Raw genomic sequence first — 109,015 nt, 5'->3', positions numbered from 1 at the left:
ATAAAATGCTCTAATCCAGAACACTTGATTTCACTGGGAAACACAAGGACATGAATTTGAAGTTGGAGGGTGTCGGATTTTAAATGCAGCCTTACGAGTTGCATATTTTTCATGCCTCATTCATCTCAGAGTATCCTCCTCCTAATTAATTCTCCTGTGCCTTTCATCCCCTCAAGCACTGAGGATTTGTCATGTACAAAAAATGCAATTATAGTCGGTTTTGGAGGCCAAGAATTGGTTTTTAAATGTAAGTGGCGTAGTCACATTAATATGTTTTTATCATTCCCACTCAAGCATGCTTTTTCTGACCAGTATCCCCTTGTATTGTTTACAGAGGCTCCAGAGTTATTTTATTTTCTGAAGACTGTATAGTGAGACAAGAAGAATGGGCATGATACTCTCTGCAAGATGTATATTTTAGAATTTAAGTATATAAGCACAATTAGAAGAGTTTGAAGTCTTTGAAAATCTCTAATACGACCCTTTGTTGTAAAAGGACAAAGCAGTGCGCTGTAAAATACATCTTAACATGAAGCCAGTGTATCACCTCAGCAATTTGATGACTCATCTCATCATCATAGACCTCCATTAAAAAAACACTCTGGATACTGGATGTCAGCAATGGTGCTCTAAATGGATTTCAGTGCAATCTTTACCAGACTGTTTCAGATCACTACTTTAACTAAACTGTAAAAAGACCAGGATGAGTATTCTGTCAAATTCTGTTTCATGTCATTTTCTAATAAAAATCAGTTTTCAGAATCCTCAGCAGCACCAACTTTTCTTAGTGTTTGTGCTCAGTGTGTGTGTGTGTGTGTGTATGAGAAGACGACGCTTAAATCTACTTCAGCATTTATTCACAAGCAAAAAGACCACAGTGTTTTCAAACTGTCTTTTGTACTGCATGGGTGCCTGCATCAACTGGTCAAACTCAAAAAAGCCAATGTGGGTTTACAAAAAAAAACATCTACAAAGGAATTAGAACGTCCTTTTTCTCTCTCTCTCTCTCTCTCTCTTTTTTTTGTTGTTGTTTATTGATTTTTTCATTGTTGTTTGCGCTGGCCCGGGAGCGTGGGAATTCAGATCTCTGTGCTGAAACATGGTTAGACGGTGACGGACACCTAAAGCGTTGGCACTCAGCTGGCCCCATGACGACAGCGACTCATGACAAGGAGGAGAGGTGTATGCAGGGCCGGTGGAGCGTCGAGCCGCCTCTTAGCGCCAACACAAGGTGGAGCACTGAGCCTCCCTGGATCTTGTAATCTGCAGCTGTTTTCTCATCATTCCTGAGAGCAAAAAAACGCAGGAGAGAGATGGTTAAGGGAAGATTGGTGGAGAAATAAAAGCATCTCGCAGCTACTACAGAGCATGTTCATGATGTGGAAACTCACATTTGTTTTCCACTGTAGATGAGTCTCTGTTGCTGCGGGGGGATCCCTTCCTTCTCTTCCACCCTCTCTTTAATTCGCTCCACCTTCATTTGCACAAAAAAATGATATATTTACACATGATGTGATGCCTTGAGTTAACAATATACATGTTTGTGTGCTTGTGTTATCTCACCTTGTCTGTGGGCTCAATGTCGATCTCTATTTCTTTTCCAGTGAGAGTCTGAAACATAATGTTAACATGATCACATCAACACCAGCTTCAGTTTCTAAAAAAAAAAATCACACATCAAGTCTGCAACGCATCTTTTCAATCAACACAAGGCAGAAGTCTCAGAAAAAAAAGACCTGTCACTTCTTATCAGTGTTCGCCCATGTTTGACTCAGTTCTTCAGATTTTGTTACCATCTGCTGTATATTTCCACTGCAAATGTTCTCAACATGTGCCACATATTGTATTTTGACAGCTGATCACAAAAAGATTGCCATTTAGCTGTGGATAACTGTGATAGCGAGGGCTGCCACAAATACATATAATCATTATTGATTAGTCAAGCCAGTATTTTTTCTAATATATACCAATAGTAGGAGTGGGAATCACCAGAGGCCCCACAAAATACAATATTATCATGATACTTGAGTCACAATAGAATATTAGTGATTTTTAAAGTTTTCAGTATCACACTCATATTGCAATTTTTTTGCCTTTTTAACGGTCTCCAAAGAAAAACTTTTGTCAGGATCTGTTTTATCTAATGAGATAAAGTTTTTCATCTATTTATCTCAATTCAGTCATATTTATGACAGCTTTATGTATCTAGTGAACTAAAAAGGCAACTGACTTTATTGTTCTAGTCGGTTACCAAAAGTTTAATTTGCATTTATAATATCAATAATTTATATAATTAAAAGAAAAAGACACTTGGTGTCCTTTTATCAACAGAATATCGCCACGTAGAGTATCGTGATACTATGCTGTATCGTTTTTCCCCACCACTACTTAATAATTGATAAAGCATTTAAAAAATGTAAAAATAGCAAACAGCAAACAAGAAAGACATTGACTTAACAAGAATATAAAGCAGAAAACAGCTGCAAATCTCGTCAGTGGAGAAGCTGGACCCGGAAACTGTGTTGCACTTTGTTTATTAATCACCCCAAAATAGCCGATCCTTTATTTTTTTTTTGGTCGATCGACTATTCGATTAGGTTAAAAGATTAATCGTTCCAGTCCTTGTGATATCAGAAACTGGTGGCCGGTGGGGCACCGACCCACCATCTCCTTAAGCGTCACCGAATCTGAAGGGTCGCACATTTTGATATAACACCGGTGCAGGATTTTGGCTAACCTGCTGTGGCTGCATTTAGGTTAGCAAGCTATCAAATCACACAGCTACTGAACAGCGAGCATTAGCCAACGAGCAGCGTGTTGGTCGCTTCTTGGTAGCTCAGTTCAACACTGTACCAACAAGCAGGTAAATATTTCAATCGGATTTCTCCTAAATAAGTTACATGTGAGTTGGTTTATAATAACTTACAGCCCCCCGGCCCAAAAATAAATTAGCGCACCGGTCAGTGATGTTAGCGGGCTAAAGCAGCTACGAGCCGGCGGAAAAGACTGACCGTGGATTAATCGGTGGACTTACCTTAACTTTGATCAGCATCTTGAATTAATTATATACTACAATTCCAACTGATATGAACCGTTTCCTGATCAAAACACTTAATATACTGGCGAATTATAACCTACTTGTCTGGATGACTTGAATTTACTTCCTGTGTACACAGCTAAACGCTCCGGACACGATGACTCTCAGTCGCACAGAACAGTGGTTCCGCTGCCATCAAAAACAAATCGGTTGTCTCTAAACTCACTGCAACTATCACATGGAAATATTCACATACTTTAGAAAAATGTTGCAATATTCCTTTGAAAAAATGCATAATTAGGCTACCAGTGAAATTATACTATAGTTAAATTATGAAAATAAGACTATTAGCAAAATAAAAGTACACTTTCATAGTTGGCTACCATTAAGTTATTGGATTACTACTAATGCAGCAACATGTAAGTATTTTAATGATGTAGTTGGTCAAGGAGCAAATTTGACCTATTATTTACAAACTCATCATGTTATAGGCACTGTAGAGTGTAAATATATCAAGAAACTATCTATTAAATAAATGCGGTAGATTAAAGATTAAGATTTGTTTTAGAATGTAGAATTTAAGTAGAGGTGGAAAGTAAAATAAAAGCACAAATTAACTGAAATTGTGCTTAAGTTTGATACTTGACTGAACGTAGGCCTATTAGTTTCATTCCACCTCTTCTGGTAGATATTGACAAAATGAACACCCTGCATTATATGAGAAATTGTGAGGAAGAAAAACACCCAAACTTAAGTAGACACCGACTAAATGTGGCCTCACACAGATGGTAATCACTCAGCTAATTTGGCAGGAAGTCTACTAATTGTGTCACCTCCAATGTGCTCTGGATCATTCAGACATGGTGACTCATCTCTACCTTAGTGTGACAATCTTGGCTCTTTTTGCAACAACTGTTGCTAATGCAGGTATATTTTTGTGTGCATGAATGTGTTATGTAATCAAAAAAAAAGTTTTTCATGAACAGAAACTGAAATCATGAGATTTCGTTTGCAGAGATCAAAGTAGACTGTGGGAAAGACTCAATAAGTATCAAATGGAGGATCAATGCGGAGTTGGTGCCACATGCAGCTCGTCTCTTTCTCGGGAGCTGCATGCCATCTCGGTTGAACGTCCTGCCCAGCGGGGAGGGGGAGGCACAGTTCAACTACCGGTTTGCTGACTGCAAATTTAAAAGACTGGTAACGTAAACTCTATATTTAACTGAAATCCCTGTCAGGCTCTTTAGTGTCTTTGATAAGCTGTTTTTCCACAGATGAAAGGAAAACGTCTCCTCTATCAAAATGAGCTGACTTACAGGCCGCAGCAAAAGTCAAAACCTGCTGCCTTTGTGTATCCCATTGAGTGTGTTTATAAAAGGTAGGAGACTCCTTTTGAATTAAATTTCTAGTTTCAAGCTGTAATGCGTGATGAGAAAACACTCCCATTATATTTCAGACCTGAAGGCTGGGTTCCCCCTTTCCTGAACCCTGGGTCAGGTGTCTCTGAAGGCCGAGGCGGGCTGGTGTTTCACATGGCACTCCTCGATGGTGAGTTCTCTCACAACCGAATAAGCTACAACATGGCAATACTGAAATACAGGGTTCCCACGGTCATGGAAAACCTGGAAAAGTCATGGAACTAGTAAGAACCTTTTGAAAGTTTTGGAAAAATATATGGAAAAGTGTTGTTAAATGACAGTAATGTAACATAGTGGTGGATTTATTTTCTGTAGCTGACAACGTAACAAAGCTCACGTCAACTTGCAACATTATTTGGATGTTCTGTTTATTTGTTCATCACTAATTTTTCTTAATTTTCTGCCCGTGTTGTCACTCCCTTCACGTATGCCCAATAGGCATGTTAAAAAATTTTAAGCACTTTTGGCTTGGGTGATGGAAATGCAGCATTAAATGGCTGCATTTATTTTTTATTTTACATCTTATTTATATCAACAAAACAGAATTTGCGTTTAGGTTTGTGAGGCATGGTTTTGTTGTTGTTGTTGTTGTTTTAATTATTTATTTAATTTTTTTATAGAAAACTTTAAAAAAAATTATTGTCTTTAAAGAAAATGTTTGGAAGGCATGTGTTCTTTAGAAAAAACTGCCTTTTTTATGTAGTGTTTTTTTTTTCTTTAATCTTTGATGTTTTTGTAGAAACTTTAAAAATAGCTTTTTTATTTTTTGAAAGAAAATGGGGGTTTGGAATGCATGTTTTTTAAAATTTATTTCATTTAAACCAAAATGACACATTTATCACTACAAGAAACTGTAAAAACAGAAATTATTGATGGATTTTCAAATTTCCAATGGTCCATGAGCACGGACTTTGAATCTTTATGTTAAAAAAAATGCCGGGCCAAAAAAAAACAAACTCAATGTTCCTGAAAAGTCATGGAAAAGTTTGCTGTTTGTCTAAATGTGTGGGAACCCTGGAAATACTTACAGCAAGCCTTTTACTTTCCCCTACAGATCAGCTAACAGGTATAGCAAAGACAAATGTCATCCCCCTGGGCTCCTTCATGCCAATATGGGCGGCAGTGGAGCAGAACTCCCATCAACCTTTGCTGCTGCTCATGGAGGAATGTGTGGCATCCACTTCACCAGAGCTGCAGACTGGCAGCCAGGTTTACCCCATCATTAGCAATAAGGGGTAGGGTTCACACTATGATTCGTCTCTCTAATGACTGTTTTCCAAAGTCTTATTGTTGATCTAAGTTTAAATTTTCTCAGGTGTCTTTTAGAGAGCATGACGGCAAACTCTGTGTTCCTCCCTCGGTACCACTCGTCTGCTCTCATCCTTTACCTGCAGTCCTTCAAGGTTGGACTCGGAGAGGAGGTGAGAGAGTAAATGGTGATTGTAATACTGAGCATTTGGTTCCTGACTCATTTTAAATGTATTTTTCTGTGCTCCTCAGGTGTACATTCATTGTAAACTCGTTGCATGGGATCCTGAAGCTCTTGACGAAAGCAAAAAAGCCTGCCACTACGTCAAGGAAAACAGGAGGTAATACTGCATTATGGGAACAATCAGACATATTGGAAAATCGGATTATTGGCTTTCAAGTTGGGATTTTGAGAAGATCGATACCACTGATGTCATGTGCGCTTGGTGTAATGCAGTTTGAGCAAGGATGTGTTGGCTTATTTTAGATTAACATAAAAAAAAACCAAAAAAAAACAACTGTACGAAATTAAAAAAGGGTATCTCTTGAAATATTAAACCATTTCTTAATTTAAATTGTCAAAGTGCTTATATAAAACTTTAGTAGGAAATATTTAACTCCACCACATGTATCTGACAGCTTTGGCTACTATTACTTGCTCAGTGTTTCCACAAAAGAGACCGTAGTCAAGCTTGACATGACATGTCTAAAGGGACAGTTCACCCCAAAATCAAAAATACATTTTTCCTCTTACCTGTAGCCCTATTTTTCAGTCTAAATTGTTTTTGTGTGAGCTGCTGAGCGTTGGAGATATCAGCTGTCGAGATGTCTGCCTTCTCTCACTATTATTGGAACTAGATGGAAGGCAGCTTGTGTTGCTCAAAAGGCAAAAAAAAAATTTCTTGCCAGAAATCATGACCCAGCTATCAAGATAATCCACACGCCTTGTTGTGAACAGTTTTATAGGAACTATTTTCTTTTAGCAAGCTTATACGCCAACCGAATCACCACAGAAGGAAGCGTGCATCAACCCACAGACGAGAGGCTCGCTCGTTTAAATGTAAACATTAATGGCGTTGTCCTGTCTGAGCTGTAATGTTATCTAGCTCAGCGGTGCTATTTGAGCTAGCTGTAGATGCATGCTTCCTTCGATGGCTGGCAGGTGTAGTTCAGTAGAAAGACAATAGTTCCTACATTAAACTGCTAACAACAAGGTCTGCTTTTGTTGGGTTTTTTTTGTGTCTATAAAGTCAACGCCATACTGATATAACTATGATCTATGATCGCTCCTGTCTCAGGTGGGAACTGCTCGATGACCCTTTTCAGAGCTCCGTCTGCAGCTGCTGCGATTCAACCTGCAAGTTACGCTCCAAAAGAGGAATTGAATCTGGTATCACTTTTCTGCCAACTTGGGCGTTTTTTTTTTTTTGTTGTTGTTGTTTTTGTTGTTGTTTCTTTTTGTTAAGATTCTGCCTTTTCCACCATTAAGTCATGATCTTTTTTTTTTTCCTTGTCAGAAACCCACAGCTTTAGTCACAACTCTGTGTTGGGCCCCCTGATCATAAGGGATCCAGCTGACTCAGAGACCCACAATGCATCAGTGGTGTCTGTCACTGCAGCCAATTCTGATGGGTAACTATGAGCAATAAAGGTCTTTGTCTTTATACTGCAAGTTCTGCTAAACAAATGACGTGAAGTAACATTATCTCAACAGGAAGCCCAGATGATAGAGTCGATGATCATGCAAAGCAGAGGGGGCCGGAAGAAGATGTCCTCAGCCTCCTCAAGATATCCCCTTTACATGATTGAGTTAGTGTTTGCAGATGAATCCATCCTGAACTCTCTGTACCAATAAACCTGGTGTAAACTCCTGAGACTCCTAAGATTTTACTCTCATTGCATTTTTCTTAGCTGCATTTTCACACAGTCATCACAACTCCAGGGACTGATAATAAAATACAAGTGTCAAGACCTTAAAGTCCCAGTCACACATGTCTTAATGTGAGCGTGTCCATGTGGTAAAAGGTCACAGCCTGTAAACTCATAACTTCTCCCAGTTTATTGCAGAAATTTACCATTTATAGACAGTTTCAAGGCAACTGACACACAATAAACCTAAAAATTTGACTTTACATTAAAAGAAGCTCCTGAATTATTTGTGAGGCTAGACAATACATTTTACCATTAATTAAAATGTGGCCTTTAGGTCTTTAGACCCATCTTTTATGCGGGCCACGTGATTTAGAGGATGTAGCCCCTGAATTGGGTCACAGCCATTTTTCTTCTGCTGCATGCCTCCAGTTTTATCTCTAGCTGCAAATCATGACATAAATTCTGATATTACACACTGAGGAAGCATTGCCAACGATCCTGTGGGTATCAGATTTAAAACATGTCATTAACTTGGTATAGATATTGCCAGTCAATGTAATTTCTTTTAATAAAGAGATTTTGGCTGTTATTGTCAGCAGCTGAATACAGCAAAGTTTTTTTTACTCTCTGGCCATAATAATAAAATCAAGAGAGACAGAGACCTAAGTGTTTGCATGGTAAAAAGGTGACTGATAACAGCAACTTCACACTGATGTAACTGCTTAAGGCAACAACTTAAAATTCATCCATCCAACTATTTTTGCCTGTTCGTCCAGGGCTGCATCGTTTTTTCACAGTTGAATGTATATGTATTCCACAAAACATATTATCTATTTGGTTTTTTTTTTTTTTAGAAAAACATGGCAGGTCAATGAGAAACTTAACAAGAAATGTTAAATGTTTAATATAAAATTAAAACAATTAGTTTTCTGGACATTTTTTCCTCATTCTACACATTTCCTGGTCACCTTTTACTTTTTTTTACTTTTTTTTTTCCAGTTTTGGGGATATTTCTTGCAATGCTGCTCATAATGCTTTTCCTGTGTTTTTGCAAGAAATTAAAACAATTTAAGGCATCTTAATGCTGCAATAGACAATTCATGAAGATCCAGGTGTTACAGGGTTAACATACTGCTGTCAAAGCTACACCACATCGAGAGGAAATGGGTCTAATGTGTGAATAAGTTGCTCTCCCAGCTGTAGTTCATCCGATGACTGCTGCACCTGAGACTGTAGACACACAGCAGGTGAAAGAGATTTTCCTGATTAATGTCTCTTCAGCCACAAGTAATAAAAGCACCCACGGTGTCAGCAGCAAAAATTCAGTCATGATGGCTTTCTTTTGGCAAGGTGCACTGCTTTTGAGCCTGGCAGCTGCCGTGTCGGTATATGCAGGTAATGTTGTCAAAAATGCAGGACTTTTAGTGTCAATTTATCATTTTTAACTCAAAGTGTTTGAGTAGAACCTCTGAGGTTTTTGTCTTGTATCCCTCACAGACATGAAAGTGGACTGTAGGCCAGATTTTGTGACGGTGGTGTGGACAGAGAGCAGACCTCAGGCTGATCCGTCGCTCTTTCGTCTGGGTAACTGTTTTCCCACCAGCCTCACAGCCAGGGAGGCTGTTTTCAGTGTGGATTTCAATAATTGTAACTTCAGGAGGATGGTGAGTAGCAAATATTAACCTGTATCTGTAAGTCCATCACATTTTCTACAGATTATATATCTCTCATATAGGTTACTGGGGATCAGCTAATATACACAAATGATCTGACCTACACTTCCTCTCCTGATTCTCACATTCTCGCCTTCACTCACCCCGTTGTCTGTGCGTATGAAAGGTGGGTACTACTTCAACATTAATCAAGTAAAACTAAGTTAACCATATATTCTATAGTTACTCAGTCTGCTTTGTTTTGTGCAGGCCCAAAGACTGGCCCTATCTGATTTATGACCCAGTGTTTAATACATACGGTCATGGAGATCTAGTGTTCCACATTGGACTAATGAATGGTGGGTGTACAACATGACCTCACTGGAAATGGCAGCTCTCAGCGACTCTTGTAACCGTGACTCATCTCTATTTACTGCTACAGATGACTTCTCAGGCCCGGCTGAATCTACTAGCTTTCCCCTGGGCTCCTTCATCCCTATCATGGCTAGTGTGGCGCAGAAGACCCATCAGCCCTTACTGCTGCTGCTTGAGGAATGTGTTGCTGCTTCCACACCCGAGCTGCAGCCTGAAAGCAGCATATACCCGATAATCACCAATAAGGGGTATTCTTGTTACACTGGCAATAAGCACTGAATCACTAAACCATATTAACTCACACACTGGGAAGTGACAAATGCTCTTTATTCACACAGATGCCTCGTGGACAGCAAGATATCACGCTCGAAATTTGAACCAAGGCAAAAATCATCCGAGATCAAACTATCCCTTCAGGCCTTTAGGTTTGCCCTTGGAGAAGAGGTAAACCTGCCTCATTCTATAAATTGTGCATGTTCATTTTAAGATGCAAAGTATGTATTGTGGAGACTTTTATGCTGTTCGACTTCAATTCAAAACTCAATAGGTGTTCATCCACTGCAAACTTGTGGCTTGGGATCCCAATGGTCTTGACAACACCAAGAAGGCCTGCCAATATTTCAAAGATCATGGGTAAAACCTTTTTATTGTCCCTTTATTTTTGCATAAGGTCTGTTATTCAGCGTTGGCTCAGTCTTCAGATGCTGCAAACAGAATCCAGTTTAAGCACTTGCTTGTTTGTTTATGGATTCATTTGAATTCTTTATCCGTAACAACTGAATTTACTGACACTCTTCTTGCTTTCCATCTAATCTTCATGAACTCAGCTGGGAACTTCTGGACAACTCTGCATACAGCAATTTTTGTGACTGCTGTGACTCCACCTGCAAGTCCAGGAAGATAAGGAGCATAGCATCAGGTATTTGCACAGCCACTGATAGTAAACCTGTCTCATTGTACCGTCCTAAATGTTTGTTTTTTTTTCCATACAGGGAAGCATGGAATTGCACAAAAAGCAGTTCTTGGGCCACTAACTATCACTGATGTAAATTCCTGAAATATCCTCAAGGTGAGCATGTTTACATTTTACATTGCAATATATATTTAACCTCAACAGCTATTTAAACTTTTTTTTTTGTTCTCCCAACAGGAATGGATCCATGTTGCGAACTGGTTCCTTTAATTTGAACTGGGTTTTTATTATTGGTTTCATACGCTTTCTTAAAGCTTAGTGCCTGTCTCTTTGTATTTCAGGTTGTAATGTGGCCATTAAAGATGTATCAAACCGTCTAACTTGGGACGCTCTCAATTTGACTACTTTTGAGTTTGCTGTGACCCTAACTAAGATGCGTTGTGCACTATTCAAGATCTTTATATCAAAAACTGATCTTATTCCTGGGTAAAACTGCTGAGAAGCACATATCTTGTCAGCAACTTCATACACAAGAAGGGCTTAACAGTGCAATTTATTTTATGTAACCCAAATGTATATCTGAACATGCTGACAAAGAATTTATTCCCAAGATGTGGATACTTGGTTTCACTCATTTGTGTGAGGGGCTAATGATAACATCCTTAATTGTAGTCAGGGGAAACTGTGCATGGCACTGTATACCACAAAATTAAATTAATTGATCCTCATTTTTTTTTATTCTTCCAAAAGGTTTAACTGAACACTTTTTTTAAAGGGATAAATGGGTTTCTTTTACCAAAATTACATGGACAATGATTAGCAATAGCTTGCCTTAATGCACTTCACCAAACTGACCCCTTTTTAATGTTGCATCCATTGTCCATGTTTAACATCGCTTTTGCTCACCTTAAATTTCTAGCTGATCCTGAGTTTGCAATCCACCTATCACCCCCATCCACACCAGCACAAATACTAGTAGTTGACTAAAGAGCATAAGCTTAATCATTAAGCTGAAGGGTGTCTATCTCAACACTGGAGACAAAATGTGCAGGGCATGGTGAGATGTAACAGGTGTTTTGGTAGCATGTTTAGATGACCAGCATAAGAAGCATTCAAGGAGTAACTTTTAAATTGCATACCTGTTTTCTGCCACATTCAATATGAAATAATATATAAACATAAAAGGTTCAAACGTTTACATAGCCTGAATCACTCTAACTCCACTAATACAATTTTTTTTTTTTTTTTTTTTACACAATTCCCTCAAATAAAACGCCAGTTTTTATGCTGCTAACAGTTTGCCCTTAATGCAGCAGCAGACCTACTGGCGAATTTATATTTTGCTTTTAACAGACTGGGGGGCTCGACCAATCAGAACAGAGAACGAGATCAGCTATTTGCGCAGAGGCGGGACTTCTGAGCTAAGTGAAATAACTTCTCTTCAAAGATAAAACTTCGACTAATTCTGAGCAGGACGACAGGTAATGTTGGCAAGAAAACGAAAATGACAGTAGATATCGTCTCTTCAAAGTAATGAAAGTCTTGAGTCAGTTTCATACATTCAGTTTGTCAGCCAGTCAAAAAAAAAAAAAAAAAAAATTCAACGATACAAGCTACATTAACTAGCTAATGTTAGCTAGCAAACGATTTGGTAGCCATGAGTGGCCCAACTTTGTCCTCACTTTAGAGTAGTGTGTGTGTGTGTGTGTGTGTGTATGTGTGTGTGTGTTTGTCTATGTCTGTGCGTGCGTGAGTTGTGTGTCGGGGGGGATGCCAGTTCTCAAACATGGAAATTGTTCCCTTGTGTTGCAGTCAATGGATGGGCTTCTATTAGATGCCTGAATTAGAATAAATAAGAGACTTTTGAAATATGTAATACATTTTGAAGCTTTAAAGTGGTTTTAAAGGCGGTTGTTAACAAGCGGTTTAATGGGACTACAGAACGTCATCACGCCGAGCACGGCTTTACTGCCTTGTTGAAGCGTTGACGTTAAGTCACGTGACCGTAGTGTAGTTCATTGATAGCCAAACGTTAGCGCTTAAATTATGGCAATTGCGTTTACGTTTCAAAAATCATACAGGTGGTGTTAATTTGTGAAGATTGTCTCGTTGAGCAACACTCGTAAGTATCAGAAACTCTTGCCGCAGGGTTTATTTTTTGCAACAATCCAAAATTTAATGGGAAAATCCCCTGGCTCTTCGACAAGGAAAGCAGGGAGAGCTATCTTTAAAAGTTAACTACAGTTGGCATACAAAAAAAGCGCCATCCCTTCAGCACTCGTATTGCAGAACTATCCAAAGCTAAAATGGTTGAGCTATATTGGTGTGATGACTTTACATCTTATTACTTGTCCAGTAAAAACAGTATTGTGCAGCTCCATGTCATAGAAAAGCTTAATATTAACACTGTTTTACATACCGGCAAACTACATGGCCAGAAGTATTTGGACACCTGACACACATCCCTGGGTATTAATATGTTGCCAGAAGTCTACACTCAATGGACACACTTTTTCACAAGATTTTTAATCTGGCTGCAGTGATTTGCTCCCACTCATCCTCGAGAGTGTTTTGTGGTGCAGTGGACAGATGTCAGGTAAAAAGGCCTGCCTTGCAGCTGTTGTTCCACATCGTCCTAAAGGTGTTGTATAGAGATGAGGTCAGGTTCTTCACACAAGACTGGGAAAACCATTTCTTGATAGACCTGTCTTTGTGCAGGGGGTTATTGTCATGTTGAAACAGGGAAAGGACTAAAACAGGAAGTCCACACTAGTACTAAAAGCACACAAAAGTGTGTGACCAGGGCTGTCCACATACTTATGTTAATATAACTTAATATTTGATGTTCCATAATCACATGTGTGTATTGTATTTTTGTGTTTGCACAGGAGGAAACCCACAGGATCAAAAAATGGACTGGTTCCACTGTAATCAGTGCTTCAAAAGGAGTGGGTCGAAGTTTGCCGTGTCCAGCTGTGGACACATCTGCTGTGACGCATGCATTAAATCCAGTAAGACAATCAGATATGCTTAGTCATATTACTCACACAACACACAACTATAATTTTTTTTAACATAATAGCTCAGATTAGACGGATTCAGGCTAGTTATGCCTCTCATGTTTGTCTTTTCCCCCTAGAGCAGTGCAGTGTATGTGGGGCCAGCTGTAGTTATCTGCCCATCACAGATGAGGTTGGTGAGTTTGACATCTTCACTCCAGGTTACTGCCTGATGCCAACAACAAATGACCTTATTTTACGTAGCCAGTTTATTAGATCTGCACAACTTTTCTGTTTCAGATGAAGCCACAGGAGAAGGTATTTTTCAAGGACCCTGTGAAGCTCATCGAGTCACGGCTGGAGCACATTTCACAGGTCTGTCTCCACTGTGCAGTGGTAACCCAAGCTCCCTCACTGCTTTTTAATTGCTATACAGGGATGCTAAATGTCAGAGCAATCAGTCAATAACAAGTCAGTGAGTCATTCAGCAAATGATTGCTTCAGTTAGAGTGATGTGGTTTAAAAGCATCAAAAATGACCATCGTCATTTAGGAATCGCTAAGCTACGATCCAAAAGCAAAAGTTGATGTAAATATTTTATTTTCACTGAAAGTATATTTGATAGTGCTGTCTTCATGCTCCTCAGATTGCACTTTTTCAGCGGACACAGAAAGAGATAGTCGCAGTGCACTTCAAGCACAAGTCTGCTGAACTGGAACAGCGTCTGAAGGAAGTCACTGAGCAGGGTTACAGGTGATTTCAGTATCTGCTATTGTTCATCTGTGGCTGTGTAAATAAAACACCTGATTGCAACAGTATTCTTCCAACATCTCTCATCTTTAGGCAACTCTCCGAGCTGAAAAGAGAGAACGCTGACTTAAAAAAGCACCTCTCAGAGCTGAAAAGAGAGAACACTGACTTAAAAATGCAGCTTTTGGAGCTGAAAAGAGAGACAGATGATTTGAAAAGGCCACTCTCTCAGTGGAGGGTAAGTGTTCCAAATGTCTGATAAGGAAAATGTTTTTTGTTGCCAGAAATGCCAACCTTAAGGTAATAGGTTACATATCTAATTTAGTTTGCACGCTTTCTGTTTGCCAAAGGTTTCTCCAAGACAGGTGCATAGAGACGGGTAAAATGAATTTACATTTCAGGACTAACCTGTTTATAATCAAACCTTCCACTGTTAAAGTAATTAAAACAACAATTACTTTCTCTCTCCTATATAGCTCTAAAAGGATGTCGCTCCCTGTGGCTGTTACCTCCCCAGGTAAATAAAGTGAATTAAGTTCAGTTGTTGCAGTTACATTTCAGATTATTTGATAAGGAGTGTGTGCATGTTTTCTTTTGCCAGTTGCCCGCTGTTCAAGAACTAGGGGGTATGTGTTACACTGTCATGTTCTGGTGGACTTCATTCTGTATTTGCAACATCCTCACATTTCTACACCCAATGAAAGAATTGCAAAATACGTGATGCTCAAACATGTTGTCTGGGTCTCAGTTACTTAGGCTCAGCGGAGTCGCAGGGCTTGGCCAGAGACAGAGGTCCCAGTCTAACCTCCCTCACGGTAAGTCTTGTAATATTGGCTTCATGTATTGTTTTGTAGACCTGCTATACTTTGGTGTCATGATGGTAGAAGTATTTTCCAAAAAGAACTGGGTAGCATTATTTTAAGACCCAGTGGCATAATAGCTGTTTGACAATACAAAAATCTTTAGTAAATAGCTTTTACCAAAGCTTTCGTGGAGGTTTCATATCATTGTCTAGCTCAGTGGTTGGAGTTTGTTCTGCTATTAACCAAATCACTGGGATGCTGGACCAGCGACAGCAGTCACTCGTGGCACCTGATAATTGTTTTGAATTGTGGAGATATGTGAACTCAGTAAACTAGTTTATTTCTGTTGTCATTTTCAGCAGTAACTGACTAAACATTGGGGCCTAACCTATCTGACTTTTCTGATGTGCTTGTTTATGTACTGTGTTGCTTTGCTAGCATCTTTGCTACAAAGCAAATAAAAGCAACAAAATCTACAGGCACAGAAGGTAAGCGATATCCTCCTGTGGACAGGGCCTGCATCGAAATGTATTTTTGCCTGTTGGAAGAAAAAAAAAGGTTTTGTCAATGTAGTCTGGTGGCTTTGAGATTAACGGCTTCAGCTTCTTGTCAAAAAAGGCTGTCTGATGGAAAGGAAAAGTGGTCACAGTATTCTTAATTTTACATATACTCAAACTAATATCGATTTTTTCTTTTTCCCGGTAGGCCTTTTTTTAGGTGGCTAAAAGGTAAATAATTGCGGCAGCAGTTGCTCAGGGCCCTTTCATTTTATGAACTTGACAAAGCAGTTATTGTAAAGAAATGTGATTTGGTCTATTAGGAAGATGCTGTATCCATGACAACTCCATTAACAAGTTAAGCCATGAGGTGAGGTTAAAACATCTGGGAGAAGCTAGTAAGTTAACCTTCAGTTAAGATTTTTTTGTCTGACTATGATTTTCATGGTCACAAATGAAACTTCATGCCCTATAATAATCACATATACATAGACAAGGCCCTTGTTGGGACTCATTAAATAATCAACTATCAACTATAAAGTTTTCAGCATATGGGGTAGAAATTAAATTTGGTTTTAACTTTTACCCAAAAAAAAAACGCTTTGAGCTGTTGTTTTTTTTTTCTCCAGACTCCTGGGTCAGCTACCTCTATTTCAAGCCACAGCTCTCTTTATGAGCATGTACACAGTAAGTGTTGTTTCAAAGACTCTTTTGTAGCTCTGCTACAGGTTCCGTGGGTACACTGGATACATTATGCTTGATCAACTCAGAATTTAATTGCGTTCCATATTTAATAAAAAAAATACTTTCATGTCTGTTTTAAGGAACACCCACATCCTTCAGCACTCCTACAAGGTAAGAAACGCTTTTCAAACAACTTGCCATGACACATGTTAAGATTTTCTTGATGAGTAAGATTTTGTCATGTAATTGCTGAGTTAGTCCATTTCTGTGTTCCTCAGAACTCAGCGTCAGACTCCTAATGTTTTCCAGTTCCAGTTTATGAGTGGATTGTCAGTACAGTCACCCAGGCAGTAATAATATGGGGTCATATCTGGGGACATGTTTATACATTAAGGAGTCTTGAGGCATGCATGTGTTTGACAGAACTGTCACATGTTGGAGTTACACATGTTTTTGCCCAGTAACTGTTGGTGCCAACAATGAATGACATGGCTCACTGGTGTTACCATATGATTCCCCTGTTCATAAATCAACCTGCTATATTGTATTATCTTATCATTGGTTAACTAGTGGTCATTTTCTGGCAATACATTTTTTTTTTATCATAAGTTAATATAAGAAACATTTCTGCAGTTTGCAATAGAGAATTTATGTTGATGGAAAAATAATTTTGATCTCTTTGGATCAGTCACTGCAGCACACACACACACACACAAAGAATTGCTTGCACACATTTAGAAAGGCAAATCCTTTACTGGTTTCCAGTGACACAATTGTGCAAATGAGAAATGTTTCAAAAAGGAGAAAATACATTGAAAACATCTTCAAAAGAAGACACTAAGCGTTACGGACAGCATGACACTCGCATTGACTTTTCATTACTAATAGAATGACAAAACACCGTGATGGACACTGCTTTACCAACATCCTGGTTATCTAACCTTTATCCAGACATTTCTAATGAACTAAAGTCCATCTAAAGCCCACTTCACCCCCTGTAGGTTTACTAAAAATACTTTAGAGTGTGGAGTTTTTCTATAATTATAACCTGACTGTATAATGTTTGTGCTATAATTCATAATCTGATTTATCAGAACAGTCATTTGGAACAGTCTTTGGATTAAATACCCATTGCTACTTATACAGTATGTGGCCCCCATCTGTTATCTTGTCTAGTTTGTCTAGATTATAATCCATCAAGTCACACCCTACAGCTATTAAGACAAAAGATATAAAAAATACTGACTTAAGGAGTGTAAATCAGAGCTGAAGCTGGCAATTCTGACTTTGTATGATGTTGATACAACTGTTATCCTTTACTATTCAAAAAAGGTGCAGTTAAATGCAAATACCAAATGTATACAAATAGCAAATTATGTATTACAGCAGAGCGTTTAAAGGAGAATCAGGGAATGTGTCTCAGAAATATGCTGTAGACATTAGTAGAATTAGATGTATCATGCTGTGTTCAAAAGGCATGACAATAGGTTTCAGTGTTAAGGGATGAAGAATGACACTGTTTAGTTAGGGACTGATATTTTGTGAAAGAATTGGATTTAATGAATATGGCAGCAGGCTCTGAAACCAAAGTGCAAGATGTCTAATTAAGTGTACATGTCCAGTGTGCTTTTCATGACAAGGAATTATTGGCTGTAAAGGAATGATTACACACAGTGATCAGTCAACAAATTTATCAACATAGACGTTTATCCGGAGCAGTTTCTTATCTGCTTTAGTCAGGTACCAAAAGTACAACCAATTTAAATGATGCTGCTACAATGGAATACTAAAAGTCTGTAGTAGTGATATCTAAACAAAAAAATGCTATTAAAAAAAAAAAAAAAAAAGCAAACCAGTGTAGAAGTTACTGTCCTATTTACAGCAACAAGGGCAGCACAATTATAATTCAAGTCCAAAATATATTAGGATAAGCAGGAAATGCAGCATATATAAAAACACAAGCCCCAAACTGGGCTTGTACTGGGAAGACCGGATGTTACAAACCTGCAGATTTAAAGCAATTTAAACCAAAGTAATAACTATGCTTGTTGGTGCAAAAGTTTTCAGGAGCACTCCATCAACTTTCAGAAATGTTCTTAAGTCTGGTTCCAGTGTCTTAATCAGCAACAATGGGTTCTTGGTCAGTCCCCCCCAACATCACGAGCTGCAAACCAATCTCGCACCTGCTGGTAGCTCATTCTTGATTTCTTGCATAGAGAGTCAAGGTCTTTTTCATGTAGTGAGCCTGTTGAAAGGTGATATGTCACTAACGGCTGGATATCAGGATAATCTGCACTTGCTGCATTTGCTTGAGCTTTTCGTTTTCGACTACCCCCAGGCCGAGATGATGTCCCAGAGCCATTAGTTAAACCGCTGCTACTTTGCTGGGCAGCAAGTTCTGCCAAGAACTGGTCGCGGACCCCCTTCACCCAGCGCAGCTGGCCATTTTTCACGGCATACCGTGTGTCCCCAAACCATTGAATAACATCTGCACGGGGTAAACCTGTAAGCTTAACAAGTTCAGTGTAGTCTTCACTCTTGGGCCACTGACAGCGCAAGAAGTGCTGCTTTAACATATCCAGCTGCTCCTTGGTCTTTCTTGGTCGCCCAGCCGGAGTGAGGGCAGGGGGTGTAGATAAGGGAGCCCTTGAGGTGTGCAACGGGATTTGTGAGGGACTGACTTTGGCTAAGCGGGCTGACTTCTTTGATGTGCTGATGCTGTTTGAAAGTAGTTTATTAGGTGAGGCAGTAAGTGGTGGGCTGCCAGAGGGGGAAGAGCACGGAGAGGATCTTAATATACCTGATGGTTCTTGTGGTACATCTGGCTCAATCTTGCAGGTCTTGGTCAGTTGTAAGGGTTGGTCTTCATTTTGTTCTTCGTCTTTAAAACTGTCGCCATCCCCAGAAAGCTCCTCCATAATATCATACCCTTCTGACTCAAGGACCCTTTCCCCAATTGCTTCCAAACTGTTAGATAAAAATGTCTGAAAGAAATCTGAATCTTTAATCCCATTGTTGCGGGCTCCCTCCAGACCCTTCAACAAGTTCAGTTGACTAGTCTTCTGTGTTGTAAGTGGCAGAGGTTGAATTTGTTGATCCTGTTTACCTCCACTGTGTTGGGTATAGTTCTGAGCTGCAGCAAGACTTCCTCGGCCAACCCTAAGTTGGTACCTGCTATCACTGAACCATTTACGAATGTCATTACGGCTCAGCCCCGTTTCTTCCTGCAAACGTCTAAGTTCTACCTCAGCAGGCCAGTTCTCTCTCAGAAAGCTCTTCCTAAGGGCAGCCAGTTGAGCTTTAGACTTTTTGTAGCGGCCAAGACGATTCCGTCGTGATGATGAATCTGAGAGGTCAAGGGAGACATCAGCTGCTGTACTTGGTGGCTTGTCCACTGGTGGGCGGTAGAAGTATGAATCCTGAGGAGGTGGGAGGGTGGAGCTGAAACATGGGACAGTAGGTTTGGCTGGTTTATAGGAATCTGGTGATTCACACTTTGGTTTCTTCTTCTGGGGAATAGAGAGAACACCCTCATCTTCAATGTTGTCCTTATCCTCAATTTCCAGTTCCTCACAACTTCTGCTCTTCATTTTTTCTTCCTCATGTGTTTCAGCAGAATATTCACAAAGCTCAGGCACAGCCAGCTTTTGCCTAGTCTCCTCTATCTCCTCTGAGGACCAGCTAATACCATATTTAATTCTTTGCACCATAAACCACACCTTAACTTTATCCAGTGGCAAGGCACATACCCGGGCCAGGTTGTTGATCTCACGGGATGATGGGTATGGAAATAAGTTAAAGGCTTGGACCAGCTCTGGGATTGTGTCGAGTTCACGAGTTTGATCCGACTGTGTCCATACCAATTTCAGTCCCTCTGACACAAGAGGCAGGCATACAGCAGAGTTGTGGTTGGTGGTGAAACTAGCCATACCACTCACGTTGCTTTCAGCTGAGCTGGCAGAGTGGCGCAAATCTTCAGAGGGGTGTTTAACTCCAAGTTTTCCTTCACATTCTGTCTTTGTTACTTTTCGTTCAGTAGATCCCTTCATGCCCATAAGGAGTCCATTTCTGCCATTACGTTTACCGTGGGTTGCCATCTGGGATATCAAAATGGGCTCTTTCACCTAAAAAATAAATAAAAAGGTAGGTTTAGTGGTTGATGTTTTTAACTTGTCTCAACTGCTGAAATATTTTGACATCATAGATAAGATCGATGTAGGTGGAGGAAAAATTTCTTCTGATGAGTTCAGCCAAAACCACAGACTATGATATTTTAAGAACTTTCAGTTCTTATTCATTTTCAAAGTCAATTATCTGACAGCTGTTTCCCCTTCCCCCCCGTACTTCACACTCCTTATTCTGAACTCACAGTGAAACTAGTCGTATACTCTGTCCAGACTGGGTTCCCCTCCCCCAGCGTGTGGCGGTGACTGACTTTTGTTTTGTGTGAGTGGGGGGGATTGGGTCGCAAAGGGTGGGTGTGTGGGGATCGGGGATCTATATGAGAAATCCTTCACAGTCTACTTTCTCACCCCTTGCCAGTCAGGCTTTGTTCCACTCCCAAGTTCTCAGTCCCAAAAGATGAGTGTAGCCTCTTCACAAAGACAGATAGAGAAAGAGAAACCTGTGGAAGGAGAAAATGAGTTGCATTAGTCACACTCAAGTACAAGTCTAGACACTCAAAACAGTAGTCAACATCAAATTCAACCATTCATATTCCGAATGATAAATGATTTAAAAAACCGAATGGAAATAATCAATCAACAGGTGATAAGCCAACACTCCAAAACATCATCGAGGACATATACCTTTAGTAGTTAGAAGGCTAAATACAAGAAATTGTGATCCAGACACTCTCTGATTTTATTTTATTTTATATTTTTTTTACATTTTTGATCAATTTCACTCATTACTTAACTGAATTAATTAAGTTGTTTTAACTAGTTATTGAGCAGTGTACAAGTAACTATACTTTCTTTCACTTGTTCTTTATTTGGTACAGCAGCGGAAATATTGCGCATTACGCCATGGCCGACGGTTGAGGTTGTTGAGCTACGCAAGAAATGTTGAAGTGTACCAAAAACATCAGCAAACAAATTATGAAACCACTGTATTAGTCACTGGTGACACACTGAAATCCAATGGGAAGAGATCATGTGGTGGCCTCCCCTGTGTTTAATGTCATACTTTAATGCGCTTTTAGAGTTTACACCTTTTATCTTCGTTTTAGTGTAACAAAAAGCTATAAAAGTTGCTCTCGGTGCCAATCACAATAGCCGCCCAGCGTCTCCCCCCTTTATGGCGTACTAACTAAAACGCTTCACACTGCACAGGCGCACTTCGCCGTCAGACACGCTTCAGTGAAACATAAAAATAAACTTACCGAAAATGCCGAAATAACCGGTTATCCCAGGGGTCCGTTTGGGCGTAAAGAAAACAAAAGAAACCGGGAGTTACTCCTCTGGCGCTCCGCTTTTTATGGCCGAAGTTCAGAGGAAGACCAAGGAAACAATACCGTGTGTCTGTCGGTTTGACCCTTGTCTTATTTATCAAGCACCTCGACGGATTACGGTCGGGATACAACGATGCGAGGCGACCAAGTTTGCCGCCTTTCGTATGAGTTCAGTCGTCGGCTAAATCCTGCCGTCTAAGGGCACAGTTCTTTCAATCCGTGAGATTCAGGTCTGAATTTGAGTCGCCGTTACTTCGTCCTCCGCGGTCCATCCGTTGTTGCTTTTGTTCTTTGACTGAGAAGTGTTTTCGCTGTCCGGCCAGATCGAGGCGAGGCGGAGCTGAGGACCAGGAAGCCCACAAGGCCCAACTCTCCCACAGTGACGGTGGGGTGGGTGTGCCAGTCTGGGAGAGCAGGCCGTGGATTGGCGGGAGGAGGCGCCTGTATAATAAATCCGTGGCAGTAGGCGAAACATTTTCACGTCAACCACCCACCATCCCTCCCACCCACCCCACAACCCCAAATCAGGCCCACAAACATTTGCTATGATTTCAACCAGAATTATCATTTTTTAAAACTAAAATACTGCATCCTGGACTTTGGCCTTATTAATGAGAGGAAGACTTGAAAAAGAAAGGGTAGGAAGAGAGGAAGGGAGAGAGGGAAGAGGGGGGTGGCAAGGGAAGGAGAGGAGAAAAGAGAAGGAAGGGAAAGAAAGGAGCGAAAGAAGAGGGAAAAAAAACCAAAACAAAAAACAAACCTGAGTTTTTATGATCACAGTCAAGGATCGTAAGGACCTTGTAGGAAACCAAAGGACTATTGTGGATTTAAGGGATGCACAGTCCTTGATATTTAAATGACTCCAAGCATGTGCCTCCTGTGCAACCTACAACTATCACCTACAGTGACCCCTTCTGTTGATAGTTGTTTTGTCTTTTATGTTTGTAAAAAAATAATAAATAAAAAAATAAAGTTAAAAAAAAATACTTCATCCATCTGACTCCTACTGTCCTAACCAGAAAGCTAAATGACAGGAGTTAAATCATTTCTAATTTACTTGCAGAAATCCCCCCTTCTAGCCTCTTCCAAAACCAAAACTGTAAAGCTTTTGAGTTATTAGTCCAAGGCCACAGCCACCACTGAGAACAAAACTGTATATTTCCTGGAGACCCAGAAAGATTCAGACATATTGATGTACAGTGTGCTAGATTTTGTATCATAAACAAGATGGAAGTATACAATCAACAGTGTTTTTGTGATACTGTGTCCTTGAGCAATATGCTGAATTCATATCAGCTTTGGACGTTACGTCCCGTCACTGAAAACAAGGCAGCTGTAGTGATATAGTCGGCAATAAAATGTATCTCGCAGTGTCAGAGGAAGCAATTACAAGTCACTGTTCACGCTAAATGATAGAATAAAATAGACAAGATAGATAATAACCTTTTGGGAACCCTTTTTTATTAAAGACTTTTTTTTTTGCAAAAAATAATGAGTAGTTTTGCAGTTGTTACTGCACTAGCAGTAGGAGTACAGGTAGTGTTGTGTGTATATATACAAACAAATTCAAAAATAGGTGAAAAAATACACAATCATTTATTTGTTTTAAACTGTATCATATTTAGATACTTGTGGTTTTGTGGACTGCTCAAGACAAACACTACTTCTCTCATTTTCAGCAACAGCTGTTTCAGAAAATATGTTAGAGCATCCTTCACATTTACCTTAAACTTCAAAGAACTGCTTTTATTCACTTCTCACATAGGAATATGTATTTACAAGTTTTATATATATATATATATATATATATTAAAGTAATCCCTTCAAGTAATTTATTTTAACAATTAAAGTATTCAGAATTATACCAATTTAAAGTGCAACAGAGTATAGTTACTCATATTTGTATTTTAAATACATAACACTGTTACTTTACCAAGGTACTGTTAGAACCGGCTGGTGGCCAGGGTGAGCACAAAGCGTGGCACGCGTAGGAATGAAGGGACAACAGCTGACAGCCAGGAGAGACGTGGGACCTGAGTCAGGAGGAATTTTAAGGAAGTGTAATCAGCTACACTCCTTCCTGAAATTAAACAGATGAAGAAAATATTAAAATTACAAAACTTTTCTTACTTTATAGTAAGGAAAAAAAAAGGAAACGTAGACAGCTGATGCAAACTTACCATCGACATCTTGTATCCCGTAGCGCCTCGCCAGGTCACAAGTCAAGAGTACTTTCCCAGTCAGAGACATGAGATTTTTATCTTTCAGGCAGAAAGAGAAACAAAAGTATGAGCACAACTAAATCTGTTTAACCTGATAATGTTTCTCAGCCATGAAACCTGTTTCTGAAAGCATGTTACAATGAACAACACATGCAGATCAAATATGTGCAGAGTTCCTCAAATGCTAAGTTTTATACAGACTGGCCAACTTGCACTTCAGTCTCCACGTAACAATCTGTGATTTAAATATCATCTCACACAGTATAATCCTACCTTTTGCCAGGTTGACAATGCACAGCCCACTCACTTCAGTGGATTCTCCATTAGCGAATAAATCTTTATACTGAGCAAAAGAAAATTCAGAGATTTAGCAAAAAAACAAAACAAAACAAAAACTGGTGTAACTACCATGGATAAAAATTTTGCTGTTAGAGAGGAGACTACCTTTGAATCCACACCGTGTGGTGTTTCTTTCTCCAATATGAACTGAGATACAAACTCTGTTCGTACCGCTCCCGGCCACAAACTGACTGAAGCCACTCCTCTACTTTTTAGCTCAACAGCCATGTCTGCTGCCAGCCTGTCACACTGGAAACAAACCACAACACAAAACAGGTTTTTGTGAGACTGACTTAATTATACACTACACACACTTATGTTAAATTAGATATAAGTCTTTGTGTTAATAATAACACAACATGAATGGAGGACTTAAGAGGTGAACTTACTGCGGCTTTACCAACGCCGTATGGCACATTGAAGATGTACCCCAGCCCTCCCATAGATGAAATGGTTACTATCAAACCTCGACCTTGAGCCACCATCATCCGGGACGCATAAACTGAGAAGAAATAATGGCCCCTGCCAAATACATAAATATGGAAATAAGTCGTATCCATATTATTCACTCATTTGTAAAATAGCTCTGATCAAGTGCAATTGAATACTGCTTACAGTAAATGTTCTCACTCTCCTGGTATATTGTTTTGATAATTATTCTGAAAAAGCTACTCTTAGGCGTTTTCTTACCAAACAGCCCTCAGGACTCCCTGAGAGTAACTGAACACTGGGGAACTCCCAGAGAACCACAAACCCTCAGTTGCTTATTTTTCTGTTTAGCACCACCAATAGAAATGCCGAAGTTACGTAAGTCGGCTGGCAGTTGGTATAACAATGTTGCTTTTGCTTTGACATGTATTAGCCGTGTCACACATGTGCTCAGTAAAGCCTAGACCTCACTGTCAGTCCATTTCTCCATGTTTTCTTCATTTTATTTATTGATTTTTCTTTACTAACTGTTGTTTGTGTTTTGCGTTATTTATTGTTCATACAGCTAACACATTTTTAAAAAATGGTGGTTGCCATTGCCGCACTGGCTTGTGTTCATCCAATCAACATACACTGATGTCTGGAACAATCACTGTAAACTTGCGTCATGCATGGTTCCTCTTGTATTGGCAGAGTCAGTGCGTTTTTCGAATGGGTTTTTGGTGAGATGCCTGAAATAAAGTCTGTGGCAAAAAAAGTTTGGTTCTACAACATAAAATATGTCAAAAATACCCCACTCGTGAATTCTTAGTCTTTTACATGTCTTAAAAAAGGCTGTTGTGGAGAACACTTTGTGATGGTTATGCTAAAATAATGCAGCCGTGGTGTAGTTTGTTTTATAACCTTACATGAACTTTTTTATTTATAGCAGTTGCACTTCAAAATCATAAAAGTGCTTATCATTTGTGAAGATTATCTTGCTGAACAAAATGTGCAAATGTCATGAACTGTTGTTTGCCACAGATCTTATTTTCTGCAATAATCCAGAATCTGATGGAAAAATTCAATAGGCTTTTTGTTGAGGGAACCAGGGTGACCCTCACTCCCTAATGTCATTACTGCACCACTATATTGGTGCTAAACAAGTCCCTCACAAAGGCGTTGTAAGAACTACAATCGTTGCTAGTTCTTGCAGTGTGGACACAATAAATAAGGAGGTTCTTAGAACTATAAAAAAGTTTGTCCAGTTTAAAAATACCTACTTACAAAGAGAAGTCGTACTGAACTCAACAAACACACACAGAAAAACGTAGACAAACTGAATAACAGCCGATGTCTGAAAAACTTTTGACTGTTGACTTATCAGTGATGACTAAGCACAAAGACATACCTGAGGCCTGTGTTGTTGATGGAATCCCAAATGGACGGATCGGTTTCCCAGAACTTCTTCCCCATATTCTCAAATATATCCTGAAATAACACTTTGTGTTTAGAGTTCAAACAAATAGGTCACACAGTGAGCAGTTTGTTTGGTGCTCTTTAATGTTGAATTCATTGAATTCACACAGCTTTGTGAGGGTTCCTGTGGATACTTAAAAAGTTTTAAAGGCCATTGAATTCATTTATCTAAAAACAAGGCTTTAATTAGTATTAAATTGACTTAAATGAATCTTTCAAAAGTCTTAAAAATGCTCAGACATTGGAAGTAGGATTTTATGACTTTTGTTCTCATGTTGCATTGTAAAATCTCAAAAATTAGCAGTAAACTCGTCATGATGGGAATCCAAGCTATGGAATCTCACATGTTTTTTGAGAAACACAAAATTGTCCTGAAAATAGGCCAGAAATACTAGATATTTACCACTTCTGTTGGTAAACCAAATATATACCTTTATAACTATATGATATGTTCATTGTCTTCCACGTGTTCCACTCTAAAAAAGGGAACATTGGACATAGATAACCAACTTTTTTCACTGGACAAAAAAAAGGTCACACTTTATGTTACAATAAATATTTAGGCAAAATAAAATTGTCTTTCTTCAATTTTGGTTATTAGAAAATTGGTCTTTATCTATCTCACTGGCATTAAAAAGTCTTAAAAAGTGTTAAATCTACCTTGCCATAAGCAGCGGGAACCCTGTTATTCCAGAAGTAATCTAAAGTATGCAATACATTAAGTGATGTTTGTATATGTACCTGTACTCCAGCGTAGGCATTGTTAACCAGGATGTCCAGCCTGCCATTCTGTTCACGTCTGAGCCGTTCAAACAGGTTTTCAATGTCTTCGTCTTTTGTAGAATCACAGATAACTGGCACACAGTTGCCACCCCTCTCCTTTACCTGTGTTGGGAACAAATGATCAGCGGTGAACCATAGCGATAAATCCTGACTGAAACTCTGTCAGCCAGAGATAGCTTAATGGACATTGCTTTTGCCTTGTCTGATAAAGCCCCTTAGAGAAATGTAAAGCTGGAAAGGTCACCTGTGCTGCAGTTTGTTTGAGAGTCTTCTCCTGGCGTCCTGTGATGTAGACGGTGGCTCCTGCCTCAGACAGCTGGAGAGCTATTCCCCGGCCAATGCCTCTGGAAGCACCTGTAACTACACACACCCAGCCAGACAAGGACATCTTCCCTGGAAAACAGTAGCAAGCACACAATAAGTACTAAACTCAAATATAACATGTTAAAGAAAAGCTTAACATAAACTTAAATGATATCAATCGGACATCAACAACATCTTAATTTTGTTAGGGTGAAATTCCTCTTGGTATATTGAGAAAAGTATCATTTCATAGGGGTAAAAGATTCAAGTCTAAAGTCTCTTAAGGGAAGCGTGGTGATTTGGTTACACTGCAAATAATCCTCATCAGACTCTTGTTATAGAAGACAGAATATGAAATCTGTGTTGAAGTCTGTACAATTCGCTCAAATGCACAGAAAATTAATACCTTTGTCCACAGAAAGCAGAGAAAAGTCAATGGAGGACACCGACAAGGAAATGTATCAGCACACGTCTGCACTGCACCGCTGTTAAATGTTACGAGCACAGACTGATTACAAGCCACGGTTACAAAGGTTACAAGGCTATCAGGGCCATAATATCGCGAGAAGAGGCCACATGCAGCAGAGAGTGGAGTATTTATGTCACTGAGCATCACTCGCGCTAACTTCCTCCTTCGCTTGATTTCCGGTAGACTAAATATAACGTCAACACGTTTTGAGAGTCAACTATTTCTTGTAAACAGCTGGTGGTGTTTGAGCCACGCAATATGGTGCAAGTTGTTTATTAAGTAATTGTAAGTCATTTGGCTGTTGTTGTGTAATTCATAACAGTGTACATAATGACAGTCAGTGAACTATCATGCTGGTGAGTGTCGGAGGTGGTCTTTGGTTTAACTTCCAATATTTAACACGCGATGGCGCTACATCTTATTTTGAGTATTGAGTATTTGTTCACAGTAGAAACAGTACCCTTGTAGCAATGTTAAATAGTGGCGCTTGTTTTGGCCTCTTATGATTGTTACTGTCTATTCCTTTGGTAGAAGAGAGAAACTTGAGTTATGGGGTCTGTGCTGCCTATTTTTGGTTTTCAGACTGCTGTGATGTTACACAAAGGACAATGTTATTTCAAGTTAATTCTTCACTGACTAAACACTGAGCTGCTGCACATGCAGTAATTTCACTGTTGACTTTACAGAGCTGATATATGTTAAATAATAATTCAGGGACTGTGTTGTGAGTCACGTGAATGTGAATTTTTCTTGCTCCTTTTTTTCTGTCCTATAATGTGTAACTTAATGGCCCCATGTCATTATTCCTGAGATATATCTGCTGGCACATTAGTGTGTGGATTATTGACTTTGATTGATTTGATAGATTTGATATAAAAAGTGGGGCTACTGGTTGGAGAGGGTTTCTTCCGACTAATATTTGAAACAAGTTTTTCAAGTGTAACAGAAGACATTGACTTTATCGTAGGCATACAGTTAATACTGTTGTTATTTGTTTTTATATCACCTGTTAAATACATGGCATTGTAATTAGTAAAGAGGGACCCTGAAATAGAATAAAGTGCCATATCGGAATAATCGGGGCTGATATAAACTCTCTATTTGAGTTATATTGAAATACTTGAAAATGATTGTGCTGCAGGAAGAATTCTCTGTAGAGGTGTTGCAGTTTTATAAATTCAATTGGTGCAAAATATAAAAAAGTATTGACTTTAAAGATTTTAAAAAAAAGTATATATATACACAAAGATAATCAAATCAAGGTGACGTACAGAGCATGACGTGTTTGGTTTATATGTAAAACATATAAGTCAAATTGATTCTAATATCAGCATTTTTGCAGTTGCTGTCACTTAAATTAATATAATTATCGAGCGTTGTAGGGTAAATCTGTCAGATATGGAAATAAGAAAAAGCCTTAAATTTGTTTATGTAATAGTCGAAGTATGTGGAGGTGGGGGCATTGATGTCACTGGCAGTAGGGGGAGGTTGTTACAGGGGTAAAGATATGTCCGTATGTGCATGTATGTGTATATGTATGTACAGTCATAGGAAATAATTACAAGTAACAGATCCAAGAAAAAAATAATATAGACAAAATTGACTGGAATCTTTCTGTAAGGAACTAAAGCCTTTATTTTTAAAGATATCTTTTTTCATCAGTTTTGAGGATGTCGTCACTTTTTTTGTTTATCAAAAATGAATAAGGAGTGTAAACAGCAGAGGGTTAACATTTCTTTATTTAACCACTTTTGACTTAGCCTGTCAAATACCAAAGTAGTGGCAGTGATAGTAGTGATAGTAGTAGTAGTGTTATGTGTGTGTATATATATATATATATATATATATATATATACAGCACATTAAATAGCGATAAAACAAACATGCAAAAATAATGAAGGGATACACAAACATTCATGTTTATAAAATGTGTCGTCTTAAAATACTTGTGATTTTATATACTGCTTAAGAAAATACATAACATGTAGCAAAAATAATACATTTGCATTGTCATGATTTGTGGCTTCATCCATAGCTTTCACACAAATCAGTGTTAATGTTAAATTCAGAAAATACGTTCGAGCGTCCTTCATGTTTACTTGTTTTACCTGAAACTTCATAGAAGTACATTCATTCAGTACTGAAGTAGGAATGGTTGTGCATATGTAAACAGGGGAACCCTCTTATAGATATCATCAGAGTCAAATTAATCACTGTAAGAGATTATTATTAGTATAACCATTTTTAAATCATCCTTTATTTTATTGCAGATTATCATCTACTTGAAATATATTTGGAACGTTAATATAAAGTAATGAAATGGACAGCATCTGGCCCGCTCATGGGGCATTATGTGACTGGGCAATTTCAATCCAAATGACGAGGGCGGCTTCAGCTAAATGTGCTTTTCCTGTGCGCATTCATTTTCTGTCTCCATCACTAGCACCCATGACTGGATATTTTTTTCACATTGTTTGAGCAGACTACAAAAGGTGCACAAGTTTTGCTGCTGCACGTAGGCTTGGGGTTGGCAGTTTGTCATAAGCTTCCAGAGGACTATGTTTTTCATTGAGAAAAAAACGACTTGATGATTTCAATGTGCATGCAGTCACCAGCCTCTAGTAGCCATGTAGTAGTAGTAGCGATAGTAGTAGTAGTAGTAGTAGTAGTAGAAGTCATGTATGAAAAGTCCAAAATGAACACTGTAATGGCCTACTTGATTACTCTACTGTAACTGTAATCACTATAAGGGGTTTCCATTGTGTGTGTATAGATAGATAGATATATAGATAGATAGATAGATAGATAGATAGATGTGTGTGTGTGTATGTGTGCGCGTGTGTAAAAATATATACATTTTCAACAATTCTCCTTCAAAAAAATATTGTTGAGTTTGGCTCGTTAACCAGTAGTAGTGTATTTCATCAACCTCAACCACCACATGGCAGCTATAGCTCGGACCATGTAGTTAAAACGCAGACAGCTACTGCCACTTCATTCACAGTAGGAAATGTTTAGAAGCGGCTAGAGGCCAGGGTGAGCACAAAGCGTGGCAGGCGTATGAATGAAGGCACAACAGCTGACAGCCAGGAGAGATATGGGACCTGAGTCAGGAGGAATTTTAAGGAAGTGTAATCAGCTACACTCCGTCCTGAAATTAAGCACATGAAGAAAATTTAACCTTACAGTACATAATAGAAAGTACAAAATCTTTTAAAAAAATAAAACTTAGACGGCTGATGCAAACTTACCATCGACATCTTGTATCCCGTAGCGCCTCGCCAGGTCACAAGTCAAGAGTACTTTCCCAGTCAGAGACATGAGATTTTTATCTTTCAGGCAGAAAGAGAAACAAAAGTATTTGCAAATGAACACGACTCTATCAAATATGTCCTCAAATGCTCACTACCATAAAGAATTTTATGGTTGCATTTAAAATATAACATCTGCATTTTCAACCTGGACCTTATTTTCCCATGTGTATACAGTGTGTCTAAGAGACTGATGTGAACGACAATTTTTGGGCCAAAATGTAACCACTTGCAACTGAGCACAGTCACAGTATCACCGGTAAAAATGTTTATTTTTGCAATTGTTATTGTGAATACGTGGCTGAAGTGTCTCTTTACCTTTAGCTTAATACGTATTGTTTGTTATTGTTTCATCAAGTGGAAATCTCATTCTGAAATCTCACAAGATTTCACTTGTTGCAGGAAGACGGTAACAGAGTAGTTAACGAAAAAAAAAATAGTTTGGTGTTATCTAAAAGACTTTCAATGTCAACTTCTTGTCAGTTTGTCATCCATACACTCTGAATAAAATACATACGGGCCGCCATGGAATTTAAAGTCCTCATACATATTGTCGAAATCAGGCAAATAATCACCCATGACATTGAAAATATTTTAGATAATACTTAACTATGTTTTCGGCACTACAACATGACAAACTATTCCCCTTACTAATCTTTCCAAATCTCGTGAGATTTCAGAATGAGACTTCCACTTGATGAGACAATAACAAATAGACCGGATTTAGCTAAAGGTAAAGAGACACTTCAGACACTTAGAATAACAATCTGAGTCTGTCTGTGGCAGAAATAACCAGCAACAGTGTTCAGTTGCCCCAACTGGTTACACTGTGGCCCACTGCACAGCTGCTTCCCTCTCCCTCAATACAAGGCCAATTTCAAAAACTGATGCTCACACCAGCCTCTTAGACTTGTGGGAAAATAGGGTCCTGGTTAAAAATGTCAAAATTATGCTTTCAGTCTCCATGTAAACAGCCTGTGATTTAAATATCATCTCACACAGTATAATCCTACCTTTTGCCAGGTTGACAATGCACAGCCCACTCACTTCAGTGGATTCTCCATTAGCGAATACATCTTTATACTGAGCAAAAAAAATTCAGAGATTAGGCAAAAACTGAAGTAGCTACCATGGATAAAGGGTTTGCTGTTAGAGAAGAGACTACCTTTGATTCCACACCCTGTGGTTTTTCTTTCTCCAGTATAAACTGAGACACCAGCTCTGTTCGTACCGCTCCCGGCCACAAACTGACTGAAGCCACTCCTCTACTTTTTAGCTCAACAGCCATGTCTGCTGCCAGCCTGTCACACTGGAAACAAACCACAACACAAAACAGGTTTTTGTGAGACTGACCTCATTTTACAGGACATGCACTTGTGTTAAATTAGATTTTGAGATTTTGGTCTTGATAACAACAACACAACATGAATGGAGGACTTAATGAGAGAGGAGAACTTACTGCGGCTTTACCAACGCCGTATGGCACATTGAAGAGATACCGCAGCCCTCCCATAGATGAAATGGTGACTATCAAACCTCGACCTTGAGCCACCATCATCCGGGAACGCATAAACTGAGAAGAAATAATGGCCCCTGCCAGACAAATACATATGAAAATGAGTCAAGTCATTTTATCACACTATGATCACATCACTCAACTGTTTTTTTTTGTTTGTTTGTTTCTTAGGAGCTACAAGTGACAAAACAGTCATGCTGACTAAACTAGAAAGAGACAAAGACAAATTGAGTAACAGCTGTTGTCTGGAAATCTGTTAATAGACACAAGGAGATGTTGACTTATCAGTGATGACTAAGCACAAAGACATACCTGAGGCCTGTGTTGTTGATGGAATCCCAAATGGACGGATCGGTTTCCCAGAACTTCTTCCCCATATTCTCAAATATATCCTGAAATAACACTTTGTGTTTAGAGTTGGAGTAAAAAAATTAACAGCGGCCAGTTTATGGCTGTTTTTCAGTTTTATTCGCACAGCCTTCCACAAGTGATTCAGCTATGCAACAATACATTAAGTGATGTTTGTATATGTACCTGTACTCCAGCATAGGCATTGTTAACCAGGATGTCCAGCCTGCCATTCTGTTCACGTCTGAGCCGTTCAAACAGGTTTTCAATGTCTTCGTCTTTTGTAGAATCACAGATAACTGGCACACAGTTGCCACCCCTCTCCTTTACCTGTGTTGGGAACAAATGATCAGCGGTGAACCATAGCGATAAATCCTGACTGAAACTCTGTCAGCCAGAGATAGCTTAATGGACATTGCTTTTGCCTTGTCTGATAAAGCCCCTCAGAGAAATGTAAAGCTGGAAAGGTCACCTGTGCTGCAGTTTGTTTGAGAGTCTTCTCCTGGCGTCCTGTGATGTAGACGGTGGCTCCTGCCTCAGACAGCTGGAGAGCTATTCCCCGGCCAATGCCTCTGGAAGCACCTGTAACTACACACACCCAGCCAGACAAGACATCTTCCCTGGAAAACAGTAGCAAGCACACAATAAGTACTAAACTTAAATACACCACTTTAATGTAAAGTTGAATTTTAATGGTGCTCTGTCAGTTTAGTATGATTAGAGATAAAAAAGAAACAGTAACATGGCTCATAAATGAATGCGCGTCATCGCCACCCATGGCAGTAAAGTTTGTTTTCATTGAGTAGAAATAGCTCTTACATAACTGAACAGATGTTTCTGGTTGTATCAATACCTCACTGTAGTCAATAAAGAATGGTTATTAAGTTGCATTTCCTTCATTAAAAGTAACTAAAACCCATTTCCAGAGTTCATACATGTTATTCCTATGATTTAAGACAGTCCAAATAGATTCCTAAAAATGAACTCTCCCAAATCCAAAAGCTGAAATACTAAATAAGTTTGTGATGTCATCGGCTATAAAGTCTGTAAGTGTATGAGCTGGGCAAGATGTTGTTAGATGACTCAGAGAGCAGCTACGGGTAAGTTCTGAGTATATGGGTGCATTTTTTTCCACAACTAAGAAAATTACAGCAGAATAAAGTTCATTGGGGTGTAAAAAAATAAAAGTATATATATAAACATTCTGTAGGTCTATATAATAAGTTGCCTATTTGTTACAATAATAAATAATAAGACACTCCAGGTCAGCTTACAGAAACAACAATAAAACCGGCATCAGGTATGAGACATAAGTTACCAGACAAACAATCATTGTCTATAAAGCAGCTCCACACTTTACACCTGAGCACAGAGATGCAACCCCCCCCCCCCTAAATATTTAGCAATGGCGTTGCTGGGGCATCTGATTGTGTTTTACAGCTATGTGATGTAAATGTCACACACAGTCATTTATGATCACTGATATCACTGTTATCATTACAGCATATCAGTGTCAACTGCTGAGTAACAGTGACTGGACACAATGCAGTTGTGTAAGGTCTGGCTTTGGATTTCAGGTGAACTATGGAATTTATATGAGGTCACACTCCTAGTTCTCGTACATCAGTTCATTTATTTTACAATATTAACTTCATTAAAGAACATTTTTGTTTTTTTAGGACACATTTTTCACTTTAACTAAGATAGTATAAAAAAGACCCCTTTCATAAAGATGAAAGATTCAGTCAAATTTGTTAAAATTATAAATATTTGTCATCATAGTCATGCATATTCTTTAACACAGATTCAAACCTCAACAGAGTCAACAGAAATCGCTAAAAACACATAGAAAACATTCATACCTTATTCCACAGAAAGCGATGTATCTGGTTTGTCAAGTCCCTACAACAGTTTTTCAGAGGAGACCGATGAGGAAACGTATCAATAGGAATGCCACCGCTCGTTTGTGCTGCTGTTATGATATCCAACAGTTATGAGACTAGCACGTCACGTTATCACTGTGTCACCATAGCTTGCGTAAATACCGCGAGAAGACGCCAGACGAAGCAGAGAGTGCAGGGTTCAGACGGTCGAGCATTCACTCGCGCTAACTTCCTCCTTCGCCGGTAAACGTCAACACGTTTAGAGCGTCAATTCTCCCTTAAAATGACTGAAAAACAACTGCACCTGTTTATACGCTGAAATACAAGTCGCTTCTTAAGTAGTGTTCTGGCTTTAATTCAGTTGTTGGCTGTTGTTGTGCAGTTCATAACAGTTTACATAACGAGAAAAAAATCAGGGAACTATCTTACTGGTGAGTGTCTGAGGTGGTCTTTGGTTTTTCCTTCAGCTTTGCACACACGATGGCGCTATAGTTTTCAAATAAAGACATACATTCATCCAAGGCAATGAACGTGCTTTACAGAGGCATAGAAATATATCGAAGCCAATACATTAGGGAAGCATTAAAATTGCAGATACAGACTTAAAGACTACCAAAGATTAAAAATCAAGCAAATAATTGTTGCAGGTTACATATAGTATAAGTATAGGTGAAAAGTAGTGGTGTTAGTTTTGGCCTCTAATGATCGTTTCACTCCCTGCGCCTTTTATAGAGAAAAAAGCTACAGTAATGGGCCTGTGCTGCCTATTTATGGCTTTTAAACTGCTGTAATATTAGCATAAAAGAAAATTCCAAACTTTTTCATGCTAATACTTTACTGATAAAACAGCACATGCAGTAGTTACATTGTTGTACAGAACTGATATCTGTGAAATAATAATTCAGGGTGCTGATGTGACCTTAATGATGCATTTTTGCATGCATGTCATATAATGTGTAACTTGTTGTCCCAATGTTATTTTATTCACAATGTATCTGTTGGCACATTAGTGTGTTGATCCTGAATCCAATAGTATAGCACGTTTTGCATCATGATCAGCATTAGGGCAGAATACTATATATTTGCTGTGTTTAAGACTTTGAAACACCTGACCAGTTCTTTACCTAGCGCTGCCCCTTATCTTGTTAGAGTCTAGTGATGACATATTTCCCGACATAGCTTTACCCAGTGCCAACCTAAGCAGAGAGCTGATCAATAACTGAAAGAGCTTGTGTGTGTGGACAAACAGTGGCATTCTCCTTTTCCAAGAGTTCATGATTTGTGGTTTAGAATTTTACACTGCACAGAAGTCATATTGAACGTGGTAATTACTCATAAAACAACATCAGCTCCAGGGATGGCTTGTTGAGCTTTTACCTTTTATCCCCTGATAGCAGAGTGTTAACTGGTTCTTGGCACCCTTCTATGAAAAAGACCTGAATCCAAACATTTAGTCAATCATTATCAACACATTCACTTTACGGGAAGAAAGCTGCGATCACAAGTCAATATTTTTTAAGTTCAGCTGACACAACAAAAACACATTTTAATTCCTGTCCCTGTCTTACGTTTTGAATGAAAGAATGAAAGATATTTGATCTTTTCTTTCTGGAGCATTTTTTAATTCATTCATTCAAGATTTAACAAGAAATACATGTCAGAGAAACAATATATTGTGGTGATATAGTGTATACAGTACTATATATGATGTACAGATTGCCAGGCCAACAGAGGAACACAAGAGATTATTTTTAAAGTAGATTATCATTTACCCACATGCATGCCACTATAAAACTATTTTAACCCTTTTAATGATTAACACTGTGTAAATAGATGTTTCTGTCACTCTCAACCTGACACCCATTGAATTTATCATTATAATTTCAACTTGACTTTGTCCCCTAAACTTTTGAGTGGAATGATCACCTCGCTAAGTGTTGTTTGATATTTTAGTGTAATTCAGTTTCTATTAATTAATTATGTCATTGAGGCTATTGAAAAACATTTTTTAATTATGATGCTTAACCTTTTGAAACTTGAGCAAACTGGTTTAATGTCTTTCAAAAACATGGTGTGAAGGGAACAAGTAACTTAACAAGACATGGCTCAAACGTTAGTTCAAAATTTTTTTTAAAAGTTATAATAAAATTACCTGAAAAGATTTGGGAAAACAAAAACAAAAAACAAAAACAAACTGGAAAAAAAACTGAGCTGAAAGGTGCTTTAAAAAAGTTTTTTTTCCCCTGTAATGTGATTTTAAATATGAAATTATTGCAATTTTAAATATAGTTTTAGGGATATTTTCTTCCCTATTTTTTGGGGGGGGGGTTATTTTCTTATAATCCTCCCCTCTTTTTTAAGCTATTTTAAGGTAATTTCTTTGTCATATTTTACTTATTTTTTGCAATTCATTGGCCATGTCTTGACATGTTGTTCATTGCTTTTCCCCCTCACATCAAATGAAATCAAACCGATGTACTCAGGTTTCACTCTGATTTCTAAATGTTGGCCTGCTACTACTGTAACCTTGACTTACCACAATGTTTGCTGGGAATAAACAGACAATTTTGCAAAACGATATCTAACGCCCCCTCTTTTTCTTTGCGTGGACATAGCATTTTGCTTTCTGTAGCAGTAGTCTTTGGCTCTCCCTTCCTTTTTTTGGACACCACCCCCATTGCCAGATATTGATCCTTCAGTTGTGTATAAAAAGCATTCAGTAGAAGAGGGAAGTTTTAAGACGAAATGGCTTGGGGTTCTTGCATCATTTGGGTTCCCTTTCTTCTCTCCTGTGTCTGTCAAGGTTCTGACAGCACACAAGGTAAGTCGAGTCAGTGTTATTTATAGCTCATTTTACAAATTTGTCTTAAAGGGCTCTAAAGCATGCAGCACCCTCTGTCCTTAGACAAAGAATGGAAGACACCTCAAACAGAGCAACTGAGAGGGATCCCTCTCCAAGGACAGACATGCAATAGACAATGTGTACAGATTAGACCAGAAATAATACACTGCGGGCATTCAGGATGACAATATGATAAATAGATTGTAAACACAGAACAGTAAACCATCTGTTCTCAGTTACAAATAGGTGGGTAAAATGTACATACTTTAAAACTCTTACAGTTGCATTCAGGGTCAATGTTGAAATGTCTCTGTTTTCTCAGGCCACCTCGATGTGAAAAGTGTAATCAGCCATAAAGGAAACAGCCATACAGGAAATCCAGAGGTGGACCGCATAATTTCAGCGATCCCGGTGAGTCCCCACTTATCCACAGTGGTTCTCAACCTTTTTCCATAAGGAACCCCTTTTCTATCATTGACTTAACTTACTGACTAAGTGACATTTTTATGGATATTTTATATTATATTCAAAAAATAACAACAGCAGTACAGAACAAAATTGCACAATTAACCCAAATAGTAATAGTAATGCATAGTAATGCAATAACTCTAGAAAGTTTGTTTTAAATTGGCAGTTTGGATGATTTTTGAGCCAGTTATTTCCTGTGAACATTAATAGAGCTATAGGCTTCTCTTTTTTTGGAAAAATGAAGTGTTTTCTACTTGCTTTGGCGGCCCCTAGCCATGATGGGGGAACCAGTGACTTATCAGGTAAAATAAACATTTATATAGCAATTTGGGCAATCCTTATAATGCTTTATCCTCTACCATGTTGACTTCAGATAACCTTTCCAGAAGGCATTGATCCCCGGCATATCAATGTAACGGTATGTGGTAAAAACAATTTTTAAAACATTTATCACATAAATGTTTTTTTAAATAAACTTTTTATGTATGTCGACCAATCCAAAATATTTTACTCTTTTACAGTCAATTGTTGTCAGAACTTGTATTGGTGAGTGATTCTTCATACATAAAGTCTCCCATTTCAAATGCATACACTGCTCTAGGCTGAGTCAGAGGACATACTGTAACACGATATATACCTACTGCAAAATATGTTGTCTCTGTTATCTTCCTGAATTACTACGATGCCTTTTCAGGTATGAAGGAGCAGCTGGCACTGCTTAACAGTCAGCTTCAGCAGGCATATCTCAGCAACAGACAACTAGGTGAGGTGTTCATTCTTTGAGAACCTGAAGTACATCAGTAGTTCAAACTGTAGCTCTGATATTGATCTATTATGTTGTATCTATAACGTGCACTCTTCCTGACAGATAATGAAGCCTTTGGGTTGAGAAGGGAAGTCAGACTGCTGAACCTGCAGCTTGCTACATGCAGCTCCACAGCCTCAGCTATCACCGGCTGTAAGTGTTTGATTATATTCTGCATATATGGCACATGTTCAGCTGACACACATGGAACAAATGTTAAACTTTGTTTTTTATTCCTGGACAGCTTATCAAGCGCAGTTACTCAACAGAATGAAACAACTCCTGGAGACATTTGATAATGATTCTTTTTTGAGTGAGTTCACCTGACTTGGAGTTTAAACTCTCATGTTTTGTTGAATGTTTTGTAGCATGTCGTTTTAAATTTCTTGTGGCAATGAGTTTCAGTTTGAACCTAATCAAATTGTTTTGGTTTTGTCTAGTCTTGAAAATTATTGCACTCACCAAAGAGCTGAGTACATTAGAGAGGAGGGTCAAACATGCAGCTAATTCCACTGAAACCATAGATATTGGAGGTGAGTGTGTTGCTTCACATCTCCTGGAAAAGTCAGAACAATTTAGCACCTTACCATCCTGTTATTTCCAACACCATCAACTCCACCATCATTTTAAACTTGAAATGTTTGAACTTGGCTCCAGCCGCTTGACATTTTCATCTGCAATGCTCATTTTGCTGGGGCTTCTGTGGGAATGCCTTTGCTAGATAAATCCACTAAATGTCTTTAATTTCAAAGTGTGAACTTGTGTCTGTCAGTGCTGCAGAGAGAGCTGCAAGACAAGACCAAGGAACTGAATGTAAATACGCAGAAGATTGAAAGAAACCACCCAAACTCAATACTGAGTAAGAGCGTTTTTAAATTAATGGGATATTTGTATTACAGTATTATACTGTATGTAAGCTATACATGGTAAATAGTTGTAGCAATAATTGTGATTTGACTTGATTTTTTTTTGTGTCTGTGTGTTAAGTTCTTCAGATCATCTCGCTGCAAAATCAAATCTGGGATTTGGAACACGCAGAATCTGGAAAAGGACAAACTGGTCGTCAGCCCAGCAAAAGAATTCTGGGTAAATTGCTGCTCACATAACTGAAATATTTGCATGCTAATTGGCCAATTTGAGCTGAGCTGTCCCTTTAAGAAGTGTCCTTGTTGTCCTGTTGCCTCTGCTCCTAAAAGTTATATACTCCCTTACATCATGTCATTGTATATCTTCTTTCTGTTTAGCAGTTTTGTTTTGCAGGACTCCGTCTTTTAGCATTAAATGTTGAATGATTTGTTCTCTGCTTAATCACTTCCACTTCATCAGCTCTTCAAAGACAGCTGGACGTGAAGCTCAGTGAGCTGCGAGGCACCAGAAATGCAGATTCAACTTGTCAGTGCATTTTTCTACATCTGTCAATATTTTCTCTGTAATAAAAAAAAAAATTAAGAGTTTGGGACGTAACTTTTACTGACACACATTCTCTGTTGGTGCTGCAGTGCTGGAGCTGATTTCTGTGCACAGTAAGATCACAGCGTTGCAGAGGCGCATCAGTGTCCTCATTAAGGAATCCAGAACTGATGCTGCTGGTCAGTTGTTATACTTTGTGTCTTGAGATCTCATAGTGTTGTAGATTCTGTCTAATCTAGCATGTGACGAGCTTTATGTCACTGAAGCTTCATTTGTGCTTCTTTTTCAGATTACCAAAGGCAGTGGAGGCAAACAGTTGAGCTCCTTAAAAAGAAGATTTCAGAGTTAAATCGTGATGAGAACAACATGGAACTTAGTAAGTGTGCGACTCAACAAAATGCTGTTTTTTTGTTGAAATCGTTATGTTTACTACAGCAATTATTTGAAGCCACTTTCCTGTTTTTCTCCAGCCAAGGAAATTTTGAAGCTGCAGGCCGAGGAGGTCAAATTCAAACTGTTAATGACGAATGCCAAAAAGACAGTTGATCTCCAACTTCAAGGTGAATGCTCCTACAGCTCTGAGTTGAAAGTCACACTTGCTTGTGTAATGATAAACTAGAAATACATCTTATAGTTACTCTAACAGATACGTCAGGAGGGTATAAGCAATAGCTATTGTTTGTTTTTTTATACTAGAACTAAGACTTATTTTGGAGGAGGAGAGGAAACGACAAGAAAGCTTACAGAAGAAGCTGGAGGAAGCAGATTATGCCCAGGCACAACTGAGTAAGTATGAAAGAGAAGCAGGTTGATCGCCTGAAAAAATAGTACCCATATATTGCATACATATATCACTTCCAAAAGTCAGTGTCAAAATATTGAAGTCTCTTCTTTAACTTTGTTTAGTCATGAAAATCATCAGCATAATGAAAGAAGTGAGAGAGCTAGATGATGATGAGCAACACCAGACAACATCACCGAGTCAAACCACCAGTGAGTCCTCCTCTGCTACTTCCACTGTTTACGTCAGGCTGAAAAGCAGCAGATAGCCAATGGTGGGAAGTAGCTAAGTACATTTACTCAAGTACTGTACGTAAAGGAGCAGTGTGAAGGATTAAGTGGCGTCTTGGGGTGAGGACTGCAGATTGTAACCAAGCATCTCCCCGTGCCAAATGTGATTCTCTGATAAGTAATGTTCCAAGCTTTCAATTAGTAATCACTTGAAAGTAAGGCGTGTGTTTTCGTTAATTTAGAGTGGGTGTATATATATACAGAAGGAGCAGATCCTCTTTTACAGACTCTGCCATGCTGCATCGCCATGTAATGCTCAGATTTAGCCTTCACTGGCTCTGGAAAAGGCCTTGCGCATTTTTACGCTGATTTCCTAAAGGCCACTGTAGGTTGTCTACATGCCTGGAAAGCAAGGGGTGAGTGTGGGGCATTTTAGCTGGTTGCAATATGAAACCTCACCACTAGATGTTACCAAATCCCACATGCTGGTCCTTAAAACGTCTCTAAACATTTCATTGTTTTAAATCAGCTCTTCAGAATCTACTTGAAGCCAAAGAAAGGGAAATTACCAAAGCTAAGGCTGAAATAAATGGTGAGTTTAATAAAACTACACTGAAAACTTAAAAGCACAATTTCAGTTGAGCGCTTCGATGACCTGACTTCATCTTTCTGTACAACAGATCTGCTGAGGAAACTGCAATCAAAGAGTGAAGAATGCTCTAGTTTTGAGGAAAGATATGAGGGTGAGTTGTAAATATGATTCCAACTAAAACCTCATCTTTTAGTTTCAGTTCTGATTTGATTTTTATGTGTGTTTCTATCAGCTGTAAAGACTGAACTGGAACAGCAGGTTGCAGAACTGAACAGAACTGGAGACCCCAAAGCAGCTCTCAGTGAGTACTGTGACACTGCGATATTGGCATCATGAGTCAGCACAGTGTATTGTTCACATCATAGAGGAATCTCTATTTTCACAAAAACTGTGTGTGCTCAGTTACTGCTCAGATGTGTAGTTGTGTGTGCTCTGTTTATCTGAATCAGTTGTCAGTGCAATAAACCTGCATGATGCTCTAAGGACTCTCACGGATCAGATCTCCACCACAGAAGACCCAGACAGGATCTCAGGTGGGGTTACAATTAAGGTTTCACACTGCAAACATGTATTTGTCTTGATGCAATATTTGGTCAGACATCGAGAAATTTCTATCCAGATTTAGATTTTTCACTACAGGCTTGACAATTTTTTTTCTTTCCTGAACTTATCATTTACGCTCCTCACAGAACTGCAGGGGCAACTGGAGAAGAAACAAGAAGAACTGAACTCTAAGATTGCAGACATAAAGAGACTGATTCCTAACCCCAAAACAGGTGAGCTGAATCTTTAACTGTCCAACTGCAGCTAAGTATTTCTTCTGATTTTGGGACTTTTGTTTAGACAAAACTGAACCAGAACACAGGCAATGAAGTGTTTGGTGTTCAAACCTCTCTGGTGGATGTCCCCCCAACCCCTCTGTTTGTCCCCTTCAATGTTGAAACAAAACCTACACCCTTGCTGCATGCCTTAAGAGTAATACAACTCTCATCAATGATACTTGTTCAAAAGACTTTGTCATGCTTATTTGTGGCATCTTTGGCAAGTTACGTACAGGTCAATTTAGAGAGCGTAGAGCATTTACAAGTCAGAGGAACTGTAAACATACAGGTCTAATGTAATTAAAAAATCTCTGCTCATTTTGACACTAATTGTGAAATAAATAGGTTGATATTTACAGAATTAAACATAATCAAAACAGAGGATTATCAAGTTATTTTGTTGATGGTGAACAAAATAGAGACCAGTTACTAGTTGCGTTCAAAAGAATTAGTTAAACTCACTGCGTGTTTGTTTATTTCAGTTTTAAAAGTCATTGAGCTGCAGAATCAGGTATGGGACCTTCAGAGAAAGGCTGCCAAAGGGACCACTGATGACCGTATAGAAGGTTTGTCTTATCTAAAATGCCACTTGAACAATGAAATAATGAAAAATACACATTAAAAAGTATTTTACTTTTTCTAGACTTGCAAGACAGAATGGAAGGCCTTATCAGTGAACTAGACAACAACGGTGACGACAACACAAAACTGAGTGAGTTTGAAATAATTATGAGAAATTCTGTCTAATAAGAGTATGTCTTGAGTTGAACTACATTCTTCCTCTTTCTCTGTTGTGGTGTGCTTTAGTGCTGACCATCATGGCCCTGCAGAGTCAGGTGGAGCAGCTGCAGAGACAGCTGTCAAACCTCCACACGTCACAAACCACCCAGGCTACCCGTAAGTTTTCTAATGATTCTTTACGAAACCTCTGATCTCCACAACGTGCACAGCACCATATAGAATAAAATAATTCACAGCTGGTTTCGTAGAGCTATTTGATAAAACAAAGAGCAAATCATGACCAGCTGAGAAGGTTGTCTCTTACAAAGTTATTATTGGACATGGATCTTCTGCATCTTGCCAATAATAAGCGTGTTCTCGCTTTTTAAAATTCGTCACAGAGCTCGCAAATGATCTTGACACCAAGAAGGAAGAGCTGCAGAAACATATCAACGAGCTGAATAAGAAGAATGAGACAAACGCCAGGCTGAGTGAGTAAAAAGTGTAACATGGTGTCTTTATTCATGATTAAGAAACTGTCTGACACGTATTTATTTACAATACATTATGTCTGTTTCTCAGTTCTCAAAATCACTAATCTGCAAAACCAACTCAGAAACCTAGAGAAAAAAAAACACGATGACAAAGCAATGTCAACAATTTCTCGTAAGTATCTCATTTTCAAAACAGTCGAACATGTAATTAATCGCCAACTAATCTAATAAATGATTAATCGGTTTGAGTAATTTTTTGTAAGGAAAGTCAAAATTTGGTGGTTTCTTTACTGAATCCCTTTGAGTTGTGGACAAAACAAGACATTTTAGGACATTCTTGGACTTTGGGCAACACTGACATTTTTCGCCTTTTTCTGATGTTTTATAGACCAAACACCTAATCGATTATTAAGAAATTACTCAACAGATCGAAATTATCTTTAGTTGCAGCCCTACTGAATTTACTTCATAAAATTTGCTGTTTGATGACATAAAGCAAAACTGACTTTTCCAGACCTGAAGAAGCAACTGAAGGACAAAGAGGCGGAGCACGCTCGTGATCAAGCTCAGGTTAAGAGTAAGTTGTGGAGTCTTGGCGAAATATTTTGGTCTCTGCTGAAAAGCAATGACTGACTTTACATGACATTGTTTTCGATTAGCCCTTCAGACTCTGCTTCAAGACACAGAGAGGGAACGTAGCATTGCTCAGGCTGCAGTCAGAGGTGAGTTGGTTTCTTTATAGCAGGATAGCAGTAAGTAAGAGTGCTCTGAAGGGAGAGATTTGACAACCTGGGTTTCTCTTTTTATGCAACAGATCTGAACGAAAAACTGACATTAAAGACTAAAGAATGCTCTGGTTTTGAGCAAAGATATGAGGGTGAGTTGTAAATATGACTCCAGCTAAAGGCTCCGATGAGCTATGTTTTAGTTTCAGTTCTGATTTGGTTTTTGTGTGTGTTTCTGTCAGAGTTAAAGACTGAATTTGAACAGCAAATTGCAGAACTGAACAGAACTGGAGAGTCAGAAGCAGCACTCGGTGAGTACCGTTACACTGCAGCATTGCCATTATAGCCTGTAGCCTATAGGACAGTACAGTATTCACATATAGCTGAAATCTCTCAGTCATGATGACAGCTGCCTCTGCTCAGTTACTGCTGAGATGTGTAGTGACGTGTGCTCTGTTTATCTGACTCAGTTCTTAGTGTGATAAACCTGCATGATGCTGTGAAAACTCTCATGGATCAGATCTCCACCACAAAAGACCCAGACAAGATCTCAGGTGAGTTACAATGAAAGTGAGTCAGGGCAAATTTGTATCTGTATGAGCAATTTAGTTTTACATTGAGAAATTTGTATTCCTCAATTAATCAACTTGTTAGACCAATCATTGGTTAAAAAGGTGAATGTATCTACATTACATGATCACATTTTTTTCACTTGTTTTAACCAAAGTAAGTTAACTGGACTAAAGACATTTAGATTCTGTGAGTCACTTTACTGTCTTGTCAAATGTCTTCACAGAGCTGCAGAGACAACTGGAGGAGAAACAAGAGGAACTGAACTCCAAGACTGCAGACATAGAGAGACTGATTCCCAACCCCAAAATAAGTGAGCATTTTGATTTGATACACTGTGATTACCTGAATCACTGTTTAACTCCAAATCATCTTTATTGTTGTAACTTAATATCAAAAATATTTTCAAATGTTTACAAACTGACTCAAATAATTATCCAGTTTTGTGATAAAGTTGCAAACTTCGAGTATTTTTCTTGTTTTCTTTTATTATTTTTGCAGTAATAACAGTAATGTTGAACATTATCTATGTACAGACTGTGCAATTGCATCAACCAAGTTTTAAAAAAAACAGCTAAAATGATCCAAAACCTTAATGAAAATGTATATTACACACAAAGCTAAATTTGGATAAATGATAAATGTTCTGCTTGGTTTGAAAGAAACATGTGAATGAACCCAGAATTACCGAATTCATCTTTTTCCTCATCATTTAATTCTTTTTGTGCAATTTCATGTCCACATATGTAAAGTGCCCTTGAGTATTTTATTTTATTTTATTTTATTTTTTTAATCATCCTAATCCACCAATGTCTTTAGTATCAGTTCACAACTGGCGGCAATAAACCCAGTGTAAGTCACTTCACGTTTGTCACAGTTTTAACAATCATTGAGCTGCAGAATGAGATATGGGACCTTCTGGCTGCCAATGAGACCACCGATGGCAGAGTGAAAGGTTTGTCTATTATGAATCATTCAGACTGACATTGTTGATGAACTGAAATCACAAATGACAAAAATTCATTGACATTAAAGACTATTTACTTTCTTAAAGAATTGCAAGACAGAGTGAATGGCCTTATCAGTCAAATAGATGACAAAAGCAACGACAACACAAAATTGAGTGAGTAACTGCAAACCAAAGTCTTTTTTTCATCACCTCTCTGATGGGTGAATCTCTGTTATCCCCCTCCTAGGATTCTATTACAGAATATCTCCTGAATTGAACTACATTTTGTCCTCTTGTTTGTGGTGTGCTACAGTGCTGCAAATCATGACCCTGCAGATTCAGGTTGAGCAGCTGCAGAAACAGCTGTCCGATCTCCGGATGTCACAAACCTCTCAGGTGACCCGTAAGTATCTGAACTGATTCTTCACAAATCCCAAAACAAGCAAATCATGGCCTGCTTTTAAGGTTGTTTTTATTATTTGCACCCTGACTTCCTGCATGTAACTAACAAATGTATCCTCACCTCTATGATTTGCCTCAGAGCTCACAAATGATCTTAAAGTCAAGAAGGAGGAGCTGCAGAAATATGTCGACGATCTGAATGAGAAGAATCAGAAAAACGCCAAGCTGAGTGAGTTAAGTGGGAACATGGTGTCCTCTTTAATAACTGAGGAAACAGTCTGAAGTGTTGTACTGTATCTTATGTTCTTTCTGTGTACCTCAGTTGTGACAACCACTAATCTGAACAACCAACTCAGAAACCTGGAAAAAGAAAGGCAGAACGAGGAACAAACAAATTCTGCTGCAATCGCGGGTGGGTGTCTCACTCCCCTTTCACATTACTGAGTTCATGTATTAGCGGTAGCTCCTTACTTAATATGAAACACACCTTACTTATTTCTAGAGTTGAAAGAACAACTGAAGGCAAAAGAGGAGGAGCACTCTCGTGATCAAGCTGAGATTAAGGGTACGTTCAGTACGAGCATGTGTAGTTTTCTGCAGCAAGAGATAATAAAGATTAAGAGGAATGTGTTTTTTGCACTAGATCTGCAGGATAAACTGAACCAGACAGAGGCGCAGTGTTCCAGTTTTGAGAACAAACTTGAAGGTGAGTATAACTTCTGTTGACTTGTTACTTACCGTCCCTGCTGGCCAATTATGCCACTCCCTTATGATTTCACTATGAATTTTTATTTTTTAAATTTTTTAAATAGAATATCACTTACCATCTTGCAAATAAACCCCTCCAGAGGACTTCTCAGGAAAAATGAAATTTTACAAGAGTTGGGGTTGTTGTGTATGACAGAGGATTAGGACCATGTTAAAGGAAAAAAAGTTAATATAACGAGAATAAAGTCATAATTTCGAGAATAACGTCTTAATATCACGAGAAAAAGGTTGTGATGTTACTAGAATAAAGTCGCAGTTTAACAAGGAAAAAAGTCCTAACTTTATGAGAATCAAATTGTAATATTTCAAAAATAAAGTGGCAATTTCGCAAGACAAAAATTCGTAATTTTATGAGAGTTGGATAATTAAACAAATACATTATATAAATATTTTAATTTATTCTCATAATATTACGACTTTTTTCGAATAATATTACAACCTTATTCTCGATGTCTCAAAAAAAATGTGGCCTTAAAACTCTGTCGTAGTTACGGACAGTGATCAGCTCATGATCTCCTGATAGCCAGATAGCCCCCAGAAGTGGCTGTAAAGGTGAAATGAGTAATTATGGCAGAGAGGGCAACCCTGGCAGATGTTGCTTATCAAAACGACCATTTTGACCAGTATATAGACATTTGTATTTTAGGGAATAAATTGTCCTTAGATTGCCTAATTTAAGGCATTAATATGTTTAATCTTCCTTTGTATGTGGGATCAACAGTTGTTACAAATGTGTCTAATTGTGTGTGTAGATCTGCAGAACGACCTGGATGCTAAAATGAAGGATCTGCAGTCCAAATCTGAGTCTGTTACTTCACTTGGTGAGTGGTGTAGCCGTGTTACCCAACAGTGACTCCATAAATGAAGAAGTGTGGGCAATAAATGTCTTGTGATCTGCATATAAAGTTGTAAAGGGGACCTTTGTGCTCATTTTAGTTAAATACCTCCATTTTAGTGCCTGTCTCTTAAAGCCCCTTTCCCGAAAAAGTCAACTTTGCTCTCTGATTGGTCAGCGTTTCTGACTGGAATGGAGAACAGCAGCTCTTTCTACTGTAGAAGCTTCAGATTAAACCGGACATGATCCAGCAGGAATTTTGTTCTGAAATCTTTGAGAAATTAACAACAACAGCACCCATATTTCCATGTTTTTCCTGACTTTTAGCATGTAACTACATGTAGCAGCATGCTTGCAGTCGGGGAATGACTGTGAGTATAGCTGCACTTCCTTTTGAGGAAAATCTCCAATAAAAGCTTCTATGACAATAAATCCTCATGACCAGACGTGTTTCAGCAGGAACATGATCTTTTGGAGGAAATTAACAGCATCTGCAACCAAGATTACAGGGTTCTCTGTAGTAGTGAAGGCAATGTAATGTTAACACTTGCAGTAGTATGCCGTGTCTTTTCTTATTTAAACCTTTAAAACCCAAACAAATTGGCTTAATTCATTTTATAAACCTTGAGAAAACATGCAATGCACAAACTTGGCATGAAATGTCCTGCAAATTGATAAAAAAAAGAAAAAGTAAAACATGACAAGAAAATAACCTGACAATATGAGAGAGAAAACCATTTACTATTAAGAAAGCTATATTTATAATTATGACAACATATTTAAAATTAGGGTTACAGAGAAACATAGATTTGATTTGTTTATTTTATTTTATTTTATTTTATTTTATTTTATTTTATTTTATTTTAGTACTTTTTCCAGGTCATTGTCAGTTTTTGTCCTGTTATTATATTATTTCTGCAACTTTTTACTAATTTCTTGCTAAGTTTTGAGTCATTTCTTGTTAAGCTGCTCATTGCCTTCTTTCCATGTTTAAAAAAAAATCAAGACAATTTGCTCAGGGTTCAAAGGATTAAATTTTGGCAATTTGTAATAAGAAAATCATACATTGTTACATTCCATAGCCTCTATATGTCATAAAATAAGGAAAAGCAAGAAAGGTCCCTTTAAAGGAAAAACGTTTGACTATTTGAATCCTGTTCTTCAGTTTAACCACTTTTAAATGTGGTTCCTTCAGCTCTTCAAGTTTCTACACTAAGCCTGCAACTGGAGGAGCTAAAGAGACAACTACAAAACACTGAATCTGACACCAAGATCAAAGGTCAGCGTGTGTGTGCATGTGTGTCATTGTGACTACACAGTTCATGTTGCCCATATGCTGATGTATTGCTGTATTGCATCCTTTCTGAGATGTTTAGTTTTCATGTTGTTTAAATTAAGCACTACAATAAGTGCACAAAGTATGTTGAATGTGCAGCTCGGTGACAAAGAGAAAAATATTTAAACAATGATGAAGTGCTTTTCATCTCAAGGCATGAAAAGGTGGGATGTACCGGGTTTAAAAGTGTTCTGTGCTTCTTCTGCAGAACTTCAAAAAATTATAGATGAAAAAAATGAGGAGCTGGCCAGAAAAACAGAGGAGCTCAAACAAAGGAGCACTCAACCACAGAGACGTGAGTAGAAAATGATTAACAACCCACTGAAAGAGTCAAAAGCATTGAGTTTTATGTATAATCAAGATGGGGAGTTACAAATGCTGGAATTTGGTTATCAGTGTTTGACCCTTTTTCCAGTTTTACAGATTATTGCAATACAAACACAGATTGAGAAGTTGGCGACCGTGGCAGCAAATGACACTGATTACCGTAAGATTAATGGTGAGTGACAGAAACATATCTTGACATACATAAAGGAGTAATAACATTTCATGAACCAAATATTTTGAATAAACAGTTCAAATGAAACATGCACACATGAAACAATTTTTTTTTTGTTTTCTTCCAGCACTCCAGGCTCATTTGAATTATTTGGTTGAAGGAATTCGAGATGAAGAAAATGAAAATACTAAATTGGGTGAGTCATTGTCAAATGACAAGAAAGTGAATGATTCTATCGCTGTTGATCATGGTTTTGTCTCCACTTAATGTATCTAATCCTTTTTTCTGTTAGTGTTTAAAATCTTGGCTCAACGGGATGAAATAGCAAGATTGGAGAAGCAAGAAAAGATACAAACACAAGCAGCATCGCAGAAAATTAAAGGTGGGGAGTTGTATGTGCAAGCCAAATTTTGTTCTGAATATTTTTTCAGTCATTTTGAAGAACAAAAAAACCCAAAACATCTTGTCTGTCTAGATCTAGAGAATGAACTGGAGGACATCAGGAAAAGGATAGAAGAAAAGACTCAGCTGCTTGATTTAAGTGATACGAGGATTGCTAATTTGAGTAAGTGTCATCCGCTCATCTTTGGTCAGAAAAAAAAAACAACGATCAAATAGCATCAGGATATTAAAAATAGCTTGCTTTGTCTTTTCTTAGCGGCTCAGATTTATGGAACTTCACAAGAAAATCAAACCACTGGAAAACGAGATATCAGACCTTAAAGAAACAAGTACTGAAAGCACTGCAGGTGAAGAACACAATGTGACCGTTACATTGTAATATGCCACCAAGGAATATATACACAGATTTAATGATTTTGTCTTTTATTGATCTTAAAATCTTTTTTAGAGATTCAAAAGAGACTGGATTTGACAAAGAAGCAACTACAAGACAGTGAACTTCGACTCAGTGATGCAGATGCAAAGAATTTTGACCTGAGTAGGAATATGTCTTATTTGCTGATGTTTCTTGTGTCGGTTGTTCCCTGTGAGCCCAAAATAACACTGTGTCTGTGTCTGTGCCTCTGCTAGTAATGGAGATCGCTGATCTGAGGACACAGCTGAAAAAAGCTCTGAGAAAGCCACCCCTGCCTACTGAAAACGACAGAAACGGTTTGTCAATCTGTTACTTTCAAACCATTGTGTCCGCTGACGTCTAATGCATTATTTCTTCCTGTGTATGCTAGAAAAAAATCTTCTAAAGGCAATCATGTGATGACTAAATCATCAGTAATTTTTCCATTCAGCTGTTTTTTGTCTTCTCTCAGAATTGGAACAACAACTACAAACACAACAAAGAGAGAACAGAAAACTTGACAGCATAAATAAAGGTATGTATTGTACATTACAATGGCTCAACGGGATAATTTGACATTTTGGGGAAAAATGCAGATTTGCTTCTTTTTTTTAGAGTTAGATGAGAAGATTGATACCACGCTTATGTCTGTATAAAGCTACAGCCAGACACCTCTCAGCTTAGCTTAGTTTAGCACAAAGACTTGAGGCAGAGGGAATATGCCAGCATGGCTCCGTCTAAAGATATAGTTAATGTGTGTTGAGTAAAATAACTTGAAATAATCTAAGCAGCAGCGATGATCAGATTTAATCGAATTCTTTATATATGCTCGGCAAAGGTGTTTCAGTGCTAATTTTCTTATCTCCTTTCGCATACATTGGACCATCCCTTTCGAAAAGACGGGAGATAATGCGCTTCCTCATTTAAAGCAAAGCACCGTTTGGCTGTTCACAAAAATTCATTGTGCCTATCTTGCATAAACTAAACAATTATTTCCATGCAATCACAAAGCGGGCAGGAGGGTGAGCTAAGCAACCATTCTCAATGTGAATGTTTCTATATCTTGCATGATACAACACAGTTAAAGTGTGCATTGTGGTTTCACCACGGCTGACCCATGTCAGTAAGGGATTCTGTTGCATTATTATGTATCCACATGTATGTGCAGTTGGATTGTCCTTACACCTGGGTTGTCTTTTCCTAAGTCCCACTCCCTCCTTATGATGTTTTCCCTTTAATTTTTTTAAATTTTTTTTTCATAAATTATTTATTTTATTAAGTGGATACAGATTTTTCATTTTCAATATCACTTATCACTTCTTCAAGAAATCAAATTTCGTGACCTACTCACAGACGCATACGTACATATACACAAAGGCACATACACACTAACGCATACAGACATGATAAACAAGACAGGATGAATTTTCTACACGGGTTACTTAGAGTTTATAGGTGCTGGGTGATTTGAGACTCAAATCTATGGAGCTTCATAGATTGGGCTCCAGAACTGGTGAAATTGTTTCTCTTTGTTGTCGTCTTCCTACATTATCCTTTCAAGCAAAGGTAGTGTTTCATTTAAGTTCTCAATTTTTTGAAGTGTGGGTGCTTTGACCTTATTACGTTTTCTTGAAGTCAAGGAAAAGTATTTTGGAAACGAACCGGAACATTATTTTTTTAACTATCCAACTGTAGCCTATTCCTAATGTCTCTTGGTGTTTGATTCATGTCAGTGTTTGAACTTCGTTCCTCTGTCAGACTTAAGGCAAGAGATCAAGGAACTGCAAACGTGCTGCACTGATGATGACAGCCAGTGTGACGGTGAGATCCTCAGTATGACCTCATTCAAACTCTATCCGTGTAGTTGTCCTGCGGATCCACTGCATCATATGATTTAGTGTTTTTATTTAACTGAATATTTCATCAAGCAGATTTACAAAGACAACTGCGGCAGAGCCAGGAGGATGCAGATCGCCTGCAGCAGCAGCTGCTCACCAAAGATGCCGACCTTAAACAGCTGCAGCAGGATTTGGAGCAGATTGGTAAGGATAACATACTGCAGGAAGACTACAACAGTAAGTTCTACAGACAACATTAGAAAATTCACAGTCTGTATATATTAGCAGAGGTGACAAACATAGAACTGCCTGTCAAAGAGTCCAATGCAGGCCACTGGATGACTTTTACACACCACACATCAATGATGCACTTCTGAAGGCTAAGAGGTGTCGAGCAATTTAAACAATGAGCCAGCCTGTTTTCATCTCCAGGTCATCAAACACTGACCCTTTTCACACCCCCCTGCATGTGATGAAGTAAAACATATTTTGTTTTGTTTAGAGACAGATAATAGTTAACTTACAGACAACCAGTGTAATAATGTGTTTCTGTATCTCTGAGATCCAGTGCGTCATTTTATGTCATTTTTTTTAACCACACATTTCATCAAACAGAGTTAGCGAGACAACTGCAGCAGAGCCGGGATACAGCTGATAACCTACAGCAGCAGCTGCTCGAGAAGGATGCCCAACTGCAGCAGACATTAGAAGAACACAACAGGGAGAGGAACACGCTGCTGAGTGAATACGATTGTATGTTCAACCCTCTGGCAATAAGCAAATTCATTCAGTAAAATAGGGAAGAAAAGGTAGTTGTTGCCCTCGTGATTCATAATACAATGAATAAACTTTCTTGTCTTTTTTGTCTCAATTCCAGACCTGGAAAATGAGAAGAAAAAACTTGAGGATACTGTAAATGGTAGTTATTTGTTCTAATCAACAAGGTGCAGAGAAAACACTGTGACATTAACTCAACCCAAGAAAACGTGCTGCTCTTTCTCTCTCTACAGAACTTCAAAGCAAACTGGCTGATGTGGAAGATAAGACAATCTATACCCGTGAGTCACACAGGAGTTCAATAATGTTTTGTACATTATCAGCCTGCATTTTCTTTAACATTTCTAGGTAGTGTTAACATTGAAATCCTACATGATGAATGTTCAAACTGCATAAATGATTGTGATTCCCAGATGTCATCTCCCTACAGTTCTCTTTTTACATCAGGGGTAAACATCGGCATTTACCACACAGGCAGGATGTAATGAAAGATGTCAGGCAGTTGCAATAGACCCTCAAGCAAGGAAACCTTGGCTTCTGCTGCTTCAGTGTTGTGTCATTTAATTTAATTGACTGTTCAAGCTTTATGGCAGTGACACTCTAAATCACTGATTTAAACCTTTGAATGCCAGTGTCCTTTCAAAATTGTATGTAAAGATAAACACTAATATCAACATTTCTTGATTTACAGAGAAGATGACCTTTGACCCAAACACAGCTCATCCAAGAATAACTCTGTCTGCTGATAACACTGAAATGTCCACAAGTGAGGAAATACAAAATGTCCCCGACCACCCAGGCCGGTTTGATGGGGTTCTCGCAGTCCTAGGCACGACTGGATTCTCAAGTGGCAAACATTACTGGGAGGTGTCTGTTGGTGGGAAGCTTTGTTTCCACATTGGGATGGCCAGTGAATCTGCTCAAAGACGGGGAACGATATCATTCAATCCAGGAAATGGTTTCTGGACTCTAGTCCTGAACAAACAGGGTCAGTACAAAGCTTTGGATAAGAGAGCCGTTAATATTCAAGTTCAGAGGCAGCCTCTTACACTGGGAATTCTGCTGAACTACAAAAAGGGAGAGATTGTTTTTTACGACGCTCATGCCAGATCTCATATGTACTCATTTGTAGGTCAAAGCTTTACAGACAAAATCCATCCATTTGTCAATTTTTGTGTTGAGGACACTCAAAATCAGTCACCGATAACATTACTCCCTCCTGGATCGGTTGACTGGATAAAATAGTGAACAGGGCAAGTTGTGTTTTTTGCCTGTGATACATCTCATACATGCTCATCTAAAAACAATCCCTATGAGTGCAGAATATTTCTCAGGCACACATCTCTTAGTACTGCCCTCGATTGTTTCAGGCAATAAAACACTGACAAATAAACAAGAATGCATTTTGTTTATTTTTTTTTAATGTTTGAAAAAGAACATTTCCTCTTGTCCATGTCATTTCTGGCATTTCAAACTCTAGGCCCTCTAGGGAAATATCAGGCCTGGAAGTTTATTTATGTTACAGTCAGATGTTAAACCTGTTTACTTCAAGTTCACGCAGTTGACAGAGCATCACTCATGATAACCTCATTAAGAAAACATTTGAGCCATATAAAAAAAATTGGTGTAATGTGTGAAACTGGTGTAGGAAACAGAATAGAAACAGCTTATATTGAATGAACAGTTCTTTTCCTAATGAAAAAGTTTCACCTTTGCAAAGCCCATCACAGTTGCACAAACATTTGTCTAAGGACAAGTATCTCAGCTCTAACACAAGTTTCCTGTCACATCACCTCTTTTAACACTTTTCACTTGATTTCCATTACAATGCAAACAATGGTCAGTCTCTTCCTGCTGTACCGGCTACGCTCCTGTAAAAATGGGCAACAAAAACTGGGTCCCGCTCTTCCAGTATGTGCAGGAAATGATTCCTCTCCTCTTCTCCCCAAGACTCAAACCACTGGGTCCACAGGCGCAGCTGGCATTCAAAGATGTTTGGTAGTCTGTCTTTAACCTTTTAGGTGTACAAAAAGATAAAAGTTAGAGATTACATAACTGATGCTGCTATGCTAACTATGATAACAGTTAATTCTATGGCATATTTTTTGTGACAGTTGTTTTTTATGAAAAGTGCTATATAGGGGTCGACCAATATTGGTTTTTTAGCGCTGATACCGATTATTAGGACTTCATGAGACCAATATACGCATTTCCAATAAAAATTTAAATATTTCTGTTCAAAATCTGGATTACAACAAACTCCAATATCAACCTTTGTTTAAATGCCTTTAGCAAATGTTAAATGTAACCTGAAACTGTCTACATCATATACAGCAAGTTCCCAGCAAATATTTTTATAAAGTCATGTGAGAAAGTCAAAGATCCTCCCATGCTGACACCTTGCACTATTTAATTCATCAGTTTTATCGGCAGTCATTAAAATAAAATGCTGATACAGACAATCACAAAAATGCCAAAAATCGATCCGATATTCGACCAGGCAGATAATCTGTCTGAAAAGTGCTATACAAATAGAATCTTATTGATTGACTGACTGATTAATTGCTAACATCACTCTCTGGAGCCTCTGTTAAGAAGTTACATTGCATACAGTACCTGCAGAGTGCTGAGTGAATCTAGGAGGGTGCACACTTTCCCTGGCACAGCTTTGCCCAGGAGGTCCTGCAGGAACCGCTCCCTCTGGTTGGCGTTCCAGCCCTGGAACCAGCTCAGGACGCACCGCTGCTCCTGGAGGCTCACATAGGAGATGGGCTCCGGCTCTCTCACCCTTCCTGCACCGGGAGAGGCGCAGGACAGGTTCTCAAGACTGGGAGGGCTCACTACACCCTGCGGAGCTGATGGAAAGTCCTCCGTGGTGGGAGTGGAGCAGCCGGTCCAGTGTTGTGCTGCAAAGGTCGGTGATGCCTCTGTCGGACCTCTGAAGTTGTGAGACAGCATGTCTGTGTGTCTGTGGCTGTCTGCGGGTTGCTGATTTGAGCCTTGGCTGACATGATTGAACCACGACATCTTTGGAAAGACAGGTTTGTTTAAACCCCAGAGAAGCCAGTTATCCCTCGGCTGTGAGTTAATCAGCTATGCCAGCTGCACAGTCTGGTCTGGGTAACGTTAACATGTAGCGTAGCTTATACTTAAGAAATTCTACCGTCGGGGTCTGGATTTAAAACTAGACTCACAATTAACTGCTCTTATTGCCGGTGCCCATCTTTTTGGAAAAAAAGCTTAAATCACCTTATTGTCGGCATATCTGAAGTGTAGCGAGGTTGAACGAGAGTCGCGCTCATCTTTCTGACAGACATACAGGAAGACTGAGCGGTTAGCTCACTAGCCTTGCTGTGAAGGAAATCAAGCTTGCGCAGATTTTGCGCAGTTTGTCGCTGTCAAAATTAAAAGATGAGCGGTAATTTGTGTTTTATATATAAGACGCATTTAATAGTATTGACAATGAATTTTGTGTGTTTTGGGCTTTAAATGTTGATATATACGTTTGATAATTTGATTAGGGGGAAGTCGTCGTTGATGACGCCCGCTGGAGGAAGGCGTTGCTCGTCGCTCTCTCTGGGAACCGACTAGAGGAACGGAAAATGGCGGACCTCGAAGACGTTACGCTGGACGGGAGACCGCTCCAGTCCCTTCGAGTAGCGGATTTGAAAGCTGCTCTTGAGGAGAGAGGACTCTCGAAAAGCGGCCAGAAGAATGCTCTCATCAAAAGACTTAAGGGGGTGAGTTCTGCTGCGAAATACGGGACTACGGTTGCTTCGAGCTAACGTTAACGATGAGACGGGCTGATGTTCTCTCGAGGGCCGACAACTGAGTATCGTTACTGCCGACCAGCGTAGTAGAGTTATCAAGGCTAACCAACATTTATCAGCAAAAAAATGCATCTAGTTGCAATTCGCTGCAGTTGAGCACTGTTTTTGCCGTGCAGAATAATATCAAGCTTAGCAAGACCGGGAGTTCAATCAACTTAGTGGCTATTTTCAAAGTATGTGTCGGGGTAATGTTGTCCTGTTAGCTCCCCTGGCTAACGCGGTGACTTGAGCGGTGGCCTGGTTAAATGCTATCTATGTTACCGTTAACGGTGTCTGTCCCGAGCAATGTTTGTATACATGAGTTTAGCTGTTAGCATTAAAGCGTTAAACAAGTCTTTAGCCCCCAAACTATCGACGAATGTCTATTTAACGACAATGCAATGCTTATAAATGTACAAATGTCGGTGTTTTCCGCCAAATTTAGCAGTGGTACTGCTCTCAAAGGTACGACCCGTGAGCGGCATAGGTCATGTGTGAGCGAGTTTGTTTACATTGCGACAGGTATTCAACCTTATCTCACTACTTCGCCATGAAAGTTGGATTATTTTCTTAAAAAAAAATCCGATTAACTAACATTTGTTCCCTGAATTGCGCAATGAAAGTAGCAAGTGATGTTTTATAGCATCAAGTCACCTTTATTTCACATCTAAATGTGGACACTGTTATTTAGTCAACACACAAGAAATGTTGTTCCTCCATAGTCTGTTACCAGTGTAGGTACATTAAAAACCCCTCTTAAAATGTAAATGCTTTGATGTCAAAATCGTATGTGATTATGTTCTTTTTGCACCAAAAGTAAGCCACTATTATCTAATGGTGAAATTGTTCGTTATTATATAATTGTTATAATCGATTTTTCACGTGTTTTCTTTTTGTCTTACCACTGTGCAAGATTCTGGAGATGAAACCATTGTTGAAAGTAGTTTTTGTTAACGTCCCTGAGTGTTCATGCAGGGTGAAATAAGACAGAGATAGATTAGACCAGCTAAATGTTTAAGTAAGGTTTGGAAAAGTTAAGTAACTGAAGTTACATCCAGCAGCTTTTGCTTATTACTCTGCCCACGCTATTTTCAGTCTGGTCTTCTTTCCACCGTAGTTGCCATGCCTTGTCTGACTGACCCTTATAACTCTGACATTGTTACTTGTTTGTTTCTAACCAGGGAACTGTGGTGTTCTCTCTCTTCACAAGTTTCCCATAACTCTCTACTCTACACTGTATCAAAGCAACATTTTCCAAACCTAAAATGATTAAGAAGGACAGGCAGTGATGCAGGATTATGTTTTTCCTGTCAGTGTTTATGGCATGCTAAGGCACACAGAGACTAAAGGATAGAAATATTGACAGTCATAGTGAAAATGATTACTGAATACAAAACACAATAACAAGGTTGTCATAAATTACCTATATATATTTATTTTTTAAAAGCACCACTACCAACTCTACCAACTTTAGAAGAATAGCTGCCTGTTATTTATGTGGAGTGAATAGAGTCTCTTGTTTCCATAACAGGCTCTCATGCTGGAGAATCTGCAGAGGACCTCCACTGCTCACATCGGACTGCAGCCAAACTCGCAGGTAAGTGTCTGCTTTAATATTCATTTCAATGGCTGAAGCCTCTTCATGTATAATTACCTCTTAAGTTCAAATGACAAAATGTGTATCAGCACAGTTCTGATAAATAGCTGCAGGAAGTATTTGCAAGTGGCCTTGGTGGCATGCACCTTATTTTTAATGGTTTTCTGTCTTTAGATTGGCGAAGAAATGAGCCAGAACAGCTTTATCAAGCAGTATCTGGCTAAACAACAGGAGCTCCTGAGGCAGCGGCTGGAGAGGGAGGCTCGTGAAGCATATGACACAAACGGTAAGTGTTGTTAAAATCCTCCACTGCAACTAATTAAGTTACTGTGTACATTTCAGGTCATCCTGCAAAACATTTTTGTGATTTTATTTATTTGTCTTGTCAACAGAGGAAGAGGACCACACAGAAGTTAACAACAGTACCTCATGCCCTCCTCAAGCCCAGGTCTGACATTATTTTCTTACCTATTACTATCTGTCACATTTTCTAATCTTTTTATTTGGATATCCTCTGTGTTGCAAAAAAAAATGCACATTTGAAAGGAATTTGCTGGTAAGAATTGTACAAGGTCCTTTTCGTGAAAGAAAAATAACATAATGCTATCTCTAAATAAGCCTCACCTCCCTCTCTGTCCTCATCAGGATGCCACAGCAGCATTGGCTGAGCAGCACAAACCACCTGGACCCTCTGGTGGGGAGGGATTCTTTGGTGCAGTGAACGAGGGAGAGGGTAACAGGAGCCAAGATGCCGACATGTCCGGTCCTCCTGCTTCTGGCTCTGTCGCCATGCGCATTCCTGGTAGTCAACACCGGCCAGAGAGGGGGTCTGTCTCCAACGAAGTTGCTGCTGACAGTGACGATGACGACAGTGAGGATGCCGAGGAGGATGGTGACGACGATGATTGGGAAAACGGTGCTCGGAGGAGAAGCCACAGAGAGCCAGCCCGAATGCCCACGGCCAGAGAGAGGTCTGGAGCGTCCTGTCAACCCCCACAGCAACACATGCCTTCCCTTTTGTCCCCTCAACTCCGCCAGCCCACACCTCCTCCATCCCCACCTCCAGAGTTATCATTCCCTTTGCCTGACACCCCTAAACAGAGCCCCCCTAGTCCAGATGTAGCCCCAGCTAGGCGCTCACCCAGTACCTCCAGCTCTGGTTCCTCCAGCAGTGGCAGCCGTAGTAGCAGCCCAGAGCCACAGAGGAGTGGACATGCAGAGCGCAAGCCGGGCCCGTTGACCCTTCTGGCACGTAAAATGGAGTCAGAAGGTGCTTTCTCTGGAGCAGGTTGGCACCACAGCGGTGGGGAAGGTGATAGACAGGAAAGCAGTTCTCCGGCTACATCATTTCCTGGCAGAGGGCCTCCAGAGGGTCTGGTATCTGCCATCACTCACACAGCTAATACAGCAGGCCATGTCTCATTTCCCATGATTCCAGGCGCCAACCAGGGTGTCACAGGAACACATTCGGCCCATTTACAAGTACCTGTGAGTGTGCTCAAGGCCACTGCAACAGAAGAGAGGGACAGAGAGAGGGACTCTGAGATAGAAAGAGAAAAGGCCCTTGAGCTGGAAAGGCAAGAAAAGCAGAGGAAACTTGAGCAAGAACGAGCAATGGAGGAAGAGCGCAAAAGAGCTCTTGCACTGGAAAGAGAGAGGGCTCTGGAGAAAGAGAGAATTGAACGACAGCAGGCCTTAGAAAGAGAGGAGCGAGAAAAGGCTCTGCAGCGGGAGAGAGAACTCGCTCTAGAACGGGAGAGGCAGGAGAGGGAACTAGCTTTGGCTAAAGAGAGGGAGGAGCGAGAGCAAGCCTTAGCACGAGAGAGGGCCTTGGAGCTGGAGAGGCAGAAGGAGCTTGAGAGACAGAGGGCCCTGGAGCAAGAACGTCTGCAGAGAGAGAAAGAGGAGAGGGAGAGACGTGAGAGGGAAGAAATGGAGAGAGTGATGGAACTAGAAAGAGCCAAGGCTTTGGAGCAGGAACGGAAGGAGAGAGAAAGGGCTCTGGAGCAAGAGAGACTAGAGAGGGAGAGAGCTCTGGAGGCTGAGAGAATGGAAAAGGAGAGGATTGAGAGAGAGAAGGCTTTGGAGCAAGAAAGGTTGGAAAGGGAAAGGTTAGAGAGAGAGAAAGCCTTAGAGCAAGAGAGACTAGAAAGAGAAAGAGCCTTAGAGCAAGAGAGACTAGAGCAAGAGAGATTAGAAAGAGAGAAAGCCTTAGAGCAAGAGAGACTAGAAAGAGAAAGGGCCTTAGAGCAAGAAAGACTAGAAAGAGAGAAGGCCTTAGAGCAAGAAAGACTAGAAAGAGAGAAAGCCTTAGAGCAAGAAAGACTAGAAAGAGAGAAAGCCTTAGAGCAAGAGAGACTAGAAAGAGAGAAAGTCTTAGAGCAAGAGAGACTTGAAAGAGAGAAAGCCTTGGAGCAAGAAAGACTAGAGAGGGAGAGAGCCCTGGAGAAAGAGCGACTAGAGAGGGAGAGAGCCCTGGAGAAAGAGCGACTAGAGCAAGAGCGACTAGAGCGGGAGAAAGCCTTGGAGCAGGAGAGACTGGAGCGAGACAGAATTGAGAGGGAGAAAGCCTTAGAACAAGAGAGACTAGAAAGAGAAAGAGCTCTAGAGCAAGAAAGGTTGGAGCGGGAGAGAGCCTTAGAGCAACAGAGGTTAGAGCTTGAGAGAAAGGAAAAGGAGAGAATTGAGAGGGAGAAAGCATTGGAGCAAGAGAGGATAGAGAGGGAAGAAGCCTTGGAAAGAGAGAAGGAGGAAAAAGAGAGGTTAGAGAGAGAGGCAGCTCTTGAACAGCAGAGGAAAGAGAAGGAGAGAGCGGAGAAGGAGAGGAAAGAAAGGCTGGAGAGGGAAAAAGCTCTAGAGCAGGAGAAACTTGAAAGGGAGAGAGCCTTGGAGAAGGAGAGCGCTCTCAAACTTGAAAGGTTAGAGAAGGAGAAAGCTGTGCAGAAAGAGAAGGAGGAGCAGGAGAGAGCCTTGGAGCAGGAGAAAGAGAGAGCTAGGGTGGCTGAAAAGGAGAGGGAGAGTCACCTCCCTCCATCCAAACGTGGCCGTGAGATTGGTCTCACCCCCCTGCCCACTCCTCCCCCCCTCTCCACAGGACCAGGTGGAAATTCATCGACAGAGGCAGGAGAGCAGGAAGGTGTCCATGCTCCAATGTCCCAGGGTGAAGGAGCAGAATCGGGTGCACCCATGTCATCGACACCTCTGTCGCCCCAGTCCTCCTTCAAGAAGTTCCGGTTCTTTAGAGACTCCCCAGTTCAGACCCAATCTTCTAACACGTCAATAGTAATCAAGCGGCCCCGTAACTTCTCTGATACCCCCCAGCCTCGGTCATCACCTGTCTCCTCCCTCAGCGAAGTTGGACAACAACAGCAGGAAGGACTCAAGTCCTCCGCCGAACATCAAGATCCACAGATGCAAACAAAACAGGAAGATGTTGCCCGGGCGCTGGGATCTCTGGGAGCACAGCTGGAGAAAGAGACCACTCTTAGTACAACACCAAGTCCCAAAAAAGGAGGGGCCATGTGCCTTGTATTGGAGGACAAAGAAAAAGATTTGGTGAAGATGGAACAGGCCGCCAATGAATCCACCAAAAAATCTGAAGTGGATGAAAGCAAGGCTCCCTCAAGCCCAGTGGATGCTGTGCAGCAGAGGGGAAGAGATGAAAAGAAGGACGAAAAACAAAAACGAAGATCATCGTCTAATGATTCCTCTTCTTCAGAATCAGACTCTGGGTCCTCATCATCTGGATCCTCTGGCTCATCCTCATCCTCTCGAGAGAAAACCAGCTCCACTTCAAGAGGTAGAAGGGTAAGTGATGGAGAAGGATCCTTTCTCATACAGCAGGAATAGCCCCTGTCTCTGAGGTTTTAAGCACCATGACAGTCGGCTATGCATAATATATTGCCTCATTGCCTTAATAGTCACTCTGTCACTCAGATAGCATTATCCTAGCAGGCAGCACACTGCATTCTGCAACTGTCATGCAAGGGTATGTTGTTTGTGTATAACTGTACATTCAGGCATACAAATACAAAAATGCAGTCTGTGGCTTTCATAGCACTGAGTGAGCATTCAGCTCCCATTGGCAGGTGTAAAGTGACTGCGCCTTTATGAGGAAAGAGAGTAGGAGTGTAAATCACAACTTTCATCAAGATATGATATTTTGATTCGTTTAATCAAGATAAACTATCTGCTAATATCACAAAGTCTGCCAAGATCCGATTTTGATCTAATGCTAGAGCTTATGATTGATATGAGAGGATATCAGTAAATATCCTTATTGTTTGTTTCGTGGCTGTTTCCCATTATTTGACTGCCGCTAGTCCCCTAGCACTCTTTTGGGGACAGAAATAGTGACAGACATGCCATGGGAATTTCAAAATAAAGACAGGTCTTGAAGATAGCGATATGTATCGATGTTTTCACTTTGCATTGATAATGTTGGATTAATGATGGCTACATTGATATATCGATCCAGGCTGATGTGTTGTTACAGCCCTGAAAGGGAGTAGGCTAATGATTGTTTACTGATGCTTGACTGTTTTGTACATTTTAAGATAGATCTCATGTCTTTTAAGGTTATTATCTTACCTTGGAATATTTTTAGAAAAGAAGAATTTAAGAAATTGTTTAAGACAAAAACTAGGTTCTGGACGGAGTAACCACAATGAGCATTTTTGCTCGTTTGAGATGAGACTGCCCCCTGAGTGTATGAAAGCAGTGGCGTGCCTCTTGTATGCACGTCTGAATGTACCATAAAGTGAGTTCTGAGGTATACTAAGCACTTCTTGGCTTTTACTGTGAGGATGTTCTACAGGTGTGTTGACAGTGAAGGTTTTAAAGTATTTAAAGAGTGAAATAAAAAGCCACAAAAGCAAAGAGTGGCTCAAGAAACAGCAAAAGCTGATGTTACATGTTATGAGCAACAAAGGGGATTTGGTAGTTTAGTGTTAGGTTTGTGACTAGAACATAGAATGAGGTAGGGTCATGCAGATGTGAAGTGGCTTTAGAAGAAGAGTTGCACAAGTATTTTATAGTTTTTATAGCTAAGCTTGTCTGTATTGAACAACAACAGTAATCCTACATAAGGCGCAGTGCTTGGTAACGTAAGAAAAATCAGATGTTAGGGCATCGATGCCCTTAGATCAGGATAAGGGAAAACATTCTACTGAAAAGCAGGTGTTTTCAGCTGGTTGTTTCTAACTGTGTGTACATCAATGCTGTATTGTTTTAATATGTTTTTTTCTTAATTATTTTTTTGAAGTGCTGAAAATGTCATGAAATGTTGTCCATCTGTTTTTTGTTTTAGGAAGAGAAACCTTCACCAAAGCCCAGGGTGACACTAGAGGCTCAGGCTGAGGATTTAAAGGAAACTCAAAAAGCCCTTCCTTGCAAAAGAGATATGTCTGCAGAAAAGAGTAACGCTACTGTTGATGGAGACAGTCACACAAAGGTCAGTTTCCCATAAATTAACACACCTCAAGATTTATTTTTTCATCTGTCACGCCTACTTGTACATCTTAACTAAAAACCTAAATTTCTAAGGAAACAGATGTACCTAAAATTAACTTATGCTTAACACAAACTTTGTGAGGGCTTTATTTTCTGGCATTTATGTTACCTTTTGTTGGTGCTGCCCACCCTGGGAAGCAGACAAAACTACTGGGGACACCATTGCGACCATAAACTCATCTTAGTGGAGACGAGTGCTGCTGAGCCATTTTGTAAACTACCAAGATGGCTGGATCTGACGTGGAAATTTATGTTGAAGTTCAGATTCTGATGGCGAAAACAGCAGAAATTGTTCACAGACATATTGATGCCACACCATCAGATGTCATTTAATCTCTGCCTGCTGTCGTCTGTTTACATTTGTCCTTTGCTCTGTGCTACACCACGTTTCCTTGCTCTGATTGGTTGCAGGTCTGTTCAGTTGCATCCAGAGGCATTTTAACCCATCACTGTTGATAATGCCCTCGGAAATTAGAAATTAACTGCTGATTCACCCTTAACTCGCATTTGTGATTTGGACTGGCAATGTCAGGATAAGTGTTGCCTTAACTGATTGAGTGACTTAAATATTCACTATATTATTTCACTTCTTATTCCATTTCCTATCATTTTTATATCCTCAGATACCCTTTAATGAAGCACCAACCAGAGAAGAGACAAAAAGGCAGCGAGAGGACAGCGAGGAAGAGGAGGAAACAGACAAACAAAGGTTTGCTTTGATCTTGTCTGGGTTTATTAGACACATCCTATATGTTGTCTGTCTGTCTGTCTGTCTGTCTGTCTGTGTCAAATTTACACTGCCTTGCGAATCCATATTTGTCCTTAAGAGGGTTATGAGGGTTATGAACAGTGTGTGTGTGTGTGTGTGTGTGTGTGTGTGTGTGTGTGTGTGTGTGTGTCTAGTTATAGTATATATGACATCTACTATCAAGTCAACAGTGTGTTCTTTAATTAATCTGTCCAACTGCTCCTTATGTCACATTAGTACTACAAAAGTTAACGATCAGACGGGTTTCTACCTTTTTGATAGATTGCTTTAATCTTTGCTTTAATATGGTTACCAACCATCCTGGGAAGTCTGCATCTGATTGCACATTGTTTTTGGTCCAACCCCTGCTCTCAGCGGTCCATATTTAACATCCATATCTAGCAATATGCAAACCTGGTTACATTCTTGTATGAGAAAAAAAATATGTATATGATCGTTTCCAGTATCACGAACAAAGGCTGTTCTCAATGTTTTGTTATAGCTAAGGGAATTCAACATTTCACTTTTTTCTGTTGCTGTGGTTGTTAAATGAATTGCAGTATTATCTCGTGATAATAAAGGAAGTTCTCATTATATTTCTCAAGTCTTTATGCACATTTTCCACCCAAAGCCCAATCTGGAAATGTCAGCAAAAGGCTAAATAATATAGGGCTGAAAAAAATGACTCCTGAAATGCTGCTAACCGACATTGCAGGACCTGCATCTGCTCAGGTGCATTAGCATTAGAATATTTGTTCCACTCACTTTTACATACTGCTTCTCCACCAGAAATACTGTACAGCGAGTCAAAGAACAGTTATGAGTGCTCTAAATGTACATTTTTGTGGCACTCACTTGACAATATTCTTAAAGCACAAGTTGATTTAAATGACACGTTTATTGACATGAAAACATTATGAGGCATATGAGAGGTTAATGCAGCTTTAAATTGAGCCCACTGTGAAAAAAGTTGTAGGAATATTCAGTTGTAGGGATATTTTCCCATTTCTAGAGCTGATGTACACAGGATCAACTCCACACTGACCACATAGAAATTTCACCGTATCCTGCAGATGTTATTGGTTGTAAAGATTGATTTTACAGCAGGACTGTGAGTCTGAGTATGCACTAAAGCTATGCCACCCTGATTTTACTGGCTTCTCCTTTCAGTTACATCTATGGTTCTCTCGAAATATGCAGGTGTGATTATGATAAAAAAATGAAATCAATGCCAGACTTTTCTGAGCAAGGCTGCAAAAATTGTTTTAAAAATCACCTGCCTGAAGACATTTTTTTTTTACATGATTTCATTAGAAATTAAAATTCTGTGGCCATTGTCTGTATTTTTGACAAATGATTCTTCATCATTGCCATCAGATCATAGAATCCCACTCCATTAGAGAAACTGTATGCTTTATGAATACATAACGGTTTCATAAGAGATGCTAGGTATTGACTTTCCCATCAGGCGATTGATGAGACTGCCTTGAAGCCGGTGTGGCTGAGAAGATGCGGGTCCTTTTTATTCACGATTTTTTCTTTTTTTTTTTCATTCGTTGCAACATGGCTGAGCTCCGACGAGGGTTTTAGCTGCCGATGCCGGCCTGTGGTTTTCCATACAGCGGCTCAGCTAAACAGCAGGCGAGGGTTTGTCCGTCGCAGGTTTCGGTTGCCAGCCGGTACGGACATGAATGCGCTGAGAGGAGAGTAGTCTCTGGTGAGAGGGAGGTAGGAGGGAGGGACAGAGCTGGCTCGTTGCGACGCAGTCTTTTTAGCAACAGTCGCAGCGCGTGTGCTGCGTTTTAACCGAGCACAGTTTAAGTTCCCACAAGTTAATTGAAGTCGGAATGAGTGGACGTGTTCTCGTGCGCGCGCGTGAGGATGACATGAGAACGTGAGGCGCGCGCTCATTTGTCAGGTATTGTGTGGCTGTGGTTGACCGTGTGTGTCTGTGTGGACGGACTCGGTAGGTCTGAAGGAGGAGGACTGCGGTGGCTCTGCATTCCTTGACTGTCCTCTTCGGCTCAGTCCTTTGACCCACAATGGAGAATTATGAGCGAACTATTTGTGAAATGACGAAGTGACTGTGTGCGAAATGCGCTTCTGGCGCCGCTATTTTAGCATCACCTGGTTGCTGTTTGTTTATCTTGGTGGAGGAGGCTCAACTACTGAGAATTTTTTGATGCTGCTTTTAAAGGGAAATAATGCCTATGTCTATGGCTGTATGATTTAAATTTTGAATGTGGAGATTTAAGCACAGTAGTGCTTTTAAATTTTTAGAAGGGATGCACAATATTGGATTTTTTTTTGCAGATATCAGATATGCAGTTATATAACAACTCACGTAGCGGATAACCAGAAGTGATATATCCACTTTTCCCCCACCTATTTTTAGTTGTCAAGTCTCTTCTGCAGTGGAAATAACATCATATTATGCATACTCTTATTGTGATGGCCCACCAGCAGATGGAGACATGACATACAATGCTTTTCAATGTATTTAATACTCATTAATTGTGCAAAATAAGAAAAATACTTAAACTTAGGGTGGATGTTTTGTACTTGTTATTTTGTCAATCAATAATACATATATTAGTTTGTGATATCTGCAGAAATCTACACGTTGGCTGATATTTCATTTGAAAGCCATTATCTGCAGATACTGATGACTGAAATTACAGTGCATCCCTCATTTCCGATTCAAATACACACTTGTAAAGTAATACTATATTGATTTTTGTTTTTAGATTGCCATTCCTACATATTTAATCGTATTACATTATCACTTTTTTATTTTAAGTAATGCCAGCATATTAGACATTTATATTCTGTGTGTAATTGCTCTTATGAATTTATGCTGTTGCATTTATTTAGCCTTGATTTAAAAATACCTTAATTTAAACCATGATCTGATCATTTGTTCCCTCTTTTTCCTGTTGATATATATTTTTCACACTTTACAGTCAGGTGAAGGAGACTGCCATGGCAGAGTCAGAGAAGCTTCCAGAGACTGGCGAGGAGGTAAGGCACCTGGAGAACTGTGAATCATCCTGGTCCTCAAAGCTGCTGGTAGCTAAGGACTTAGATGGATTGACCCATTTGAGCCTTTGTAGTTAAATCTTTATAGTTGAGTGTTGTTTATCTGAATATATTTCAGCATAGGCCATTTGATTATAAGTCTATATTATTTGTCGCAACGTTTTTCTTCACATTAAAAATATATTTCCATTAGATTATTTAATGAGCCCTTTTTTACAAGTAGTAGAATGTGTGTAGGATTTTTTTTTTAATATGGCTGTTTGTAAAACCTTTGTTGGCACTGTCATAGGCAGGAACAGCAAGGGTATTTTTTCACTGTGGCTGATGTTTAAACCCCAAATGATTGCTTTGTTATAAAGGTGCTCATGCCTCTTCCATTGCCCCTATTGGTACCTGCATACTACCTCTGCCACTACTACCACTTCTACTACTACTACTACTACTACTACTACTGCTACTGCTGCACCTGTTCCACTGTCCCCAAGAATCCAGAGTTCACCACAGATAAGCCCCCAAGGCTGCACTGCAGAGGGACACCCCTGGCAACAAAGGCTGACTCATTTTCACGGATAATGCTGGCAAGAGCTATTGATTGGACCAGAAGATTCAAAGAAGGGGTTGGCTAGTCAGTGTTCCACCTCTCTTAGCCTTTCATCCACTAATCAGGCCTTGTACCTGTAAAATCAACACGGAGAAGAGATGAGCAAAGATGTGCGCTCACATCAAGTCAAGACTGCTGTGAAACCCTCCCAAAAACTGAGTAGATTTCATTTTGTTTCACATTGAGACATTTTGTCCCACTTGCAAAGAAATGTGGGGCACTGTGGACATAACTGTGGTTCATGAACTGTAACATGCTTGACAAAGGACATTATGGATTTTGTTAATCTCTTGGAATCGGACTCATAATTCTCCAGCAAATGCCCTTCTTGGATACTAAATGCATTATCAAAGAGGCCAAAGCTTTTACCTGGACTAAATGGGTGACAGTTTTTGTTTGAACTGAAAAAGAACTTGCCATTTGGGTTCCTTTCTACAACAGCCATCTGCCGATTTTTGCTACTTTGTGACTCTCAGTATGAACTTACTGCTCTAAAAACACAACTGAACTCTAACATCAAAATTTTGGATTTGTGTGCAACAGTGAAGACTTCCAACAACTGGTCTCCAACTCACTGGGCTCTTTGTTTCCTACTGTTATAAGAGCCTGCCACATTTTAAAAAGGACTAATGCCAAAACAACTGAGGGAGGATGATGGCTTTGACCAAAAACATTTCAAAGCCCCTGCCCAAATGAACTATTGATCCCATCCTGCCAGCCAACAGGCTTTCAGATTTCCATCCAAACATCTCAGCCACCTTTGATTGGACCCTTGTTGCCTAGATACAGTACATGCAGTCGTGATTGGGCCATATCCAAACCAGTAAGGATCAGGTGTCAGTGGTACCAGGGAATAAGTAGACATTTACTCAATGTTTTATTTCATACAGTTATCTTGAAATGCTTAGTTTCCTGTTATACTCTGTGTAGTTTTTGCTAGGAGAAGCAGCACTTTAAGTTTTATTCGTGGTCACTGCAGTTTAAACAAAATATCTCTAAACGTCTGTTTTATAATCTTTAATCTCAGTTGATCTTTACTTCTGTGAAACTAATTGGATTTAATGTGTCTATTTAGATAAAAAGATTTTAAATAACCAGAATTTAAACTGCAGTATTTCCACCAGATCCTTGTTTGTATGATAGAGACTGCGACTACAGTTTACTCCTCCAAAGCAAGTTATAGTAAAGAATCTATAGTTATAGATTATCAAATTATTTATTAGCCTTCTGCCACTCAGTAGACTTGAATTTAAACAAGATTTTGCAGAGCAGTTTCTATCATTCACTCTCAGCCCCTTCTTGTCCCCTTTCATGTTATTGTTCCACCTTTCCTCCAACCTGTCCTTTACCACTCAGTGTCTGCCTCTCACCTCTCCCATGTATGGGGTTGTTTTATCCTCTTGTGTTTCAGACACCAAAGGCCTTCTCAGCCCGTAAGATCTCTATTAGCAGTAAGTACATCCTTCCGTCTTTGCATTTAGAACTGATCGCATCATCAAGTGTTGTTTTTTTGTGCCTTTTCAGTATTTATAATGTTCATTATGTATTAACAGGGATTGTTAGTCTGAGGTTTAGGAACTCTACATGAATAAATCTAAAATATTATGGATTGCATGATTATCCATAGTCTTAAAAATATGTGGCCAAGTCTGTGGTGCATGCATGAATTGGTAACGTCATGGTAACGTCATGCATGCTTATGCTGTACACATCATGCGCAGTAGGATTCAGTGAGTTATTTTTTCCTTGTCTTACCAGGCAGTAAATCTTCCCCAGGCACTGGCAGTGCAGAGGGCGAGCAGGACTCTGGGGCCACGGCCGGTCGCAAGAGGAGGTGGGGCTCCAGCACAGCTGTCACTGCCAAGAAACCTTCCATCAGCATCACCACAGATTCACTCAAGGTATCCGCAGCAAAGCATAACCAACGCAACATAGATGTTGCCAGTAATGCCCTTGTGCACTCATAGATGCAGTGTGAGGCAGTAGCTGTGCCGCTGCTCACTGTGTTGGATTATGCAGGCCCATTCATCTTAGGCATTATCTCCGTCCTTTGCCCTCAGTCCCTGATCCCAGACATTCGTCCATGTCTCGGTCAGGAGGCAGTAGTGGACCTGCACCCAGAGGAAGCTGTCCTCTCCGGGGCAGAGGATGAAGAGAGGGAGCGTTCTGACCAGGACCTTCAGATCCGACGCACTGTCACACAGGTAGGTCTGCAGGTCTTCACTGTTTTACATGAATGACAGGTTATAAACTTAAGTATGAAATGTAAGGTGCTCCTCATGAAACTCCATGGTTTTTAAAAAAACCTTCCCTCTACTGTAGGTGGTGCACTCAGAGAGCCAGGAGAATGGACAGAAAGAGGCAAAGAGGAGCAGACACGAGGAGGTGGAGGAGGATGACCAGCAGGGAGACAGAGAGAGGACAGGGGCACATGAAGAGAAGATGGACACCTCATTTCCTGGAGCCATTGAAACCCAATCTCCATCACATACCAGCCATGATGTAGAAATTAACACTGGTAAGTCTATCTATCACAAGATGGTCCTTATCTGGCATTAAATTCTTAAAGAAATCATTCCAATATTAGATTTAGAAAGAGTAAGCTAACTTTTACAAACATTTATTTTGTTATAACACAAAAATATACAATACAAAGTCTACACACTGTACTACACATGCTTTATTATCCAGGTGTAGGTAACAGATAGGACCTGATGTCTGTTTTGATTTAATTCTTTTTTTTTTCTATTGAGCGTTTGTTATATTTTATAGCAGCTGTAAGGACAGTGTCAATGTAGTAATCAAGACACTATGTTGACTGTTGTTCCCTCTTTACCCTAGTGACCCCCAGCGACACCCTCATTCGTCGCTCCATCAGCCAGCAGAAAACTGGTGTTTCCATCACAATCGATGACCCTGTTCGCACTGCCCGGCAGCCCTCGCCACCTCGCGGCAAAGTCTCTAACATTGTTCACATCTGCAACCTGGTGAGAGAATACTGTTCTAGTTCCCACCACAAGCTCCACTTGATTATTCGCATTCATTGAGAGTGGTGTACACAGATGGGGAAAAAGCAACAAAAAAAGTGATTTTACTGGTAATAATGTTGTGATTGCAGGCATATAAATACAAACTAGAACCCCAAAACCAGCCCAGCCCAACACAACACAAACCTTAGCTTGAACCACAGCAGCAGTTTTTGTCCAGAGTCCGATTAAAAACCAGAATTTCCAATGTCCAGCAGCACAGGCCCAAAACTGTCATATACTGTATGTGTTAAATAGATATTGTACAACCTTTCTCCTCATTAGTGAGAGGCAGTAGTCAGGATGTTCTGAAGGCAGCACAGCCTACACACACACAAAAAAAAACGGACAAATTGGAGCAAATGCCACCCAGCTGAACAAATCCCTGCAAAGACCAAAGTCTATCAGAAAGTTATTTTTTTCTGTGTAGCCACAACCCCATGCATGAAAGTACCATATAGTTTGATCAACATGATGAACAACTACTCAACAACTTCCCCAAGCATGCACAGTAATGTCTGCCTGACACAGAGCTGCTCTCAGGGTTTAAGAACGCTGTTGCAGAATTAATTCAGAATAAACAACGCTGCCTATGTTTATAGTAATAAGGGCAAAACAGTATAGCTAATATTTGCATTTTTAATAGTTTTTGGATAACAGGGGAGTTGTGGTACAGTGGCTTATGCTGATGTATCTCAGACTTTGGCTTCACAGACAGTACTGTTTGTGAGTTTTTTTGTATATTAGTTGTAGTAAAAATCTGAAATGATGCCAGGATTATCCTCAATAATAGTACAGTTTAAGATTGAGCTTTAGATTTTTTTTTTTTTGTGAACCACCTATTAGGCTCTAAAGGCACTGTGTATGTTAATTTACGCACTTTCATGAACCTCATTTCATCTTTCATAGGCCAAGCCACCTCTATGAATTTCTTTAAAAATATATGTAGAAATATTTTCACATTCATAGCCTTTAGTCTGTGTAGTTTTTATTTTTTCTCATCCTGATGCTATAGACAGCATACATATATTGCTTCAATATATGTATGCTTTGTATTTTGCTCACATTATCATTAGTTGTGTAATGCAGTCTTTTGATTAGTGCTCTGTAATGTTTTATTCAGGTGAGGCCGTTCACTCTGGGTCAGCTTAAGGAACTGCTCAGCAGAACTGGCACTCTTGTGGAGGAGGGCTTCTGGATCGACAAAATCAAGTCTCACTGCTACGTCACTGTGAGTCTTTACAAGCATGTGTTTTCTCTGATAGAGGACTGTAGCTCAGAGCCAGACTGCTTCTGGCATGCAGAAGGTTCCTCTGTGTCTCATAGCTCTATCCTTTTCTCTCTGTGTTCAGTACTGTAGCTCAGAGGAGGCAGTTGCTACACGGGCAGCTCTTCACGGAGTGAAATGGCCTCAGAGCAACCCCAAAGTCCTTAGTGTAGACTTCTGCCAACAGGATGAGGTAAGACTTTGTTAGTCTGTTTTTCTCTTACTCCCACAATTCTTAGCCATCTGTCGCCTGAGAATATCTCTGCTTTGTAGCTGGACTTCCACAAAGGCTTGGGTGCAGCCGACAGACCTGGAGCAGAGGACCAGGGGCCTGGCTCCGGCCGTGGTCGAACATCGGGCCTGCCCTCTCTCCTACCGGAGCGTGACCAGTGGGCAGAGCGTGAGCGTGAGATGGAGCGCCGGGAGAGGGCCAGAGCAGAGCGGGAGTGGGATCGCGACAAGGTCAGAGAGTTTGGGAAACCCGGTGAGGAGAAGGAGGGAGGTCCCCGAAGGTCACGCTCCAGAGAGAGACGACGCAAGGAGAGGGGGAAGAGCAAGGAGAAGAAGACTGAGAAGAAAGGTAAGAGATGCAGGCATGAAGCTAGACCATATTTACATTTGCTAAAATAGACTGTGTAGAGCTGCTGAAACAATTAAAAGATTAGGAATGCAATTATACTGATAACTGATTATTAGCTTAATGATCAGTTCATGTACTTTGACCAGCTCTAACAGTGAGCATGTTTTTTGGCAGAGAAAACAGCGGAGGATCCTCCTGCAAAGCTGCTTGACGATCTGTTCCTCAAAACTAAAGCAGCTCCTTGCATATACTGGCTTCCACTTACAGAGGAGCAGGTGAGACACATAACAGTTTTATACGCTTTACTTGCTGCTTTTAATGCATAACCTTCAAGTACATGACCTAGATATCTGATTCAAGTCTTTACTTAAAGTATTGTGTCTCTATGCATTCTTTTTTATTATAGTTTGTTCAGCGGGAAGCTGCCAGAGCAGAACGGATGAAGGAGCGTGAGAAACGGAGGAAGGAGCTAGACGAGGAGGAGGAGAAAAAAAAGGAAGAGGAGCGCAAAGAGAGGATGAAAGCTGGAAGCGGGCCAACCGGAGAGCGGAGTGAGGGTGAGAAGGAAAGGGAAAGGGACAGAGAGAGGGACAGAGACAGAGACCGGGGTAGAGATAGAGACAGGGAGAGGGAGAGGGAGAACGACAAACGCAGGGATGGCTACCGTAGGCCAGAGGGCCGTGGGGCAGGCGGGGGCAGACGCTCACGTAGCCGCAGCGACCCGCGAGAAAGGCGACGTTAATGGCCAGCCAACTGATGGAACTGTCCTACAGACTACCCTCTTCCATTTGCCTTTCACTACATGTACTTTGTTACAACTAAGACCCAACAGAGGACCAACTGATGTCGTCACCATCTCTCAAATTGTCACCTTTTTTAAAGCACATCTACACCTACACAGTCATGCTTAAAGGGGACCATGATTTTTTGCAGTGTTGTTTCCCAGAGTGCTGTACGTCTCGCTTCTGTCAAGGTTTGATATATTTTCTTTAAACATTTTGCCTCTCTTTTTCTTAAGTTTTTGTCTTGACGGTTCAGCAGTATGGCACGCTGGGTAATTTTAATAATTTCCCCCAATGTTCCCCATTTGCCCCGAAGTGTAGGTGCCAATTATGATTTGCAATCAATTGTCGTCGCCTCAGTGTTTAAACAGCTCTGAAATCTGGATGAGGAATCCTTTTGTTGCTGCATGTAGTCCAAGGCTCTACTTGCCGGTCCTGCCTAAAGAGAATACTCTGCCCTCTATGCAGAGGCTTGCATAAATCTGAAAATATTGGAATAGGTGTGTTTGGCATTTTGTACAGACATATAACTCAAAATCAAGTCTTTAAACGAGGCAGCTCTGGGGTATTTTTGGACAGGTGTGGAATAACGACTAAGGCAATGCAGTGTTCCTCTCTTCCTCTATTTAGTTAAGAGATGAGACGATTCTCTGCGGGGGAGAATCGGTGTCTGTCACACCTGACAAGTTATAATTATGTCCTTATCATTGATTCTCTTCTTATTCCCTCCTTTCCTCCTCTTCCTCCTGTTCTCTTACCCTGTAGTGTCAATACAGGCCTGAGAGGGGAGGTTGCATTATGAAATTTCTCACCAATGGTTTTAATATTGTTTTTTTAATCTTTATTTTATCATTTTAGTACAAAGGTTTGTTTTGTTTTTTTTAATTTCTTCTTTGAGTACGCCTATCAGTGGTGAATGTACAAATAATAAAAACTGAAATTTCTGTGACGTTTCTTTTCCACTTTCCCTGCGGATGGGGTTTCGTAGTATCACTTTTTCACTGGTCATAGAGGCACAAAAAATGTAACTTCTTACTAGTTACTGGGAGTAGCTAAATATAGGCGAAGTGCATGCTGTACGAGTTAAATCTGTGGTTACACTTAGAATCCACAAGGTGTCAGTCGTACCACATCGTGGCTCAGAGCCGTCATGGCATCTGACACAAGGGGAGTGATTTCAGGCAGTTAATTTAAAATTAAGAACATAAAGGAAGAGATTGCTGTAGTATGGATATACTGATCTGCTTGCAATGTATGCTATCTTTATATATGAAAATTCCCCTTTCCCTCAGTGCCATGTCGATTTAATGACCAATGGCATTTTCTTTCATTTGACATTCGTCCCAATCCTGTGGTTTGGTTTGAGTGTTTGCTCTCTGTGCCCCCTATCTCTGTGTTACCCACCATTCTCTGTCTGCTCTAAATCATGTATTTGCCCTCTTCACTCTTCTGTTCCCTTGTTCCATCTCTCCGGTCTTGACGTTCATCCTGCAGAGCTCAGCAGTGCTCCTATGTAATTACAGCCCTATGGTCGCTGAGCAGAACATTTTTCTGCCCTGATGCAACACAGTGTGTCTGGACTCAGTGAGGACCAGTGAATCCTTCACCCTGGCATCTCTTTGGCAACCCAAGGACACACTTCTAACTGAGGCAGTGTAGTTGGAATGAAAGCGCCGGAGAGAGATTTAGTCTTTCATCTCTAATGACTGTTTTATCAAACCAGCAGGAGGAGAAAAGTGTGTGTCAGAGTGTTGGTTTGTGCCAAACAGTCAGAGGTTTTGAAGATAAGTTGAAGTTTAGGGCAAAATGGCGATGTGTTGAAAAGTCAGAAGAGATTGTTTTGGGTGAGTCTGAGGACAGTGGAGCTGCTCTGAATAATTTCTTTGGCAGCAAAGCTTGAATGAGAAATACTCACACTTAATAGAAGCTTCAATAAGTGGAAGGGGTAACTAGGGACAAGGACGTAACTCCCACTTAGAAAAAAAAAAATTAAATAATGGGACAATATTCTTTTTGTAAGCATGCAAGTCGCAGTAACAGAAGCCATAATAGCAATTTGCAGGAGTCCTACTTCATCATTCTCTTTCCTTTGTGGCCAGGTGTGTTGTACACCTACTTTTGAGTGATATATCAGGCTCTTAAGCTGCTCAGTATTCCCTTCTGTTTGCTAGTTAGTTACTAACTTTGCTGTTTGGTGCTGGGCAGACAGCATGCAGTAGATTAATTCAAGCTACAGCGGCCTGTTGCACCTGGAACTGATGTGAGAAATCATGCAACAGAGTTGAGGTTCACATTTGTCCATTGTAAACACTGTTTTTTGGGACAAACTTTAGACTGCCTGAAACTTGACAAACTCACCTTTAACAAAAGATTTTTTTGTCTTTGACAGTCAGAAAGAAGCATACACCTCATGACAGTAAATACACGAGATACCACACTGAATAGCTTGTCATATTCTGCAAACTTTTTTGCAAGCCATTCTGCTTTTGTTCATTTACTGGTATGTCTCCTTTGGGTGAAGCACAAGAGATGTCCGGGGTGGCAAATGGCAAACATTTTTTAAAATAAGATCATTATGTATGGCACACTATTAGCCATGTCTGCGCAAAGGGTGTAATGCATGCAAACTGCACTGCCAAGCAGACAGTGTCCTGGTTGGCTTGATCCATTTGCAAGTATGTAAATTAGGAAATATTTTAAAATTTTGCACAAAATTGCCCTCTTCCTATGCAAATGCCGTCTGATTCACAAAGACCAGTGCTAATTGCCACAGGCAGTTACAGTGGTGGCTTTTAACGCCTTTGAGACCCATGTATTGAATAGGCACAGTTTCTCTCTTTTTTAAGGTTGTGAGCTTTGATGATATTGAATTGATAGTGATATTGAGGGGGAACTCTACAGTCAGGGCGGTGAATCAAGTGGGTTGTGAGCATACATCAGATTATAAAACGAAACAGTTCCGATGGAGTTTAGGATTCGTCCATAAGGTCTCCCTTATAACAGGCAATTTCACTGAATAAACTGAGGATTTGTGTGCAACAGCCAACCTGTGTGGATGTGAAGCATAATGCGGAACATAATTTAACATCAAATCCTGGCCGATCCCCTAAATGAAGCAACCGCAGCACCATGCGTGTGTCTAAATTTGGAGCCATGTAGAGTGTCAGCTGCTGTGAGATGCTGGAGCCAGCTGCAACACACAGTCAACTGTGGGCAAGAAACAAAACTGACGCATATTGCAAAATTTTGTGCTCTGCAGTTTTCATTATGAGCCATGAGCCATTCTTCTGTGTTCTGAAGTATGGCGAAAAGCCTGAAACACTGGGAAAAGATCCACTTTCTTAGTTAAATGCAAAAGGAGGGCAAATTGCACTCAGCTGCCAAACGCCAGCATGTAATTAGTGCGAATTCTTTTGTGGATAGGGTGCTAAAACAGGGCAGATTGCCAGTGCTTATTCTGCACAAATCATGGTGCCATTAGCAGACGCAATCCATTCTTTGTGGATCTAGGCCTATATGATTTTACCTGTTGACCATCAACGTCAACTGACCCAGACTAAAACAAACTTGGTCCAATCACTAGTGGGCTCGGCTGTCTGTTTGTCCAGAAAGTAACACAATCTTACACAGTCGTCTTAAAGTAGCATTAAATGAGTGACCGCACCAAAGAACACCTCAGCTCCAGGCACTGCTAAAAAGAATTGTAGTTTGCTAAGACGACACTGTTAATAAAAATCCAACATACAAAACTGCCTACTGTAGCTTTAACCCCGGGAGGACAGTCCTGGACCTGCCCAGCCAGATTTGTTAAAGCTCCTTCTAGCAAATCTAAAGTGGAACAGCTGGACGGCACTGTGTCAACAGATGAAGAGATGAATCAAAACAATGTTTCCACAGTTGTGAGTCTTTAATAGAACCACTAGTGACAGCCGGAGGACCACAGCAGACCACCTGTGTCTGGTGTAGAGCTCAGGTCAACGGTAAAAGCCTCCATGACCAACCAGTCAGCTGAGCAAGGCCGCTCTCATGCTGATGAGTGGGCAGTAAAAACAATATGTTTTCGCTCTGTAAGCAGTCCCCCTGCTTCTTCTTCTCCTCCCCTTCTTTCAGCCCTCCCCTCCTCAGTGTAACCACATAGGTCTTTGTGTCCAGCACTGCTAGGAACTCAGCACTGAGGCCCACTAAGCTCCTTTTTCAAAGGCAACCTCTGATGTGGCCTTTCTGATCTCTGCATGTCTCACTGACTCTCCTCTTACTCTCTACTTTTTCTTTCTGGTTTTTCTCACTCTCTCACATACGCACACTTGCTCTTATAGCTTTCCGTTTATGCTGTGACTGAAGGGAAGCTGGCCTGTGTCACGAAAACACGCGAGAGGAGTTTGGGTAGATGATGAAAGACAGTGATATCTTGACAGTATTACCACTCCTTGAAGTTCAGACTTCCCTTGATACATACACACCCTTCCCCCTCCCCTTACAGTCCTCTCCTCTTTTCTCCTCCCTCCTCCTCTTTGCGATGACATGTATATGTGCTTATGGAAACCAGATGTTGCCATGGAGGAGGCAAAAAGGAGAGAGACCAAGCATGAGGTTGCATGATACTTCATTAACAGACTGCAGGAGATGTGTGGACGGTGGGGGTGAGGACATGTCTTGCTGCTTCTCTCTTGTGGTCTTGAGAGTTCAGACAGTGACTGTATGTAGATGCCAGATGAAATGTGCCTGCTATCTCCCTGAGCAAAGCTGGGGGGGGGGTTCCTTGCGGATACAGCTGGGTCAGGGTGAGGGTAGCTGGGTTGGGAGAGCCTGAATCAGCACCTACTCTAATGGAGGTGTTTTTCTGCATGGCTTGGGAAACCACGCCATATGAGACAAGTTTGAAAAAAAAAGCAACCTAAAGAAGTTGAAATTTTGATTGTTCAACTTCCTTGCACCTGTATTTTTTTCGCCCACACATTACCTCCCTCTGGCATTTAAAAGAGACTGCTCCCACTGCACCACGCCCAATTCAAAAGTGCAGGCATTGTGTTAAGTGTAACAAAAGCAGGCACGTAGCTTTAAACAGATAGCTTTAAGCAGAGTCAGCACAGAAGGGGGCAGACATGGGTAAAATCTGCACAGATAAGAAAACAAAGATCACAAACCTAACAGTGGGTAAGATACACAAGGAAACAGAGAAAACTGAGATTGGGACATCTGGGGCACACAGAAAAAGTTATGTTTAACTAATGGGCAAAGTAATTTTCCATGCATAGCTCGGTGTGTAGCTAAATGGAATAATAAGATGCAGACAGAACGGAAAAAGTATTAGGTATTGATCCTTCTCTTTCACTGGCGGTATACACCACAAATAAACCCTGTGTGTGTGTGTGATTGTACCAGCTCTGCTCTTAGAGCTATCCTTGTATCCTTTGAGTGTGTAGTACTTTGATTTTTTTGGGATTATATACAAAGAATAAACTAGATTGTACTTGGAGAACAAACCTCCACTGTGACGATACATCGTTCCACAGCATTCTGACATGTCATACGCGTGTAACTAATAACTGTAATGATGGACATTTATGTCGGCCAGTTTCAAGGCCTTGATATTTTGCATGCTGGCTTGAATAGAATGGAGTCATCATTAGTGTTTTTCCTGCTTTGATACAAATATTTGCTGTGTAGTCACAGTGTACTCATCACTGCATTGGGTCAGCATAACGCAGATGTGTGTGATGTTCTATGAAAACCACAATCTTTCATATCAAATAAGCATTTCATGGCATTGCTAAAAAAAACAGTATGTTTAGATTATATATGTGGATCATTCCTATTATGCAGCAATGTCCCCATAAATTCTTTATATTTTCTTTAGTATGTGACAGTTACATATAACAAATGACTCCATGTATAGATTTCGGTCTTCTTTATCACATAAACAGAGAATTTTGCTTTACTGACCTTTTTTTCGAAGATGTGTTTGATTTGATCATGTCCATGTTGCTAAGTAATCAATCTCTGAAAGAGCTATAATCTATAAAATTAGAAAATACTCAAAACTATTCCAGAACTAGGCCATGATGAACTCTGATTATATTTTCAGTAAGGAAGAACTATAGTTGTTTTTGGTTACCATTTTCATCATTAACTGTGTCCCTAATGTAATTTTCTACTCGGTTAGAAGTTTCTCACTGCTAAAAAAAGGACAAAATTTCCAGTGAGACCTTTTTCAGGAAGTTTTATACTTTTTGGGTGAGTATAGGCTCTCATTCATGTCTTTTTTCCCCGTGTTTCATTATCTTAATCTGTTAGTCACACTAAAGTTCCACCCTGTTCAGCTGAATTATGAAAAAACTTGGTCTGATAAAAAAAAAAAACACAAAACATATTGATGTAGTTCTAGTTTCTGTTTCTGTTTATGTGTAGAAGGTTAGCTAGCTAAATTTCAATCAAATTTCCCAATATGAACCTGTCTGCCCACAGGATTATTCTTTGAATGCCTAAGTTTGGCCAATATGTTTTCCAAACAGTTACAATCTCTCACTATTCTTAGATAATGAAAAAAACCCCAAACTTAATAAAAGCCCCTTTTTTTCCAGTTATTTAGGCCAAAATGTTACTGCATAACAGGGATGACACATGTATTAGAATAAATTGTCCAATCTGCAAGAATCCAAATTCCAATTTGTAAGAATCATTAGGTAAATGATGAAAAGTTAAGACTGTTAAAATCCATCCTAAGCGGGGCTTAAAACCACAAATGTCAATATCATAATGGAGCACGAGGAAAACTCAGGAGATCAATCAAAATCAATGTGATGATTCATACAGAACTAATCCCTCTCCATCATCATTTATGACCCACTAGAAGTGTGCGGTGGTATATTTTTCTGCAGAGACCCTGCCCTCTGACTATATTTTTATTTTTTTTCCTTATTTTCTGTGTTCAAGACATTTATGGGTGTGTACCTCTACAGCACTCAGGTGAGGCTGGGGTGCTATAACAAGGTAGCAGCCAGGTACAAGACCGTTTGCAGCAGGCAAGGGACACTTAATCTGCGGTTGACATTCACTTTTGCTGGCAAGTTTGTTTACGAACAACAATAATTCTGCATAGTTAAAGTCAATACATTACATTCTCTGGGGACCAGGGATGTCTGTGTACACAATTTCATTGTAATCTTCTTAACAGTTGTTGAGACATCTAAGTCTTGACCAAGACGGTCGCTAGACCTACAAACTGACCGCCATCCGTAAAGCCAGGGGTCATAATGACATCATCAGACGTGAGCAGCTCAGATCAGCACAAGCATGCAAAGCAAATTTCATGCTGGTCCTTCTCATTTGTTCTCTAAACGTAGTTACAAGCAAACAAAAGGCAACCACATCCACTCCAGTCTTTAGTGGGGGAAATAACACTACTGCAAGCTTAAACTCATGGATCCTATCTGCGCTTGTGTGTTTGGTTGTCAGAGTGAGAGACATAGATGCAGGAGAGAAACCCCCTGTTTCTGCTTGTTATATTAGTGCTTGGTGCAGGATGTGGCAAAGTTTTAACTGATGCAAATGAGAACCATGTGTAACCTATATAGCCACTCACCAGTTCCCTTAAGAAATGCCCCTTTCCACCATCCCAAAGCCTTGTTGCCGGGCAGAGTGGGCAGAGAACACGAACCATTCTCTGTTAATCATTCAGTCTCATTTAATGGGAAAGTTACTCAGTCTTTTCTCTGAGGTTGGTCCTGCAATTACAGTGTGATGTTCAGCTTGGCTATTATGAGACACAATAGCCAAGAGCAGGACTTCCCCTATTTGGAAGTTTCCATTCATCAGCCTGCAGGCGATGCACATGCCAACTGAAACAGGCACAGGAAGTGTCCAGCGCAGAGACAGAAAAATAAAAAGACCTTGTTAATGACGTCTGCTGGGTAGAGGTCATTGTCGATGGCCAGATGAGCTATTGAGATTATGTGATGAAAGGCACTAAGCATGGAGGAATAGACAGAGGAGTTTGTAAGTCAGCGTTTTGTGAAAAGTGGATGCGCTCACTGGAACCAGGATTAGAAATTACCTTTTCATTTATCTAGGTGAAATGTGAGAGCCAGCAGAGTGGAGGTGGTTGGAAGAGGCTTCGGCAGTGTGGTGTGGTCTTTTGTTGGGCTTTGTGAAAAAGGAGTGAGTCATTTCGCAGACAGTGAAGAAAAGCTCTCCAGTTACACAGAGAGAAGAGAAAGGAGAGGACTGTGGGGAAGAATTATGCTGAGGCGAATGTTTTCTTCGCTCTGCAGAATCAGCTGGGGAAGACAGAAAACATCAAATAGTGACCCACAGCTAAATGTCTCACTTGTGTGCAAGCCACGAAGTTGATCTGAGCAAGGAAAACATCATGCACAAATATAAGACACATACTGAAACTCGCAGAGAAGAAAGAAAAGACGAGAAACACATGCACCTTTTTTTTTCTCTTTTACATATCCTTTATTGTGATCTGGATTTAGTCAAAAAAGCCAATTAAACAGATCTAAACCAACTCCCATCCCCCATCCTTCATTGCGTGTCTGGCCTACATGATGCAGTTGGAATTCCAGATGTTGCTCATGGAATTCTGCTCCATCTCTGGCATCCAAATGTGACTTAACCCTCCTCACTCCTCCTTCATCCCCTCCTCTCTCCCCCCACAAAAAGCCTCGTGACTTCTCTCCCCGGCCCCAGCTCTTCAAAACACTGCAGCGAAGTGGAGACAAATGGGCGCCCTAAATCTTTTCGGCACAATAGGAAAATACCTCATCATTTTCACTGCATAAAGCCCCATTGCTGTAATCATAACATATCATAGAGGCGCTGACCCCCACCCACTCTCTCTCTCTCCTGCAGTCAGTCATCTTAACAGTGAGTCTAATGGCTGCATGGCAGTTGTTCATTAATGGGATCATTAAGGAGTGGGGAGACGCCTAAGTTTGCTGTTTGAGCTTTTATTGGCTCATGTTGGATGGGAGTGTACATATACACACCGCATATTGCACAAATAAAGGCATTTATAGCTGTGCAAAACATGCATGACAGCATGCTTGTTTTGCTGTACTTGTGAGGACCTGCATTGACCACATTCACTGAGCTCATCATAAAAAGTTAAACCTCCCCACTGCCTATCAAACCCCAAATCCAAACCTTAAGCATTGAAGAAAAGAACATGTGCTCTGCTTTCCTTATATTCCTGCTCCTTTGGGGAATTTTTGGTCCTCACAAGTATGGAAACAAGAACACACACACACACGCCCTCTCTCTCTAACTGTATAGCTGAGATATGTTTTCCTGCTGTGCAGCAACGGCTTTACACAATCCTCTTCATCCCTGTTTCTACTTAAGCTTTGGATCCAGTCCGTGTTTTCCGACCCAGTTTCTGGCCTGCCAGTTTCCGAGCCCCAGTAACACAGAGTGGTGCAGTCGGGGAGCAAGAAACCTGGAGGTCCAGGAAGACTGGGGAAGAGCAGACGGATGAGTGATGTGATCAGTATGAGAGGTAAGGCGAGGAGTCCAGGTAAGAGCGGGATTATGTAAAAGCTGTCAGGCCTAAGTGAAAACATGACTGCATTAATAGGGGGTGAGCGGCTCCATTTCAGCTGAAAGCAGTTAACAGAAAGATGTCATACAGAGAGAAAGATGAATGATTTACTAAGTGAAAATCAAAGCACAGAAAGCCTTTTGAAATTACTTTATTTTGTAAGAAGCGCTTAAAAATATAAGTGAGTAAGAACACACACAATTATATGGAGAAAACTAGATCATTATCAATATCAGTATCACTAGAATCATCATTGTTGTTAAACTACTTTTAACAATGTAATGTAGCACCATGTTTTGAAAACTGTAAACAAGTACAATGACAAAAAGGAGTCATTTTCAGATCTTAAATTTATTTTCATTTGAGATGGATTCAAGATTTAAAAAAAAAAACAATCAAGTTTCAAGAATACATAACCCCCATCCCCATTCACTGTCCCCACACATATAAAATTAAGGCCACTTTCAAAACTGTATGTCACTGTCCAGCAGGACTTTTTAATGACAATGTACAAAAACACATTCTTTACACAGAGGACAACAACAATAATAGTAATAGTCATAATAATAATGACAACATCATTTATAATAATAATCAGCACTAAAGACATTGATATAAAAAAAGGAAAAGACACAGTCGTATTTATTGCTTTACTCTGATATGAGTGTATCTCATGCTTCGTAGGGACTTAAGCGAATGTTTTCTTTGCCTTTTATGGCCCACACTGGCTCTGACACGTTACTTTCTGGAAGATTAAGAAACACAATGACTACGCCAATGTGGTTTCAAAATGTGTGTACTAATGTGAGTGTGTGCAAGTTAACAAGGGGGAGGAACGTACGATCCGACACGCTCTTTGCTTACTCGAAGAAACATGCTAGAATGGGCGTCGTGGAGATGCAGGTTCAAAGCGGAAATTCACAAGGACACAAACACTGACCACTGACAAAAAAACCCTAAAAATAAGACATTGAAAAAGGCTAAAACAAACAGCAAAGAGCTGGCGTCAGTAACCACGAGGAGAGAGGCAGAGACAGAAGGGAGAGAAAAAAAATATGGAAGAATGGAGTGGTTGAGAGATAGAGCAAAAGGAATCTGGCAGTGGTACGAATATTTTAAAATGCAAGTCTGGTGCTTTTCCTTCTGCTCTTTCTCCTGTTTTATCTCTTCTGCCCTCGTTATCCATGTTCGACATTTCCTTCCACTTTTTTTCTCTTTCTCTCTCTGTCTTTCCCTCCTCTCTCTATCCCCTCCTCCTCCGTCTACACCTTGTCCAGTAAAGATCTTTGGCAGTAGAGGAGTCGGCGAGGGGTACCGTACCGACGGAAAAACACCAAGGCAGCCAGCGTCGCAATCACACACACTAACAGGAACAGCGGCACCACCACCGCCGCTGCTCCACTGCCACCACCTACCCCTTGCTCCTCATCCACTTCAATAATGATCACTTCTGTATCCTCCTCCTTCTCTGTCTCCTTCTCCCTCTCCCTTTCCCTCTCCCTCTCTCTCTCTCTTTCCCTCTCCCTATCTCTGGTTCTGTCCTTATCTTCCCGCTCCTTGTCCTTCTCCCTCTCCTTGTCTTTGTCGTGTCCGCCTCCGCCTCTTCCTCCGTCTGTCTTGGGGTCTTCGTTAGGGCAGCCCATCCAGTCACGGAGGGCTGACTTGGGGTATCCTGGCTCCACACGCATCATCTGGTTGTTGAACTTCCAGTACTTGTTGGCTTTGTAGAAGTAGGTGTACGCTGAGGTGTGGAACAAAGAAATGTGAGAAACAAACCTAAAGTAAAAGGAAGAGCAACTTCAACAAGTTCACACTAAGATGTGAGAAAATGTCCTTGTTAATAATATATATTATACAGGACATTCTTACCTTGATCTTTACTCATGAAGGCTGACTTGATGTTGTCAGGAACTCCTTGCCACACACTTATAGCTTTTGGATAGCCATCATCAACACGTCGTGAGTCTTCGTTGAAACGGTAATATCTAAACAAAGAATAAGAGGAGACCGAGAGAGGAAAAAACTATGGTGAGATAACAGACTCTTTTAAGGCCAGAAAAGACTTTAAATTTGGCATTGTTGTGAATTCCTCAATACTTGACTTGGACTTGCCCTTAATGACTTGAAACTTACTCTGATACACTTGAGATTTGACTTGGATTTACTGTTGATGATTTGAGACCTGGCTTGGCCTTGCCCATAAGGATCTGAGACTTGACTTGAGGCTTGTTTTGACACACTTGAGACTTGATTTAGACTTGCCCTAAAATACCTCAGACTTGAATTGAGACAGACTTGACTTTTTATTGACCTAAAGGACTTAAGACCTGACTTGTCTTTGGCCCAAAGGAGTTGGGACTTGACTTGAGACTTGTTCCAACAGAAGTGACTTGACTTGCACCTGGCCTACACTACTTGCAGCTTGATTTAGATGTGCTCTGAAGGACTTGTGTCTTGACTTGAGATTTGGCTTGGACCTTTCCTTAAAGACATTTCTTGAGACTTGACTTCAACTTGGCTTAAATGGCTTGAAATCTGACCCGAACTTCCCTAAAGGACTTCGGATTTGACTGGAGACTTGACTTACTCTTGACCCCAAAACATGAGAACGTGCTTCAGTGTGTGCCTCTGCTAAACTAAATCACCACACAGACTACAAAATGAGTGTTGCAAATTTTTTTGTAGAAATATGGCAGATGGATTGGTGTTAACTCTTCCAACAGCCAGACTAGACCTGAAAAGACTAAGGCAAATAATGAATGTTTTGTCTGTCTTTGGGCATATGCAATCTCAGTTATTTAAAAAATAGCATACCCTTGTCATGGACTCTGTTTATGTGGGTGGCTGTTTGCACAGTAATCACTGGCTGCCACATTTTACCCGGCTGTTTTATAACGATGACTTTTGTCAATATGGGAAGGCTTAGTAAGCTTTAAGGTTCTACAAGGTTTGTTTAAATGAGAAGCAGTTTTGTAATTCAGGATTACTTCAAGTGTTTTGACCTTATATGGTCAACATTCAAACATATCTTTTGGTGGTGGTGACACAAATGGATTTTCCTTGAAATCAGTAGTTTATAAACTTCAGTTCAGTATAATTGTGGGATAGGATACACACACACATGGAAAATGACTTACTTGTTTGCTCTGAAGTAAAATGTCTGTCCAGTGGGGGTGTAGTAGAGAGCAGCATCTATTCGATCTTTGGGAAGCCCAGTGCCCATTTCCTTTAGAGCCTTGGGGAAACCATGATCCAGAATTGATTCAGTAAACACCCAATACCTATCACCTGAAGAGAGAGAAAGGTGTTGCCTTGTTAAAAAGAGATTCTTGAAAATGTTTTGTCAACAAACTGAATCAGGCTTACCTTTAAAGAAAGCAAATTTCCCATCTTCCCTTTCAAAAGCGGCATTGACATGAGTTGGCAGTCCTCTCCAAAAGTGACCAATCGGCATGGGATATCCATCCAGAACATGGTTATTACGTACCCTCCAGAACCATTTTTCCTGAAAGAGAAAAGAGATTTATCAACAGGCTGCTTGACTAACGGCCCTACCACAAGTTCATCAAGGTTTGGTGAGTTTACCTTAAACACAAACATTTCTCCTCTGAGGATGGCGATGGTGTCAAAGTGTCCATCACAGATGTTGGGCCCAAAGCGAGGCTTGTCTGGTGAATATGTGGGCTCGGGGTTGTGGCTCGGCGTACGGGTTGGGGGGGGCTGAGGGCCTGATCCAGATCCTATGTGAACGAGGAAACATGAAAATTGTTTTCATAGACCTAATCTTAACGACAGCACCAAGGACTACACAAACAAAAAGTCCATGAAAATTAAAAGGGTCTTAGACATCATGTGATGCGTTTTACATAGACTTTTCTTTAGATTTCTGGTGTTCTGTCACTGAGGTTAGGAAAATAAAGACAGGACTCTGTTAATAGTGATTATAGTGAACTATTGATAATGTACCATAAAGTTGCTGTACGCCTCTGCGATCGTCGTCAGGGAGTTGGAAGTTCTCTGTGTCCATCCATTGGTAAAAGGGAGCCATGATGGCTGAAGGGTCGTTAGAGTGCTCCAGACCCAGAGCATGGCCCAATTCATGGACCGCAACCAGGAAAATGTCATTACCTGAAACAGTGTAGACACCAAAACACCATTTAATATGACAATTTTTTAAATAACTGAAAATAAAGTAGAAGAGTGAAATAGGGAGAGTTTTATCGCATGCTGACATGACTATGAGTACTAAAAAAGGGGGGAAATGTTGCCGTTTCCTCATTTTAAAGTGACTCAAAGGCACACACACTTCTCACATCAGTAAAATCAAAAATAAAATGATCTGCAATTCCTGAGCAGATGTGTCACGCTTATACAGCTGGTAGTGCAAAGCTGTGTGTCTGCTGTACTCCAGAAATAATCACTTCTCCATTCAGCAGTGTCAACATAGCCCAGGGCATTAACTCCTCCAAATGTACTGACACAAGACTGAGCCTGTTGCTGCTTGTCTTGTCCACAACAGCAAAATTAAGAGCCCTGACTCCCAACATTTGTGTCATGAAGTTGAGGGTAATTACGACAAAAAAAATCCTCATTCATCAAAATGTCAGTTTCAACATAAATTAAACAATGCCTCACCTAACAGATCCTTGTTGCCAATAGTCCAAGGCTCAGCTGCATCAAAGTGGGTGTCTCCACCAATGCCATTACCGGGAAAATAGGCATGAGCCAGGAAACCCCCCTCGCCATCGAACGGGCTGCTGTCACCGTGGAAACCCTCAGCGAAGAAGATCATAATGTCGGCAAATTCCTCCACCTTATCTCGTATGTAGCTGTAGGGAATTTCCCGGAAACGAAGCGGGGTGACACTCTCCCACACCTTGAAGGCCCTCCTGATGGCTTCATGGGTCTCATACTCGCCCACTTTAGGGGTGTAGTTCTGTATACTGAGGAGTGTGTAATTGTGTATGAGAAGGGGGGAGGGGGAGAAAAGATAACACATGGGGTTATTTCCTCTTTATAGGAAAACTATTTCAATTGCTCAGTTGTCCTCTCGACAGTTTGGGGTTTTTATCACAAGATAAATTTAGGCAAAACAGTCAGAGTGTAAAATAGCTTTAGTCCTGTTTCATCATGTTTCTGCAGATTCAGCACAATGCTGACTTACGAGAAAGTAATATCGTTCTTGTTCCACTTCAGGCCCTGGATGGCGTAACGCTTCCTCCTCAGGTTAGTCTTCAGCTCGGCACCAAACTTATCTGGCACACCACAGCGCGATCTCCTCATGGCTCTGCCAAAGACCAGACATAGTCCACTCAAAACACGGCAAGAAATATTTGTAATTTGAAAACTGATCTGCAGGTGATCCTGTTTGGAGCCTGTACTTCTACTGCATGTGAAATACAGCTGTTTGAAGGGTGCTCACTCAATGGTGTTGGGGTCAAAGGTGCCAGTGACGGTTAGGCCGTAGAACCTCTGCATGGCGCTGATGGCCGAGGAGACAGAGTGAGGGGAGCGGAGGGCGTGGGTCCTTAGGTCCCCGGGTGGCAGGTAGCCATACTGCTGCAGCCATGACTTTAAAGCAAAAGAAAGAAACCACAACAGTGTGAGTCATGAGAAATATTACAAAACCAAACCAAGGAAACTCCAGTCTTATGGAAACAGACATAGAAAACAGAACCTATGTCACCTGATTCTTGTTGTTGAACAAAGCTGAACCAGGGTAAAGGGGTAATGTTGCTTTTGAGTCACGGGGATGAGAAGTTGAGGATGTTTTTATGCAACTGCAACAAAAACACATTCCTCTCTGACAGTGAAAATAAGCTCTTGAGTAACGTCTTTCTGTGTTTTGGTATCTGGATATTTGAAGAGTAGGAGCAACATAATTTCAAGCACCTGGCATGTTTCCATTTAATGACTAAACACAAAAGCTATTCAGCCATAAACAGTCATCTCTCCACTGAGGACCATATCTAACTGAAACTAATGTCAACATGAAAGAATACTGCCAAGGTTAAGCCCCGCCCCCAAAAACTTCAAACAAACACTGTTTAGGTTTAGACAAAAACCCTGCAAGACAGAAACTGAGAGGAAATCCCCTCAGAGAGTCACAGATTAACTTCAGTTTCTACGTTGAAGTTACTCTGTAGTGGCTTGTTTGTGTTTCAGTGCAGATAGTGACAGTTATAACTGAAGACAGTTTTAGTTTGGAGCCGTTGAAGCTCATATGATGGTCACTGAGTTCTTCAGGCCTCCAGATACCTCGGACTCAGCTTAGCTTGACCTTACTTTCCCCTGGAAACCCATTTCACTGTGGTGCTGGTTGACATCTGGATCAGTGCCAGTGGCTTCGCTCCGCACCTCTCCCACACAGCCTCTCCTTACTCTTTCTCCTAAAATCTTTCCTTCTCAAGCTAGAGCTGAAAAATAACACTGAGGCTATTGTGAGCGCAGTGAAAACCGAGACCCCTTTGATATTATGCTGTAGTCACTATACGAGCTTGTAATGCACTTTTAGGATGTTTTTGATTGTTCCTTGCACACTATGGGTTTGATGTGATGGAACTTAATGTGAGCTGTTTTGCGTAGTTCTGATTAAAAACCAAAGGCATAGTGGGTGTTTGTGCAATGAAGGGCGTTGAAAAGAGAGAAAAGAGAAAGATAGGGAGTGTCCCAGGGTGAGACTCAGGCCTTGGGCAACCTCAGCCGATGTCTCCAGTCGAGCAGCAGCGTCAGTCAGTAATTTAAGTGGGAATTTCTTCCTCTGCGCATCCAAACCTCAAAGTCAAACTCTTCCCCCCACGTCCATGTCTCTGTCTTCGCCTCGTCACTCCGCCCCTTTTCCTCTCTTCTCCCTCATCCCTCTCTTATGGAAAACCCAGAGACTTGAGGGTAAATACTTATGAACAACCACACCCAGAGCCACTCAATTATTACAGTGTAGCCCATCTGCTGCTAATAGTTGCTAAAATACAATGAATGCAAAACCTTTTTTGGTGCTTTGTTTCTTCATTTTTCCCACTGATAATGTACAGTACAAAGCAAACTTGTGCAAGTAGTGCTGACATAGATTATCTGAACCTATGCTCAGGTCTGTAGGCTTATATTCACACGACTATACGTATGTGAGTTTGGGCATGAGTGACTGGCATTTTGGAGGCCCTTGAAGGTCTAATCTCTCCCTCTCTGTCTGTCCTTGAGAGACATGGAGGTCTCAGTGTTTAGACTTCACCCCTGAATGAGCCCTTTCTGGTTCTGACTCACCCGTGGAGCTCCAGTGGACACATAAAGACTCACTGTTTTCCACTGTTCCAGCACATCCACATGAGCGGGAAAGTCAAACACAAACTTTAGCATCTCAGAATGTATTTCACTGCGAATATACTAAAAAGGGTTGATTTGAAAGTGCGTGAAACCTTATTCTTCTCTTTTATGCATCCACTATGTTTTCTTTTCTACAAAATCCTAACTTTGCCCTCAGCTCATCAAAAGGCTGCTGTTGAGTGACACTGAACACTTGTTTTAACTTTAAGGCTACCACACCTCTCTCATGGGTCCCTTAGGTGACTTGACAAAGTCTTATTCACTGTTAGACGTGGCTATTTTTGCCCACACTAATGGGCTGAGTAACTAAGGCAGTAACAGGAAGAGGAAATGGTCACTGTTTACTGTGGCAAAGGAGATGACAGCCCACGCTCATACAGTCTCTTGATGTAGGTCCAGCAGTGGTTCCCAACCTCTTTACTCAGTTATACCCACACAGCATTTTCCAATGATCTTAAATACCCTTTGATTGACAATCCATTATTTCATTATTTATCCTTTTTTTGCTTACTATTTCAATTTATTATCCATAACTTAAAGCTAAAGATTTGACGATTTATCCATTTCTTTAAGCTGATTTCACATGGTCATGATCAGGGTCATCCTGAACAAGATTACAAGAAAATTTTAGCAAACCGGTAAAGGGAAATATTTTAAAGTTAAACTTCAGGACTTTTCCTATGTGTTACAATGTATTTTGAGTAGATTTTACCTTTAATTTTTGGACACAAACAAACAAAAACTAAAGAAAAATAACTTTGAATTTGACATGGTCATAGTCAGAGTCATTATGAAAAAGGATTACATTGAAACTTTCGGCATAGCTCTGGTAGAAAAAAAAAGATGTAAGTTCAAGTATAAGAAAACTGTTGCCTCTTAACTTTTCCTTTATTTTCTCTAAAACTATTCAGTAAAACAACTTTAGATACGTTCACAGCAGGGTCATTCTGAAGAAAATTTTGAGCAGAAATCTATTGTGCCTCTCAGCAAACCGAATATAGAAACACTTTTAACTTTTTATTTGCTGACAGGTTTTTTGGTATATAATATGTGCGAAATTATCGCTGTGATGCAAATCTTTCTTTGTGATTTTTGCTCCAAGTACCAGTGTTGTAACAGTACGAGTAGACATGCATCAGCCTCCAAGTGGCTTGACTGCAGTATTTTTTGTTTTGTCTGTACGTGCGCAGTCAGTGTGTTGTTTCTGCACCTTGACGTTATCAGTTATAATTTGTTTTCAGTGTGTAAGGTGTGTGGCATGAGAGTGTATGAACAGTGTCAACTGCACAAGTCTCATGGTCAGTGCAAATTTAACACTGCTGCTTAAAAACAGTGTTATAATCACTCTTGATCCTTTGAGCAATGTGCAGACAGAGAAAGGCCAAGAGCTAAGGTACTGTTAGGAGGCCAAATGTAGGGTTTTGAGGTAAAGGGCGAAGCTCGCTCATATGCAGTGATGTGAGTTTATTGTTTAATGGAAGATCCGCAAGAATCAAACAACGGTTGCTATGTCAGGAGGCAAAGTGCTCATTTTGCATAGGATGACAGAGGGGGGAGGGATTGCATTTCAGAAAAGAAAGAGAGTCAGTTGTTCCATTTGGTGGAGGCCAATGGAAAGAAACTTTGGGTCAACAGCGATGGGAGTCCAACTGAGGCATGCTGGGTATACAGCACACACACACAGCTCCTCATTACACATGGACTCAGTCTATCCATAGAGCTGTGTTATTATGTCAGATGTCATAAACGATCTCCCACTACACTTGCAGCAGCTCATTATTAGCTTGTGATTGTGTGTGTTAGGGAGCGTGTGTGTAAATATTTACAGCGCAACACGTTAAATTCCAACTTTTGAATTTCTTTATGAACTTTTGCCCGCACCTTTTGCTGTAAGATGTTTATGATGTTGTTGACCCCTCTGACCAGGAGCTCAACACATGTAGAAAGGTATTTAATTCAGTCTGTGTGTGTGTGTATGTGTGTGTGTGTGTGTGTGTGTGTGTAAATCCACCAGCTGCTGTCTATTAAAACAACCATTCTCCATCCAACAACAATAAGACCTGGTGACACAAGAGTGGAAAAACGCTCCTCTCTGCCAATGTCATTTGAGCAATAATTCAATCCCAAGCAAACCTTGATGGCAGAAAAACGCTATCCCAAAATTTGGCTCGTTAATTGCTTCCTTTATGAACAGGAAATGAGGTAATGACTTTGCGTATTACCTTATTTCCTCTAACACCTCCTATCTTTCCTCAGGGACGCTGCCCTCGGGCCACCCACTGGTGATCTTTCAGGATGTGGCTTTGTCTGAAAACTATGCACCCTTCCTTCCTTCCTCCCTTTCCTCCCTTTTTCTTCTACATGACTAGTTAGACTTAAAGATGGGACTGGTGTAAAGTTACCAGTTAACGTACTCTGAGATCAATGCTTGTTCCCGTCAGCAGCACAAAGACAGAGACTCATATTCATACAGGATGTATGCATGACAGCTGAGATTTACATCCTGCCCTATTCAGCTGGATGATTGCTCCATCCCCCAACTGTATTTTTCCCAGATTGCATCACTCCCATCACCACAATGCTCTCCTTTCTAGTCATCAACAGCCTCCTCACTGTCCTCCCTGCTTTGCTTTCATCATCTCATTTCATGTCCATTAATCGTCATCTGTAGTGAATGACCTCAGAGAACAACCATTTCTGTGAGCGTGTGAATAAGAAAATGCAAGAAAATGTGTGTGTGTGTCTCAGACAGGTGGTTGCTGACACACTAAGGTGTTTTTAGCGGTGAAACAAAAACCCACTACCCACTTCCTGTCTCTACCACAGACCACAGGAAACGACCTCTGCATCCTTGCAACCCCCGACTGCTAATTTCACCAACACAGACTGACAGACCAACACTTAACCACTCACTTAATGAGATTTATTGTTAATTAAAACACAAACATCCTACTCAATAAAGGAACTGTGCGCTGATACTGGTGACTTGTGGGTTTGTGGAGGCAACATCTGAGATGACAAACATCCTGCATTTGATTGAAGTAGATGTAGACACAAGAAGCAGTGGTTTTATTAGAATGTCATGAAAACAGAGGAGATGAATCACTAAATGAATTTAAACTTATTGAACCAACACACTTTCCAAGGCACTTTAGGTCCAGCCCGCCCCTGCACTTTCGTGCAAATTTCCAACCACTTTTTGACCATAAAAATCCTATGAATTCACACATATTGTGACTAAAAGTTTCTTTCATGCGCACCTCAGACATGTTCAACACGCTCCATTTGTTGGGTTGTTGGCTGTTGAATGTTGATGTTGCCATTCTTTTTAATGGTGATGACACACAAAGATTAGCTCAAAATACGGGAACTCTTTGTGTTATATATCTTCATTGACTCAAACTATTTCCAAGGAAACATGTTTTAATTGCTTTATTTAATTAATGGATGAAAAAACTAAAAACACTCTGGCTGTCTTCCACTCAGATAAATTACAGACAAGAAACCTAACTTGTGTGAATACCTTATTTGCTCTGAGACATTTCCAGCAGTTTTTTGCTTACACCGGAAAAATGGCATTGATGTTCCTAGCTTGATAGCCGATCTGCCTAGCATCCCTCATCTTGTATATGTCCTTTATTGAAGCCTAGAAATTGGACAGCATTATTTGCTACAATAATTAAAAACTTATTTGGTCTTTTGTCAAATAACACTAAAAAATTAAGTCAGCGCACCACAAAGTTAAGTGAAATCATTGTTTAAAAGTGCTGTTATTGTGAAAAAAACACGTACTCCATGTTGCATCATCTTTTAGCATTGAACTATTGATTTTTAGCTCATCTAATAATCGATTAAGGAAATTCGATAAAAAGTGCCTCCCTACTGGGTTAACCACACGCTAAATATATGTTACTTTGAACACTTTATTAACGACTCGTACATACATAATTTTATTTATGTATTTATAGAGAAAATAGTACATTGCTCTGTGTTTCTTAACTGTTTACAATTAGAAAATATGGGCCTTTTTTCCCTCGTGTTTACAAATTTTACTGATGGAAAAAAATCACATATAATAGCATCAGAAGACTAATAAATTTTATTGTCGTCTGTTTTAACAATAAAACTTGATAGCAGGTTCGCATCCTTAGTTTTGAGTTGTGGTGATGGGCCAGCTCAGTTGTTTATATCTGAATCATGGATTTGGGCCTTTAAGTTGACAGTTGTATGTAGGTCAGTGGAGTTTTCTTCCACCAGCGCAGCTGGAATTATAATTCCATAGGCAGGGTACGATGATTAGAGAGACGTTTGGTGCCACTGTATGACCTACCAGGGTCATTTAGGCCTCCCTGCTCTTATACATTACGCACACACACACACACACACACACACACACACACACACAGACTATTTATTAATGATACTGAGGGAAGCAGGTGTGTCGGGGTATAAAAACAATGCCACTTCCCGCAACACAGAATGCTACACTGGCTGTGGGGTTGGAGGACTGCTGATACTGCAGATCAGATCTGAGTACCTCAGCTCAGTGGGTTATTGGAAGTATTTAATGTGCAGAACTAGAGTTCAAACTGTGAGTGTTTTTCCACAACTGACCATGGCTGAGATGCTGCAGAACCTCTCAGACTGTAAAACCCACCCCCCCCAGTCCACTGAGCCATAACTTAGGACAGATGTCAACAATTACATCTCCTCCATCCCTCTGAATATAACTGTACCCACAACTATCAGACCCCCCCCCCCTCTCTCATACCCACAAAAATTGCCTGTGTCTCTGCCCCGACCACAATACAAGCGCTTGCATTTCTCCTTATTTGCTTTTTCTCTTGCCCTGCTGCTTTTGCCCCCTCAGCATTTCTCAGTGTTTTCACGAGCGCTATCATCATTATGGGCTGCTTCCTCTAACCCAGGGTCAAAACCCTTCCTTAATCCCTGCACCAACTACAGGCAACTGATGAAATTGCTATTCATCAGGATGCAAAGTTTTAATAAAGCCTTATGGTCCTCACAATCAAAACCAGTGCATGTACATGCCCATGAAATCTTTTTTTTTTGGTGATTCAGAAAATCTCTGATGGAAATTAGTATCAGGGAAGATCCTTCATGCCTATATATGAGGATACAGTTTCTCAGTCACTCTTAATTAAAACCTGTCTTTAACTCCTGAAGACTTTATGTATTTCCTTTACCTGGCTCCTGTCATTCTATCTTCTTTACAAAATCATTTGACTTTTTCATCAACTCTAGATTTATTTATTGGATTTAAATTATCTATTTTAGACACATTCATCAGGTTTATTCCTTTATTCTGCAATCACTTATCTTTGTTTATCTAATCTGCGTGTATTTATTTGGGCTTTTCCTCTCTGCTTTTATTTTTCTGATTTAATTCCCAAACTCTGGATTTATTTATCTGGCATAATTACTTAATTGTGGGTGAATTTATTCATCTTTATTCCTTGACTCGGGATTTAATAATCTGACTTTCTTTCTTATCTGGTTTACTCCTGTATTCTGGATTTAATCTTTCCTCCCTTTAGTGCTCACCTCTGGCTTTGTCCCTCACCTCTGGATTGATTTGTCGCTCCGTCGCTCCCTGTGCGCTCAGCTCCCACACCACCGCCAGCAGCAGCAGTCGGACAAGCGATTTCAGCTCTCGTGCCATCACTTGACTCTCCAAAAAAAAAAAAAATACAAAAAAATGGACAGGTCTTCCCGTGACAGTTCGCGCTATCTTCACTTTGCTATGTGTCAAAACATTGTCCGTGAAAAAACGTATCCCATGAACGAAAACGGTGCAACCGAGATCAACTTGGCGCAAAGCAAAAAAAAAAAAAAAAAAAAAAAAAGAGTTTCCAGAGGATATGTGCCTCTCTAACTTATTAGCCTACTTGAGTTACCTAAACCACGAGAGGCATCTGTCCAGTCTTTGCATTCTTCTCGCGTTTTTGGTGAATTTTAACCAAATAAAAATCTGAAGGGGGGCTCTGGAGCTGCAGGCTGTGCGTATTTTCTGTCCAAATACAGCTTTCGCTTTGCTCCAGATGTTGCAGCCGCCTTTATTTTCATGAAGCTGTCTGACTCCTCGCTGTCCTCTCTTGTCTACCCTCCGGTCGGCTTATTTTGATCCCCTCTCCTCTTCCCCTCTCTCCCCGCTGCAGACGTGGTAGTTTGATACTCCCTGGAGACCTTAGCTGGAAAGTAGAGGGTTGTAAACCTCCCCCCTCCTGAATCAGCCCGCCCCTCTGACATGGAGGGCTGGAATCAACTTGGTGACCTTCACATTAGACTTGGCACCGTTTCCTTTTACCCCTAGGCTGTGATTTAATGCCCCATGCTCCATAAAATGCACAAAGCTGTTATTATTTACAGAGAAGAGTCTGCAAACAATAATCTGAACGACAAATGCGTCAACAAATCACGCGGATAAAAAAACTATTTGGAGCACAATCAATGTATTTCGAAGAAGTTTTAAATTTAAAGGTGGTTTATCAATTGGCCTACAGTAATGTGCTCCCATTAACAGATATATAACCATACAATTAATCAATTTTTAAGACATTTCTGCCATCTTAAAATTGTTTTACTCATCTGTCTTTTTGACATCAAGGCAATAACCAAATATTAACATATTATTTTTTTATAAACGTGGGAAACTCATTATCACTTTATTAAAGGCTGTTGTGTAATGTAATGTATTTAACACTAACATATTACTACTGCCTTAGTGATTCTTAAGTGCTGCTCAGTGGGGCCCAACTTTGTTTTCAGTATGCAGCATCAAACTGTATTAAAAGGGAAATTGCGCCCCCTAATGCACATATGCACATACTTAAACACTAACATGTCATTTGAGGTAACCTACATAACCTCCTACTAGATCCATGCATCACATTGCCCTTGATTATTTTGTCTCACATGAAACTTTTTGCCTTAACGGGAAAAAAACTGTGTTCTCTACCATTGTCAATGTTGCTTTGGTCCCAGATCATAACTGCAGGCTGTGTGTTTATTGGCATGCATGTGGTAGCAATCATTTGTTCATAGTAATGGCAGCTATGATTTCACATCACATAGGTTGGCAGCTGTGGGCAGGATGCATTATTAGCAGCTACATGTGCACATGCATACAGAGAAAAGTGTATAAATACATACAAACAAAGAGCAAAACGTTTAAGACTTGAAACACGTTTCCTGTTACAAACAGTATGTACACACACATACTGTAGCTCAGCTGCTGCTCTGGCCACAGCTGAGGAGAGACACTCCTCTCCCCTTGCTTGATGTGACACTGGAGGGGAACTTTGATTGTTTTGGCAAAGAGCAGAGACCAATGATATGTGACTATGAGGGGCCATTGACATTATAATTGGACACAAATTCTCACAAGCATGTACGTATATCTGCTGTGTTTACGTCAATAAGCCAGTTAAAAACATTTGTTATATAAAATTCTCTCAAGACAGAACATGATATTTTTGTCCAAACTGGTTTTTAATATGGAGATACTGAAAGTACAGCTTACAACAAACAGACATAGACTTCTGATATATATATATATTTATAGCAATTCAAAGTTTTAGTAACTGAAAAAGTGTTACAGAGATTACTTTTGAACCAAACAACAATCATAATATTCACAAAGCTGAAGGTCAACGGTTACAGACAAGACCATGTCCTCACTGGGTTCACAAACACTGCAGCTGTGCTTCTGGTTTGACAGGACAATATAGTGAAAAAGTAAATCACAGTGACATGAGTGAGTAGTTTATCTTAACCACAAGATGGGGGACAAAAGACTCAATATTCCCCACAGAAACATATTCAGTTTGTTGGCCTTATGTGCTCTCACAAAGCAAAACTTTGCTTTCCTAATTTCCTCATTTATATCAGTTCCCTCTGTGACTAAAGGACATAATCTTCTAGATATGAAACAGACCTAGGTCGGGAAGCATTGCAAAGAAATTAATATTGGTTAGCTTGAACCTCCTTTGGTGCCAGTTGGATCAGATTTGGTACACGGCACAACACAATGAGTACTGAAAGTTTTACATACGGACATACAATTACTTGTAATTATTCTTTTAGTGTACCATCCTGTGACTCACACATAAGCTAATAATATCAAATTTGTTCAAATGTTGTAAACCATATCCATCTATCCCTGTTATTAAAAACATAAAAATATCCTAATTATTTGACCCAGGTCTGATATGAAACATTGATACAACAGGGATACTTTTTTTATAGAATGTGCATCAAACTATTAACAACTTAAGCCAAACAAAGGTACCTTTTCATCAAATCCAGCAAAACCGGACTATGTTGCTTCTTGACTATTTTCATTTTATTTTTACATCAGATGTCTTTTAACACAACAAGACCAAGCTGATTGACTCACAACTTTCACATACAAACATATTACTCTGACTATCAAACTGACAGGCTACTGAAAATGTGTTAAGGAAGCAGTACTACGCAAATGTTCATACAGTTTCACCAAAAGGTAAACACTGATTGAAAACACCAGAACGCTATTCAGGAAATTCTGCAGAGTTGATTTATGACCCCTCACTAGACTCTTCCCCTGCTTCCTCTGGATCTCTTGGATCCATCTGAGATCTCAAGGGTGATTTTGAAGACCGTACTGACTCATTCTCTCCTTGGCTGCCAGGGGTTGGGTCATCAGTTGGTGCGTTACTGGTATTGAGGAAGGCTTGGTACTGGTTCCAGAAGCCTGCTGAGCTCCTTGTGGCAGGAATGTTCAAGGAAGTCATAGATGTAGAAGAAGGAAGTTGGTCAGTGGAAGAACGGCTAGCCCTAGCAGGTGGACGTGTTGTTTTGGTCAGCACACCATGGTGCTTCATGTGCCCCTGGGAACATAAAGCAATTCATTTTTTACACATAGAGAATTTTGTATTTTATATTTTAGAGCTTTATTCCTGTACTAATGGTTTAATTCTCAAGAAAAAAACATTGTACTACATTGCCAACATAGCCATGCATCTCAACAATGTAACCTAATTTTGTATTATACAATTTTTTTCTTCACCTTCAGTCCACTGCGACTGGCATACTCTTTTCCACACTCGGCACAGCAATAGGTCTTCTTCTCAGGACGAGACATAGGAGATGGAAGTGTTGGGGCAAGGTTGATCGGGACAGAACCATCCAGTGCTTCAACAGGAGCCAATCCACTAATCTTCACACCTTCCACCCGGTCTTCCCTTCCATATGAACCAAAATGAAAGCTCTGACGGGTCTCTCTTACCAAAGTGGCAGCTCTCTGTGATGCACCCCTTACTTCAGCAAAAATAGTGTCAGCAGTCTCCAAAGTGGACTTCATGTTTGGGTCCTCGTCAGGCACAGTTGCTTGGTCTTGCTTTGGTGTTGCTGGTGTAGAAGACTGATCTTTGTCTTCTTCCATAGGTTCTGGTAATTGGGGCTTTGGGGAGACTGACTCTGATTCCAAGGTTGGTGTTGCATTAACATTAGACACATCTTGATTCAGGCTGAGTTCAGAGGAGGTACCGGAACAGGTGTAAGCAAAGGGGTCACTAAGGGTAGGTGTGCTTTGGAAGTCCTCCAGGTTTGATCTGGAGCCCAGGAAGGCATCTGAAGAGGTAGCTGCTTCATCCTCTTTACATTCCACTACCATAGCACTCGATGATGCTGTGGTTTTGGTAGCAGAGGAGGAAACTGGTGGGGGGGTGGATTTAGGAAGGTGGTCATCGGCCATGGCTTGTTGTTCAACTTGGTTGTCTTTGCCAACTGGGGAAGCATGAGCTGTCTGTTGGGAGGCTGGTAAGGGGGCACTGACACAAAGGACAGGGGGCTCTACACTGCCTGGTGGTGGAGTTTGTGTAGTGGGATTCATGAAGGGGTCAGGGCTAAGGTCAGCAGGGGGGATAAGGTCTGGGCTGGAAGATCCAGACTTGCTGGGATTTTTGGTTGACCCGGCTGATTTTGTACTGCCAGATACAGGGACTGTGCCAACTGCTGGTGTGGGAAATTGTGAGCTTGGGGTTGGGCTCTTAGAGTGGCCTGCTAGGGGAGGTGTTTTACTAGATACAGTATTTGGGTCAGTGGACTGAGAGTGAGATTGTGACAAGGGTTCAGCGTTAGATTCAGCTGGCATCTCATGTGCAGAATCCTCTGTGCCATCTGTGGGCAACTGTCCGCCGAGGTGCATACGGATGTGGTGTTGGAGCACTAGGGCATTAGTGAACTTACGCTGGCACAGTGGGCAAGAGTTCTGGACTCGTGCATTGGGTGGTCGGGCATGATGGGTAGCCAAATGTGACCGCAGGCTGCCTTTGGTAGAGAAGGATCTGCCACATATCTTACATGGAAAAGGGCGTTCTCCAAGGTGTGTAGCCTGATGCAGACGCAGTGCTCTGGGACAGCTCAGCACCCGTAGACACACTCCACACTGATTAGTAGTCAAGTTACCAGCTGGACCTGTGATGCTTAGTGATGGTAACAAGCCCTCTGTCATGGCACTTGCACCATTGGCATTCATGCCTAAGGCAGCAATCATCTCAGGAGTGAAGTTTGAAACAGAAGTGGAAGCAAGAGTCGAAGATGGTGGGGATGCCATGACATATGTAGTGGAAGTGCTGGCATTTGTAAAACGACTATTGGCTGAACTTGAAGAGGAGGTGGCACTGCCTGATAACATCTCCAGCATGGAGGAGGAAGACGGGGAACAAGTCCATTGAGAAGAGGAGTGGGGGGCCTTCTCTAGCTTCTCCACCAGCCTCTGCAGCTTGGAGGTTTCTGATGTAGGAGTGGTGGTAGCCATGGAGGATGAAGTGGTGGTAGGTGGACATGGGACTTTGGGAAATGAAGAGAAAGGGAAAGAAAGCTGAGAATTGCTGGAAGAAGCAAGTTGGTGGGAGTTTGGAGTAGAGGGAAGTGGGGTGCGTAGCAAGCCCAAGGCTGGATGGTTGTAGAGGGATGAGTGTGCAGCAGGGGTAGAGGAAGAAGCGGAGACAGCTGGAAAAAGGAGCTTAGGCAGGTGGGCTAGCTGAGAATAGGCAGCAGGAGAAAGCATTGGGACATGAGGGGGAGTATTTTCATCAAAGTGCTGCTGCTTGGCACCCTTAAATAAGCCTGTGATTGTGGAAGACGAAGACAGGGAAGGGTTGGAGAGGAGGGAGGTAGCCAGAGAGGCAGTGGAGGTTGAAGAGGAGGATGAGTGGGATGAGCCGGATGTCATAGAGGCTGCAGCTGCTACAGCTGCAGCCCTATTCAGCTGCAGAAGAGAGTGTGAAATCAAAGCTAGGTCTACACTTGGGGGCAGGGGTAGTGTAGAAGGGGTAGATCCTCCAGAGGCTCCCAGAGAAAAACCAGCACTTGTACCACTGACCTCCACATTATCTCCACATGTTTCATCCTCAGGCCTGCCTTTTGGCTTCTTTTGTATCATATTCATGCCACTAGTACTGCTACCACTAGTCATGGTCTGTCCCATTTCTGATCCTGCAGTGGCCCCTAATGCTACCCCAAACAAAGATGGTGGCAAAAGCGAAAGTGAGAGCTCTGGGTTTTGCTCACGGTGGCGAAGGAAATGCACCTTGAGGTTGCCTCGTGTGGTGAAGCGGCTGAGGCACACTGGACACTGGTAGGGTCGTTCCCCTGTGTGTGAGCGTAGATGTATCTGTAGGGAAGAGTCACTGCTGAACATTTTTCCACAAAAGCGGCAGGCATGTTGGAGGCGGCCAGTAGTGGCGGAGCTAGAAGCAGGGGAAGTGTCTGTTCCTGCAGAGAAAGACTGCAAAGCATTTGGGGAGTTTGAGACCATAGATACTGATGTGGGAAGGGATGAGTTTAGGAAGGACAGGCCACTGTGGCCACTAACTGATGTGGTATTTGAAGATTTCTCATGAAGATAGCGGTTGGGCAGTGCTAACGACAAAGCTAAAGGATAAGTGGAAGAGGCCATGGAGACAGCAGCAGAGGAAGAGGTGGAGGGAGCTGAGGATCGAGAGCTCATTCTTAGATAACCATGAGCCCCTGCAGTCCCTCCTGTCCCTTCAATTTGAGGCTTGTGGGGCTGGAGGATTTGAGACAAGGAACTACTTGGCTTTGTGGCTTTGTTTGCTCCCTGAGAAGGGAGCAGGGAGGAGAAACATGCCAGAAGAGGAGCTACAGAGGTGGATGGCTGAGGTGCAGTTGGCTGGGTAGTTGGGCTGGCTGCCCTCTTGCTGCCCTCCAGGCAGAGCTGGGGCAGTGGAGGGAGAAGATGCTGGGAGGGTGTGTCTATAGTGTAGGAGGCTCCACCAAGGCGTAGCACCTGTCTGCAGATTTCCTCTGTTATCTGCATCTGATGGATCTGTCTTTGCTGTAGCACCCGGAGCTCTTCCAGGATTAGGGCAATGCTTAGCTGGGCTCTAGAGGGTGCAGCTGAGGCAGATGTCACTCCTGGGCTGGGAGTGGGTGTAACAGGACTTGGAGGGCCCTCAGGCACACGGCTGGGGCTTCCAGGGTGCGGGGGAGGACACAGGGAGGCAGAGGACGATGAGGAGGAAGAGGAGGTGGTGGTAGTGGCTGACAGCCCTAACTTGGGAGAAGCCATGTGTGCACTTCGGGAAGGGTGGATGAGGGCGCTTGCAGGAGATGTAGGATCGCAACCAGATAGCTGAACAGCAGGTGAATGCTGAGTTTTGGAAAAGAGAGATGAGTAAGGGAAGTCAGGAGAGAGGGAGGGCTTTGGGTCTTTGAGTGGCTGGTGGGAAGGCTGGATTGGTGAGCAGGATCTCGGTGGACCGTCAGTGGGTAAAGGAGGAGTCTGAGAGCCCTTGAATGATAAGTGAAGAGTGACAGGCAGCTGAGAACTTTGAAGAGAGGCCGATGGACAGCATAAGGGAGAATCCAGGATAATTGAAGAGGAGTTTGACCTTACTGCCAAGTTGTCATCTAAGGAAATTGAAAAAGAAAATCTAAATGTAATTTTCAGCATTGTTAATGATAACAAAATAGCAAAGTTTTACAAAATTTTCTACAATCATTTTTATTACATAGCTTTTTTTAAATGACTATTTTAAGTAAAAATCCACATTTTAAGGTACTTTCAAACAACAAAACCATCAGTGAGAAGTAAAGGATTCTATTATTGATGGCTACTTGATGCGTAAAGGAAATGGAAGAATTCAGTTGTCTAAGAGATTATTCTTAACCTCTGGGCTTAATTTCCACCACTTTATCATCCACCACTGCTTTCTTTCCCTCTTTGTCCTGTCTATCCTCATCAACTGCAGCCTCCCAACCACTGTTGCCACACACACACACACACACACACACACACACACACACACATACAAACACGTCATGTATGCAGATGCTCATGCTAACAAACACAGACACAGATTCCACTGATCTGCAAGAAGACACTGCTCACCCGTAGAGAAGTCTACCTTGTTTCCAGGGCAACACGCGCAAGACAATGGACTTAACCCCCCCCAATAAAAAGTAGCCACATCTACACACTGAGACACTCTTCCATCCCTGCCCCTTTCTTCCTTCCTCCATTCAATCCGTCTTTCTTTCATCTCCTTAAGAGCCCTTCCCCCAGTAGCCCAACGGGCTGCTACGGGTAACGTCCCGGTTGGGTACTGGCTACTGTACTGGGTGCCTGATTGGCTGGCAGACTTGACCTTAAACACTCTAAGGTCGCATTCCTGATACGGTTTAAGGCCAGGCAGAGGAAGAAAGGTGGCGTGCAAAGAAAACAAACAGCCCTGCAGACAGACATAATAACTCACAGACCATCAACAAGCTAAGTTAGCCCCAAAAAAGTATAGAGACAGATGTGAAAGCACACACACACACACACACACACACACAACACACACACACACACACACACCCACACACACACACACACCATACCTGTCAATGCCCAAAACAAAAAACAGCCAACACTTTGTATGTACAGGGTTGCTCATGCAAATGTAGAGAACTTACTGCTGTTTGCTGGAAAGCTACAATTTTATGACACAATGCGGGCCCTTCTCTTGTTACTGGAGTGAACAGACAGACACAAATACACACTTGCTTGCGCACTCGCACTCGCACACACACACACACACACACACACACATACTTCTTCATGGGTATGTTCATGCTTCAGTGCCCAGCAACAAAGCTGAAAGAGGACAATGGGGTCTAATGCTATTGCAGTTAGAACACCTTATACAGTGCCTCACAAAGTTTCCTTTTCCTTGACCTTCTCGTGCTCATCTCTTTGCTTTTGCTTTTGCCAAACATGTATCGTGCTACTCTTAACACATTTTCAAATTCACTGTATGTTGTTTTTCACAATTATTTCTCTGGGGATTAATTGCATATCCCCCTATCTGGGTGGTCTGTTTCTTTTAACCTAGCAGTGATGAGGAGTGAAGACATTTGGGTTTTACAGGGCAAAGAAAGCAGCAAATGGCTGCAACCACATAGAATGAATTAAAGACTGTCTGTAGGCCAATTACTCCAACAAGCCCTCTTTTTCATGGCGTTCAAGTATTACATAATGTGTATTAAATGGATTTAACTGTTAAATAATTCTGGTATAAACCCATTTAGAAATAATGATGAAGATTAAATGATTACTTTTTAATCAATAACACTGGAAACACGTTTTAACTGCCCATAATGGCATTTCTGTTCAAAGTCCACCTCATATGGTTGTTAATATTTGAGGTTAAACACGTCATTCTAAGTCAAAAGTTAAAGCATCAGTTTAGGCTTGCATTTGAGTAACGCTAGAAATACCACAAAATACTTTAACTATCAGCAACTGAAAGGCACAATCTCTGCATATTGAGGAAAAATGAATTACTTGAGGTCTAAACCTCCCATCCAATGTGAATCTCATCCCACAGAATAAGCAGCATTCTGTTGATATGTAGTCTAATTCTCACCATGCTCAAGTATCCGACTGGCACCGAGGGTCAGGTTCATAAGCTGCTGGGGTCGTTTCTGTTTCCGACGGGACATGCTTCTGCTGGATGGGACCGACGCAGGGGCGCATTGGCCAACTCACAACTTTTATTCTGTCTCCCTGCACACTGAAAAAAGTAGGTATCTAAATTACTTAGAAGAAGAAAAAAAAGAAGAAAAACTAAGTATCATCTTCAAAAATGTGACAGTGGATGCTCCGGATTGATGAGTCTCAATAAAGCGTGTCCACGTTGGTGGCATTGTGGTGCAGAGAAAGAAAAACAGAGGTGCCAAAGAGGCATGTGTGACAGTTTCTCTCAACATGTCTCCCTTTTCTCAAAACTCACCGTTGGCCCTCCTTCTCCGCGCACACACTCACACACACACAGCTCACTTGTTCATCCACTACTTTGCATTCAAATGGTGAGTGAACACCCCTTCTTTTGAGCCAAGAGTCCACTGCCTCTCTTTAGTAAACCCTCATACGTTGACACTCAAGTTCATCACATAGTGGCTGTTGCCTAAGTTTTCCATTACTGATAGGAGCATATAAAATCTAAGCCTCACTGTGTGTCTTCCTGTGCCTAACAAAAGGAGACTCTGTGCACAGGTGGGCGCAAAAGCCAATGTCAGCTCATTTAAATGATCTTTTTTTAAAAAATTAAACCAAAAATATGTGTCAGAGGCCAACTTGTCACACATATTCAAGTCAATTCAAGGTGTGCAAGGTTTCATAGTGCTCCGGCCACCTCTAAAACAGGCTCCTGTGTGAGCTCAGTAAACAGAGCAGCTGAAATGAGGTGGAATTTGCAACAATGGCGTAGAGGGAGCACAGCTGAGTGAACATCACCCTCTCAGAGCCTCTCCAACACATAAGGCCACTGACTGGAGGCACAATGCTCCCTTTTCACCCTCATCCCGACTGCCTACCACGTGGAGAGAGGTAGTGAAAGAAAGACACAGCCAGAGTGAGGAGGAAAATAATTTTTCACCCGGGCCCTGTGACACCCCCCCCACCCCCACCACCAACATCCTCCCACGTCCTCTCTGTCTCTCTGAGGCTTGGACAGAATAATAAAATGCATCTGAGGTTTGACATAAAGTCTGAATGTTATAGGTCCTCACAAGGTAGCCGAGCAGTCAAATCGGGTAATGATTTGCGTCTGAATAATTAAAATAGGTCTTCCTTTGTTGGACAATGGAAGTCCGATTCCTTAAATATGATAGTTTAATCTCGGACATGTCATTTCTGTCGTGGACCTGGACACTCTTTTATGCAAATCCAGCTGTGATTTCCGTATTATATAAAAATATATTAAAAAATAGAGAACAATTAGGCTATAAAAATGCGCGTGGTCGCGTAATCGATAATATTTTGTCAAAGAATAAGAAGCGATAACTCTTGTAGTTACCAAACAATCAAAATACATAGCCTGATATCGTTTCTTTTTTTAAAAAAACAGAACTCTATTGTGCCAACAACGCACTCGTATTTTTCGTGCCATCTTGCCAATATGTTCGCCTATCCAGACGGTCGCACGTTTTTACACCAATGTTTTGAAACAAGCGTAAAATACGGCGGTGAGATGCGCGTCCCCGCTACTGTACGGCGACCTGTTGCACGCCACGCGCGCTCCCACATCATAACAAGTTATGATTCATAAAATATTATGACTTCTCGAAAAAATACAGTCCCGGATGTGCATTTCCTCCACAGGCCGCTCGTCGCCGACATAAACGCAGTAAATATAACACAAAAACAACTTACCATGTTTGAAACGATGATTTTTTGGCAGCGATATTGTGTAATGACACGGGGGGAAAAGCTCAGGAGCTTATGTTGGGTAAGATCGGCTCCGTCTCTCAGCCGGGACACTGGCGCAGCAATTCCCTATTCACTCCCAGGGATGCGCAGTCGGACAGCCGCATTTTTTTCAATTATTTATCTCCGTCGTAAATCGCGTTTCTTTCTCTTATGACAAAGGGTTATTATGCCTGAATGTATTTACTCATAGTCCAGTGGCAGGAAGAGAAGCAGGGGCGGTGCTGATAGCTGTACTCGCTACACGGGGAGGATTATTTTTCTTGGCCGTGCGTGCTGCTCTTCCTCCTCTCTTTGTATTTGTCTGGGCCTGCTCCTGTCAGGCCTGTCTGCGCTCTCTGCGGTACTGTCTGTCTTTCTGTCTGTCTGGTGAGCTGGCTAGCTGTCTGTCTCCCTGTCTCTTATAATTAATGGCCCTCGCCGCCAGACGGTCCTCTGGGAAACAGTGACCACGGTTACCTCCACATTGGCTCTCAGTGTGCATCTCACATAGGAGTGCAGGCCCGGGCACACACACCTCTAACGCAGGACTGAATGAGTCTGACGGGGATTAGAGATTTGTACACATGTGCATGATTGCCCCTCACCTCGCTGTCATAAAAAACATCATAATTCATTAAAAATATATATTTTTAATATATAGAGAATATACATTAAGTTTCAGTGATAACAAATATTTTTAAATGCTGGATTATTGGTACAGCACGTGGTATCCCTAAAGATTGTATGGGTCACAAGTTATTTTGTGTCTTACCCAACAGCCAAGTGTAACCCAGTGCAGCCATTTCCACAGATAAAGGCAAGTACTACCTCTCCTCCATCACATTTTGGTCATTTGGAGACAACAAACAGAAAATATATAGAAATGAACAAAGCTAGTAATAGATCTGGATGCTGTTTACAGTCCCATGAATAGCTATAGCATTCTTCTTGATTCTGATCTGTAGTTTTTCTTTAATGGATTGGAACACAAAAAAACTTTATATATTTCT

At 40.6% G+C, this 109,015-nt stretch overlaps 12 protein-coding genes across 14 annotated transcripts; 5 read left to right on the top strand and 7 right to left on the bottom strand.

The window, feature by feature from the left end:
* Positions 1 to 840: 840 nt before the first annotated feature.
* nedd8l (NEDD8 ubiquitin like modifier, like) lies at positions 841 to 3,310 on the bottom strand. The gene is made up of 4 exons (XM_042497339.1): positions 3,035 to 3,310; positions 1,564 to 1,611; positions 1,392 to 1,474; positions 841 to 1,286 (listed from the first exon to the last, which is right to left on the bottom strand). Exons 1-4 carry the CDS (start codon positions 3,050 to 3,052, stop codon positions 1,163 to 1,165), a joined length of 273 nt encoding a protein of 90 aa, XP_042353273.1. The 5' UTR covers positions 3,053 to 3,310; the 3' UTR covers positions 841 to 1,162.
* Positions 3,311 to 3,853: 543 nt separating this feature from the next.
* Positions 3,854 to 7,577, top strand: zp3f.2 (zona pellucida glycoprotein 3f, tandem duplicate 2). 2 transcript variants are annotated; one of them, XM_042498500.1, is made up of 10 exons: positions 3,854 to 3,964; positions 4,053 to 4,237; positions 4,312 to 4,415; positions 4,494 to 4,585; positions 5,510 to 5,690; positions 5,771 to 5,876; positions 5,956 to 6,044; positions 7,002 to 7,093; positions 7,221 to 7,335; positions 7,418 to 7,577. In XM_042498500.1, the coding sequence occupies exons 1-10, from the start codon at positions 3,898 to 3,900 to the stop codon at positions 7,428 to 7,430; spliced, it is 1,044 nt and encodes a 347-aa protein (XP_042354434.1). In that variant the 5' UTR covers positions 3,854 to 3,897; the 3' UTR covers positions 7,431 to 7,577. The 2 variants fall into 2 exon arrangements, with proteins under 2 accessions (XP_042354434.1, XP_042354433.1); XM_042498499.1 differs by having other exon boundaries at positions 7,401 to 7,577.
* A 1,289-nt stretch (positions 7,578 to 8,866) lies between these two features.
* On the top strand, positions 8,867 to 10,892 carry LOC121951997 (zona pellucida sperm-binding protein 3-like). Its single transcript, XM_042498501.1, has 10 exons — positions 8,867 to 8,970; positions 9,073 to 9,239; positions 9,311 to 9,414; positions 9,498 to 9,586; positions 9,670 to 9,850; positions 9,941 to 10,046; positions 10,150 to 10,235; positions 10,430 to 10,521; positions 10,595 to 10,671; positions 10,753 to 10,892. The coding sequence occupies exons 1-9, from the start codon at positions 8,904 to 8,906 to the stop codon at positions 10,657 to 10,659; spliced, it is 957 nt and encodes a 318-aa protein (XP_042354435.1). The 5' UTR covers positions 8,867 to 8,903; the 3' UTR covers positions 10,660 to 10,671; positions 10,753 to 10,892.
* Positions 10,893 to 13,426: 2,534 nt separating this feature from the next.
* LOC121951039 (RING finger protein 212B-like) lies at positions 13,427 to 16,602 on the top strand. Its single transcript, XM_042497213.1, has 12 exons — positions 13,427 to 13,526; positions 13,655 to 13,707; positions 13,815 to 13,889; positions 14,161 to 14,267; positions 14,379 to 14,502; positions 14,615 to 14,643; positions 14,741 to 14,781; positions 14,866 to 14,890; positions 15,013 to 15,079; positions 16,194 to 16,251; positions 16,389 to 16,419; positions 16,527 to 16,602. Exons 1-12 carry the CDS (start codon positions 13,427 to 13,429, stop codon positions 16,600 to 16,602), a joined length of 786 nt encoding a protein of 261 aa, XP_042353147.1.
* A 379-nt stretch (positions 16,603 to 16,981) lies between these two features.
* On the bottom strand, positions 16,982 to 22,057 carry homeza (homeobox and leucine zipper encoding a). The gene is made up of 3 exons (XM_042498171.1): positions 21,632 to 22,057; positions 20,781 to 20,872; positions 16,982 to 20,372 (listed from the first exon to the last, which is right to left on the bottom strand). Exon 3 carries the CDS (start codon positions 20,343 to 20,345, stop codon positions 18,390 to 18,392), a length of 1,956 nt encoding a protein of 651 aa, XP_042354105.1. The 5' UTR covers positions 20,346 to 20,372; positions 20,781 to 20,872; positions 21,632 to 22,057; the 3' UTR covers positions 16,982 to 18,389.
* A 1,571-nt stretch (positions 22,058 to 23,628) lies between these two features.
* dhrs1 (dehydrogenase/reductase (SDR family) member 1) lies at positions 23,629 to 34,856 on the bottom strand. Its single transcript, XM_042498524.1, has 9 exons — positions 34,741 to 34,856; positions 27,176 to 27,324; positions 26,890 to 27,033; positions 26,081 to 26,160; positions 24,651 to 24,783; positions 24,367 to 24,510; positions 24,196 to 24,265; positions 23,881 to 23,961; positions 23,629 to 23,780 (listed from the first exon to the last, which is right to left on the bottom strand). Exons 2-9 carry the CDS (start codon positions 27,317 to 27,319, stop codon positions 23,644 to 23,646), a joined length of 933 nt encoding a protein of 310 aa, XP_042354458.1. The 5' UTR covers positions 27,320 to 27,324; positions 34,741 to 34,856; the 3' UTR covers positions 23,629 to 23,643.
* On the bottom strand, positions 29,425 to 34,976 carry LOC121951301 (dehydrogenase/reductase SDR family member 1-like). Its single transcript, XM_042497568.1, is given in 10 exon segments — positions 29,425 to 30,854; positions 30,955 to 31,035; positions 32,028 to 32,097; positions 32,180 to 32,323; positions 32,474 to 32,578; positions 32,580 to 32,607; positions 32,843 to 32,922; positions 33,065 to 33,208; positions 33,351 to 33,498; positions 34,906 to 34,976. Coding segments are annotated over 10 exon segments (1,008 nt in total). The 3' UTR covers positions 29,425 to 30,717.
* Positions 34,977 to 38,438: 3,462 nt separating this feature from the next.
* Positions 38,439 to 54,812, top strand: si:ch211-14a17.10 (putative leucine-rich repeat-containing protein DDB_G0290503; the record flags this gene model as incomplete). Its single annotated transcript, XM_042497562.1, has 54 exons — positions 38,439 to 38,489; positions 38,593 to 38,617; positions 38,766 to 38,834; positions 38,940 to 39,029; positions 39,121 to 39,189; positions 39,317 to 39,409; positions 39,649 to 39,735; positions 39,864 to 39,962; positions 40,203 to 40,268; positions 40,376 to 40,465; positions 40,576 to 40,662; positions 40,757 to 40,846; positions 40,983 to 41,072; positions 41,193 to 41,279; positions 41,827 to 41,889; positions 41,978 to 42,040; positions 42,122 to 42,190; positions 42,339 to 42,422; positions 42,579 to 42,665; positions 43,193 to 43,276; positions 43,354 to 43,422; positions 43,518 to 43,607; positions 43,832 to 43,921; positions 44,013 to 44,096; positions 44,439 to 44,501; positions 44,584 to 44,646; positions 44,739 to 44,801; positions 44,892 to 44,960; positions 45,120 to 45,203; positions 45,446 to 45,532; positions 46,097 to 46,174; positions 46,274 to 46,342; positions 46,482 to 46,571; positions 46,710 to 46,799; positions 46,893 to 46,982; positions 47,073 to 47,135; positions 47,214 to 47,276; positions 48,091 to 48,159; positions 49,369 to 49,452; positions 49,718 to 49,804; positions 49,925 to 50,008; positions 50,136 to 50,204; positions 50,301 to 50,390; positions 50,484 to 50,577; positions 50,675 to 50,757; positions 50,859 to 50,948; positions 51,041 to 51,121; positions 51,277 to 51,339; positions 52,563 to 52,625; positions 52,736 to 52,879; positions 53,258 to 53,395; positions 53,520 to 53,561; positions 53,653 to 53,700; positions 54,111 to 54,812. Coding segments are annotated over 54 exons (4,731 nt in total), but the record flags the coding sequence as incomplete, so codon positions are not given.
* Positions 54,813 to 56,755, bottom strand: c12h14orf119 (chromosome 12 C14orf119 homolog). The gene is made up of 2 exons (XM_042497843.1): positions 56,036 to 56,755; positions 54,813 to 55,433 (listed from the first exon to the last, which is right to left on the bottom strand). The coding sequence occupies exons 1-2, from the start codon at positions 56,444 to 56,446 to the stop codon at positions 55,260 to 55,262; spliced, it is 585 nt and encodes a 194-aa protein (XP_042353777.1). The 5' UTR covers positions 56,447 to 56,755; the 3' UTR covers positions 54,813 to 55,259.
* Positions 56,756 to 57,000: 245 nt separating this feature from the next.
* On the top strand, positions 57,001 to 75,328 carry acin1a (apoptotic chromatin condensation inducer 1a). 2 transcript variants are annotated; one of them, XM_042496971.1, is made up of 18 exons: positions 57,001 to 57,159; positions 58,760 to 58,825; positions 59,000 to 59,111; positions 59,218 to 59,273; positions 59,471 to 62,632; positions 64,134 to 64,277; positions 64,960 to 65,045; positions 68,048 to 68,105; positions 70,136 to 70,175; positions 70,483 to 70,625; positions 70,785 to 70,928; positions 71,047 to 71,242; positions 71,566 to 71,711; positions 72,874 to 72,981; positions 73,103 to 73,210; positions 73,291 to 73,597; positions 73,772 to 73,872; positions 74,004 to 75,328. In XM_042496971.1, the coding sequence occupies exons 1-18, from the start codon at positions 57,022 to 57,024 to the stop codon at positions 74,337 to 74,339; spliced, it is 5,451 nt and encodes a 1,816-aa protein (XP_042352905.1). In that variant the 5' UTR covers positions 57,001 to 57,021; the 3' UTR covers positions 74,340 to 75,328. The 2 variants fall into 2 exon arrangements, with proteins under 2 accessions (XP_042352905.1, XP_042352904.1); XM_042496970.1 differs by having other exon boundaries at positions 57,010 to 57,159; positions 70,501 to 70,625.
* Positions 75,329 to 84,255: 8,927 nt separating this feature from the next.
* mmp14b (matrix metallopeptidase 14b (membrane-inserted)) lies at positions 84,256 to 97,436 on the bottom strand. The gene is made up of 10 exons (XM_042498554.1): positions 96,828 to 97,436; positions 89,346 to 89,494; positions 89,088 to 89,210; positions 88,559 to 88,866; positions 87,890 to 88,051; positions 87,509 to 87,663; positions 87,290 to 87,428; positions 87,061 to 87,211; positions 85,793 to 85,908; positions 84,256 to 85,664 (listed from the first exon to the last, which is right to left on the bottom strand). Exons 1-10 carry the CDS (start codon positions 96,924 to 96,926, stop codon positions 85,186 to 85,188), a joined length of 1,881 nt encoding a protein of 626 aa, XP_042354488.1. The 5' UTR covers positions 96,927 to 97,436; the 3' UTR covers positions 84,256 to 85,185.
* Positions 97,437 to 98,769: 1,333 nt separating this feature from the next.
* sall2 (spalt-like transcription factor 2) lies at positions 98,770 to 108,504 on the bottom strand. The gene is made up of 4 exons (XM_042498553.1): positions 107,970 to 108,504; positions 106,183 to 106,329; positions 100,314 to 104,182; positions 98,770 to 100,134 (listed from the first exon to the last, which is right to left on the bottom strand). The coding sequence occupies exons 2-4, from the start codon at positions 106,256 to 106,258 to the stop codon at positions 99,823 to 99,825; spliced, it is 4,257 nt and encodes a 1,418-aa protein (XP_042354487.1). The 5' UTR covers positions 106,259 to 106,329; positions 107,970 to 108,504; the 3' UTR covers positions 98,770 to 99,822.
* Positions 108,505 to 109,015: the final 511 nt, after the last annotated feature.

The sequence above is a fragment of the Plectropomus leopardus genome, chromosome 12 (genome assembly GCF_008729295.1).
Source record: "Plectropomus leopardus isolate mb chromosome 12, YSFRI_Pleo_2.0, whole genome shotgun sequence".
Lineage (NCBI taxonomy): Eukaryota > Metazoa > Chordata > Actinopteri > Perciformes > Serranidae > Plectropomus > Plectropomus leopardus.
Note: the sequence above shows the minus strand (reverse complement) of the source record. Positions and strands in the feature narration are given on the sequence as shown.

Excerpts from the sequence above, each read along its gene's own strand:
- nedd8l (XM_042497339.1), bottom strand. Across the intron at positions 1,475-1,563 it reads ACATTGAGCCCACAGACAAG|GTGGAGCGAATTAAAGAGAG; the intron begins GTGAGATAACAC and ends GTGCAAATGAAG. Across the intron at positions 1,287-1,391 it reads ATCTACAGTGGAAAACAAAT|GAATGATGAGAAAACAGCTG; the intron begins GTGAGTTTCCAC and ends TTTTGCTCTCAG.
- zp3f.2 (XM_042498499.1), top strand. The coding sequence starts at position 3,898 with ATGGTGACTCATCTCTACCTTAGTGTGACAATCTTGGCTCTTTTTGCA. Across the intron at positions 4,238-4,311 it reads ACTGCAAATTTAAAAGACTG|ATGAAAGGAAAACGTCTCCT; the intron begins GTAACGTAAACT and ends GTTTTTCCACAG. Across the intron at positions 5,691-5,770 it reads CCCATCATTAGCAATAAGGG|GTGTCTTTTAGAGAGCATGA; the intron begins GTAGGGTTCACA and ends AAATTTTCTCAG.
- LOC121951997 (XM_042498501.1), top strand. The coding sequence starts at position 8,904 with ATGATGGCTTTCTTTTGGCAAGGTGCACTGCTTTTGAGCCTGGCAGCT. Across the intron at positions 8,971-9,072 it reads TGCCGTGTCGGTATATGCAG|ACATGAAAGTGGACTGTAGG; the intron begins GTAATGTTGTCA and ends TATCCCTCACAG. Across the intron at positions 10,047-10,149 it reads GGTTTGCCCTTGGAGAAGAG|GTGTTCATCCACTGCAAACT; the intron begins GTAAACCTGCCT and ends AAAACTCAATAG.
- LOC121951039 (XM_042497213.1), top strand. The coding sequence starts at position 13,427 with ATGGACTGGTTCCACTGTAATCAGTGCTTCAAAAGGAGTGGGTCGAAG. Across the intron at positions 13,708-13,814 it reads ATCTGCCCATCACAGATGAG|ATGAAGCCACAGGAGAAGGT; the intron begins GTTGGTGAGTTT and ends TTTCTGTTTCAG. Across the intron at positions 14,782-14,865 it reads TGTGGCTGTTACCTCCCCAG|TTGCCCGCTGTTCAAGAACT; the intron begins GTAAATAAAGTG and ends TTCTTTTGCCAG.
- homeza (XM_042498171.1), bottom strand. The coding sequence starts at position 20,345 with ATGGCAACCCACGGTAAACGTAATGGCAGAAATGGACTCCTTATGGGC.
- dhrs1 (XM_042498524.1), bottom strand. The coding sequence starts at position 27,319 with ATGTCCTTGTCTGGCTGGGTGTGTGTAGTTACAGGTGCTTCCAGAGGC. Across the intron at positions 24,511-24,650 it reads ACGGCGTTGGTAAAGCCGCA|TGTGACAGGCTGGCAGCAGA; the intron begins GTAAGTTCACCT and ends GTTTGTTTCCAG. Across the intron at positions 23,962-24,195 it reads CATTGTCAACCTGGCAAAAG|ATAAAAATCTCATGTCTCTG; the intron begins GTAGGATTATAC and ends TCTGCCTGAAAG.
- c12h14orf119 (XM_042497843.1), bottom strand. The coding sequence starts at position 56,446 with ATGTCGTGGTTCAATCATGTCAGCCAAGGCTCAAATCAGCAACCCGCA. Across the intron at positions 55,434-56,035 it reads ATTCACTCAGCACTCTGCAG|GTTAAAGACAGACTACCAAA; the intron begins GTACTGTATGCA and ends TACACCTAAAAG.
- acin1a (XM_042496971.1), top strand. The coding sequence starts at position 57,022 with ATGGCGGACCTCGAAGACGTTACGCTGGACGGGAGACCGCTCCAGTCC. Across the intron at positions 59,274-59,470 it reads CATGCCCTCCTCAAGCCCAG|GATGCCACAGCAGCATTGGC; the intron begins GTCTGACATTAT and ends TGTCCTCATCAG. Across the intron at positions 71,243-71,565 it reads TGATGTAGAAATTAACACTG|TGACCCCCAGCGACACCCTC; the intron begins GTAAGTCTATCT and ends TCTTTACCCTAG.
- mmp14b (XM_042498554.1), bottom strand. The coding sequence starts at position 96,926 with ATGGCACGAGAGCTGAAATCGCTTGTCCGACTGCTGCTGCTGGCGGTG. Across the intron at positions 87,429-87,508 it reads GAGAAATGTTTGTGTTTAAG|GAAAAATGGTTCTGGAGGGT; the intron begins GTAAACTCACCA and ends TTTCTCTTTCAG. Across the intron at positions 85,665-85,792 it reads CTTCATGAGTAAAGATCAAG|CGTACACCTACTTCTACAAA; the intron begins GTAAGAATGTCC and ends TCCACACCTCAG.
- sall2 (XM_042498553.1), bottom strand. The coding sequence starts at position 106,258 with ATGTCCCGTCGGAAACAGAAACGACCCCAGCAGCTTATGAACCTGACC. Across the intron at positions 104,183-106,182 it reads CAGTCGGATACTTGAGCATG|ATGACAACTTGGCAGTAAGG; the intron begins GTGAGAATTAGA and ends CAATTTCCTTAG. Across the intron at positions 100,135-100,313 it reads CCAGTCGCAGTGGACTGAAG|GGGCACATGAAGCACCATGG; the intron begins GTGAAGAAAAAA and ends TTATGTTCCCAG.